Source organism: Pan troglodytes, chromosome 6 (genome assembly GCF_028858775.2).
Source record: "Pan troglodytes isolate AG18354 chromosome 6, NHGRI_mPanTro3-v2.0_pri, whole genome shotgun sequence".
NCBI classification, from domain to species: domain Eukaryota; kingdom Metazoa; phylum Chordata; class Mammalia; order Primates; family Hominidae; genus Pan; species Pan troglodytes.
In genome coordinates, this window is record NC_072404.2 from 50,245,427 (window position 1) to 50,362,267 (window position 116,841).

The 116,841-nt window shown below is 44.2% G+C and overlaps 2 protein-coding genes across 2 annotated transcripts; one reads left to right on the forward strand and one right to left on the reverse strand.

Annotated features, from left to right (window-relative positions):
- Positions 1-4,602: 4,602 nt before the first annotated feature.
- Positions 4,603-111,270, reverse strand: NUDCD3 (NudC domain containing 3). The gene is made up of 6 exons (XM_003318392.5): positions 110,762-111,270; positions 105,334-105,650; positions 48,101-48,233; positions 25,300-25,443; positions 13,165-13,353; positions 4,603-7,132 (listed from the first exon to the last, which is right to left on the reverse strand). Exons 1-6 carry the CDS (start codon positions 110,951-110,953, stop codon positions 7,022-7,024), a joined length of 1,086 nt encoding a protein of 361 aa, XP_003318440.2. The 5' UTR covers positions 110,954-111,270; the 3' UTR covers positions 4,603-7,021.
- On the forward strand, positions 85,727-91,505 carry LOC129135479 (large ribosomal subunit protein eL32-like). Its single transcript, XM_054655580.2, has one exon. It carries the CDS (start codon positions 88,130-88,132, stop codon positions 88,535-88,537), a length of 408 nt encoding a protein of 135 aa, XP_054511555.1. The 5' UTR covers positions 85,727-88,129; the 3' UTR covers positions 88,538-91,505.
- Positions 111,271-116,841: the final 5,571 nt, after the last annotated feature.

Consider the following 116,841-nt stretch of genomic DNA (forward strand, 5'->3'; position numbering starts at 1 on the left):
ATCTACTCAATGGAATATCACACCCCACCTAGGGTAGCAGAGGAGACTGTGTATGGACACAGACAGCTCATGAAGGTAAGGGAGAAAGAAAAGCAACTGACAAAGATACTGATTTATACAGTTTACAAATACACGTACAGTGAAAAATGACATCATCAAGCCAGGCACAGTGGTGCACACTTACAGTCCCAGCTACTTGGGAGGCTGAAGCAGGAGGATCACTTGAGCCCAGAGGTTTGAGTCCAGTCTGGGCAACACAGGAAAAACTCTGTCTCAAAAAAAAAATTTTTTTTTAAATGACCATATCATGGAAAATTCTGGAGAGCAGTTATCTTGGGACAGAGATGAGGCAGTTGGTGGGGCGGGGCGGGGTGGGGGGGAACGGGGGACAGGGGTGGTCACAGGAGTCCTAGCTGCTCTGAAGTTGTGAGTGGGGACAGCAGAGCCTGTTCAGGAGGCTGCTGACTGTCCAGGGCTTTGCAGAGTGCCTGGCTCTGCCAATGGGAGGTTACCAGCAGGAGAGCCTGGGGTGTCGAGGAGTCACCACTGCCCTGCGCTCAGTTAATGCTCTACTGTTGCTGTCTGGATATCACTTGACTTTTGGGTGTGGTTGGTGTTGCTTTAAGTTTCTGGGGATAGCAAAAGCTTCAGAAGTGACTCTTGCCATCACATGGCTGACCACCTCTGGTGAGAACACTGGAGAATAGTTTAGGGGTGCCCGAGTTTCCCCCACTGCATAGAGAGAGCCTGGTGCCAGGGAAGACCGGCTGGACCTGGCTGTGGCCCCTTGAATGGTGGCAGGGAGACCACAGCACATCGCAGGGCCCTGAGGATGACGTGTATTTGAGGGGGCAGGGTTCTCCAGTAGCAGGTGTTGCACAGTGGGGAATGGTGGGTGCAGAGCTGGGTTAGTTTTAGCAGAGGTGTGAAGGTGATTCCTCTCTGAGCTGGAGGTGGAAGCAAATGGGAAAACGGTCTGGCATAAACAGACAAGCCCCGGGGAGGCAGACAGCGTCCACCACTACCAGGTCCACCTGCTTTAGGTATACCTTCCTACCAGGACATGAGAGCCCACAGTGGCTGGGGTCTTGTCATCAGGCACCCTGAATGCTTTCAGGTGGATGGTTTGGATCTCTCCTCACCTGGCTGGTCAGGCCAGGGAGGACAAGCTGTGGACCTAACAGGTGACCACTGTCCAGACAAGGCCTATTCTACCTCCTTGCCTGGCTGTCCCCTCCTCAGGCCTGTTGCCCCTTCCTCTCTAGACCCTCTGCCTGCCAGGTGTGTAAGCCTTTCTGCCTGGACAGCCTCATTGAGACAGCCCTAGACTAACAGTCACCCATATTGAGCCCAAGCCCACCCTGCATGATGCCAAGCTTAGAAATGTCACCCTGGAGTCACAAAATCCCTTCTTTGCATTACCAAAAGAGGTGGTCACTCAGGGGTGCTGGAATCTTCCCCACCTTAAGGCTTAGCTCCAGTCTGTAGCCCATTCCCTGACAGGTACCTGGGTTTCCCAGCCTTTGATGACCCCAAACCCTGTCTCTTCCCTAAGGGTCACTGCCTTGGGATTTGCCTGCAGGCTAGGCACACCTGGTAAATGAGGTCTCCACACACTGGGTCATTAGTGCCCACAAGCAATCACTGTTGAGTTCCTGAACTCTCAGGCTGGAGCTCAGCAGTCCCACTAGGGACCACCACTGGGGTCACAAGATGGCCTTGATCCCCAGTTATCTGGATCCCCAGTTCCCTGGACCAGAGCAGCTTCCTAAACTGCCTAGTCCAGCAGAGGTGAGGGCTCGCTTTCCCTGCCAGAGGGGCCTCCTCCAAACCCCACAGTGCCCCAACAACACTTCCTGTCCTCTGGTAGACCCTCACCTGCCTGTGTCTTGCACAAAGTGCACACTGGGAGGCAAGAGCCTGTCTCTGCAGTAAGAAGGGCTTGGGGCAGTGCTCCGCTGGCAGGCAGACAAGGCAGGCAGGCCCCAGCCCAATGCCTGAGTCAGCAGGCTCCTAACAGCCTGAGTGACCTCCTCATAGCATGGGGTCAGTGCAGCAGCAATGTCTGGGTTGTTGAGGGTTTTGATGGGTGATCAATGCTGGAGGATCCTCCCTCTGCCTTCCCCATCCAACACAGATCATCTTCAATGTGCCAGACCTGTGCTGGGCAACAAGGTTGGCTGAGATGGCCTGAGACAGGGTCCCTTGATGAACGGTCCACTGGGAATGGGGTCTGCAGTGGTCCTGGATGATTTCAGTATCTGCCACTCACCTTGGTCATGATGCCACACAGAGTGTGGCATGGCCAGGACTGTACCTGGGGCAGATGGTCTTGCTCTTTGGTTCTGGGGAGGAGCGCAAAGTGACTGGGCTCAGGTGAAGGAGCTGTTGGCTTATGAGGAGGCTGCTCCAAGAAGCAAGTAGGAGACAAGGAACCACTGGCCTGCAGATGGGGCAGGATCCTGGACCTGGGCCCCCCGAGTCACCAGCCACATGGCCTTGGGAGTGTTACTTACTCCTGTGATCGTAGCACAATGAGGGGTTAGACTACAAAGTCCCTCAGGCCCTGACCAGCTCTGGGGAAGAAGGCCTAGGACTGAGAGAGGCAGCAGGGAGGCTGGCCAGGGTCACCTCCCAGGTCCAGGCAGCTTTCCTGCAAGTGTTTCCTAAGCTGTCCTTCTCCAGGGAGAATAGCCTCAGCCCTGCCTGGCAGGAGGTGGCATACACCTGAGTGCCTGACAGTACCCTCGTGAACCTGCCTGAGGGTGGCCACATTCCCACACCCCATGTGTGCCTATCTCCATCAGCACTGAGAAGACAGCAAACGCCAGCTTGCCAGGGGTTTACCCAGAAAGCCCAGCACATACCCCAGAGTGTTCTGGCAGACCTGTGCCAGCTGGGTTCAGTGACAGTTCATCCTGCCATGGGCTCTGGTCTCCCCAACACCCTCTGAGGGGGAAGCAGGAAGTTGTGAGGGGTAGCCGGGCCTGACCTCTCTTCCCTGGCACGATGCTGTCTCCCTGTGCAAAGTGGGGACTTCAGGCATTTGGTGTGGAGGAATGGGTGGTGGGATTGAAAACCCCTACCAGACCCCTGTCACACCAAGGAGCCCAGTGATGGGGGGGGGGTTTCTTCCCTCCCTCTGAGGTAAGACCAATCTGTTAAACTTTCAGTACTAAAAAATAAAACCGAGTGGGAGGAAGGTGAGGACTGAAAAACTACATATCAGGTATCATGCTGATTACCTGGGTGACAAAATTATCTGTACACCAAACTCCTATGATCCAATTTACCCATGTAACAACCCTTGAACCTAAAAGTTGGAAAGAAAAAAAAAAAAGAAAAGGTAAAATTAACAAATCCATATTAGTGTGAGCTGGGTGAGTAGTTTAGTCTGAAATGACAGAATATTCATTTTTCGTCTCTCTGAGATAGTGACCACACTGTCCTCACCAGGACTGGCAGGGGAAGCCCCAGGGCTTTGTGACCCTGTCCCTATGGGGCACCCTGGCGTCCAGTGGGCACTCCCCAGGGCAGCAGCCTGGTTTAAATGCCTGTTCCCCAGACCCCACAGTCAGACGTTAAGAGAGGAGCCTCAGGGACATAGCCCAGTTCTTCAGGACCGTGGGCCACATGGGCTGCTTGACCTCTGACCACCAAGGAGGGAGTTTCTCAAGGACTGGCCAGGTTCTGTGCTGACAACTTCGTGCTTTTCATCGACAAAGTGAGTCATGCTGTCCCTTCCCCAGCTGAGCTGGCTGCCAACAGGCCCAGTGGGGAGCAGATTTGAGGTGGGGGTGAGGTCTGTTCCCCAAGCGCAGTGTTCTGGGCAGTGAGTTCTCTGTGCAGCAGCTGACGCCTCTTGGACACATTTCCACACAAAACACTTCTCAACTGTTCTCCCTCCTGCACTCTTCAGGGGCAAATACGCCTCTCCTTTCTGGTGGGTTATTTCTGGCCCTGGGAGTATGCTAGGCAATTCTAAGGATTGCCTTTGCAACAGTCTTTATTCAGCCAAGTACTTCTCACACCCCTAGGTCCTGTCCCCAGGGGTGAGCAGGGTCAGAGGAGGCTGGAGATGGGATGGGCACAGAGAAGGAGAGTCAAAGATCTGACTGAGGAAGAAGCAGGTGGCCAGCCACCTGGGAGACTTCTATGTCAACACGGCGTTATGTCCTGGAGGAAGCCCATTGCGAGGGCTCAGCAAAGTTAACAGCAGGTATGCACCTGGAGACCAAGGAGGGCCTTGGAGCCTGGTGGGCAAAGGTGGCCCTTCAGTGGAATCATTCCCAACTCTGCACTCACCCTAAGCTTTCCAGTAACTACAGAATTCCAGAACCTGTTTGAAAGGATGTAAGATCTATAGCTACATTCTTTTTCTCCCCACTGGTCAAAATCTTACAGGATTTCTAAAGCTGTATTGAGATCTTGCCCAGTGCATTCAAACACTGGGCAACAACAGTGGGAAACAACCCCTAAGAATTCCCCATGCTGGTGTTTGCTGTGTACGTTGGCCTGGGACCTCAAGGCTAGAATGCAACAATAATGACCATGCACAGACAGAACTGTCTCAGCAGCAAATGTCACACGCAGACCCAGAACTGCTTAAATACCAATTTATTGCAAACCAACACCAAGGAGCTGGAATAGCTTTGCAGGCTGGACACCTCACTCTCCTCGGGCCCTGGACAAGGGAAATGAGTCACCCTGCTTTCCTCGGACCTCAGCTGGTGGGACTTAGTGGCTGGCCAAACTGCGGCTGTTGTGTCTAAAAAGAGAAAACAGGCAGGGTGTGCCAGCTCTGGAGACTGGGCCAGTCCAGGATGGTGGCTCAGGGCAGAGAATCACCCAACAGACAGCGTGGCTCAACGGGAGCAAGGCACGCAGGGACAGGCTCCACAACCACACCAAGCACCGCAGTGTGGCACCGGGACCAGATGCAAGTGGCTGTTCCTGCCATGGGGCCAATACCCAATACTATCCCTCAGTCATTCTTCCTAGATATTGGTTTGCCGTTTATTAAAGCAGGGCAGGGAGTGGGGAGAAATGCAACACAGAATATAAAATCAGGCAAAACAAACACTAGTCACCATGGAAGTGAATGACTCTCAAAGTCTCCCAAATAACAAGGTGTAGGGCATCTCACACCACTGCATCACTTCTGGAAGACTACCCACAGGGTGGGGGCTGCAATGGGGGCCAACTCGGGAACTATAGAGAAGAGAGGAGACACACACCACAAGACCTCCTTTCATTAGGCAGGAAAGCTCTTGTGGGACAGTGGTGTGCAAATCCTAGGACCTCAATGGGAAGAACTCCAGGAAAAAAAATGACAAAGTCTTTCTCAGGACCCCTCATAGATGACAAGAATTCTGCTCCCCAGGGTCGAGATCTCTTTAGAGGGGCTTCACCAGCTCAGTGGCAAATATCAGACAACAAGACTCTCACATTCCAAAGGGGGTATCTAGGGCCTTTTGCTCTCCTGTGATGATCGGAGCAACATGTTTGGACCCACAGAAGACTTCCCAGGAATGCTTTCTTACAAGGGGTGTCAGCCACCACTGTAAACCAGAAACAAACCACAAACTTACTCTCCAAGAGAGCCCCCACAACCCAAGTATCCACAGAGAGTGTGCAGGAGCGGGGACCTTCCCCTGACAATAGGCTCTCTTAGCATCTGCGGGCCTTGATTCTTGCTGGCCGTGCATGGTGCCAGGGTGCACTGCCCTGCTGTGTGGCTTATCCATGCTCTGAGCTTGACAGACAGGCAAATGGACAGTGCCGGTGGCAGCTGAACCATACTCCCGGCGATGGGCACCCAGAGCCTCTGTGAGTACTTGGAACACAGGCCTGAGGACCTGTCTCATAATCTCGTCTTTGCACCTTGGCTGGAGTCAGTCAGCAGCCATGGCTCAGGGCATAGGCTTGGGGGTCCTGAGGCAGTGACCAGTCCCTGGAGAACAGGTAAGATTGGGCCATAAGTTCCAAGGAGCAGTCTGGCACCTGGCACAGAGGATGGGAAGAGGGGAGTCTTCACTCTCTTCTGGTTCAGTTGTGGTGGGACAGTGTGCCTTCACGCCCCATGCAGAAATTCCTCCTCTCCCAGAAGCCCTTCAAGGTCAAAGCTTCTCAGGACTTGTGGCTGTCGAGCTCTGCTGAGCTGATGGACATGCTGTGGTCTCCTCCTGAGGGCACCAGCTCTCCACTCCTGCCCACACTTTGACATCGTGCACCCAAAGAGGACGTCTTATGGGGAGCCAAGCACAGCATGCCATGCGTGGTGGCCGGGCTTGGTTCACTTCAACAAGAACCAAAGCAAGGTCGCCACAGTCAGAGAACAGAATCCCCGCTGCATCTGGACCTGAGCCCAGAACCTAGGCTTTCTCTGAACAACTAGAACGTGCAAACAGGGCTCCAGTCTCCACTGCTCTGACCATGAGGCTGAGGCAGGCAAAGCACATTTATAAGGGGATGAGCAAGAAGACCACATGAATGCTCTCAAAAGAGGTCAAGGGGCAAGGAGTTTCCCAGAGCAGCCCCAGGCACAGCCATTCCTTGCCCGCCCTCATGCAAGCACAGAGCTTCACACACTTCAATGACTTCAGCTTCGCCTGAGAGTCCAGCAACAACTCCACATCCCAACCAGAAGACATGCAAGCAGAATAGCGTCAAAACAACAGCAAGCAGAGAGCAGGGGAGGAAAGACATGCTGCCTGCAGTGGCTGGTTGCTGTGGAGACAAAAGCATGTGATCCCAATTTGCTGGGATATCCTCTCCTGCATTTCAAACACCTTCACTCAGTGTCAGCCACAGCGGCCACCACATAGCAGCTGGCCCCGCACCTTCTCTGGAACAGTCTGGAGATGCAAGGTCAAGGTGGAAGGCCTGGTTCACCCTTGAAAGAAAGGATGGCTAGGGGTAAACAAGACGAGCAAGTCCCTGGAATGCAGGGAGCCAAGAAGGGCAGCCGAGGATAAGGCTCTGCCTCCCCACCGGCGAGGGTTTCCTTTCCTTCTGGTCATTAAAACTGCACAGCCCCCGGGGAGATGTTGAACATGGCAGGGTCGAATCGCTGGCCTCGGAAGGGAGAACCTTCAGCATCCCACCCCTTCTTCAGCATCTCATGGACTTTCTACAAACAGAAAATAGAGAGATTAAAGGGGATCACAACGCACTGTGTACTTTCTCCCAGAGCAGACTCTGACTGCAGGTAGAGAGCCTTCTTGCTTCCTCAGGGCTCAGGCACTTGCCTGGCAAGACCGGCTGGCCAGAGAACCGTACTACCCTGGAGCAGCCTTCGACCAAGGGAGGTACTGGGTGCCTGCCAATTTCTCTCCAAGACTGTGCTCCACAGACTGAATTTCTAACCCTCCATCTTCTGTCCCCAGCAAGCACTGGCTCCTCTTTATGGTTCATCTTGTCCCTTTTCCACCAGGATCTCTGTCCAAATTCCAAATACCCTGCAACATCTATGGTCCCACCAGGCACTGACTAAGGCATTAAGAGGGAGTGTCCCAGCCCACCAGGGTTGTAGAGAAGGTGCGTAGAGAAAGTGCTCAAGCCCCACCTGAGTCATGACTAAGGTGTGCAGAGGAGATACCCTAGCACCCCAGTTATCAGCATCAAGAACTATATCATCAGACAATCCAGGGTTGACCCAGGATGTGGCACGGAGGAAGAAACCTCAGAATGTCCAGTGGTAGACCCGTCAGTTAAGAATTCCCCACTGCATCCTTGCAGATGCAGTCAGAGCTGGTTGACTAAGCCCTCGCCAACGTGTGGCCATTCTGGAACTATCTAGCCTCCAAGGATCAGAAGCAAGGCTCAGTGTGTGGCCATGGCAGGGGACATCAGGAAGATTGGACCCTGAGGGAAGCATCTGTACCTGGGCTGGCAGGCCCTCTTCTCCTCAAAGGGACTCTATATCTGCCCTCCTCACCTGGCCACCATGAGTACACTGAGGGCTAGGGATGATCTCTCCTTCCTTCTAACCTTCTGACCACAAGAGACAAAAGAGACTATGTAGGGCCAGTAGTTATTCTACCAATATGATCCACAGTCCCTGTTGCACAAAACCCTGTAGCATAGGCCCAGAAAACGAGGCTGTGGGATTCTCAGCACCAGAGCTTCTCCTTAAATAAAACATAATCTTCCTAACAAGAGGGTTTTCTTTTTCCTGTTTTTATTTTTTACAGATAGGGTCTCACTCTGTTTCCAAGGCTACAGTGCAGTGTGTGGTCATAGCTCAGTGCAGCTTCAAACTCCTGGGCTCAAGCGATCCTCCCACCTCAGCCTCCTGAGTACTTAAAACTATGGGTGCAGTCCACCATACCCAGCTTCATTTTCTTTTTTTAAGACCTAAGTGATGCAACAACAAGCATATCAAAGACAGATACTATATACTAGGGATTAATTGACATTACTATCAATTTCTTACAGGCAACTCACATCAGAGACTTTGGAAAGACCATTTTGAGAACAAGTGCTGCAGCTCACATGGAGTGGCTGTGGGTGCAGAGAAGACTACATGAAGCCCCCTCTGCACAGCCTCAACAAAACACAAGAATGGATGACTTCAGCAGGCAGCTGCATGAAGCCTCTGAACCTTTCAACAGAACCCCAGCCAGCTGTAGGGCAAATGACACCTGTGGAGCCCTGCAGCCACCACAGTCTTACCCTGGGAACCCGGGTTGCTGCATGGGGGCCCGATGTAGGATGCCCAGAGTGCAAAGGGCAGATTAGTAGACTTGATCTTACAACAGAGGGATCCTAGGGTGCCAAGATCAGCACTCAGACCTTTCCTGAGGCAAAAGTGGAGAGCAGGCATTCCCGTGTGTCACCAAATTCACTCTTATGACCAGAGACCATGCTAATGCTATCTGCCTATGAGATGTCACAATTACTGTTAGGGTGAATCCTACCAGGCTGAAGAGATCCTAGACACAGACACATCTGAGCGCAGACAGAGCAATGGCACCTGTACATTCCACATTCTCTTTCTAGATGGGGGAATCCTGCTCATAAAAAATTAAATTAGGGAAAAGATGAAGGGTTTTAAATTTGTTGACTTTGGAAAAAGGTTAGTGACACCAAAGAATTTAAAACAATAAAAGTATTGTCATTTCAAAATAAAATTGCTTCAAAATACACAGCATCTGTGGCATTAGAAGCACAATTTGAAATCTTGGCAAATTTAGAAAACTCTGAGTTCACACCATAAATGGGCATCAATGCCAGAGCACGCTGGTAACTGTGACTATGCCGACGTGAACGGCAGATGGAGGCTGACAGGAGAACCTGGCCCGTTTTCCACTCTCTCTCCTTAGCGAAGCCTGGTGATCCCAGTGAAGCAACTCCGGCCCCCTAACTCTCATGATAGTCTCTCTGCCTGTGAGGTATCCCTCAGGACGCCTGAATAAAATGTGGCTAACCTGCTACATGAGGCCACATGAGGGCACGCACCTACCTTCTAGGTCTGTTTCCTCGTTTGATTTTCTAAAAAAAGGCTACAGTCACTAAGGACATTTTACATGAAACCTCTGTGTGTTGCAAGCCTCCATATGCTGCAGACCCTGCCCCAGACACTGTCATGCCCAGGAAGGAGTTGAGACTTTAGCATCAGCACCAGGCAGGTGCCTGGACACACACAATGAACGACCATAGCCCTGAGAGGTCAGTTCATTACGGTCTATAGCTGTCACCTGAGAGCTGGAGGCTCCCTGGCTGTTGAGGAGCAGGTCAATCTCAGGGAGAGGGTCACTCTGGGACCTACCCCCGCGCCACCAGCCCTGGGCTCCTGCATGTCGCTGAAGATCTCCCAGGGCACTTTACTCTGGGGAGGGACACACATCCTCTCAAAGGTCAGGATGCTGCCCCATGGCAAGTCTACAGCAGAATAGATTTAGATTCAACACACAGAGCTCTTTCCACTGGACCACAGCATCTTCAAGGTTCTTTGAATCCTTCCTAACTGGGTCGCTGCCCAGTCTACGGGCTCCCCCATGCTAGGTCACAAGAAGCTGTTTGCAGGCACGGGGACTTTCTGTTCCACGCCTGGGCTATGCAGTGCCCTAGGGGCCAAAAAAACAGCTTGCCAAGAGGACACCAACAGGATGACCCCACTGAATTGCCCTCAGAGCAGGGCAGCAGGGCATGAAGGGGGATGTCAGTTGCACCCTGTGATGCTGCATGTGTGCAAGCATGTATGTGCATGGTGCATACATACAATGTGTAGTGCTGCCATCTTTCACCCCTTGAGGTTGGCCTGTCCCGAACTGACAGTGAGGATCCAGGTAGGGGTTTGAGGTCCAGAACTGCCTGGAAGTTGCCTCGGCTTACCTGGAATGAACAGACCTCCCCACTCCTGGTCCTGGGCAGTGGGCTTGGCAACAAGCCATCAAAATAAGGAGGCCTTAGGCCTCCAGAAATGGAGAGACAAGAGCAGCTGCTTCCTGGGGAGGATTATCAATGAAACTGCAAAGCAGGACTGAAATACTCTTTGGAGAAGGTAAGATTAAAATGGCTGGAATCCTAGCACCACAAAGGCAGATCTGTGTCTGTCTTCCTCACCGACGTGCCCCAATAGAGGGGTGAGACTATGCAATGTTACAAGGTGTTGGCACAGAACACAAAGGATGGGGGAAAGAGACTGAGAGGAAGGTCAAGGAGAGGGGAGGATGTAAGGGAAAGAAAAGGGAAACAGAAAGCAAGGAGGGAAGGGGAGGGGCAAGGATGTAGAGAAGAAAAGGCTGGTGGAGCCCCTGACACCTCCATGCGTGTCTTTGGCACTACTGGCAACTCCAATGATGAGCAGGTATTCCTGCTATTTTGTTTTTGAATATAAGGTTCTGTAAGAGATACAATCACAGGAAACATGAGGGCTCACAGATAAAAACAGCCACAGCATCCTAGCTTCTCTCATGCCTCAACAGCTAAAGTCTACAGAAAACTGGCCAGGCGTGGTGGCTCATGTCTGTAATACCAGCACTTTGGGAGGCTAAAGCAGGTGGATCATCTGAGGTCAGGAGTTCAAGACCAGCCTGGCCAACATGGTGAAATCCCGTCTCTACTAAAAATACAAAATCAGCTGGGCGTGGTGGTGTGCGCCTGTAGTCCCAGCTACTCAGGAGGCTGAGGCAGGAGAACCGCTTGAACCTGGGAGGCAGAGGTTTCAGTGAGCTGAGATCACACCACTGCATTCCAGCCTGGGTGACAGAGCGAGGCTCTGTCTCAAAAAATTAAAAAAATAAAATAAAATAAAGTCTACAAAAACTTCATCAAGGCTTTGACAAACGCACAAATACCATTCAAACTACAATAATTTTTATCATCTCTCTGTAACAAAGACTCAGTGTCAGTGTCTGGGGAAGATGTGAGAAACCACCTGACCTTAGTCCCTCCATCCTGTGGCACAAAAAGACACTTCTAAGGGGTACATGGTAAGACTGCCTTCTTATCTGCCTGGAACAAAAGGCATCTGGGTTCATGTTCTCCAGTCAAAACAGACTCTTTCTCCCGAAGGTCAACTCATGAATACATCTCAGCCCTTTTGTGGACCCAATGCTGAATATGGGCACAGAGTGGGCAGACCCTCACATACACCATCCGCAAACACTACCATGAGAAGCCCTACCCACAGGGCAAAGGTTCAAAGGCTGGCCTTTCATCTAGTGGCCACAGGCAAATGCAGCATAACTGGAATGAGCCATAACCAGGCAGGTCTGGCTGTCTAAGCACCTGAGCTGAGCTCAGCTGAGCACGTGCTGCAATACTACCTGAGGCTTCAAACTCTGCATGGACGTAGGCCAAGCAAAGATGTCCTTTAAGCTTGCCATGCCCCGGGTGGAAAAGGGGGCCAAACCTAGAGGAACATTCTCTTCCATAGAGACAAGGGCCAGGGTGGACAGGGCTGCGAGGACAGACAGGTGTGAAATCAAATCAGAGGTCAAACCCCATCCCTGCTGCTTAAGCTACTGAGTCACAACCTCAGAAATTCAATCTCTCTATTGTGGGGGGAAAAAAACAAAAACAAAAACAAAAAACAAACAAACTGTATTTTCAGGGGTACTGTGCAGCCAGTCAACCCCACCTTAACTGTGTGTACTAAGTGCTCAGGACATGCCCCTGGTGTGGCAGGGCCAGGTGAGGAGAACATGTTGACACTCCTCTCCGCAGGCTCCTTCACCTCTTAAGAGCAGGATGCACTTGTCTGTGAAAATAGGCAAGAACGGACGAGACACAGCAACAGGGCTTGCAGAACCACCTACGATGTATTAATATGTGCTGTACCGGAAGGTAAGACTAAGACAATCCAGATACACCACAAGGTAAGGTTCCTCCAAGAGACAAAATGAGAAGAAAATACCGATCAGCAATCTTCAGGGGGAGGAGGCGGTCCGTGTTTACAGAACAAAAATAAGGAGACTGTGCCCAGCAGATGACCCCTCCCCACTGACTCAAGGCTGCACTGGGTCCGCGTGCCCTGCTGTACTGCGGCCCAAACCCACGTGCTGAGTATATGGGACACGGGAAGTTAAAAATAATCTGAGGAAAGCAACCCTTTTTTCCCTAAATAGCTACTCTTGGAGTTATTAAAATAGGAAGAAAGAGTGTATACATCTAATTAATCATTCTCTTTGGCCATGAGCAAACTCTACACTGGGCACTACGCTGGTCAGACAGGAACCTTTCTCTTCCTCCTCCCTAACCCACTGCTGACATCACAGAGTCTTCACATGCTGGCCTCCAACATCCAGAAACTGGCTCTGCAATCTGGCTCCCTCCCCTCCTCTACCAAAGGTCCCACCAAGCGACTCTTCATGGGAAGATATGTGCAGATGAGGCACAAACAAAAGCCATCAACACACTTGATGTTACTAGGCTCTGGTGCAGGAAGGGCACATCTCATGACACCCTTCGAGGTCCTGTTAACTGGGCTCTCAGCCCAGGTATGAGAACATAGCTGAAAGACCAGAGTGCACCTGTGAGGCAGTGATTGGAGACAAGAGCAGGTAAGACAGGTTCCTTGCTAGGCTAGGACATGGCAGGAAGCTGGTCCACACAACCTTCTTCCCCACCGTCATCACCAACCCCTCTGCCACTATCGGCCTTGTCACCAGCACAAGGGCCTAAAGGGTGGACTCTCCAGGACTGCCATGCTCGTACCAGCTCATGGCTCTGTGGCTTGCCCTGCAGCTTCTGGTGGTAGTCAAAGGTAAGCCTGTCCAACACCGCCTGTTCCTCCTCATCCACGGTGGCCATGGAGCGCTCCTTGTTGATCTTGTCAATGTCGATGGGCTCTTCTCCCTCCAGGATGGCGTTCCACCAATACTCGCCCACCTTGCTCAGGTTCACCTGGGGACAAGCAGGACAGAGACCTGAGTCAGAGACCTGAGACAGGTGTCCAGGGCTGGGGACAGAGCACAGCCCACTGAGGGATGGGTGTCCAGGATAAGCTCAGGACCAACTACACAAAGGGAGGTGACAGACAAGAGGGGGTGCCAGAACCCAAGGCAGGACCCTCTGTGCCTGGGAATGCATTTGCTGCCTGTGCTAACATATCCCAGGGAAGAGCTAGGAGGCACATACCTGAAGGGACTGACATTCTGGAAGATGCCTTTATCCTTCTTCAGCAGGTCCTGGATACTCAGGACAGTGCCTGTTCCATGTGCACACCTTGCCCACTCTCATGAAGAAAGGCTGTTTTCCAAGACCCATGACACCCCCCACACCAGGACCTGTCCTGGGCCAGCCCAGCCTGCCCCCATGCTTGCCACGGAAGGCTCTGCTTAGCTCTTACCAACCAACTACCTCTCCAGTGATCTCTCTTGCTTCCAAGAGCAACACCCAACATTCTGCTGTCTTAGGGGTAAGCTGGAACCTATGAGACTTAGGGCTCAGCCTAATGCATGACAGAATCTCCTGGGGAGTCCTCACCCCATGACAGGGCACCATGCCCTGTCCCCACTTCTTCCTCACTGGGGCCAAGCTTGCTGCATGAGGGGGTCCTCCAGCCCCATTCCCTAAAGTTCTCTGATGGCTTGGGAAGGAGAAACGACCATCAAGAAACAACCCCAAAAGAGGCCTCCTTGGGCACCTCTGTGGGGATGGCACAGACATCCCTTGGTCAAAGGAAGCAGCACCCAGCATTTAAGATCCAGCCCTCAGTGTTGGGGTCTGTGAGACTCATGTCATTACCATAAAAACTTAAAAGACAACTGGAACTGCAGTATGAGAGCAAACGTGAGGGGTGCTGTATGTACCTAGGTGACCCTGGCTGCTTGGCCTGTCCCAGGGACACAGAGGAGGGCCCTGGCCACACCATGCCCTGTTATCAGTGGTCATGGGGACACAGAAAACAAGAAAACTGGCTGCATCTGCTGTGGTCAGTGACTGGGCTCAAAATTCTTACCAGAGTGGCCAAGAAGCAACAGAGTGGGTTTGTCTACTTTGCCCTAGATGAGCACTGCACTTTTTCAACAGAAATACTTGATCTGTGTTTAGATTTCATAATATTTACAATTGAAAGAGGTACATTCACATGCCCAAGTGTGATGGGACTCTCTGATGGGATTAAACCACTAGGTGCTCACAGAAAGGGAGAAAAGGTAGCAAAGGGCCCGCAAGTGAGAGCAGCTCTCATCCATGGAGGTGCAGCCACCAGGACACTTACTGACCAGGTGGGCAAAACCTACCAAGCCACACTCAGGGTAACTGTGACACTCAAGAGGTCACAGTGAGTCCACAGGACACCACGTCCCCCCAAGAGGGAGCACTGGAGACTCACCAGTATACACGGGCTTGAGAGAGCAGTGTCCTAACACTGCACCTTCCACCTTCCCACCTCCAAGCCCCTGCTGCCAAAACCTACCCACACCAAAGAAGGTACTCAGCACCAGACTCTGCAGAGCCCAGGGATCAAGTCCGAGAATGTGCTCTACTAATGAAGAGGGTGGGCACCGATGTGGTGCGGGAGAGCACACAGTGGAGATTTTCCAGAACTGGGAAGAGCAAGACAAAAACCTGCAATCATGATCTGAAGCCAGCATCCCAGAAATCTTGTCTGACATTCCCAATGCAGATAGGGGGAGTGGTGAACAGGGGGAGTGGGTGGCTCCCCTACACGCCAGCTCTACCCAGTAAATGACGCTGCTCTGCCAGTGTGCAATTTAAATTTGGGATGAATCTTCCATTTCCAGATACTCTGCTAAGCTGGTTTGTCGTTGACTTTACAGTTTGTGTGACGGGGACCTGACTCACCCTCAGAGACCCCAACACTACGAACTCTACCTCGTCTTTACCAAGCTGATGCAATGAAAACCTTCCAAGAGGGAAATGCATTGTTTTCTCTATTCCAGGGAAGACTTCAGAGGAACTCACAGAACTGTAAATCTCTGGAAAGAAGAGATCCTTTACGAATTTTTTATCTTCACCAGTAGTTATTACTGTGATCTATGTAACTTATTTTATTAGCGTTCACAAGTCCTGTAAAACACATACCATTACCATTTACCATACATACCATTTTTTGTATTTAAAAATGAGGACAAACCCTTGGAAGTAAGGGCCTTTTCCAGATTGCCCAGCATGAAGACGCAAAGCAGAGCTACACTGGGGCTGACAGCCCACCGTCAGCACCATGTGGGCAGGGGGTCGGCCTACACACCATCCAGGGGACGGTGCTGGTGCTCTCAGGCCTTTTGGCACTCCACAGACCCCAACACAGGGTTTCACTGGCCAGGTCCAAACACACACCCAGAGTGGAGGGCTCCTGGGCACAGTGGGAGATGGACCTGAAGACAATGAGCCACCTGCCCAACAGGAAGGAGGGGAACATCCCCAAATCTTCTGTGTCCACAAGTGTACTTTGGACACAGAAGTACACTTGAACCCAACAAAAATTAAGATGAGCACTGCACTTTTCATCAGAAATACTTGATCTGTGTTCAGATTTCATAATATTTACAATTGAAAGGGTATATTCACATGCCCAAGTTGTTTCAAAAATATTCAAGGTTTTCCAGTAACAAAATCAAGTAGGTTTTAAATTTAAGTTAATTAAAATAAAATAATTCAGTTCTCCAGCCACGTGAGCCACCTGTCAAGTGTTTACTCAGCTGCCACATGTGGCTAGCAGCTACTGTGCTGGGCAGTGCAGCTCTCCAAGGGGGCCATCCTCACTCACAGACGTCACGCATGTGCATCAGTGAGGTATTTTATGAGGAGATGTGAGCCGACTTTATATTGAACAATTTCTAATGGAGGCAAAATCCACTTAACACAAAACTTACCATTCAAAAGTGAACCAATGGCATGTAGTATATCCACAATGGTGCACAACCATCACCTTTATCTAGTTTCAAAACACTTTTATTACCTCACAAAGAAGCCCTGTGCCAATTATCAGTCACTCCCCATTTGCTCTAACCCTTCCTCTAAATTGTTCCCTCAACCCCACCAAGCCACTGGCAACTACTAATGATTCTGCCTCTACAGATTTGCCGGTTCTGGACATTTCACACAAATGGAATAATACAGTTATCTGTTTGTTTTTGTCTGGCTTATTTCATTTGGCATAATGTCCTCCTCAATGTTCATCTATGTTGTAGCATGAATCAGAACTCCATTCCTTTTTAAGGTTGAATAATATTCCACTGTATGGATAAACCACATTTTGTTTATCTATTCATCAACTGATGGACATTTCAGGTGCCCCCACTTTTTGGCTGTTGTGAATAATGCTGCTATGAACACTGATGTACATACATCTGTTTGAGTCCCTGTTTTCAATTCTTCTGTATATTTACCCAGAAGTGCTGGGTCATATGGTAATTCTACAGTTAACTTTTTGAGGAACTACCATACTATTTTCGAAAGCAGCTGCACCACTTTACATTCCCACCAGCGGCATACAATGGCTCCAGTTTCTCCATACCCTCACCAACACTTGTTATCTTCTGTTTTGTGTGTGTGTTTGTGTGTGTTTTTAATTACAGCCACCCCACAGGTGTGGCTAGCACCACTGGTCCTTTGTCCTGACCATATACACACAGGCCTGCCTCCTCTGCCTTCCAGACCTGCTCCAGTCAAGTTTCCATCTGTCATCACTGTAACCAAGTGGGCTGCCCTCCATGCTGGGGCAGCAAACAGGACCTGAGGTGTTGTCTTATAAAGGTTCTTGTAAAGGCTCTGGAAGACGAAGGTCTCAGTTGCAAAATTTTAATTATTTATTTATTTAGTACCCTTAGAATATCTTCTATTTTCTAAGGATGAGCATATTAGTAAAAACAATATGAACAATATTATTAGCATGATAATTATTCTAAACAAGGGCATTCTAACATCGTTATTGACTTGCCTGGAGTCCCTCTCCACACTGTTCCTTTACAGAATTCCATCTCTCACTCTGAGCTGCAGATCCCCATTCCTTTCTCCTTCCCAAACTCCAGACCTTTTTTTTTAATGGCCCACGCCTCGTAAGTCATTGAGCTGACAAGCTTCTTTATGCTCTGAACATTCTCATGTTCTATAAACTGGTTTAATGTGTAAATGTTTCTGCTGTCACTGTCCACATTTAACTACTTTCCTTAGAGTAATGCTTCTGGGAGGCCTCAGATATGACTTCTGGTAGCTAACCTTAAAAACCACTGAATGGTACAGAGCATACAGGTCTTGCAGGGCTGTCTTCCGACACCCAGTGCAAGATGCAGTTCTAGGAGGACATGGGTACAATGTTCCTAGGATGGAGTTCAAAGACCTCTATCTAAAAATAACACCTCTGATAAAGTAGTCTGATGGTTTTACATTTGTTTTTGTTTTTTTCTGTGAATATTTTATTTTTTTAAAGTCAAGTTTGTAGAGGTATAGTATGCACATAGTAAAAATCACTCTTTTGAGGTCACATCTCCATGAGCTACTGCTACAATCAACCCACATCCCAGCAGCCCCGTTCCCCTTCTCAGCAGTCCTCTCAGCCCGATGCTCGTTTTGCCATCCAGCATGTCCGTGTCCAGAATGTCACATGTGTGGAATCACACAGTGTGCAGCCCTGTATCTGCTGCCTCCTTTGAGTGTGGGGACTCTTGACGTTCAGCCACAATGTGCTTCATGGCACAGGCAGACCACACACTTGTTTGTGGACATGTGGGCATTTCCATTGTTTTTGCAATCAGGTAGAGAGCTGCTGTAGAGATCTGCCTGCTTTCTATTCTCCTTGGTAAGTAGCCAGGAATGCGTGTGTTGGGTCACGTGATGTCAGCTACTGTCCAGACTGACCACTCCGCTGCACCCCTACCAGTAGCACAGAAGAGCACCAGGTGCCCCATCTCATTTAGCGCTTGGTGCTGTCTCCCTTCTTAGCAGCTCTTCTAAGAGGTGTCTAGGGGCATCTCATCATGGTTTTGCCTTGCATTCCCCTAATGACTCATGACGTTGAGCTTCTCATGTGCTTATTAGACTTCTCATTTTTTTTTAACATTTTATTTGTAAAGAATTTTAAGCTTAAAGTTACTAGAATAAGTACAAAGACACTCATACAAGTGTTTAGCAGCTGTGTGTCTGTACACAGCTCTCTCACTCTATATGTATGCTGTATGTATAATACATAATAACATAATATTTTCTCTGAATCATTTAAGAATAGGTTGCATTCATCTTGGCCCTTTGTCCTGAGTTATTTCCTAAGGACAAGGAAATAACTTATGATGATTTACGGAACAGGGTCCAGTCCAGAGTCCCCCCTGCATCTTGGGGGTCCTGTCCTCTTTAATCTGGGACATTTCCACAGCCTTTTTCCTCCCCTGACATCTCCTGATTAACTCATGTGTGCACACCCAGCTGGACACATATGTGTTCCACCTGCAGGCACACAACATCCACAGCCCTCAGTGGGTGGGGTGTTCACTCAGGTTACCTGGCCAAAGGGAGGTCTGACTTCTCCACTGTAGTTATTGACTTGCAAACTCTCCTCTCCAGAACCCCTGCATCCCTGCTCCACCCTGCCCCGCGTAGCATCTGCCAGTCCCATCTGTCCCACGAAGGCTGGGAAATGCTGACTTTCTTGCCCTAGTCCCTCCACACTGACTGGTGGCTTATGCATCTTATTGAAGCAAGCACCTTCTCTTCTGCAATGAAATTATCTATCTATTGCTGTCAGTACTGACCCCTGGATTCCTGGCCTCTCTGGTCTCTCAATGGCTTATAACTCATTACCATGCTTAATTATGTTGGTGTGAAACGATCCCAGACAAGGTTGGTGGAGGTTGCTTGACTTTGATGGTGCTCAATCATTTCCCTGGCACATTCTCATTTTCCAGCATAACAAAATGCTCCAGGTTCCTCTTTTATCTACCCAGTCCCAGACCTCTTATCAGTCCATTTCTGAGGGACCCCAGACTGCAGGCTGAACAGTGTTCCCAAAATGTCCTCACAGAAACTTCCACCTCAACATGAATAAACTTACCTCAGCATCCCCCAATCTGTGCTGATGACTCACCAGCATTTATATCCCTTTCCTTCCTTAGTAACGGAACCTCATTTCTATTCAGGGAAGCAATGTGCCCAGCGAGGATGACTTTACTCCTCACAGCTGCCCGCGTGATCGAGACTGGGCCAATGAGACTTATGGGAATGTTGTGGGACGTTCCTTCCGGGAAGGCACCTCAGAGCGAGGGCAGATAACGGGGTGAGACGACAGCGTGGCAGAGGTCCAGGGCACCTGCTCAGCACCTGCTGCTGGGGGAATGTGGGCCACAATGGAGCAGATCCGGCTTCTCAGGACACACCACAAGTCAGCACTGTTATGAGCAATCTCCTGATTTTCAATGCTGTCAAATATTTTTTTAAGCTTGAAAATTAGAAACAAAATTAAGACACTGTATAGGCCAGATAGGACCCAGCTGTGGTCTGAGTGTGGCTGGAAGGCCCATGTATTCCAGGGATGGGGCCGACAAAGCAATGCCGAGCTGCGTTCCCTTCCTCTCCTCCAACCCCATGAAACGAGGGTGCCCAGCACCCTGTCCATGGTGCCACCAAGAGGCACCATTAGCCGGCTCTGCTCAGCACATTCCTTCCACTCACACTGGAACAGGTTTCCTTGGGCTACCGCCTTCTGTTAAATCTGTAAGCTTCAGCTCTTCCCTACTGGAACTGATGAAGGATTCTGATTTCCCCTGAAAAACGCTGAGGGCTCTCCCTAGAGACATCACTTGCACTGAAGGCTTAAGGGCTCACATTACATTCACATACTAATTTCCAGGCTCTGGGCTCTTGCCAAAATGCTAAGGTAATTTAATCTGTAGTTCCCACTCTGAGTTTATGAAGAAGTATGTTAAGTAATCCATGGGACGGCCTCAATGAGCCAGGAAAGTTGTGGGGACTCAGGAAAGTGGCTCGCCAATGAGGACAAGTAGACAATAAACCACCCATCTTCGTTTTATCCTCACAATTGTTCTAAGAAGTGACACTGGAAGTATCTGGGTAAATTAGCAAAGATAAGCGAAGATGAAAAGCCCACTGTTGGTGGGGATGTGGGGATATAGGGCTAATGTCATCGGCGACACTCCAGAAACAACTCATCCACCAGGGAGAACCACAGCAACAGCTCAGAGGCTGCAGTTACACTAGAATTCCACTTTTGAGAAATAATCTAAATTGGGGGGAGGAGGTGGATACAGCTTGCACAAAAACACTCACAGGGTTCAAAAATAATAAACAAATATATTACGATGAGTTTTAAAGCCTGAGCTTCAAGGTCTAACTCCTCAAAGAATACTCCAGAGCAATTTCACTGATTTTAAATGACTTGTGTGTGCACCACGTCAATACATGAAGAAGTGTATATGGAACGGCATTCACCTCACATACAGCTACAAGGACCATCTCAAGCATAGCCATGTCCAAGAGCCCCCGCAGCAGAGCAGCCACCCACGGCAGCATGGAGGACAGCCTGTCAGCTCCCCCGACTGCAGGAAGAAAGGAGGACGGTGCGCATGCCAACTGCCTAGCTTTGGGGACTGAACGAGCTATCGGAAAAAAGAGCTGGTGCCGTTGCCACGGCTGATTTTACATCTTCGTAACCAAGAAAGGAGCTTGCCTGAGTCAAGAAGTCTCATTTAACATTCTGAAGTGTGGGAGGGAGGGAGGGAGGCAAGAACTGTCATACGGTTTTAGCAGCCACCCCTGCCTGCCCTGGCTGGCTGATGTGGGATCCACGGCACAGGGAGGAGCAGGTTATGTGGAAGGCAGCTGGGAAGCGAAGGCCATGTCTGCACTGGGCTGCCGGGAGGTCAGAAGGTCAGAATATCTAACCAAGGAGCTGAGGGTGATGGCAGCAGCGCAGCTCTGGACGCCATCCCTTTGTATCCTTCTCATCTCATGCAGCCTCACAGCAGTGCTGTGATGGGAGACCTGCACTGGTGTCTGGGGCTGCCCTAACAGGGAACAACAGACCAGGCGATACAAGGCAATACAAATTTATTATCTCCCAGCCCCACGGGCCAGAACTCTGAAATCAAGGTGTCAGTAGGGCCATGCTCCTGCAGAGACTCTAGGGGAGGATCCTTCCTGCCATTTCCAGCTTCTGGTGGCTCCAGGTGTTCCTGGGCTTGGTGGTTATATCATTCATCTCTGCCCTATCTTCTCATGGCCTTCTCTGTGTCTATCTCTGTCTTCTCCTGTTTCTTATAAAGACAGGTGTCACTGGATAATCCAGGGTGATTCCATCTTGAGAGATCCTTAACTTAATCATATCTACAAAGACCCTTTTCCCAAATAAGGCCACATTCACAGGATATCTCCAACCCTTTACAGCAAAGCCCTCAACTCACTTTCTTTAGCCATTCCCAGTGCCTGCACAGGGTTGGGTACTTAATGATAAGAAACCAACAAACACTGGAGATCAACGAGACTACAGTGCTCAACTTTGTTTGAAGGGTGAGAAATGGAAGTACAGCAAGGCTAAAGAGATGACCCAAAACCTGGCAGCTGCTTGACAGGGAGCTGCAACCCAAAGCCAGCCCCTCTGATTCACTTGCAGTCCCTCTCTGCATCCACACGCTCAAAGCAGTGTGCCAAGCTCCACACAGCAGACGTGATGCAGCAAGCGGGAGGCAAACAGGATCTTCGTGAATCAAAGCAATCGGCTCATTAATTCACAATATTATCTCAGATATGTAATCAGAGGAAACAATGTGGGCTTAAAACGTCACACATAAATAAATAATTATATCAAGAAGACAACAAACGCCTTAGCTCCTGTAAACAGCAAAGTTTCTGTGATATACTCTGTGTTTACTGCAGTAGAGGCTACGTGGTCCAGAAAGAGGTGGAGGCAGGCAGAGCCCTGCACGGGAGCACTATGGGAAGAGTTTAAATGCTCTCCATAACTCCTCTTTATTCAGGTGCTTGATTTCTCACAGGTGAAGGTGCATTAGGAACGCAATGCCATCTATCGATAATAAAGGCACTTTAAGGAACCATGGGAAAGAACTCATGCAGTGTTTCAATTGTAGAGGAATTTTTAGCAGAGAATATTTAGGAGCCGTGTTCACGGGCAGTGACAGGTGCCCCTCAGTCTGCAATGGTTCTGCTGAATTTCTACAAGCTCTTTGAGTAGCAGGTGTTTCATGAAAGCTAACTAAAAAAACTAAAGGCAGCCAGGGCACAAATGAAGCCTGGACTCAAGCAGAACACACAGGTGGAGACAGGCCTGCCGGGATTGTGCTATGGCCCCGGGGGCCCTGGCATGAAAGTTGAACATCCAGCTATCCTCTTAAGGCACAGCTCCCCCAACCTCCTGCCTGGTGGCTGCATCTCACACATTTACCTAACACAGGGAAGACTCTGAAACCCACAATGGGGACCCACACTCCTCCCTCATGTTCTGCTCCACAGAGCCTTTCAGCTGAAACGGAGCAATGCTTCCCAGCCCCGACAGGTCTGAGCCTTCTCCAGAGACTCCCGTTTCTCACAGCACTGGAAAAAGCCTTCTGGGACAAGGCAGGCATGGGTTTGAGGTCTAGCTCTACCCGCTTCGCAAGCTACTTACCTTCTCATAGCCTCAATGTCCCAATACGTAAAATAAGTTTGCAGAGAATTAAACAGATTGTAAGGCACCTCACAAAGAGCCTGGCCCAAAGACTGTGTTCATTGAATGGCGGCCATTATTAAAAGAAGTTAATGTTTTGGCCACTAGTCACAACCCTATTCCACTTGTATTATACACACAAGTGTACAAAACGCACACAAAAAAGAAACATGGCTTTGAAATATCCACGAAGAAGTTAGAGTTACTTCTGTCAACAAAACCCTTAAGAGTTGAGCTATGTATTAATAATCACATATTTATGCAAATAGTGTAAAGTAAAAGGAATCATTGGTACCCTGATTGTAATCCCAAAAGATTCCAAATACGGTGGCTATGGGCTCAGAGACCAGTGACTAAGGCTTTGGGCTTCTGCATGAAGTATCTAAAAAGTGCAACCGGACCACACGGGGAAGGCTCACCAAGAGCTCCTCGCTCAGAGGGAACCAACTTGAGAGCATCGTGACCTGCTCCATGCTCTGCACTGAGTTCACCCAACGGAAGGCAGGAGAGTCAAGGCCAGTGTTTTAAGGCAGGGCTATCACGACCTCTCAGTCCATGGAGATGGCAACCCCAGGATCACGGGCTCACTAGTGCAATACAGGCGGCCAGGGCTGCACCTTCAGAGGGCAAGCTAGCCGCCCCAGTACTACTAGTGCATCACTCATGCTCTCATACCTCCACAACCACGTGAAGCTCAAGTGATGGAGAGGCCGTAATGGCATCTGCAAAGTCAAGTATGACATAAAGGAAAGGAACTGGTAGTAGTCACAGGAGCCCATAGCTTGGGAAAAGGCTCCAGGCTGTGTAATAATGCACAGGCTTTATATGTCTGGGGTCAGAGGATGAGGAACTGAACTGCTGGGTGATGGGGTGATCTTCACAGTATTTGCAGGCAGGAGAAGAGCACTTCTCTGGTCTTTGGCTGCTGAATGCCATGGGCAGGGGAGCACACAGGGTGAGATTTAGAAAAAGAACCACTGCCATCTACCACTGGCCATCAGCAGAGGTAGGCCCTGGGTGGCCAGGAGAGTCAGAACTGGGATGGGCCAGTCCAAGCCCCATTGCTGGAAACTCTACACATCACACATAGGGCCTCATGTAGGGCCTAAATAGGAGGCCCTGCTTAGGATGAAACACTCACTAGGAGAGTGAGCAGTTGAGGCCACGGCAGCACCAAGGAGCATGTTGTCTGTGCCCAGGTTGGCCCCACCTCTGTGTAGCCAGAGTGAGCTCCATTGTCCAGGTTTGATATCAAGACCAGAGTCAAGGTTGGTCCAGGTTTCTGCAGCACTGACAGAATACACTCCTTTCAGTACCTGGCCCCCATGTCCCTCCGAGCATGAGGACAGCCAGGACAGAGTCACTGTGAGCCTGAGAGATAGTTTGTCCCTGCCAGTCAGCACTGGCCAGGGAAGCCCAGGCAGAAGCCTGCCAAGCATGTCTTATAGAAACCAAAACAGATACCTTTATTGCATACTTTGCACATATGAAGAATATATCTGTATAAAATTCTAAAGACTTTTGTCCAGACATTATATTTTTCTTTTCACCTTTATTCCTTTTACCATGCCCTGTAAACACCCCAGTAGGAGAAAAAAAGGAAACAAGTTAGTTCAGAACATGTTGTGCCTCAATTTATCTGTAGGTGACCTCCACTTGGGCACCAGCACAGAGCCATCACTGACAAAGTTCAAAGCTTTCACAGGGGAGAAGGAGCTGAGCCGCCAACAGATCTGGCCCAGGCGTGCAGCCCAATTTGTGAGCGAATCTGCTAACTGGTAACATGTGAGCTGTTCATTTGGATTCACACCTTAATCTCACTGTCCTGAACTCTTAGCTATGCCTAACCAGCAGCTGGGTAAGGACAGCCAGTTGGTCAATGAGCCTGATTCTCTGAATTTATTAACTCTGTACCCTCCAGAGTAGCATCTGTAAAAATTCAACCTACCTTTTCATTTTCAATGTACTTGTTTTTGCCTTAGATGTAAGAACAGTGGAGCTCTTGGGAATGACCAAGACCTCAAAGCGCCAAAGCTCAAGTGCCCACAGAGACGATCTCTGAGCAGTATGGAAAATGCTCAGGAAAACCCATCTGCCCCAGCAGCTGAAATTAACAACCTCGCTGCTTAAGTGTAAATAGGCTTGTTGGTCAAAAGGGGCATCACTGCAGGTTTGAAGTCCACCTGGGAGCCCTACACACAGGTGCCCAAACTTACCAAAACGCACTTCCCGGGCTCGAGACTCCAGAGAGAACTCTCGGTGTTGATCTTGTGGGTGAGCTTCCCTTCCATGAGGACGCGCTCCCCATTTTCCTCCAGCATGGCCACACGAATGGAGCTGCTGCTAAGGGCCACTGAGACCTGGGGACACAGCAGAAGAAAATCATCTCTCCTATCAGGGTGACCACTGGTGTGCTGTACAGTGGGAGTGGTGATGGTTTCCAAGGTACCTGACTGCACACTACAGCGCTGTCATCAGGCTCACCAGGCATCTCAGTGAAGAAAACCATACCAGCCTAATTTATACCTAGAGCAACCTGAAGATGTCAGCTCATTTAGGTAAATCCACCAGAAAATCTTTCTCAGCATAACTGGTAACGTAAAATGCTGTGGTGGAAGCTGCTGTGACCCAATCTTCTTCTCCCTTCTCCAGTTAACGGAGACCAATTGTCACAGCAAAAAGTGAGCAGAGGAGACAAGTGGTATTTCTTCCTTGCCTCCCCTTGTGGCTACCTGGGAGACGCAGGAGCCCAGCCCTGGACCACAGCAACCAAGAAAGCTGAGGGGGCTGCACACCCTGAATTGCTCACCCCAGGACTGCTGTACAAGAGACAAGCACCACCTCTTCCTTCCATGAGCCACTGCACTGCCTGGTTGACTATAGCCTGGTCTTCATCCAAGAGTATGAGACCAACTCCTTTGGTTTTGGAAGGCAGCTATGCTCACCAATATACCACCAACACTCGCACATGGTTTTGCATTTTGTCTTGGTTCTTTACAAAACCAAGCCTCTAAAAGCCTCAGCTCACCCTCCTCCCTCTGAGCCTGTCCTAGGCAGAGACTGGCCCCATGGCCTTCCCCACCGCCCTAGGAACACCTATCCCTGCCCCACCACTTGTCCGTCTCCAGAACTGGACGGGCAGCTGCTGGGAGTAGGGTTCCTTTTACTTCATATCATGTATTCCAGCCAGCAGTCTCCAAAGCAGGGTATGCATACCCCAGGAGGTTCACAGGTCAGTAATTAGAAGAGGAAATAAAACAGAACTTCCATTTACATTTTGTATCTGTATAATGTATGCATTAAGAAGACACTGGGATCAAGTACTTAAAACTTTTTTCTAATAGGTATGTGGAATAAAAATAATTTGGAAGCTACTCTCCATGTCATTTGGTAGATGGCTCATTAAACGCTTATAAAATGATTGGAAAAAAAGACAACCCAAACTGATAGATTTTCCAAACTGGAGTTTAGTATTTCCAATGAAATACAATACCATAACCTAACTGTAGTTTAAATATTCATAAATAAAAAATGGAAATGGGAGAAATGATGTGCAGGAGTCACCGCTGTCAGTTTTTCTTCTTTTTCTTTAAGAGACACGGCCTCACTGCATTGCCCAGGCTGGAGTGCAGTGGCGTGATCCCAGCTCACTGCTGCATCGAACTCCTGGGCTGAAGCAATCCCTCCATCTCAGCCTCCCGAGTAACTGGGACTACAGGCATGTGCCACCATGCCTGGCTAATTTTATTTTTATTTTTTGTAGAGACAGGGGTCTTGCTGTTGCCCAGGCTGGTCTCGAACTCCTGGCCCCAAGTGATCCTACTGCCTCAGCCTCCCAAAGTGCTGGGATGACACATGTGAGCCACCACATCCAGCCCATCAGATAGTTACTAAATGAAAGATAGTTCCTGAGCCATGCAGTGAGGGGAGAAGGTGGCAGAAGGCTGCCCACTGGGGGACACAGCAAAGATATTCTGCTAACCACAGGCGGCTCTGCCAGGTTCACATGCAGACTCCAAGGAAGCCTCCTCTCATGAGATCGCAGTTCCACTTGCATGACCTTTCATAGGGGAATTTACCATGGAAAAGGGTATTTACTTGGCTAGTCCTATTGAACAATAGGCAACTGAGCTTCACTCCCTACCTTCTAACACCATGAAGAACGTGAGCAAATGGAACAACAGATCCACTCACTCCTGAAATGATCCAGACACATGTTGGGCAAATCATGTCTAACCATGAACTTGTGTGCAATGGAAACACGACACAGAGGGCCCAAGGCTCCTCACTCCTGCCTTCACAAGAACAAGCTCACTTAACAAATATAATTCTCCCACCCAGCTCTATATAACATAATAATTTCCAAATTTGGGGAAGCTTCTCACACTGCCTACCCAGGGGAATGAACCAAATCATCAAGGGAGAAAACCAGACAAGAAATGCTTCCAGAGGTCCCAGGTGAAGATGTCACACTGGGAACAGACAGCCATCTCTCTGACCTCTTGTGAACTGCAGGCATAATAGGCATGAAGAGAAAAACCCCAGACAGTGAAAATGGGGGAAGAGGGAGGCCAGGAACAGATGAGATGTCAACAAATCTGCAGAAGACAAAAGGAGGAGGGGCACAGGAGACAAATCCTATAGGGTAGGAGACATCCAGAAGCCACAGCTACATAGGCTCCAGTTGGGAGTCGGCAGGTATGCAGAGCAGGAGCAAGGCCAGGGGCACATGTGGGAACTGCTGTGGCCCTGGACGCCCCACTGAAAGGGACAGGAATCCCTCTGTTTGCCACAGAAGAATGGAGGACCTTGCTCCAAAGACACTGACCAGCAGTCTGAGGACCCAGTGTGGATGCCTGTGTGTCAAGTGAAGTCCTACTCACTCAAGCATTAGGATGGCCAAGACCCTATGTCCTATAAAGCAAAGCTGACTGGTCAATCCACTCAGCTGTCGGTGGTGGTGGGACGAGCAGGTTTCAGACACACAGTAGACAAACCCATCAATACGGTCCCACACTCAAGAGAACGGGAGAAAAATATTTTTGTATTAAAAAAAAAAAAAAAAAAGACCGGGCATGGTGGCTCACACCTGTAATCCCAGCACTTTAGGAGGCCGAGGCAGGCAGATCACCTAAGGTTGGGAGTTCGAGACCAGCCTGACCAACATGGAGAAACCCCGTCTCTACCAAAAATACAAAATTAGCCAGGCATGGTGTTGTATGCCTGTAACCCCAGCTACTCCGGAGGCTGAGGCAGGAGAATCGCTTGAACCTGGGAGGCAGAGGTTGCGGTGAGCCGAGACTGCACCATTGCACTACAGCCTGAGCAACAGGAGTGAAATTCTGTCTCAAAAAAAAAAAAAAAAAAAAACCTAGAGAACTGAAGACTGCATCTTGTGAGAAAAAACAGGCAGATGAAAACAAGTTAAAAAAAAAAAACAGAGCTAATTTGGAAAAAAGATATCCAAAAATATTTCTATTTTATGTCTTCACAGAGATCTGAGAAGACACTATATCCATATAACCAGAATAAAATATGAAAATAGAACAATTAGGCCAAAAAGAAAGAACACAAGAATTTAAAATACAGTAGCTAAAATTAAACTTCAATAAAGAGGCTGGAAGATAAAGTCAAAGAAATCAAGGTAGAAACACAGATCAATTCAGGCAATCAATTTGGCATTCCAGAAATTATAACAGTAATAAGATAATTTTCCAGAGCCAAAGGAAAATATGCCTCCAGATTGAAAAGTCCCACCAAGAGCTAAGCAGAATGAATGAAAGACTCATGAAATTTTATGACACTGGGTGTTTTTAAAAAGGTCCTGAAAGTTCCAAGGAGGAGAAAAAGCTTACTCACAAAGAGATGGAATAGACTTCCAGAATCAATTACACAGAGTGTAAGAAGATATCCCTTTCAATCCTAACAAGGGAAAATTATTTTTAAGCTAGAATTCTACATACACCCAAACTGAGAAATAAGTGAAAAGTTAAAATAAATGCATTTTAAGATATACAACAATTCTACATTATATATCACTTTGAGAAAAACAAAATGAGGATGAAAACTGAAAAAGAGGAATATCCAACTCAAGTCCAAAAACAGTGCATTTAATCTATAAACGCAGGAAGAAAATACCAGGAGTGTAGCTATACAGCAGAACAGGAAATAACCAGTCTAGAGTGGAGTTCAGGCAGAAAGAGATTTCTAGACAATACTCAGTATTAATGAATCTGGGTAATTCTGAGGTTATGATGAAGTATACTATTTTTGATAATAAGATAAAAAAGAAGGGCAGCAAGAACCCTCAGGAAAACAAAAAAGATTTAAGAGATTCCTGATCCAAAGGATGTCAGTGAAAATGGTGGTTACTACAGGCCTCCAAAAAGCTCTCCTCCATAAAAGCAACCAAAAAGTTGGCAAAAATTGTCAGTATCAACTTCTTATGGATTTTGGAAACTAACCAAAGGTTTGCAGGAACCCAGGGAGCATTAATTCAAGGAAAACAACCACATCTCAGTAAGAACAGTGAGCTCTGTGATATTTTAATTTGGCCTAGACCCATCCCCACTCTCCAGGCTCTCAGCAGGCCGCATTCCTGGTACAGCGTAGCAGCCATCGCTGGAGAAAACAGTGCTCTTAGAGCTCTTTCAAAGCTTCATTCTCAAAGAACTGTCATCATTTGACCTGTCTGATGGTTCCCTGTAAGACCTCATTTGCAAGACTGACTGACTGTTTCTGGCTAAACTCAGAAAAGCCTTCCTCCCAACCCAGGAGTGTCTGTTGAAAATACGGCAAGTGTTTTAACTTTGCAGCCTCCTGAGGTGGCAGATAACAACTGAGGCAAACCAAAGGTAAAGGTGGGAAATAAAATGTCCGTGGGGGCTTTGAAAAGCTTTGACATTTTCCCAGGAATCTAGAAGGACACATGAATGTACAGAGCTTCAGTGCACACTCAGGAAAAACCTAAGAAGGCCTTAAGCTCTCACCTCTGGCTGACTTTGACTCAACATCAGCAGGAAATAAAGGCTAAGGCAGTTTTTAACTGTTAGGCCAAGCAATGAAGGTATGCTCCAACAGGTAGATGAAGCCCCTCGACAAAAACAGGTGTTTACTGATCCCAGGAGTTCAAGGAAATCGCCATCCAATAATTACTTGGCCACTAAGTTCACCAAGTAGAGATTTCACTGGTCAGACACAATAAAGAATACAAACTTTACAGAATTAGTTCAGAAAAGTCATTAAACAAGAACAACTATATCACGTACCAATAGCAACCATGGGAAGAAAGGAGCATCTGATTTCCTGAGTCACCCCGTTGTGTTATTTAAAAATCCATTTCTCAATAACAGCAAAAAAAAAAAAAAAAAAATTAGACAAAGAAACAACAAAGTATGGCCCATACATAGGAAAAAGAAAGCAATCAATAAAATCTGTCCCTGAGGAAGCCCACATATGAAGAACTTAGCAGAAAACAGTCTCTAAATCACCTATTTTAAATATACTCAAAGAGCTAAGAAAACTATGCAAAAATTACTAAAGGAAAGTATGGGAATAAAGTCTTTTAAGTAGAGAATATCAGTAAATATCAGTATCACTATTGATACTGATAACGAGATAGAAATTATTATTACCATTTTTTAAAGAATCAAATACAAATTCTGGAGTTCAAAAGTAAAAGGGGGAAAAGATAAGAGTTCATGAAAGGGGCTCAAAACCACTTTTTAGCATTTAGAAGAAAGAACAAGCAAACTTGAAGACAGGTCAATTGAGATTACCCAAACTGAGAAACAGGAGGAAAAAAACAGTGAAGAAAAATAAACAGAGTCACAGAACCTGAGGGACACTATCAAGCATACCAACATACAGAAGAGAAAAGAAAGAATATTTGAAAGAATAATGGCTAAAAACTTTCCAAATTTGACATGAAAAAAATTACACCCAAGAAGCTCAATGAATTCCAAGTAAAATAAACTAAAAGGGAGCCAGCCTCACCTAGATGTCATAATCAAACTGTCAAAAAAGCCAAGTCAATAATGAAGGAACAGAACAAAAGGAATAAAATCTTCAGAACTTACTATAAAGCTACAGTAATCAAAACAGTGTGGTACTGGCATAAGGACAGGCATCTATACAGATCAATGGAACAGAATTAAAAGTCTAAAAACAGCCAGGCACAGTGGCTCACGCCTGTAATCCCAGCACTTTGGGAGGCCGAGGTGGGTGGATCACGAGGTCAGAAGATCAAGACCATCCTGGCTAACATGGTGAAACCCCGTCTCTACTAAAAATACAAAAAAAATTATCCGGGTGTGGTGGCGGGTGCCTGTAGTCCCAGCTACTTGGGAGGCTGAGGCAGGAGAATGGTGTGAACCCAGGAGGTGGAGCTTGCAGTGAGTGGAGATCCTGCCACTGCACTCCAGCCTGGGGGACAGAGCAAGACTCTGTCTCAAAAAAAAAAAGTCTAGTAACAGGCCAGGCGTGGTGGCTCACACCTGTAATCCCAGCACTCTGGGAGGCCAAGGCAGGCAGATCATGAGGTCAAGAGATTGATATTATCCTGGCCAACAGGGGGTAACCATATTTCTACTAAAAATACAGAAGTTAGCTAGGTATGGTGGTGCATGCCTGTAGTTCCAGCTACTCGGGAGGCTGAGGCAGGAAATCGCTTGAACCCAGGAGGCAGAAGCTGCAGTGAGCCAAGATCGCGTCACTGCACTCCAGCCTGGCAACAGAGCGAGACTCTATCTCAAAATAAAGTCTAGTAACAAACTCATATATTTATGATCAATTGATTTTAGACAAGAGTACCAAGACAATTCAATGGGAAAAGAATAGTATTTTCAAGTAATTGTACCATGAGAACTGAGTATTCACATGCAAAAGAATGAAACTGATCTAATAATTCAAAATGAAGTTGGACAACTATTTCATAGCATATAATAATTTTTTTAAACTCAAAATGGATCAAAAACCTAAATGCAAGAGTTAAAATCTGTGATCTTGGGTTAGGCAATGGGTTTTAGATATAACACCACAAGCAGCCAAAGCAAAAAAAAAATATTGACTTCATCAAAATTTAAAACTTTTATGCTTCAAAGAGTAGTATCAAGAAAGTGAAGACAACCCATAAAATGGGAGAAAATATCTGCAAATAATGTATCTGACAAGGGTGTAGTATCCAGAATACGTAAAGAAGTCTTACTACTCCACAATAAAAAGGCAAACAACCCAATTAAAACATGCATATGGACTTGAATAGGCATTTCGCCAAAGAAGATACACAAGTGGAAAATAAGGACATAAAAAGATGCTCAATGTTATTAGTCATGAGGGAAATGCAAATCAAAACAATGAAATCCTACTTCATACCCAGTAGGATAGCTACAATTAAAAAACAAAACCAAAACAGACAATAACAAGGGTTGATGAGGATACGGAGAAATAAGCACCCTCATACATTTCTGGTGGATATGTAAAATATAAAATGGTACAACCACTTTGGAAAACTGTTTGACAGTTCCTCAAAAAGTTAATTATAGAGGTACCACATGACCCAGCAATTCCACCCATAGGTATATACCCTAGTGGTGAAGACAGAAAACATATGTCCAGAGAACTGGAAGCATATGTCCATGTATGGGTGGTAAAGGGAAAGACTGGAGGTACAAGTAGATGCACAGTGGGGAAATACAGAGACGCCTCTTTCTAGCCTCATTCCACAGGACAAGTCCTCAGATGCCAGCAAAGGACAAGCAAGGCAGTCTGAAGGAAGAAAAGAGATTGAGACCACCTTAGATACAATCTTGTGGCACACTCATGTTCAGGCAGATGCCATGTCACAGGCCAGAGGTCATCACCCTTAGGTTCTGATGAGAACTCTACCACTGAGGCCCCTCTAAGACTAGGAAGATATCCAGGAAGCTGAGCAATGTGTCCCTTACCAAACAATAAATAAGATGAAGATACGCATGCAAGTGCACTGTGTGTGGATATATCCAAAAAACACATCCACGTGTACTGAGCATAATTAAAGTTATATTCGATGCAAAAACTGGTTTAAAACCCAGAGTACTCACAACCAACATGGCACAAAATCCTTATTCACGTACAACTTGTAACAGATGGTGTATACAATCTAGATCATTTTATTACAATTTTTAAAAATCAAGTGTCCATTTTCAGCTTCAGTTGTATCTAATTTTGTTCAATTTCAAGTTCTATCTGTATTTTTTAAACATTTGCATTTTAGAACGCCTGTATCTAATCAAATACAATGGGAAGATCAACTGTAAGTGATACAATTCATACTATGTTAGGCTGTTGGTTATGAACAAATGAGATGGGGCCCAAATTGCCACTTAGAAGTCTTCTATGAAGAAAACAAATCATTTCATTTCTGCAACAATTAAATTAGAAACCATTGGCAGGGCCGGGCGCGGTGGCTCACGCCTATAATCCCAGCACTTTGGGAGGCCGAGGCAGGTGGATCATGAGGTCAGGAGATCGAGGCCATCCTGGCTAACACGGTGTAGCCCCGTCTCTACTAAATATACAAAAAATTAGCTGGGCGTAGTGGCAGGCGCCTGTATTCCCAGCTACTCAGGAGGCTGAGGCAGGAGAATGGCGTGAACCCAGGGGGCGGAGCTTGCAGTGAGCTGAGATCACGCCACTGCACTCCAGCCTGGGCGACAGAGCGAGACTCCGTCTCAAAAAAAAAAAAAAGAAACCATTGGCAGAATTCAGACAAAACTATTCTAATGGGGTAAAAAGATCAAAGTGGATTATAAGGCAGCAAGAGTTCAAATAACTGACCAAAGAAACTCTACCAAACGCAATCTGCTCCTATCTAATCTGATTCAAATTTCAGAAGCCATGAAAAAACAAAGAACCAATTAACTTGAATACATAAAAATTAGTAAGGTGAGGCTGGGCATGGCAGCTCATACCTGTAATTCCAGCACTTTGGGAGTCTGAGGCAGGGGGATTACTTGAGCCTAGGAGTTTAAGACTAGCCTGAACAACATAGGGAGACTCCATTTCTACAAAAAAAAAATTTTTAATTGGGCATGGCAGTTCGTGCCTGTGGTCTCAGCTACCTGGGAGGCTGAGACGGGAGAATCAATATAAATCAACTCAAAAGGTTAATAACAAAATGGGACAACAGATCTGCAATACATATCACCTACAAAGGACTGATCTCTCTAATATATACAGAACTCCTAGAAATCAATAAGAAAAAGTACAGCAACCTAATAGAAAATGGGCAAAAGATATAACTAGTTCAAAGGATAGGCACATGTAGAAAGATGCTCCATCTCACTCTAAGAGAAATACAAATTCATACTACACATAGATACTATTTTTCATCTATTCAACTTACGAAACCCCAAAATTTGATAACATACTATTGTCAGCAAATTTGTGAAAAACCAAGGGCTCTTGTACATTGTTGATGGATATGTAAGTTAGTATAACCCCATATGGAAGATAGTTTAGCAACACTTACAGAAATTAGAAATACAGGCCGGGTGTGGTGGCTCACGCCTGTAATCCCAGCACTTTGGGAGACCAAGGTAAATGGACTGCTTGTGCCCAGGAGTACAAGACCAGCTTCTTGAGCAACAAAGGAAAACCCCATCTCTACAAAATACAAAAAATCAGCTGGGCATGGTGGTGCACGCTTGTAGTCCCAGCTGCTCAGGAGACTGAGTTGGGAAGATTGCTTAAGCCTAGGGAGGACAAGGCTGCAGCGGGCCATGATGGGTAACAGAACAAAACCCTGTCTCAAAAAAAAAAAAAGAAAGAAAGAAATTAGAAATACATATACCTTTCAATATAGCAACTACACTTCATGGAATTTTTTCTATATGAAAATGCATATACACAAAATGAAGTTTATTAAAGGGCATTGTTTTATTGTTTACAACAGGAAAGATTGGAAACAACCTAAATGTCCATTAACAAGAGGGTGGTTTAATAATCAGCCTATAGTTTGAAGGGGGCAAAAGCAAAGAACAGGAGTCCCAGGTGTGAGGGATGGTGGGTTTGGGGCACTTGAGCCAGATGACCAGGGAAAGCAAAGTCTACCTAGAATTTACTGGGCACCCCTCAGGCACTTGGGGACATGGAGGTAAAAAGAGATGGGAGTCACTTTGGTGCGGCCAAAATGACACTGGGCAGGGGCAGTAAGATCATCTTAAAAAGTGGAATGCACCATCTGTGCTAAAGGTGGGGACAGAGCAATACATGTTCATACTTGATTATACATGCATAAAAATAGCTGTTGAAATATCCCCAAAACCAGTTATGTGATGACTTAGGTTAGGGCTGGCTGGGGAGGGGTCAGGACAAGACAGAAAAGACACAGAGGCAGGACAGGGATTTTTGTGTTGTTATACAAGTTTTTGCTTTTGAACATATAAATGTGTTATGCACTCAAAAATTATGTAAATACAAAAATAATGCAGTCTATTAGTCTTTTCTGTTATGGAAGTTTCCTATAATAAAACATTTTCCTGCATTTTTTCCTAAGCAACTTCTAAGAACACGTTATGGAGCTTTTAACACAAATTCCGGCACTTACATCAAGCTCACAGGCAAGGCCTCACTACGAATCTAAGCCTGGGGATCAGTTAGAGCCATAAATGACACACCTAGTGGCTAAGGTGGTGTTCCAAAAGGTACCCAAGGTGAGGACAAAGATGGCAGGTCACAACAGTGACTGCACCAGCCTGCAGGACCACTCACAATCTATGAGAGGAAGAAGACTCAAGGGAAACAGATTCACTTGTCACTCAATAACATCCAATCATGACTTCATTTGCAATAAGGCCATAAAACAGGGTGGAGGTGACGGGACCTTGGTTCTGGTCTATGATCTACCATCAACCCACCATGAGAGTTTTCTCATCTGCAAAATGAGAGGTTAAACTAAAAATCTCTGGAGTTTAATTTTCAAAAGCATTCCAATTCTGTGATTCAATGAAATGCCAGGTTTATAATCACCCAGGTCTGACATGAGCAATCACAAAAACATCTGTCATTAACTCAAAGTTCCTTGTCTCTATTCTGTGGGTACACTGAAGAGAGAGAGAGAGGGAGTCAGCTGCTTTTCCTAAACAGAGCAGAGTAGATTGAGCAAAGAACATGTGATGGAAAAGACCTAACCACATTTTACTAATGTATGAAATTAAAAGCTTCATTTTGAGAAGTTTTCTTTCAGATTCACTAGCAAGATGATTTTTTTTTAAATGTTACGACGTAAAATAGGAACACTTTCTATTTTTCTTCTAAAGAACATAAAGCATTATGCATACACTCTTATTTGTCTCCTACTACCCTTGAGAGGCAAGTGTGAACTCATCATACCCATTCTACAGAAAAGGGATCAATGAGAAACTCCAGGAGAGGCAAAGCTCTGATAATGCCTGCATCAAGCTACAGCTGGAGAGTAGAGGATCTGGCTCTCCTGTGAAGCTCTATCCACAGCCCCAACACAAACACTGGGCTGCCTGAGCAAAGCCCCTGAATCACCAACCCAGAACAGATTCTGATTTTATCAGTTGAGTTGTTGCAGCCGGGGTTACCATCGTGACAATGTCCCATAGGTGCCACAGACAAAAAACAAAAATAAACACTGCTGACAGGCAACCGTGACAGGTACACTTAGGGAATAACTGGCCAGGCCAGAAAGAAAGTACAGCTCTGAAGAAAAACACTTAGACAAGCAAAATCCAAGAGATACAAAATAAACTTTTTCCAAAGTTTTAAGTGAGGTACGACTAAAAAAAAAATCATTCAGCAATTAAGAGACCAAGAATTTTTATTTTTACTTTATTTTATTTATTTTTTGAGATAGGGTCTTACTCTGTTGCCCAAGGTGGAGTGCAGTGGCACAATCACAGTTCGCAGAAGCCTTGACCTCCTGGGCTCAGGTAATCCTCCCACCTCTACCTCCCAAGTAGCTAGGACTACAGCAGCGTGCCACCATCCCCAGCTAGATTTTTTTTGTGTTGTTTTGTAGAGATGGGCTTTCACCATGATGCCCAGGCTGGTCTCAAATTCCTGGGCTCAAGCGATCTGCCCACCTCAGCCTCCCAAAGTGCTGGGATTACAGGCTTGAGCCACCATGCCAAGCCAAGAATTTTTAAAAGAGGTCTGCAGTTAGGAAGTCGGAGGTTGCAGTGAGCCAAGATGGCGCCACCGCACTCTAGCCTGGGCGACACAGCGAGACTCCAAATAAAAAAAAAATAAAAAATAAAAAATAAAAAAAACAAGAGGTCTGCAGTGTTGTAAGAATGACATGGGAAAAAAAAATACTATTGAAGGAGAAAAAAGTTTTTCCAACCCCATAGGAGATGAAGCATGCCACCAAGGCAGGTCACCAGTACAAATTAGGTCAGCGGGCATCACAAAAGGCCTATTGTCACATAGATATACCGTGTTAATAAATAAATAAGGCAAGCCACTACTAAATAAGCTGCTGAAAAAAGAAGTCCCTTCCTTCCATCCTTCTATCCTGATACTTATAACCAAACTTCACCTTCGACCCTTCTCTGAGGTGAGAGAGAGCACTAGCTCCAGAGCAAGCCTTGATTGTGACCTGGCTCTTATTGGCTGAGACCATGCACACACAGCTCTCAGTAGCCCTCATGGGTGCACAGCGACTGCCTGCATGATAGGAGGACTGGGGGGGACAACTCACTATTTCAAGACACAGAGAGGGCACCACACGAGTGCTGGTTAAATACACAAACCACCCACTTTTAGGTTCTATACGGCACCTGCCTCCATCTTGCTCATTTATTTACTGACTTTTACTGCTGTACCCCACTGGGATATAAGCTCCAAACCAGCAATCTTGTCTGTCTTGGTGACTCCCACATGCCCAGCTCCTGGGACAAAGCACAGCCCACACGTTTAGAAAACGTCTAATGTAGAATGAGCCAAATCCAGGGTTATCCTTGGTGATAGTAGAGCCACATCATCTTAGAGGTCATGACAAGTGCATTTGAGAGAGGTGTAAATCTGAATTCAGACAAGACATAGGGCAGGACCCTCATAACACGGTGCCGACCATAGGGAAGAATCATGGCATCAACATCCCAGATAGTCAGCAAGCATATCTGAGACACCATTTCCAGTGGGGAGTTGTCCCAGGTAGCTGTGCAAAGTATGGTGAAAGCTGTTAGCTAACCTGGGTCTCTTGAGTCAAAAAAAGAGAAAATAACCAGTTTTAGCTTGGGCCTAATACAAACCCTTTCAGAGAAAGCCCCAGGGGTTCATAGAGCAGTTCAGAAGACAGATAAAGGACCAGGAAACTAATTTTTTTTTTAGCCAAGTGAATGAAGCATGGCAATCGATGCTTTTCCTAATTTATTCAACTACATACACGGCAATACTAACAAAAAATGAAATGGAAATCAACACCTAACCCACTAAAACCCCAAAATTCTGGATAAACTACTTGGGAAGAGCTGTTAGCTCCTGCTCCTGGCCTATTAAAAACAGACAGGAAGTAGTCATTTGAAGCTAGAATTCCGTGTGAATGATCCCTAGTGATCTGGTCTGACTTTGATCTTAAAATTATACTGAAGTCTATGATTCTAGAGGTCACCAGTTGCTGGTAAGAGATATACTGGGGATGTGGGGTGGGAAGAAGGGAAAATTGAGCACACAGCTACTTGCTGCCGAAGCCAGGCCACCAGCAACTCACTGATCTGTGCCTGTGGCACCTTAAAGGCACAGGGCACTTGCAAAAGTCTCAGTCTTCTTAGGGATGCCATGGACCCCACCCAAACTCCTACACACAGGGCAGGTTTAGGACATGTCTACCTATTTCAAGTGGCCCCTGGAGAATGAAGGAGAGACTGCAGAGGGAGTGGTCATGGAGTCAGAAGGCACAGGACAGGAGGGCCAGAGGGACTCAGCTCCAGGCCAGCCTGGACTTCACACCTACCCAGCCCAGGCAGGAATGGGACTAAGCCTAGTCACCTTACTGTCACCATGTGGGATGCAAGGTGCAAGCCAAGTTGCCCCCACCATACAGAGAGGTTCATTTCCTATAAATGCACATGAGACGTGTTCCAGGACAGTCTCTCCTTCTAAGAAGCCAGCACCACTTGTATGTATAGAGTAAGGAGGGTGGCACAGAGGGAAAAGCATAAGGTTTAGAAGCAGACACACCTGACTCAAACCACAGCTTTGCTACTTCATTCATGCAGCTATTCATTCATTCAAAAACTTATCCAGAGTGCTCACTGTTCCAGGCATAACAACAAGGGAGATGACACTGTGGATTTTCCAAGTTAACTTGGATGATTCAGTAACTTCTCTCAGCCTCAATTTCTCATCTATGAAATAGAATGAATGATATGGGGGGATCTGGCAAGACAGCTGAATAGGAATAGCTCTGGTCTGCAGCTCCCAGTGAGACCAACGCAGAAGGTGGGTGATTTCTGCATTTCCAACTGAGGTACCCTGTTCATCTCATTGGGACTAGTTAGGCAGCGGGTGCAGCCCACAGAGGGTGAGCAGAAGCAGGGTGGGACGTCACCTCACCTGGGAAGTGCAAGGAGCAGGGGGCCTCCCTTTCCCAGCCAAGGGAAGCTGTGAAGAACTGTGTTATCCGGCCCAGATACTAAGCTTTTCCCAAGGTTCTTGCAATCTGCAGATCAGGAGATTCCCTCGTGTGCCTACACCACCAGGGCCCTGGGTTTCAAGCACAAAACTGGGAGGCTGTTTGGGCAGACACTGAGCTGGCTGCAGGAGTTTTTTTTTTGTTTGGTTTTTGTTTTTGTTTTCATACCCCAGTGGCACCTGGAACCCCAGCAAGACAGAACCGTTCACTCCCCTGGAAAGGAGGCTGAAGCCAGGGAGCCAAGGGACAATCGAGCTTGGTGGGGGGAAGGGCGCCTGCCATTACTGAGGCTTGAGTAGGTGGTTTTCCCCTAACAGTGCTAAAGAGGCCTGGAAGCTCGGACTGGGTGGAACTCAACATAGCGTGGCAAAGTGGCTGTGGCCAGACTGCCTCTACAGATTCCTTCTCACTGGGCAGGGCATCTCTGAAAGAAAGGCAGCAGCCCCAGTCAGGGGCTTATAGATAAAACTCCCATCTCCCTGGGACAGAGCACCTGGGAGAAGGGACGGCTGTGGACGCAGCTTCAGCAGACTTAAACATTCTTGCCTGCCAGCTTTGAAGAGAGCAACGGATCCTGACAAGGAGGATTCTCCCAGCACAGTGCTCGAGCTCTGCTAAGGGACAGACTGCCTCCTCAAGTGGGCCCCTGACCCCCACACCTCCTGAGTGGGAAAGATCTCCCAACAGGGGTTGACAGACACCTCATACAAAAGAGCTCCAGCTGGCATTAGCCCAGTGCCCCTCTGGGACGAAGCTTCCAGAGGAAGGAGGAGGCGGCAATCTTTGCTGTTCTGCAGCCTCCACTGGTGATACCCAGGCAAATAGGGTCTGGAGTGGACCTCAGCCAACTGCAGCAAACCTGCAGAAGAGGGGCCTGTTAGAAGAAAAACTAACAAACAGAAAGCAACAACATCAACATCAAAAAAAAAAGGACCCCCACACAAAAACCCTATACAAAGGTCATCAGCCTCAAAGATCAAAGGTAAATAAATCCACGAAGATGAGGAAAAAACCAGCACAAAAATGCTGAAAATTCCAAAAACCAGAATGCCTCTTCTCCTCCAAATGATCGCAACTCCTCTCCAGCAAGGGCACAAAACTGGACGGAGAATGAGTTTGACAAATTGGCAGAAATAGGCTTCAGAAGGTGGATAATAACAAATTCCTCTGAGCTAAAGGAGTATGTTCTAACCCAATGCAAAAAAGCTAAGAACCTTGACAAAAGGTTACAGGAACTGCTAACTAGAATAACCAGTTTAGAGAAGAACACAAATGACCTGATGGAGCTGAAAAATACAGGATGAGAACTTCGTGAAGCATACACAAGTATCAATAGCCAAATCAATCAAGCAGAAGAAAGAATATCTGAGATTGAAGATCAACTTACTGAAATAAGGTGTGAAGACAAGATTAGAGAAAAAAGAATGAAAAGGAACGAACAAAGCCTCTAAGAAATATGGGACTCTGTGAAAAGACCAAACCTACGATTGACTGAGTGTCCCTGAAAGTGACAGGAGAATGGAACCAAGTTGGAAAACACACTTCATGATATTATCCAGGAGAACTTCCCCAACCTAGCAAGACAGGCCAACATGCAAATTCAGGAAATATAGAGAACACCACTAAGATACTCCTTGAGAAGAGCAACCCCAAGACACATAATCGTCAGATTCTCCAAGGTTGAAACGAGGGAAAAAATGTTAAGGGCAGCCAGAGAGAAAGGTCAGGTTATCTACAAAGGGAAGCCCACAGACTAACAGCAGATCTCTCTGCAGAAACTCTACAAGCCAGAAGACAGTGAAGGCCAATATTCAATATTCTTAAAGAAAAGAATTTTAAACACAGAATTTCATATCCAGCCAAACTAAGCTTCGTAAGTGAAGGTGAAATAAAATCCTTTACAGACAAGCAAATGCTAAGAGATTCTGTCACCACCAGGCCTGCCTTACAAGAGCTCCTGAAGGAGGCACTAAATATGGAAAGGAAAAACCGGTACCAGCCACTGCAAAAACATACCAAAATATAAAGACCAACAACACTATGAAGAAACTGCATCAACTAATGTGCAAAATAACCAGCTAGCATCATGATGACAGAATCAAATTCGCACATAACAATATTAACCTTAAATATAAATGGGCTAAATGCCCCAATTAAAAGACACAGATGGGCCAGGAGTGGTGGCTCACACCTGTAATCCCAGAGCTTTGGGAGGCCAAGGTGGGTGGATCACGAGGTCAGGAGTTCGAGACCAGTCTGGCCAATATGGTGAAGACAGGGGTCTCTACTAAAAATACAAAAATTAGCTGGGCATGGTGGCGTGCACCTGTAGTCCCAGCTACATGGGAGGCTGAGGCAGGAGAATCACTTGAACCTGGGAGGCGGAGGTTGCAGTGAGCCAAGATCGCGCCACTGACTCCAGCATGGGCAACAGAGCAAGACTCCGTCTAAAAAAAAAAAAAAAAAAACCACACACAGACTGGCAAATTGCATAAAGAGTCAAAATCCATCAGTGTGCTGTATTCAGGAGACCCATCTCATGTGCAAAGACACACATAGGCTCAAAATAAAGGGATAGAGGAATATTTACCAAGCAAATGGAAAGCAAAAAAAAAAAAAAGCAGGGGTTGCAATTCTAATCTCTGATAAAACAGACTTTAAACCAACAAAGATCAAAAAAGACAAAGAAGGGCATTACATAATGGTAAAGGGATCAATGAAACTAGAAGAGCTAACTATCCTAAATATATATGCACCCAATACGGGAGCACCCAGATTCATAAAACAAGTTCTTAGAGACCTACAAAGAGACTTAAGACTCCCAAACAATAATAGTGGGAGACTTTAACACCCCACTGTCAATATTAGATCAACGAGACAGAAAATTAACAAGGATATCCAGGACTTGAACTCAGCTCTGGACCAAGCTGACCTAATCCACAAAATATACATTCTTCTCAGCACCACATAGCACTTATTCTAAAATCGACCACACAATTGGAAGTAAAACACTCCTCAGCAAATGCAAAAGAACGGAAATCATAACAAACAGTCTCTCAGACCACAGGGCAATCAAATTAGAACTCAGGATTAAGAAACTCACTCAAAACCACACAACTACATGAAAACTGAACAACTTGCTCCTGAATGACTACTGAGTAAATAATGAAATTAAGGCAGAAATAACGAAGTTCTCTGAAACCAATGAGAACAAAGAGACAACATACCAGAATCTCTGGGACACAGCTAAAACGGTGTTAACAGGGAAATTTATAGCACTAAATGCCCACATCAGAAAGTGGGAAAGATCTAAAATTGACACCCTAACATCGCAATTAAAAGAACTAGACAAGCAAGAGCAAACAAATTCAAAAGCTAGCAGAAGATAAGAAACAACTAAGATCAGAGCAGAACTGAAGGAGATAGAGACATGAAAAACTCTTAGAAAAAAATCAATGAATCCAGGAGCTGGTTTTTTAAAAAGATTAACAAAATAGACCACTAACCAGAATAATAAAGAAGAAAGAAGATAAGAATCAAATATACACAATAAAAAATGATAAAGGAGAGATCACCACTGATCCCACAGAAATAAAAGCTACCATCAGAGAATACTATAAACACCTCTATGCAAATAAACTAGAAAATCTAGAAGAAATGGATAAATTCCCAGACATACACATCCTCCCAAGACTAAACCAGGAAGAAGTCAAATCCCTGAAAAGACCAATAACAAGTTCTGAAATTGAGGCAATAATTAACAGCCTACCAACCAAAAAAGCTCAGGGCCAGACGGATTCACAGCTGAATTCTACCAGAGGTACAAAGAGGAGCTGGTACCATTCCTTCTGAAACTATTCCAAACAATAGAAAAAGACAGACTCCTCCCTACCTCCCTAACTCATTTTATGAGGCCAGCATCATCCTGATTCCAAAACCTGGCAGAGACACAACAAAAAAAGAAAATTTCAGGCCAATATCCCTGATGAACGTCCATGTGAAAATCCTCAAAATACTGGCAAACTGAATCCAGAAGCACATCAAAAAGCTTATCTACTACGATCAAGTCGGCTTCATCCCTGGGATGTAAGGCTGGTTCAACATATGAAAATCAATAAATGTAATCCATCACATAAACAGGACCAGTGACAAAAACCACATGATCATCTCAAAAGATGCAGAAAAGGCCTTCAATAAAATTCAACACCCCTTCATGCTAAAAACTCTCAATAAACTAGGTACTAATGGAACATATCTCAAAATAATAAGAGCTATTTATGACAAACCCATAGCCAATATCATACTGAATGGGCAAAAGCTGGAAGCATTGCCTTTGAAAAGCGGCACAAGACAAGGATGCCCTCTCTCACCACTCCTATTCAACACAGTATTGGAAGTTCTGGCCAGGGCAATCAGGCAAGAGAAAGAAATAAAGCGTATTCAAATAGGAAGGGAGGAAGTCAAATTGTCTCTGTTTGCAGATGACATGATCGTACATTTAGAAAACCCCATTGTTTCAGCCCCAAAACTCCTTAAGCTGATAAGCAACTTCGGCAAAGTCTCAGGATACAAAATCAATGTGCAAAAATCACAAGCAATCCTATATACCAATAATAGACAAGCAGAGAGCCAAGTCATGAGTGAACTCCCATTCGCAATTGCTACAAAGAAAATAAAATACCTAGAAATACAACTTACAAGGGACATGAAGGACCTCTTCAAGGAGAACTACAAACCACTGCTCAAGGAAATAAGAGAGGACACAAACAAATGGAAAAAAAATCCATGCTCATGGATAGGAAGAATCAATATTGTGAAAATGGCCATACTGCCCAAAGTAATTTATAGACGCAATGCTATTCCCACCAACCTACCATTGACTTTCTTCACAGAACTAGAAAAAAACTACTTTAAATTTCATGTGGAACCAAAGAACAGCCCACATAGCCAAGACAATCCTAAGCAAAAAGAACAAGGCTGAAGGCATCGTGCTACCTGACTTCAAACTATACTACAAGGCTACAATAACCAAAACGGCACAGTACTGGTACCAAAACAGATATATAAACCAATGGAACAGAACAGAGGCCTCAGAAATACCACCACACATCTACAACCATCTGATCTTCGACAAACCTAACAAAAACAAGCGATGGGGAAAGGACTCCCTATTTAATAAACAGTGCTGGGAAAACTGGCTAGCCATGTGCAGAAAACAGAAACTAGGCCCCTTCCTTACACCTGATACAAAAATTAACTCAAGATGGATTAAAGACTTAAACATAAAACATAAAACCATAAAAACCCTAGAAGAAAACCTAGGCAATAGCATTCAGGAACAGGCATGGGCAAAGACTTCATGACTAAAACACCAAAAGCAACTGCAACAAAAGCCATAATTGACAAATGGGATCTAATTAAACTAAAGAGCTTCTGCTCAGCAAAAGAAACTATCGTCAGAGTGAACAGGCAACCCACAGAATGGGAGAAAATTTTTGCAATCTATCCATCTGACAAAGGTCTAATATCCAGAATCTACAAGAAACTTAAACAAATTTACAAGAAAAAAAACAATCCCATCAAAAGGTGGGCAAAGGATATGAAGAGACACTTCTCAAAAGAAGACATTTATGTGGCCAACAAACATGAAAAAAAGCTCATCATCACTGGTCATTAGAGAAATGCAAATAAAAACCACAACGAGATACCATCTCATGCCAGTTAGAATGGCGATCATTAAAAAGTCAGGAAACAACAGATGCTGGCGAGAATGTGGAGAAATAGGAACACTTTTACACTGTTGGTGGGAGTGTAAATTAGTTCAACCATTGTGGAAGACAGTGTGGTGATTCCTCAAGGATCTAGAGCCAGAAATACCATTTGACCCAACAATCCCATTACTGGGTATATATATACCCAAAGGATTATAAATCATTCTACTATAAAGATACATGCACATGTATGTTTACTGCAGCACTATTTACAATAGCAAAGACTTGGAACCAACCCAAATGCCCATCAATGACAGACTGGATAAAGAAAATGTAGCATATATACACCATGGAATACTATGCAGCCATAAAAAAGAATGAGTTCATGTCCTTTGCAGGTACATGGATGAAGCTGGAAACCATCATCCTGAGCAAATTAACACAGGAACAGAAAACCAAACACCGTATGTTCTCACTCATAAGTGGGAGTTGAACAATGAAAACACATGGACACAGGGAGGGGAACATCATACACCAGGGCCTGCCAAGGGGTCGGGGGAAAGGGGAGGGAGAGCATTAGGACAAATACCTAATGCATGCGGGGCTTAAAACCTAGATGACGGGTTGATAGGCACAGCAAACCACCATGGCACATGTATACCTATGTAACAAACCTGCATGTTCAGCACATGTATCCCAGAACTTAAAGTAAAATAAAAATTTTAAAAAAGAAATTTACAACAAAATAGAATGAAATTACTTACTTCACAGGTTGCAGGTTCTCATGAAGAAGGAAACATGGATACAGTTTCTGGCATATATCAAATTTTTTTATATTATGGATTTAAATTATGTAATGTCCCATTTTGCATTGTTACTTGAGATTTTTTAAAGTGGAAATTATCTATTTACAACAACCTATGATAATGTTATTCTTATCACAATTCCTTGAGTAGACATCTCTCTCCCACTAAAAGATTAAACTTCCACTGGGAACAATGGCTCACACCTGCAATCCCAGCTACTCAGAAGGCTGAAGTGGGAAGATCACTTGAGGCCAGGAGTTCAAGACCAGCCTGGGAAACAGCAGGACCCTATCTCTACAAAAATTTTTTTTTAAACTTAACCAGGCATGATAGCAAGCACCTGAAGTCCCAGTTACTCAGGAGGCTAAGGTGGGAGAATAGCTTGAACCCAGGAGTTCAAGGCTACAGTGAGCTGCAATCATGCCATTGCACTCCAGCCTGAGTGACAGAATGAGGTCATCTCTATCAAAAAATTAAAAAAGATTAAACGTCTACTCACTTAAACTCGTTAGATGGAGGTTTCAGAAACTTTAGTGTTTGAAACTCAAGTTGCAAATGTTACAGGTACATCATGACATGGTGTGGCTCCAGTGGCGCAATCGGTTAGCATGCGGTACTTATAGGACATGGCTCCCTGCTCCATGGAAGAGCCCCACAGCACACAGGCCTGGCCGTCCACTTCATCGCTGTGACCTGGGTTCTTTGCTTTGCCTCTCAGGACTCGATGGGGCTTCAATGGGTCTCACCTATGACCTGATGTAGTTTAAAGGGGGGTGACCGGGTGTTTGTAGCTGAAGAAAAATAAATTTTGTGTTTGTTGCTGAGGGGAGCAAAGGCCCACAGCCTGACACCTGTTCCCTGAGGAGGCATAAAAGAAACCTGGGGAAAGGAGAATGGTTGGTATCAGTGCACAAACTACAGACCTACCCATCACACCGCTAAGCAGTAACAGAGGCACAGGGAGTGACACCAGGTGGCTGGCCCCGGCAGGGATGGGATGCCCTTAGAGGACTCCAAGTCAACCTTAGAAAAGAGGGTGTGGGGATCAGGAGGCTTATCCTCGGCACATGCATGCCACCTATGTGAATGGAGGAAATAAAAAAATAGCAAGGGAAGCAAGTGGGGACGCTGGGATGAGGTGGGCCTGTCCCTCCCTCCGTCCCTCCTGTGCAGCCATGTTGTTGCCCTGAGAGAACTGCAGAGTCTTAGAGCTCTCTCCTGTGATTAAAGGTTGTGGAGAATTAAATCATAAACCTTTCATCTCTGTGATGCATGGCTCATCACCATACACGGGGAGGTGCTACCCACTGTGTCACTTTGTCTAATTTGAGTTTATTAGACCCTGGGCTGGCAAAGCCCAGGAAACTCACATGACAGATGCTATGTGAATGTATGTTAGCTATCACTGTGCGTTTAGTAGACTGGACTTTTCTTAGGGAAACTGAAGGCAGATTTAATCTTTAGGAAAAAAGAGAATTCACCAAGGTAATAATGTTTGAGTATTCCCTTGAAAACTGAGAAGCTGGCCATCTACAATAGGAACCCCAGGAGAGTCTATGGCTGTGTTTATAAAAGAGGTGAAGACATCAGATGTGTGGGCTTCTCTCTCAGGAAGCAGTGTGAACAGGGTTCACCATCCCCAAAGGGAGGTTTCTGCAGAAGAGCTGGGAGAACCTCACAAACAGAATAAGGGGAGCAAGGATGGTGTGCTCAGCTCATTCCGAGGGCAGGAGAAGGAACACACCTCACATCCTAAAGCCGATCTCAACACTCCCTCAAGGATGCTGGTGGGTCTTCCCTGCAACAGCTTTGACTGGCTTGGGTGAAGCCACCCACCCCTACCCGCCAAGGCCATTACCTGCTTTCCCTTCACCACGTGCTTGGGTACTGGCACCCTGACCTCCAGGTCAGTATAGTCCTGTGACCAGGTGTAGTTCTCTCGGACAGCACCATTGTAACTGTCGGGATTTTTCTGGAACTGCTCCTGAATCCTGAGAAAGAATAAAAAATGTGATCCCAGTCAGCCATGCCTGAGCAGAGGACCCCATGGGCAGCCTAGCCCATGCCACTCCTACATCCTGGAGACGTGACCAACTCAAGTTTCATCTCAAGTTCACTTGCTCTGGCATCTGCAAACTCCTCTTCTTTTCAGGTGATTTCCTTTCTGACCCTCCTACATGGTACCCATGGAAATCACAGGACAAGGGCAAAGCTACAGAAAAGAAACCCCAGTGCAGCATCCTACAGTTTAGGAAAAGTGTCTGTGACCACAGTCAAACCATAGCTGGTGCTGCCAGCCTTCACAGTACTGAGATCCAGGCCTGTTAATTCACCAGAGGGCTCTTATTAATAAAATCCTTAGGCTCATGAGTCCTTGGTTTCTTATAAACTGCTTGGCAGGGTCAATCTTTAAAAAAAAAAAAAAAAAAAAAAGAGGCCAGGCGTGGTGACTCACACCTGTAATCCCAGCACTTTGGGAGGCCAAGGGTGGGTGAATCACCTGAGGTATGGAGTTCGAAACCAACCTGGCTAACATGGTGAAACCCTGTCTCTACTAAAAATACAAAAATTAGCTGAGCATGGGAGCACATGCCTGTAATCCCAGCTACTTGGGAGGCTTGGGCAGGAGAATCGCTTGAACCTGGGAGGCGGAGGTTGCAGGTTGCAGTGAGCCAAGATCACACCATTGCACTCCAGCCTGGGCAACAAGAGCAAAACTCTGTCTCAAAAAAAAAAAAGGCAAAACCACTTCATCCTGCAGCTGCTAAACTTCAATCCTAATCCAACCCCTAGCCTCTATTTTTTCATAGTAAATAAATAACAGCTAAAAGGACTGCATTAAAATTGTATGCATCATTGTTAAGACATAAGCAGTATGTTTAATGAGACAGCCTAAAAAACTCAATCAAGCAAATCTTATTGTATAGGCCTGTTATAAACACAGCACTAAATACAGATAGGCCTACCAAGAAGAAGCTGGTGTTAAAAATAAAATATAATATTTTCCATAAAATGTAACAATGCTAATAATATAAACACTATGTAAGTTTAGACTCACAAGTCCATTATAGTGAACTGAAGATCTAAATTACAGACAAAAGCCTAGTCATGGAGAAGGCAGCAGCTATGAACACAGAACATTCCAACAGTAGGTGCATCTCAGTCAACTTCTCCAGGGCCTGCTCAGAGATTAGCAGACAAAACCTGGCAGGGAGACGGCCCCATGGGCTTGTAAACAATGTGTGCACTATGATCTGGTTCACACAGGAAAACACAAAACTACATGTATCTACATCTATATAGATGCACATACAAGACAAGGGTTGGGAAGGGGTGGTTCAAGAGGGCAGGCTTTCTCTGGCCAGAGTTCTAAGACAAGAACATATTTACCTACTGTGGGTATGCCCTGCACACTGTCTATGCATGAAGCTGGGCCTCCACCACGGCCTGAGTCCTCTGGGCTGGGCAATAGTGGCTGTTAAGAACTGAATTGGGTCCCCTAAAATGCTATGTTGGAATCTTAATCCCCAGGACCTCAGAATGTGACCTTAATAAAAACAGGGTCTTTACACAGGTGATGCAGTTACAACAAGGTCATTAGGGTGGGCCCTAATCCACTATGACTGATGTCCTTAAAAGGGGGACTTTGGAGAGATGACGTGAAGGCCATGTGGAGACAATGGGGTGATGTGCCTATAGGCCAAAAAACGTCAAGGACCGCAGGCCACCACCTAAAGCTGGAAGAGGAGAGGGAAGATCTTCCCCTAAGACCTTCAGAGGGAACATGGCCCTGCTGACACCTTGATCTCAGACTTCCCCTCTAGGAACTGTGAAAGAATCAACATTTTTCGTTTAAGCCGGCCATTTTGTGGTACGTTATTGTGGTAGCCTGAGCAAACACAGTGGCTAAGGAAACTAATTTCAATCAGAGGTGATATTCAAAATTCAGCACTGAATATTGGCAGGACTAGGCACTAACCAATCAGAAGAGATGTCAGCCTTAAACTACTCACACAGGCGGGCCACTGTGGGACAGAGAGATGACATACAGAAACCAGGAGTTACATAGGATTCCTGACTGAATGACATGAGAAAACAGGGAGGGGGGAAGGAAACTAAACAATGCTCAATAGGTTGAAAATGGACAGCAAAAGAAAGATTTAGATGCAACCAATAAACATATTTTCAAAGACTATTTAGTAATATGAAGAAAGCTTTCAATATACCATAAAACTGAAAAGGGGGTATTATTACTTTTAAGTATGGTATGACTTTAATTTTTAAGAAGAAATATATAATATACACACAAGTGTGCACATATATATGAAAAAGACTGAAAGGAAGCACATTAAATCTTTGTGGTTATCTCTGATAGTAGAGTAACAGGAATCTTTCTTCTTTGTACCTAGGTATTATCCAAACTCCCTAGAATATGTAGACATTTTTATAGCCAAGAGAAAAAATGGTTCTCTTTAAAAAATGCTAACAGGAGACAGTGATGCACCCTGCAGCCCCTGTACCCAGTTGCGGTCCCACGGCCACGGCAGCAGCACTAGCCTGACCCTTGGAGCAGGGTACGAAGGAGTCAGACACAGAAAGGGGGACTCACTCAGACCCCAAGTTTCCACAGGATCCTTCTAGGTGAGCACTGACAGCAGCTTTAAGACTCATATCTGACATAAATATGCTTAAACATGCAGAGAATATCTCCAAAAGAACAATAGGGTAGCAGCAGCTACCTTTATGGCTGGAAACTGGAGACTTCTTTTCATTGACACTTTTGTACATACATTACCATTTGAAAAAAGTCAAAATTGTGAAAATATATAAATAAAATACACACATACACACACACACACACACACACACACACACACAAGACCAACATGGCCCCAGCACTTGGCAGAGATCAGGGAGTAAACATGAAGACTCCTCAAAAGTTGGGAAAAAGAAACGGCTCTCTCAAGAAAGGAGAATGAGTATAATGCCGGGGGATATCCTTGGGGACGCTGCCGCCAGCAACAGTGCAGTCACTCGGCCTATACCACCAGTGATGCCCACATGGGTTCTGCCTCCTCCAGGGCAAAAGGCTGTCAGTCTCTGCCTTCGAGTGAGGGGGGACATCTGACACCCTTGCCACTACACGCTGCAGCAAAGCTGTATGCTTTTGGAAAGGGCTCTGATCACACAGAACCTGCCTAACCCCATCCTCCTGCCGTGTCCTCAGTAGCCCTGGCCTGGCTCCTCTTGCACGGAACCTGCAGATTCCCTCCAAAGGAAGCAGGAGAATCACTCCTAAAACAGCCCTTGCAAGTTGTTGGGTGCTTTTTATAGTGCTCTGAATGCACATTCTATTTAAATAAGGTTGATTATTTCCAGCCAACAGTATGTAAAAATAAGCATCCTGTCAAGTGCAGGTGTCTCTGGCCCCCACTGTGCCACTGTTGGTCACCCCTGCAGCTGCAGGCCTGGGCACATGGTAGGAGGCAGGGGAGGGAGCATCCATGCTTCAGCACCAAGGGTGGGAGTAGGAAAGTGAGTCAGCAGTCAGGTTGAAGATTATGGAGTAGGTCTCCCTGCAGCTCCCACTCCTGATGAGCTGGGATAACAAGGTTCTAAATGTGTTAAAGGAAAAACACAGAACAGGCTCTGTTGGGTGCTGTGGGTAGCAGGGCCCTCTGTCTCCTTGGGGATAGGCCAGACCCTTCCTGGCAGACTGCAGGCCTAGGCGCTCCTGAGTGTGGCAAGCCAGGCACCAGGGTCACCTGCACAGGGAGAGCTAGCAGCACTGCCACCAGGAGTCACTGTCATGCAGACAAGCAGTTCCTGAGTAGGTGAGGTTTCTGACCGGGTTCCTGAGACTCATGGTCAGGAACCTGACCTACCCAATCTGCCTGTTTGAGTGCTGCCACTAGAAACAAAAAGGTCCTCTCTCCTTCCTTTTTTTTTTTTTTTTTTGAGATGGAGTCTCACTCTGTCACCCAGGCTGGAGTGCAGTGCCACGATCTCGGCTCACTGCAACCTTCGCCTCCCAAGTTCACATGATTCTCCTGCCTCAATCTCCAGAGTAGCTGGGATTACAGGTGCGCACCACCACTCCCAGCTAATTTTCATATTTTAGTAGAGATGGGGTTTCACCATGTTGGCCGGGCTGGTCTCGAAATCCTGACCTGAAGTGATCCGCCTGCCTCAGCCTCCCATAGTGCTGGGATTACGTGCGTGGGCCACCGTGCCCAGCCTCCTTCCATTTGTTTTTAAAAACCACAGGATTAGGCTAGGCTCACACTTGCAATCAATCTCAGCGATTTGGGAGGCCAAAACAGGAGGATTACTTGAGGCCAGGAGTTTGAGACCAGTCTGGGCAACGTAGGAAGACCCATCTCTACAAAAAATTTTAAAATTAGCCACACATAGTGGCACACACCTGTAGTGCTGGCTACTCGGAGGGTTGAGGTGGGAGAATAGCTTGAGCCCAGGAGTTCAAGGTTATAATGAACTATGATTGTACCACTGCACTCCAGCCTAGATGACAGAATGAGACCCTGTCTCTAAAACAAAACAGGATCAGACAATTCTGATTTTCAAAAAGCTAGTGGCAAGTATGTAAAATGAAGAGTAAAAGGAGGTCAAAGACCTAACCTGAAGAGTTTTGTCTAGGAAGCTAGAGCCCCAAACCTATAATAGATTTATAATTCAACGAGACAAGGGCTGACCTCAAGCTCTTCTCCGGAGAGAGAATGCCTATGATAGGCACTGACTGCCTGACTAAAGGCAAGGTTTGGCTCCCCAAGTCACAGCCAGTGATTCCAAAGCGGAGGTGTTTGCACAGAAATGTCAAGCTTGCTGCTCCCCACTTCCCGCCCCCTGGGGCTCAGTGATTGAGGCCCGGTTTGTCAACCCCCTCTCCACCACCCCAAATACAGCTGTTCTTTCATGTCTCTTGCAATCAATCCTGTCTACCCTTTAAATGTTCACACTCTTAACTACATTGCCCTTAACTACATTGCGCAAAAGCCACTACTCTGTGCAAAGATGACAACATCCCTGTCACCCTCATCTCCTTCCATTATCCCAGGTGTAAGAGCTGTCACACCTCACCACCTGTTGACCTCACTGTCCCCTCAGGAGAGGTCCCACAACATCTGGGTGCAATGTATATATATGTGCTAGGGTCTGAAATGTTTGTGTTCCCCTAAAACGTGTATCTTGAAATCCTAACCCCGAAGGTGATGGCAGTAGGAGGTAAGGCCTTTAGAAGGTGATTAGGTCATGAGGGTGGAGGCTCTGAGTGGGATTAGTGCCCTTACATGGAGGCCTCAAAGAGCTTCCTCATCCCTTCCACTATGGGAGGACACCACAAGAAAACAGAGATCCATGAATCAGGAAGCAGGGCCTCCCCAGACACTGAATCTTCTGGTGCCTTCATCTTGGACTTCCAACATCCAGAACTGTGAGAAGTAAATTTCTGTGGTCTACAAGCTACCCAGGCTATGCTATTTTGTTATAGTAGCCCAAATGGACTAGGCCAACATGTGTGTGTGTGTGTGTGTATAGTACATGTGTGTGGCATGTGTGCAGTGCACTGTGTGATAAAAGTATGTGTGCACTATATGTGTGTGTGGGGTACGTGTGTGCATACAATGTGTGTGTGCCACATGCATGTGGCTGGTGCATGTGTACCTGCATGTGCATGTGGGCACATGTACTGTGTGTGCAGTTTGTGTGTGGTGCATGTGTGTGGTGCACATGTGCATGCAATGTGTGTGTGGCGTGTGTGGTGCATGTGGGCATGCAGTGTGTGTGTGCTATGTGCATGTGTGTGGTATGCATGTATGCACACAGTGTGCATATGCGTGCATAAGGTATAGTACGGGCACGCAGTATATATGTGTGTGATGTACGTGCCATGGGTATGAGGCAACCAGCAGACATGGCTCACTCCCTCCCTTGAAATTCTCACCTGTCTCTTATCAATTTTCTTCTCATCTCACTGACCTGGCACATCCCAGACCTGGATGGCAGCCATGGCTGCGTCTCTTCTCAGTTTCTTCACATGCCACTGTGATTACATTATTCTCAACAACCTCATATGGCTCCCCACGGCCCAGGAGACAAGGCCAGGGCCTCAGCAAGGCACTCGAGGTAGCCCATGATTGAGTCGTCATGACTCCTTCCTCCCTTTTTCCTCCTGCTCCCACAAATGAATCCTCCTCCTCATCTGTCAACTCTTCTCTGCCTATGCTCAATCTCAACTCAAGATTTCTTCCACCTGATGGAAATACGGTGAATTTTCTTCTGGGTTTCTTCATTTTCAAAGCTTTACAAAATAAGCATTATTATAAAAATGACCCATCCTTGAGGCCCACTGCCCTGCTTCTGAAGCCTAAAACTCATGGTCTGCCAGGCCCACTTCCTACTTCTCGGTTTTATCTTCCTAGGAGTGTTCACTCCTGAGAGCTCGTCCACTCATGCTGATTTCAGTGCTCAAAAATGACTCGATGCCTGGACCCCAGCCCTGGGCCCCCAGCTGCCAGGTCTGCCCCAACTCCAGCAACCCAGACGTAGCCTGGGCCTTGGTCTTGGCCTCTGCAGCCTTCAACCTTCTCACTTACAAAGGGACAGGCTGGAGCCAGTCACTACTCCCAGGCTTCCACACAGACAAGCACCTCACACTAACCAGCCTTCCTGCAACTCTTGCCAGATTCGTCTGTCTAGAGGGTGGTGCCTCCCTGCCTGCTGCCCAGCTCTCACTGAGGTTCCCCTACCCGCCAGGCTCCTTTCATTGTTGTGCATGCATTATTTCTAAGTTCATGCTTCTTTACTAGCAGGGATGTGACACCCCCCCCCCCCCCCCCCGCAATATCAGGCCAACTGTGGACACCCTGCCACCTCAGCCAGCCACACAAAAGGTTCGATGCCAATGCAGCAAGCAGCCACCCCAGGCCACGGGCTCTGGTCTCAAGTATGTCCTACAAATCAATGTCTCCAAGCCAGTCCCCTAGCAGTCAAGCAGTTTCCCTGAATGCTCTGTGTGTCCGTGGTGTCCAACCTGAGGTCAAGCCCAGCTTCCCTGCACAGCAACCAGGTAATGGTGACTAGGTCACTCAGCCTCTCTGTGCCTTGGTCTCCTGACCTATAAAATGGGAACACTAATAGCATCTCTCCCAAAAGGTAGCTGTGAGGAACAAACCATTTAAAATGACTAAAACAAGGTCTCGTGACACTCAGTATTGCTTTCTCACTCACTGCTTTCCCTTTAGAAAGTCTTTGGCTATGGAAAGAACTCACTGAGCAGCTTTTATGACTATGGGATGATTCTTGAACCCTCTGAGACATTTGGAGAGAGAAGTTATATCTTTTGCCTAGTAATTTTACACTTCTTTATTGCCTAATAATTCTACACTTTTTTTAGATTTTTCTAAAAATCTAGTATCAATAATTTTATCAATACCTGATTGTTATCTGTTTAGCATCTACCACACTTTGGTCTTGCAATGACAGTAGCCTGCCTACTTTAAAGACAATGCTAACTCACCAAGAGGAGAGCCAGAGTTCCTGGAGATGTAGCTAGTCCCCAACCTGGGACCAGAACACACACGGTAAGCCTAGCCATCTTCCTTACAAGTGGGGAACTGTCAAAGACCAGGAGGGTCATGCTGAAAGGACACATGAGCCAATTTCAGAAGGCTCCCTGCTGGCCAAAGACGGGACAATCAGAAATAAATAAATAAAGTCCACAATGGACTGAAGCACGTAGCATATTAAAAATCCATGAGTTCATAAAACGAAATCTCCAGGGGTCACTTTGGTGATCAGAGAACAGCTCAACTTGAAAAGTCATCAATAAAATGGTTCCATAGGAACTGTAATTTCAGAAAGGCCATTCCCCTAAATAAGAATTCCAGATAATAAGCAAAGAATGTAAAACACAATGAGAACATCACTATCTTGCACCATCTTCTGTAATGAAGGCAATGAGTCTGGCAACTTTCATTCATTCCTGGTGGGCACCAGGTGAAAAGCTGAGGAGTAATCTGTGACAGAAGGATCCAGAACACCCCAAATATCTGTGACACACATGCCATGTACCTCCTGAGAGGGCCTGCCTATCGGGTACCCCTGCCCCCAACACAGGACCTCGAATCCATTCCAACCTACAGGTCTGAATACCACTTTACAGTAAAGACGAGGGGCAGAGAAGCATGGCCATCAAAACCAGGAGCACACAGTCAGCCAGATCTAGAATCAGGGAAATTATAACAGGCTAAGTTCTAAGTTTTTTGGACAAATAAGTGGCATGGGACAAAAAATGAGAAGGGGAACTACCCTAAATTAAGAATCATAAGATCTATCAAACAAATTCAATGTTTAGACCTTTGCTGGGATGCTAATTTGAAGAAAAAAAAATTTTTGGAGACAATCAGGAAAATGTGAATATAGATTGGGTATTAGATGATTTTAAGGAATTACAAATTTGTAAGATAAGATAATTATATTAAATTTAAGTCCTTATTTCTTATTGAAGTATTTACGGGTGAAATTCCATGATGTCTGGGATTTGTTCTATCAAAAACAAAACCAAAAGTCTGAGAGTAGGGAGAAAGATGAAACAACAACCATGTCGTGTTGCTAAGTGATGAAGCAGGGTGAAAGTTTCGTGGGCGTTCATTATGCTATTCCCTCCTTTTTGTGTACTTCTGAAAATCTAAAGAGTTTGTCTTGGCTATACAACTAGGAGCAGAACTTCTAGGTCAAAGGATATATACATATTCAACTTTAAGAGAGAATGCCAAACTGTTTTCCAGAGGGATTGCCCCAATTTACTCTCACCAGCAAAGTGGGTCATGCTACAGAACTACAGGATCCATGCTTTGTACTGTCAGACTTTATACAATCTTGCCAATTACATATATATAAAAATAGTTCTCAATATAGCTTTAACTCACATTTCTCTGCTTATTAATGGGGCTGAACAGCTCTTCATACACTTATTGGTCATATATGTCTCATCACCTGTGAAATTCCAGTTCATGTCTTTCACTATTTTTGTCTGTAATTTCTTTGATGTGTAGAAGTTCTTTATATATGTGGATAAGAATTATTTGTTGGTTTACAGTTTACAAATTCTTTCTAGTTATAAGTTGTTTTCATACTTTAAGGACGTCTATCTGGTCAACACAAATTCTTCATTTTAATATAGTCAAACGCACCAATCTTTTTTCACATTAACATTTTTATATACTCAGAACTCCTTCCTTCCTTAAAGTCTAAAAGAGAGTTACGTCATTTTTCTACCAATATGCTCTCATAATTTTTTTTTATTCTCTACTTGTTATTACCCCTTTTTCTTTTCTTTTTTTTTTTTTTTTGAGACGGAGACTTGCTCTGTCATCCAGGCTGGAGTGCAATGGTGCGATCTCGGCTCACTGCAACCTCTGACTCCTGGGTTCAAGCAATTCTCCTGCCTCAGCCTCCCAAGTAGCTGGGATTACAGGTGTGTGCCACCACACCTGGCTAATTTTTGTATTTTTAGTAGAGATGGGGTTTTACCATGTTGGTCAGGCTGGTCTCAAACTTCTGACCTCATGATCTGCCCACCTTGGCCTCCCAAAGTGCTGGGATTACAGGCGTGAGCCACCACACCTGGCCATTACCATTCGACCTTTGTTTCTTTGTAAATTCTCTTTTCTTCTCTCAATAAGTTGTACCAGAAGTTCGTCTACGTTGATGTTTTTTTTTCCTTCAAAGAACCAATTTTTGCCTTTTGCTGATCTTCTGTATTTGCCATTTAAAGTCCAGCTGAGGAACACAGAGGAGAGAGACCCCAGGGACTACCCTGTCACTGACCTGACTCTGGCCTGTGTGGGGGCCACAGGGGTTGGGGCAGCCCCACTGATACTGTTTGATTAGTCAGGAAGGCTCCCTTTAATAAAAAATTCTTTTAAGAAGTATATTTGAAAATGTGTTTCACATTTTAAAATTAACTTTGTAGCTACAGTTAAAAAGAACTAGATGATTCTATATTTACTGAAAATAAATAAGGCAAGATACTTGGAGTCACTGATAATATGCCCACTAATACTCTGATAGATTTAAATGCAAATTTAGGGAATACTTTTGACAATCTGTGACAGATGGTCAGCCAACATCAACAAAAATCAGTATATTTACTATAAAACTACTTTAACTTAGTAAAAATGGAAGTTTGTACAGTGAGTTTTTTCTTAAATTGTGTTATTTTAATGAGGGAAAGAGGCTTCCTAATTTTTTAGCAGTATTTAAGTGTGAAATATATATTTTAAAACAAAATTAGATAATCTACGCCATAAATATGTCAATATAAGAATTCTGAACTAAGCTGGGTGTAGTGACTTACGCCTGCAATCCCAGCTACTCAGGAGGCTGAGGCAGGAGGACTGCTTGAGGGCAGGAGTTCGAGATCAGCCTAAGCAACATAGTGAGAGACCCCCCCATCTCTTAAAAAAAAATTCAGAATTATGTAAGTATCTTACCTTAGTCTTTACCCAATTTTATTTTCCTGTTCATTCAAAATCAGAAAAATTAAGACCAGCTTTACTATTTAAATTCTCAAAAGACTTCCCATGTGAGAAAAAATTAGGCCAAAGAAAACTCCTAACACTCAAACCTATAGTACCTATAGTATCAAAAAAGATGCATACCAATGACACAATTATTTCTCAGAAATGTCCTTTTCAGAAGTAGAGAAAACTTGGAAGCTTTCTAATTCATCCACAGCTTACACCCTAGATTCTGAATCCCTTTCCTCAAAATCATAGCCTTGTAGACGTTGCACCAATCCTAGACTGTCCTCAACCAGCCCTAATCAAGACCCCCCCCACCCCACCCCACACCCAGTGCTAATTCTGACCCCACCCTATACCCAGTGCTAATCCACACCCCACCCTCATATCAAGAGAGTGCTAAGAGAAGGGGACTGTAGACTTGTATACACAGCTGGAGGATTTAGTCCCCAGAACAGTATTTTTCAAAGGGGAGGTATAAAATCTCCTTAGCAGAGCAGAACAGAATAAAATGGAATGAAATACGCAAGATACACTGCCAGAAAAAGAGCAAGCTCTGTTTTGTGAAACTGCCACTATGCAGGTACGTGCATACCTGGAAGCCTTGTTAACATGTATTTCTCACTATAACTACAGGTTGCAGCCAAAGTTTAAAAGCCACTGGCCATAAAAACCTATCACATTCATAGAAAAGGAGGTAAGAACAGAAGTTGTTGCTACACCTCGGTGAAGAGGAGGCCAGTGAGGCAATGAACTAACAGAGGGGCCCACAACAGCAATTACAAGCAGTGCATTAGGATGACTAACTCAAAAACATACAGCAGGAGGAGGAGTAGCGAGTGAGCACTGAGCAGTGAGAGCGGGTGGCCTGGGGGAAAGAAGGACATACCAATCATCATTGGAAGAAGGTGAAAAACTGGGGGCTCATAACCACAGCAACAACAGAAGTGAGGACACAGGATTCTGTTGGCCAACAATTTGTCAGGGACACATCTACTCCATGACAAAGAACTCACCTATTAAAAGAGATTGTTAAATGCAGGTGACAGCTCATGTTTAGTTCCTATACATCCAGGTAGAGAGGTAAAAAAGAGGCATGTGTCACAGTGGGGTAGTAAACACACATCCATGTCCTGGCTTGGTCTGCTGACAGGGCCTAGAAGCAGGAGCCACGTGCCCTCTGAGTGCCCAGATCTTGGTTTCTAAATACCATTCAATAAAGGGAATTGGGCTCCCTGGACAATTCCTTTGGACAATGGCTGATTCTAGGACTGGAACAGAGAAAATACAAGATAAACCCAGAGAATCCTGTAGTGCCAGAAAGTAAGGAAGTGCTTAAAAAAAAAAAAAAAACAGTTGGGGAGGGGGTAGGGGGATGCAAAGATGTCAAAGAACTCAGAAGCCACAATGGCCAGAGCTGGAACAGTGTGGGGGGCAAAATAAATAATACAGTAGCAAAGAATAAAAGAACCACCCATGAGTCCATACTGATATAAGTAACTGAATAAATTATAATGAACAAATGAGGGAAGGGGACAAATCTTCCTAATGGAAGTCCAATTAAAAATGTAGAAGGAATGAGGGAAATAGGAAATTGCCATTAAAACATAATTGCCAAGAGCCACTGATGATGCTAACATCAGTAGGACCTTAAGGAAACAGGATATTTGCATAATCTCTAAGTCAGTATCTTCCCCCAAAATATTTATCAATTCCTTGTAGTGGTTTTAACATATGCTAAGAATTTAACAAATAATTTGAAACTCCTCCATCCTCCTAGGAAGCAGGATTAATGCCCCGCCCTTCAGTGGGGCTGGACTTAGTGGCTCTCATGAACAGGGTACAGAGAGGGGACAACGGGCACATGACATTGGAGGAACCTGGCCAACCAGCCTCAGCCACATGATCCAAGCAAACGTCACAGTAATAACTCATGTTAACATCATGTACCTCCAATGTGACATGATGAGAAAGACACCTCTGTGGTATTCCTCTCCAAATCCATAGCCCTGAGTCTAATCATAAGAAAACACTACATAGACCCAAATTGGGAACATTCTACAACATACCTGGCCTCTTCAAAAGTGTGAACGTCCATGAAAATCAAAAGAAGATGGAAATTGCCACAGACTGAAGGTGACAAGAACATAATGCCTAAATGCAAGGTGACTCCTGGATCTAATTCTGGAATAGAAAAGGGACACTAACTAGTGAGAAAACCAGAAAAATTGAAAAAAAAAAAAAAAAAAAAAAAAAGCCTGTGATCATTATTACTAACTTGACACAGGATTTTTTTTTTTTTCGATTTTTCTGGTTTTAGTTAGTTTTCACAAATATATCATGCCAACTAACATTCAAAGAGAGGGAAAGGGGAGGAGGTTTAAGTCTGCAGCTGTGACAATTCAGACCATGGGGTTCAAGCCAGCCCATAGTTTGAATCCTGGGCTTCAGCTCATACTAGGTGTGTTATCTGAGCAAATTCCTCAATCTCATTAAAGCCTCAATTTCCTCATCTATAAAATGGGAACAATAATGATCCCAATTCTTAGCCTGTTGTGAGACTTATAAGCTCTTACCTAGTCTTCTTGCATGTGAGCTCTCTCTCTCACCAACATGAGGCTATTAGTAATACCTGAGTTAACAGTTTCCTTCCCTTGATACTGAATCACAGTCCTAAGCAAAAAGGTTTAGCACCCATTTTCAACTCAAGATGACAGTATTTTTCTCTTTTTCCTCCTTTTCTTCCCATCTCCCATATTCCCACAGTCCCACCGACTTTGAAAAGCAAATAAAAGCACTTTTCTCTGCATAATTTCCCTGCTGGGTGCCACTGTTCACAGCACTTGATATAGCAAATTCTGGCAATGCTTTCCCATTTGATTTATCTAGAAGGTTGTTATTTACTGCTCCTGCTGTTTTGGGGGCGAAAATGTTAGTGGTCTACCAAGAGGACTTTCCAAAAATAACAAGACGTGTTTTCACAACAGTCAGTATGTGGAGGGCACTGTCATGTTGGTTTCTTAGCTTTACTCATAGCATGACAACACTGGATTTTTAGGGATTCTTAGACTAAACTACTTTGATATGACTAGTGAGGTTATCTTTTGTTTTCTTGAAGATATTATATCCTGGGAGGACTTTCAGTACCAAGAACCACCCAGTCTTCCAGGGAGAAATGAATTCCACATTGTCCAATTTTGCTCCCGCCAACAATAGCACCAATTTATTCTGCCTGGATTATGGAAGCATCAGAAACCCTACATACAGCCCAGTCAAAGACTCGCCATGTCTACCTGCCCTGCCCAGCCTCTGTTCAGTCTCTGGACTCTCTGTGCCACCCTCGCAGCTAGGACTACCCACACTTGGATCCCAGGCTTCAGGTCAGGGCTCCATAACTAACCCACACATCAGAGCCGGCCCCACCTGCCACTCAAAGAGTACTGGCCCAGGTACCCTTACTGTTGTAGGTCCCAGGACACAGATGGGAACAACGTGGGACTTACAAACTTGGAGTTAATCAAAAGTGATTAAGTGGCTCTCAGAGCCTCTGGTCAACAGAGAAGGCCCCTGGGAGGAGCTGGACATTCACACAGAACTCTGATAAATGGCAAGACAGGGCCAGCTATGAAGACCACAGAGATGAGCAGCCTAGACAGTGTCCCACACAAACTCCTTGATCCACAGCCACAGCACTGGCTCAGGGCTCATCTTTGCCTCCAACTCACTGTGCCCTTGGGTTCATATCTCCATTTTCACATTTATAAAATTTACAAAATGGGGGCACATGAGTACCTTCCTCAAAGATGTTCCTGGGGTTAATGAGTGAATAGATACAATGCTCAGAACAGTGTACGACTCAGAGTAAGTGTTAGCTGCAGTCATCACTGTCACCATCATTAATATTTTTACTGATGTAGATTATTAATACAAATAATATTGTTATCATCAAAGAGGAGAAGCTATCTTACTAGCCAAGATCAGCATAGGGCTTTTTAAAACAGAGTTCAGAATTTAATTAAAAAGTGATTGCAAATCACTGCAAGGTTGGGACAGGGAACAATGTTATTTGGTTGTTTTAAAAGGTCAATGCACAGCTGCCACATGGAGAGTAGACTGCAGAATGCCAAAAGAAGTAGTTCCAGGGGCTGTCTGGGGGCACCAGCATGGAGACTGCAGGCAAGCCTGAGGGTGTAAGCACATGCAGGAGAGTATGCACCTGGGGGACCCAGGGCAGTGCCAAGGACACTCGGGCTGAATCACTTCAGCCCCAGGAGGGCTGAAGATGGGAGGGGACAAGTGACAAGATGGAGGCTCACCTCGCCTCATTCATCTTCTGTCTCAGCTCACTCATTCAATTACTTTCCTCTTACCCTCAAGTCTCTTTAACAAAATTGAACTTCCTCCCTAACTACAAGAGGGGCGGACTGTCCCCTTTTCTTTCTTTTTTTTTTTTTGAGACAGAGTCTCACTCTTTGGCCCAGGCCGGACTGCAGTGGCGCTATCGCGGCTCACTGCAAGCTCCGCCTCCCGGGTTCACGCCATTCTCCTGCCTCAGCCTCCCGAGTAGCTGGGACTACAGGCGCCCACCACCGCGCCTAGCTAAATTTTTTTTCTTTCTATTTTTAGTAGAGAAGGGGTTTCACCGATCGAGCCAGGATGGTCTCGATCTCCTGACCTCGTGATCCACCCACCTTGGCCTCCCAAAGTGCTGGGATTACAGGGGTGAGCCACCGCACCTGGCCTCCCCTTTTCTTTATAGCACCTTCATACTTAACACCATGACATCAAATGACAACGTATTCACACAGAAAGCAGGCATTTTGTTTACTGGTTTATTTATGTTTACTTATGCAACCAAGAGAACCTATATGGCTGTCATGGGAGCCCTACCTTCTAGAAAGAGAACAACCACATCCAGCACAGTTTCTAACACACTCTGCATACAGGTGGGATGAGCTTTGAACACATTCAATATTAAAAAAAAACAGAACAGGTAACAGGTACAATGAGACTGCATGCTAATCTTAAAGAAGACATTCCACAACTTGTTACCTTTAAATTATCAGCTTTCCTATTACATTAAACGAGATTCAAGGAGCCAAAGTCTGAATTTTGTTTTCAATTTTACAAGAAATCTTTTTTTTTCTTTTCTTTTTTCTTTTTTTGAGATGGGGTCTCGCTCTGTCGCCCAGGCTGGAGTGCAGTGGCGCCATCTTGGCTCACTGCTACCTCCACCTCCCGGGTTCAAGCAATTCTCCTGCCTCAGTCTCCTCAATAGCTGGGATTACGGGCATGCACCATCACACCCAGCTAATTTTTGTATTTTTAGTAGAGACGGGGTTTCGCCATGTTGGCCAGGCTGGTCTCGAACTCCTGGCCTCAAGTGATCCACCTGCCGCAGCCTCCTTCTAAATGCTGGGATTATAGGCGTGACCCACCATGCCCGGCCCAATTTCACAAGACTTCTAAGAGCTGGATGCTGTTTAGGCTGAGGTCCTTGACTGTCTAGGTGAAGACCTGGGGCCCAGGTGCTGCTCGGGATAGTGGAGAAGAGACCCCACCTCAGCTCAAGCCCCATCTTCAGTTCTCCTGGGAGGTGGTTTACTGTAAAGTCAGTCTTCTTTATGAGCACCAGCCTCCTCTCATTATACTCTGAAATGCCTGTGTTTGCAAGCAAAAATGTACAACTGGAATTCAAGAGTATAGTCTATGAAATTCTCATAAAAGTGAGATTCCAGGTGTGTTCATCTAAGACTAATGCATTTGGATACCTCTCAGCTTCAAAAGACGCTATCATGTGAAAAGGCTAGAGCTTTTTCTATGAGCAAAACCGAAGGTTTGCTGTATTAAGAACAGAATTTCTGGAATGAGAAGGCTCAGGCCAGTGCAAGGAGGGCTACACACTCAGGGTCCCTGCCCGTCACTTTAACCTTCTCATCTCATAGGTTATCAACAGATGATAGGATAGGAGGCATCCTATCACCTGTTCCTTGGCCTGTAAATCTAAAAAGAGAAAGCCAGAAAAAGTAAAGCAGCCCCTCTGCCCCTCTTCTTTCTGAGAAAGCATCCAGATAATCACAAAGGTTTGCTCCCTCCAAGACTTGTCCGAGGTGTCCCAGGCCTGGGGACAGGGGAAGGTGGATGTAAAGAACAGAAAGCTTTTCTGGCTGGGAGACAGGGCCCAATCCCTGAGGAGCCTCACACAAGTGCAGCATTTATATACATTCACAAAGAGAAAACCTCAACAAACTCGAGTTTGCTATTTAATAGAATCTTACAGTAAGTCCTTTTGGTAAAGCAAAGAATTACTTTGACAGAGCAAAACTCCTCTACAAATTGAATACTTACATAACACCCCAACTTTAACATTAATTAGCACGCACCCACTATCAGTAATGCTGAGTCCTGTAGGCCTGGGAAAAGCTCCCACTCCCCTCTGTGAGACCCTGTGCCATAAGTATCACTTGGTCTCTTGGATCCCCAAGCCCTTCTTACCCACTGATACCTTGCCTCATGCCTCACTCTTCCTTAAAATCAGTCAAACACAAGGACTCACAACTCTTCTTTCAACCAGACTTCTGTTCAGGCTGCTGCCTTCTTCCTTTTATTCCCAGCGAAACATCTTGAGTCAGTTTCTTCCCACCTTACCTTCCAATATGCCCCACTGTGAAATCTCTGCCAATCACAAGTGACTTCCAAGTATCATAACCAAACTTGCCTTTCTGAATTTCTGTCCATCTGATACCTCCACAACATCTGACATGAATGTCCCACCCTTGGACTACCCAGGCTCTCCCTCTGCTCCACCTCCACCTGTTCTCCCTCTCCTCCAACTCACTGGTTTCCTTTGGCTGACCCTTCCTGCTGCCTGCCCCTTACACTCCAAAGAACACAGCGCTATCTCTATATCTTCCGCACATGCACCCCTGAACTGCAACAGCTGCCTGGTATGTATCCTTTCTACATCCCCTACCTTGTCCACCCTGACTGCTGCCTGTTAACTTTCTGACAAATCTGAGCAAACACTCTTGAGTTAGATAAGTTGCCCCAGTTTCTAAAGATAAGCCCCAATTCTTTAGCATGAATCAGGGTCTTGGCAGGGCAGAGACATGCACAGTGTGGTCCCTGCCAGCCCCATCCCTGTTCACTCCCTTCCCCTAGGAACACAGGAATATCAGCATCCCTTTAATGGTATCATTTCTTTGCACAGGTTACTCCCTCTGACCAGGTGCTTGCCCCTTCTCAACTGCTGACCTCCAATGTCATCTGCTTCACAAGGTCTCTGCAGGTTGCTCCACATCCGCAATGACTGTTTTTGGTCTTTTTCCTGTTTGTTTTGTTTTTGGAGGGGAGGAGGGGTGGGTTGTGTGTGTGCACACAGGTGTGCACAGTGGAAGGTGTATCTAGACAGAAATGAACACAGCACAAACAGTCACACACACTGCATGGAAATCCGTTACGACAACTTTCAGCTGATGTAAAGCTCTATGAAGCAATGAGTTCTCTAATGAGAAAGTGAAAAACCAAGGCAAAGAGGTTTTACGTGTCTGATTTGATTAATGCAAGGTACATCTTTCAAGAATTCCAGATAAAGGAGAACCGAAACCAGTACTTAAGGACACAGACTCTGGAGTCAAAAATCCCTGCCCAGCCACTAGTTGGTGATACAACCTTGTGTCTCTAAGCCTCCGCTTTGCTCATCAGTAAAGTCAGGGAAACAACACTTCCATTGCAGAAGTAGTGCAGAGCTCGGGTGAGACAACCTATTAGCTGTAGCTGACATTACTGCACACTTACCTATGGGTCTATGCCAGTCCAAACATTATCCCCAATTGACACATGAGGCTGGACTATTCAAGTCCTATAGACATCCTTAGCCAAGCCTGTGACCTCTGGGTGTCACAGCTCTCAGCCAGAGAGCCTGTGTGTAGTCATACTCTCATGAGGACAAAATGAGCTTTCCTTGTGACCATCTTAGGGTCTTGGTCAAAGCGTTGCTGTTTTCATTACCTGAGACCCAGCTCAACTTGGAAGGGAATGGCCACCCCACAGAGCAGTAAGTACAACAATCAGTGACAAAGCATCATGGGAGCATTCAAGTCAGCTAGCTGAAATCTCTGCAAACAGTACTTTTCCGTTCTCATTAGTTACAAGCTGCCAGGAAATTTTAGCTGTGAACAGAATGAAGACAGGCTGGAGAAACAGTCCTACTATTTATAAAGCCTTGGTGTTAGCCAATTTGATCCTCTTCTGCATATAAATGGGCCAAGATCCTCCAGGCACGCCTGCTCTGAGGGTGGCTGTATGGCTGGCAGGGATGCCCCAAAACCTAGGCCCCAGGCTGGCCAACCAGGTCCTTCCAATGCCCAGGGTGTGACCATGCTTTGTTAGTTTACATCTGACATTTGGGTAGGGGGCTGTCTGCGTATCTCACTTCAAGCCATAATAGTCACTTCTTATTGCCTCCCTTAAAAAGTGTTTCAAAGGAGTATTTTTGACTAATGTGTAAATTAGCAATCCCCATACTATTACCCTTTTAACTGGCAGAACTAGATACTCCATCAAACATGATTATATGATTTGACTGAAAATCCAAAAAATAAGTAAGTAAAACAATGCCTCAGAAATCCAGCCCAGTTTCTGGCAATGTTCATTACATTCATTTGAGAATTCTCTGTAGTGAATTATATAAAAGTTTTTTGGTAAGTACAGCCACAATGAAACAAATGTCAGAAAGTCATTTCTCACAGAGAACATTTACTTGGGCTGCCAAGGAAAAGCAATTAGTTCTTGCCTTAGAAGAGCCTTAACCAAGAGATGCTTCGCCATGAGGCCATTTCATTCCCTAGGGGCAGGCCTGGTAGGAGAAGAAGACCTGATACCTATCTGTTAACGCACTTATTGAAGTCCCACCTCAGCATGGGATGGTCCGTGCAAGTTTGACAGCCACAATGTTCACCTGACAAAACCAAAAGTCTCCAGAGGAAGACAATAAAAATAATTCTTTAAGTGATGAGCCTGAGTAGCCTGCCCCAGGCCAACAAACACTGTAACGAAGGTCTTCTGTAGAAAGTTTCTGTATGTTTCCCATCTACTATGGTTTGAATGTGTCTCCTCCAAAATTCAGGTGTGGAAACTTAATGGCCAATGTGATGGTATTAAGAAGTGATTAGGTTATGAGGGCTCCTCCCCTATGACTAGATTAAGGCATTTATTTAAAAGGCTTCATGCAGCATCCAGCTCTCTTCCCCTTCTGTCCCTGTCACCACGTGAGGACACAGCATTCCACCCCTCCAAAGGACACAGCATCCCACCCCTCCAAAGGACACAGCATCAGGCCCATCTTAGAAGCAGAGAGCAGCCCTCACTTGACAACTGAACCTGCCAGAGCCTTGATCTTGGATTTTCCAGCCTCCAGAACTGTAGGAAAATAAAATTTTGTATAAACACCTGCTCTCAGGTATTCTGTTACAGCAGCCCAAATGAACTGAAACACCATCCTTGCATTAGCCTTCCTCAAAGCCATGGATCTTAGGTGATATCAAGTTCACATGGAAGACAAGAGACATATGACATCAATTAGAAGGGAATAAGAAAAAGGGACAGGCCATCAGCAAGGGGCACCTCTGTCTGGCCACACAGGATTGCACACAGAATTGACCACACCCTTGGAAATTGTCATCTCTGGGAAATGGAGGCTCCCAGAGGCTAAAGGAATGGTCGATAGTCACATACCCTAAGTGGCTGAGCCAAATTCTGGCCTCACCCCAGTTCTTCAGGCTGTAATGCACCTGTCAGGCCGCTGCCTGCACCCACCACACTTGGTAGCTGAACATAGGCTTCCCCACAGAGTACTCAGCTTCCTGATACTCACTGGCATGACTGTAGTCTACTCCCATGTGCCTTCAGCCTCCACTCTCCTTGGCCTTAATAGGCTTCTCTCATTTCCTTTGCTGCACGGCTGCCTGCCTGTCCCAATTTCAACAGTCTAGGAGGCAGAAGGTGAAATTAATTCCTGGTCTGTGCAGCACACAGTGAACACGAACAGCAGCAAGTCCTCTAACAGCCAGGGCAGCCTTTTCATCAGTCTGTCTGTGGTCACTCCTGAGGACCACAGAGGAGATGTGGAGAGTGACTACTGACCCAACTAGAGGCTTTCCACAGAGCCCCCAGAACACCTGCCCGAGGCGCTGGAGAGATAGTAACTGTGATGTAATTCTGTCTTACACTTAATTCACAAATGATGATGGTATACTTCTCAAGTTGCTGGCACTGAGAGAAGCTTCTTCAGCTTTCCTGATCATCACCCAGAGCCACAGTTAATGTTAACATCAGGGTGAAATAAAACTCCACTTAGATGTGGGAACTGTCTCCAAAGAATGATTTAGTCTAGGCTGAGTGACACCTTCCTGAGTCACTGTTCTGCATCAGTAGCCACAAGAACCTACCTCCAGACCCCTGCTCCAGCTCAGGCAGGAAGTTGGACATGGACCACCTGCCGCCTCCACTCTCCCACTCCCACTCCAAAAGAATACAGAAAGAGAGAGAGAGAGAGAGAGAAAAAAACTACTTCATAGGTCTTGCTTCCTAAGGATGTGCTCATTTTGTTCAGAATATCAAGGGAAATCACAGTGATAGCATGATTTAGAGCATGTTGGACAAGCAAGAAGGGAAGAAGGTGCCCTGAGCTTGGGCAATGAGGAGAATGGTAGAACTCTTCCTAGAGAAAGGAGGTCAGGAAGCTGGTAGATCTACAGAACATTAGGACAACTAAACTCCAAATTAAACTAGGACCAAACACAGGGAGTGGTAGAGAGCATGGAACAGAGGTCAGAGTGAATCACAGATGTATGGCTTCAGGCTCTGGGAATGGATGAGCTCTCCAAGGGAGAAAACTGCAGAAAGAAGAAAGGGCTGATTATAGATATAATCTTGAGAACACCCACGTTTAAGGGGTGGAAACAAGACGAGTCTAAGAAAGAGGCTGAAAGACTAATCGTTGGGGAGGAAGAGAATCAGGAAAGTACAGAAGCCAAACACATGTGTTTCAACGAAAAGGGACAGTTGATGGCATCAAATATCAGAGGAGATCAATAAAGGGAAACCTAAAGACAAACCACTCACTCTAACCCCAAGGAAGTTGTCCATAGCTTGTGAGAAAGCCACTGTATTCATAAAGGCAGAAATCAAACTGCTGATGTCAGCTCAAGAGTAGAAGACAAGGACTGGGTGGAACTGAAGACAAAGAAGGAAGGCACAGGGCAAAATGAAAGGGAATAATGTGCTTGACAGGTAACAAAGCAGGAGAAGATTATTGGATACAGGAGGCTTACTATGCAAAGAAGCAGAAGGAAAGGGGCAGAAACATATAAAAGTTTAGTGAAGAAAGTATAGTACTTTCAACAAATGATGCTGGTGTAACCAGACATCCATACACACACAAAAAAGGAACTTCAAGCCGTATCTTGCATCATATACTAAAAATAACTTAAAATGAATCACAGACCTAAATATAAAACCTAAAACTATAAAACTTTTAATAGAAAACATATGAGAAAATCTTTGTGACTTTGAGTTAGGCCAAGATTTCCTAGATATGACACCAAAAACATGATCCATAAAAAAAAAAAACTGATACACTGCACTTCATCAAAATAAAGAACTTCTGCTACTCAAAATGCAATGTGAAGAAAATGAAAAGACAATCCAAAGACTGGGAGAAAATATTTGCAAATTATATATCTGATAAAGTACTCAGATCCAGAATATGCAGAAAGCTCTCAAAATTCAATAATAAGAAAACAACCCAATTTTTTTAAATGGACAAAATATTTCCACTGACACTTCATCAAAGAAAATATAAAGGGCAACATTATTGCTTATTAGGGAACTGCAAATTCAAACCACAGTGAAATACCACACTGAACCTATAAGAATGTCTAATTTTTTTTTTTTTTTTGACACAGAGTCTCGCTTTATCGCCCAGGCTGGAGTGCAGTGATGCGATCTCAGCTCACTGCAACCTCTACCTCCTGGGGTCAAGAGATTCTCGTGCCTCAGCCTCCCCAGTAGCAGGCTCATAGGCAATGTGCTACCACACCCAGCTAATTTTTGTATGTTTAGTAGAGGTGGGGTTTCACCATGTTGGCAAGACTGGTCTCAAACTCCTGACCTCACATGATCCACCTAACTCGGCCTCCCAAAGTGCTGGGATGACAGGTGTGAGCCACCGCGCCCGGCCAAGAAATGTCTAAATTTAAAACACCAAATGCTGGCCATGCATACTGGCTCACACCTGTAATCCTAGCACTCTGGGAGGCTGAGGCAGGAGGATCACTTGAGCCCAGGAGTTTGAGACCAGCCTGGGCAAAATAGCAAGACCCCATCTTAAAACAAAAATGTTAATTAAAAAAATAATAAAACACTAAATGTTAGGATGAAGAGCAACTGGAACTGACACATGCTAGTGGGGATGTAAAGCATACAGTACTCTGGAAAACAATCTGGCACCTGACATATGGAATAGCTATTCTACTCCTAGGTTATTCACCCAGAGAAATGAAGTGTCCATCCACACAAAGACTTGTACACAAATGGTCATAGCACAAATGGTCATATTTGTTGACCATTTGTGTTCTGCCAAAAGGCAGACACAACCCAATATTAATCAATAGATGAATAGACAAAAAATAAAAAAGAAATTGATTATTCATATACATAACACGGTTGAACCTAAAAATAATTATCCTGAAAGAAATCAGACTAAAAAGAGTATATACTCTGAATATTTGTACATTCATGTTCACAGCAGCACTGTTTACAATAGCTGAAAGGTGGAAGGAACTCAAATGTCCATCAATGGATGAATGGATAAACAAAATGTAGTATATCCATACGATGGATTATTCAAACTTAAAAAGGAAGGACATTCTACACATGCTACAACATGGATGAACCTTGAAGGCATTATGCTAAGTGAAATAAGCCAGGCACACAAGCAAAAATTACTATATGATTCCATTTACATGAGGTACCCAGAGAGTCAGATTCATAGAGACAGAAAGTAGAATGGTGGTTTCCAAAGACTGGGAGCACGGGGAAGGGGAGTCACTGTTTCATGGGTACAGAGTTTCAGTTTGAGAACAGACTTTTAAAAGTCCTGGATCTCAATGGCGATGATGGTTGCATGACAATGTGAACGTACTTAATGTCACATAGCTGCACGCTTGAAAATGGTTACGATGGTAAATTTTATATGTATTGTACTGCAATTTTCAGAAACTAAATAAATTTTTAATGTACATACTATATGATTCCATTTATACAATTCTAGGAAATATAATCTATCGTGACAGAAAACAGAGCCATGGTTGCCTAAGGATGGGAATGGAGGTGGAAGGATGGGCAGCAGGAGGGGGTCCGAAGAAACTTCTGGGGGTGATGACTGTTCATTAGCTTGATTGTGGTGATGGTTTCATAGGGGTGTACATACATCAAAACTTATTAAACTGTGTACTTTAAATACATGCAGTTTAGTACACAAGAAAACAAAATGGACTAAGTTGAAAAGAAGGTGGGCAAAGAGGAAGGATAAAAAGAGGAAAGGAAGCCAGAGTTAGTATTTGGTGGCTGACAGAGTCACCTGAGAGAAAAAACAAAACAAAGTATTCACTATGTTTGGAATGATCTCATGAATAAAATCAAAGGCCATTTGTGGAGAAAAGTCATCTATAGAGAAGGAAAAAAAAGCACAGTCAAGAGAAAGTACCACTGATGAGGGCAAAAATGTCCTCCCTGTGCTACAAGGATGGTGGCTGCCTTGATTCAAAACTAAATACAAACCAGAGTCAAGGGCAGCCCAGGAGGGAGACAGCCCATCCCAAGTCCCAGGGACAAGCCAACAGGAGTTAGAGTCCCAGGGATGGCCAGACACAGTGGCTCACACCTGTAATCCCAGCACTTTGGGAGGCCAAGGCAGGATGATCGCTTGAGCTCAGAAGTTCAAAACCAGTCTAGCCAACATGGCGAAAACCCACCTCTACAAAAATATAAAAGTTAGCTGGGGATGGGGGCGCACATCCCCAGCTACTTGGGAGGCTGAGGTAAGAGGACTGCTTGAGGCCAGCAGGCTTCAGTGAGCTGAGATCGTGCCATTGCACTCCAGCCTGGCAACAGAGCCCAAGAGTCTCAGAGACAAAAGAGAAGGGACTCCTTTACTCATTTAAGCAGGCAAGGCCAGGGTGTGGACACGCTGAAGACACAGGCCCTCCACCAGGACTATCTCACAGGAGCTTCTTCCTGGGATGGGCATGAATCCCAGGAAGCCGACAAAGCACAGGAGCTGGCTGCAGGCAAACAGAAGCTCAGGATTCTGACTCCGTACCTCCTTCTAAATGTTTTTGGGAGAGGAAAAAATGGTCATAAGATCACTCATTTGTGATGAGTGGTTTGATTTAAAATATAATCAAGTCAGAAGCCAGGAAAGGCCATCGGAGTGAGGGACTGGCCTCGCCAGGTGACAAGAACCAGCCATGTGGCTGCTCTGTGACTCAATTAAGACAGAACTCACACACACAAAAGGTTGATATCACTTGGGCCATAAATGTAAATTCACTAAACTGTAGCTCCTTTGCTATTATGCTTTAAAAGTCCTTTGCACATTGACTTCCTCCATCTTTGCTGTTCTGGGCAATTCTGAGGAAAAGTCAGCATTGGATTTCAGGGACATTCTGTTCCCAGCCCAAAAACCCAATTACTGTTATGGAGGCACAGGACAGTTCCACATAACAGTTCAGACGGCTGGGAAGAAGTGACTTTAAAAATAAACAATGTTGGCCGGGTGCGGTGGCTCACGCCTGTAATCCCAGCACTTTGGGAAGCTGAGGGGGGTGGATCACCTGAGGTCAGGAGTTTGAGACGAGCCTGGCCAACATGGTGAAACCCCATCTCTACTAAAAATACAAAAATTAGCGGGGCATGGTGGCGTGCGCCTGTAATCCCGGCTACTCAGGAGGCTGAGGCAGGAGAATCACTTGAACTCGGGAAGCAGAGGTTGCAGTGAGCCAAGATTGCGCCACTGCACTCCAGCCTAGGCGACAGAGTGAGACTTCATCTCAAAAAAAAAATAAATAAATAAATAATAATAATAATAATAAATAAACAATGTCCATAGAATCCCATAGTGGTTTCTTTGGAAGATAAGCTCACTATTGCTAGAAACAGGATTCCAACCCAAAGGAGAAAGCACTAAATCATTTTTAAGAATTTTTTTCTGGACTTTAATTTCCTGCTCCTATAACTCTGTACATCTAACCCCAAGATGAAGGTTAAAACGGTGTTAAGACTTGGCAGGACCTCCATGGCTTTGAATAGCAGCACTTCTACTCAGCAATCACAGATCCAGGTAATATCTGACACAAACAACACAGTAAGCTGCAGGAAAGGTAGGCACACAGGAAAGGTGAACGTCACAAGCCAACATGCTGGGATTTTAAAACATCTTTAAATGTAAATAATAAAAGCTTGGCCAGGCGTGGTGGCTCACACCTGTAATCCCAGTACTTTGGGAGGCCAAGGGAGTAGGATTGCTTGAGCCCAGGAGTTCAAGACCAGCCTGAGCAACATAGGGAGGCCCCATCTCGACAAAAATAAAAACATTAGCTGGGGGTGGTGGTGCATGTCTGTGCTTCCAGCTACTTGGGAGGCTAAGATGGGAGGACGGCTTGAGCCTGGGAAGTCAAGGCTGCAGTGAGCTGTGGTTGTGCCATTGCGCTCCAACCTGGGCGACAGAGCAAGGCCTTGTTTCAAAAAAAAAAAAAAAAAAAGGCCGGGCATGGTGGCTCACGCCTGTAATCCCAGAACTTTGGGAGGCCGAGGCAGGCAGATCACGAGGTCAGGAGATCAAGACCATCCTGGCTAACACGGTGAAACACTGTCTCTACTAAAAATACAAAAAATTAGCTGGGCATGGTGGCGGGCGCCTGTAGTCCCAGCTACTGGGGAGGCTGAGGCAGGAGAATGGCATGAACCCATGAGGCGGAGCTTGCAGTGAGCTGAGATCGAGCCACTGCACTCCAGCCTGGGCGACGGAGTGAGACTCTGTCTCAAAAATAAAAATAAAAAAATAAAAACTCCCATGTCAAAATAGTTGGCAAAGAGCACAAGAATAGAATGATCTCCTGGTCTACCTTCCTACCAATATCAAGTTTGGTCAAATTATTGTTAAATGACTGAATTAAAATCCTTTCATCTGCTCTTCATTCATAGCATATAACCACTGAGGCTAACCTCAACCACCTCCGTGAGCTATGCCAGCTGCCTCTGTGACCTGGCAACTGTGAACTGGCAAACTGATCCTTTCAGCTGTTTTTCAGCTCAGGTTAGACTGAGTCCTTCTCAAAACTTTCTTTTAGGCTGGGCACAGTGGCTCATGCCTATAATCCCAGCACTTTGGGAGGCCAAGGCGGGAGGATCACTTGAGCCCAGGAGTTCAAAACCAGCCTGGGCAACATAATGAGACCCTATCTCTACCAAAAAAAATTTTTTTTTTAATTAGCCAGGCACACTGGCATGCACCTGTGATCCCAACTACTCCAGAGGCTGAGGGTAGGAGGATTGCTTAAGCCCAGGAGGTCGAGGCTGCAGTGAGCCAAGATCATGCCATTGCACTCTAGCCTGGGTGACAGAACAGGACCCTGTCTCAAAACACACACACACACACACACACACACACACACACACCCTTTCTTTTAAATCTTTGATTTGGAATACTCAGACTTGCTTTCTTCTTTATCTTGTCCTTCTTTACAAGCTCCTCTTCTTAATTGCCCCATAATTATGGACCTCTCCCATCTGAGCATTGACTTCTATCCTTCTCCCTTCAGAGACAGTAACTACCACTTGTAAGATGCTGACTCCCAAATCAAGTTCCAACTTCTGCTTCTCTTCCCCAAATTTCAGACTACATTTCCAACTGTCTGCTGGTCACTTGCACTTACATCTCAGTTATCTCGTAGCTGAAGTCAATCGCATGCTTCTTATGTGCATAAAGAGCAACAATACTTGGCGTGTGTATGGCACTGCACGGGGTCCTTTCTCATCCACAGTTCACACGCTCATCTGTCACCATGTCTTATTGGGGATCAGGCTTGTTTTCCTGCAAGGCCTGTAGTCCTCACTTCTTCCCATCACTGCACATCTCCCAGCTCACTGCATCCTCCCAGCCAGTCTGGCCCAGGACTGCTACCTCTTCCACAAGCTCCTCACACAAAACCTTTCCCTCTTTCCCTCCAAGCCCAATCCTTCAGGCATGTGTGTGAGAAATTGTGTGTGTACATATGTGTGACAGCTCATGTGAGTATGCATTGGGAGTGTGCATGACAGCGCAAGTGTGTGTGTGAGTGCATGTGAGTGTGCATTAGTGCAGGTAAATGTGAGTGTAAGAACACATGTGTAAGAGCACATGAGAGCATGTGTCTACCTGCTCAGAACAATGACACAACTTTGCAGCCTTGAAACAAGTAAAGAATATTGCTTAAAAAACAACAATAACAATCACTTCCAGAAAACAAGAAAAGAGCTTTTAGAAACTAATAATGATAGCAAAGAAAAAAAACCTCAACACTAGGATTAGAGAACGTAGCCGAGGAAGTCATGTGTGGGTTTTCCCCACAAAAAGAATAAAAAGTCAGAGACACAGGATATAGGAAAAAAAAAATTAGAAAAATGAAACTAGTGATCAAATATCTGAATAACTGAAGAACTAGAGAACAAAGAAAATAAAGGAAAGCAGATAACCAGAAAGAATTTAAGGAAATTTCTTAAATTCTGATATGAAAGACATGAATCTTCAGCTTTAAAGGCCGAGCAAGTACCAGCACAAGGTTAAACTCGAGCAAACTCCTTGTTCTACTCTTTCCCCACTTCTCACTATTGCACTCGACTTGTCATATCAAAAGCACAATCAGGGTCAGGCATGGTGCCCACATCTATAATCTGAACACTTTAAGAGGCCAAGATGGGAGGACGGCTTGAACCCAGGAGTTCAAGACCAGCCTAGGCAACATATCAAGGCCTCATCTCTACTTTAGCTAGGCATGGTGGCACATGCCTATGGTCCCAGCTCCTCAGGGGACTGAGGTGAGAGGATTGCTTGAGCCCAGGAGGTCGAGGCTACAGTGAGCCATGATTGCACCACTGCAATACAGCCTGCGTGATAGAGCAAGACCAGTCTTAAAAAAAAAAAAAAAAATTTACATCAACTTCCTAAGGGTCAAACTGTAAGCTAGAAGAAAATGGAGGAATGCAGGGAATATTTCCAACCTTAAGTTCTACAGATTCAAACTATCGATCAAACATAAAGATAGAAAAAAAGCATTTTCAGGCATGTGGCAGGGTAACAAGCTCATCCTGGTTTGTCCAGGATTTTCCTGGCTTCAGCAGCATTAGTCCCACATCCTGGGAATTCCCTCAGTCCTAGGTAAACTATTTACCCAGATATAACCTGGTTAAAAAAAAACAAACCTAAAATTCACATGTCTCAATAATCTCTCAATCCCAGGCAAATCAAGGAAGTTGGTGACCCTTGATGAGGTCTCAAAAACTTTCTGTGTCATGGTCACTTTCTAGCGAGGTTACTAGAGGATTCTGTCAACTGAATCATGAGATTTAACAAAAAGTAAGGACTGCAGCTCACATCATCCTCAATGGTGAAACACTAGACATTTTCCCTGATGAATGGAATAAGACAAGGGTGCCTACTCTCACTATTTCTATTCAACATTGTACTAGAAGTTCTAGCCAGGGGAGTTAAGCAAGAAAATAAATAGTATCCAGATGAGAAGAAAAAAGTAAAATTATCTGTTTGCAAATGAAAAGATCTTGTATATAGAAAATCCTAAGGAATCCACTAAAAATTATGCATTAATAAACAAATTTAGCAAAGCTGCAGGTTACAAGATCACTATACAAAAATCTATTGTATTCCTATAAACTAGCAATGAACAATCTGAAAATGAAATTAAGAAATATTCCATCTACAATAGACTCAAAAAAGAATAAAATACTTAGGAATACATGTTTTAAACTACGAAACTAATGGGAAAACATATTTGTAAATTATATATGTAATATAGGACTTGTATCTAGACTATATAAAGATGGTTAAAGAGTTTGAATAGTTATTTCTCCAAAGATATACAAATAGCCAATAACGCACATGAAAAAATACACATTTTTAGTTACTAGAAAATGCAAATGGAAACTACAATGAGATCCCACTTCATGCCCACTAGAATAGCCACAATCAAAAAAAATAGATAAGTTTTGGCAAGGATGTGAAGGAATTGGAATCCCCATAGATTGCTGGTGTACAATGGTGGAACTGCTTTGGAAAACAGCCTGGCACTTCCTCAAAAGGTTAAACATACAGTTTAACAGGACCCAGCATTTATACTCCTAGGTATATACCTAAGACAAATGAACATATATGTCTACACAAAAGCTTGTATACAAATGTTCATAGCACTATTCCTCATAATAGCAATCCAACTGTCCACCAACCGATGAATAAACAAAATGAAGTATGTCCATACAATACAATATTATTCTGTCAGTAAAAGGAATGAAGTACTGATACATGCTACAACATGGATGAATCCTGAAAACACTCCATTAAGTGAGAAAAGCCAGACACAAGGGCCACATAATGTATCATTCCATTTATATGAAATGTCAGAATTGGCAAATCTACAAAGGCAAAGTAGACTGGTAATTGCCTAGGGCTGGGAGGTTTGAGAGAAAATGAGGAGTGAATGCTAATGCATACAAAGTTCTTTTTCAGGTAATAAAAATGTTCTGGGGCCAGACATGGTGGCTAACACCTGTAAACTCGGCACTTTGGGAGGCTGAGGCAGGTGGATCACCTGAGGTCAGAAGTTTGTGACTAGCCTGACCAACATGGTGAAACCCCGTCTCTACTAAACACAAAAAATTAGCCAGGCATGGTGAGCATGCCTGTAATTCCAGCTACTTGGGAGGCTGAGGCAGGAGAATCACTTGAACCTGGGAGGCGGAGGTTGCAGTGAGCTGAGATTGTGAAATTGCACTCCAGCCTGCGCAACAAGAGCAAAACTCTGTCTCGGGGGAAAAAAAAAAAAGTTCTGGAATTAGATAGCGGTAGTTATACAACCTTGTAAATATGTGAAAAACACTGAATTGTACATGTTAAAGTATAAATTTTAAGATACGTGAACTATATCTCAAGTTTTTAAAACCGTACATGTGTCTGGTATGGTGTGCCATGTGCACTTGGTGTGATGTGTGTGCACGCATACAAGCATGTGTATGAGCCTGGAGAAAGGTGTGCAAGGACACATCTCAGTATACTGACACTGGCTGCAGGATTAGACGGGGAGTGCTGTGTGTGTGTGTGTGTGTGTGTGTGTGTGTGTGGTGATGTGTATGCATACATACAAGCATGTGTATGAGCCTGGAGAAAGGTGTGCAAGGACATCTCACAGTATATTGACAATGGCTGCAGGATTATAAAGAAGAAATTCCTTTCAACAATGTTGTGTTGTTTTGGGAGTATTACTAGTTTTGGAGTTTTAAAAATTTATTCCTAAGTATTTTTTTATATATATTCTATTGTAGATGGATTTTTCTTAATTTTTTCTTTTTTTTTTTTTTTGAGACAGGGCCTCACTTGGTTGCCCAGGCTGAGTGCAGTGGCACGATCATGGCCCACTGTAGCCTTGACCTACAGGGCTCAAGCAATTCTCCCACCTCGGCCCCCTATATAGCTGGGACTATAGGCACGCACCACCATGCCTGGCTAATTTTTCAAGACGGGATCTCACTATGTTGCCCAGGCTGGTCTGGAACTCCTGGGCTCATGCAATCCTTTTGCCTCGGCCTCTTGAAGTGTTGGGATTACAGGAATAAGCCACCACGCCTAGCCCTGTGGTCATGTATTTTCTAATATTATAATTGTCTAATAAAGAACTAGCAAATATAATTGTTTTAATCAGAAGAAAACTGAACAAGGTAATAATAGTGATAGAACTGGACAATTCTATTTTCCAAATTTTCCAAATTACTTTTGTAATTAATTAAACAACTGCTTTCCTAACTGTCACACATCTATAACATATGGTGGAGAAGAAGATACCATTGCTAAAAGCAACACAAACATTAACTGTATGGCTACTAATGGATCTGAGGACACATGAGATTTGTATATAATTCTTGAGGGCAACTTTCTGTAACTGAATTTAATGAGAGAAAAAAGGAAGCCACCAACAATAGAATGATATGCTTCCTTTTAACAGGAAAATTTAACGAGAACAAAACTGATCATACTCTTCAAGTTAATATGGAGTTTTAACATAATATCAATTAAAGTCCCCAAGTGGTATAATACAAAACTTGATCAAGTCACAGTGGAATTCATTTTAAAGAAATCAAACAATATTAAAGAACAGTCTTGAGCCCTTTAGTAGACAATGGAATGGTATATTTAGCCTACAACATTAAAGCAGAGAGAAATTTCTAAAATCTAACATAAAGAAAATCACTGAAGGCAGTATCGATGTGGTAAAATCCCCACACTAAATTCAGTGAATCAACTGATAGAAGAAAAGCAGTGAATAAGAAAATGTGAGGATTTGTAAAACTACAGAAGGATAACATCCAGACTCCCATCAATGAGTAAGTGGAGTTAATGAGTTAACAAAGTAGGAAATAACAACAGTAAATCACTGTGTAGAAAATGTAATTCTTTCTATAAATAAAGAAATGCAAAGTAAACTATAAGCTATCATCATTAACTGTTTAACTAAAATTTTAAAACATATTTCTTACCTGGTATGACTAAGTACGGCCTGCCCTAGGAAGGAAAGCATATAAGGCCATTATGAACATGCTCTACTGCATTAGCAGGAAGTGGGCAGCTACCACAAGACTCCAAATAGTATGCCAGACTCTACCACGTGCCCTTTTTAAAAACCCACCAGCATATATAATACTTACCAACACCAAAACTAGACTAACCAAGAAAAAAAAAATTTACCACTGACTACATCTGGGGTTTTAAGCCACCTGAGGTTCTAAACCTATTTATGTCACTATTTCCCCCTCAAAAAAATAAACAGCTATCTCAAAAACGTAATATGAAGATATGAATGAAATTAAGATGAAAAGGATAGGATGCTTTAATTTGGGGGGAAAGAAAGAGAAAACAAAAGTTTAAACCCTGGATCCAGCACTAACTCTAACCTATACTAAATTTCACAAATACTATAAAACATTACTCCAAATGAATTAACTCTACACTAGTCAACACTTGGCAAAAACACTTTTTTGCAAAATCTGCATTAAAGGATTTTAGTTTTCCTCCATTGGAAAATCTTTCATTATTTTTAAAAATGTATTTGAACGGTGTGATAATTCTTTTCTCCTACCACATATCCTAGGTGGTCCTAGACAACAGGCCTAAAAACCCGACGGGTTCAACTCTGCTTATCTCAAAACGCTCCTTCAAGACTATACCCCTCCCAAGGGGATTCTCTGGACACAACTCAAATGCTTTCTTCTATCTCCTTGCCTTCCAGGAATCCCTTCCTCCCTTCTCCTGGCTTCTTCGGCCCTGCACCCATGAAGGCCAGCACAGGCATCACCTTCTCCAGGAAGTATTTCTGACATTCCAGAAAATGGGTCTGGACCCTTACTCTGCATTCATCACATGGGATTGCAACAGTTTGTCCAAGCTCCCCCTAAACTGTGAGCCCCTTGAGCATCTCCCTCCCACTCTATATGTCTGACTGCTAGAACAGAGCCTGAAACATCATAGAAGGTATGCCACATATACATGGGATGGGAGGATAGAAGGGCAAGCTGCATATGAAGAGAAGTCTTCTCTTAAAATCAGTGTGATCTGCAACAGGAAAAGGCTGTCTCCCTGTGGGGGGAGGCACACTCATAAAGACTAAATCATTTCCTGCCTGTTAGGGATGCTATGGGAAGGACAGAAAAGCTACCATGATTGAGTCAGCCGCAGACACATGGTACAATCTGACCTATACCATTGAAAGTGAAGGAGCCTTTGAAGAAGCACCAAAGAGAGAGAGAAAGGAGTCTTTCACCAGCCATGTGACATGCAGAACGGCCACACCTCAGCCATAATGGTTGAAAGGGGGAGGAAACAAAGAAACAGAAAGTTTGGGATCCGGGCCCTAACCCAGACTGTGTGAAAGCTCATTTTCTCGAATGCCAGAAATGCTTCCTAGAGAAGGTGGTGCCTGTGCTGGCCTTCATGGGTGCAGGGCCACAGAAGCCAAGGAGAAGGGAGGAAGGGGTCCTGGAAGGCAAGGAGGTGGATCATGTAAAAGCTGTCCACAGTTGGGATGGACACAGTTGGGATGGGACAGTGTTCAAGTGCCTGGCTCCGTGGTAAACAAAATCAGGGCTCACATGATTCAGGTGCATAGGCAGGTGGTCCCTGAACCCAGGTAGTCTCCCCAAGAGATGTTCTGAGGCAGTCCACAAATATAGCACATGCAAAGCATATTATCAAACTCAGAGGACTTCCACTGCTCTGAGATAGGAATTATCAGGGACATGTGCACACACACACTCTCTCTCTCATATATACACACATACAGAAAGAGAAAAAGAAATGTGTATTACCTCTCTATCTTTAAGAATATTTAAGGTAACTTTAGTCAAGGAGCTAGGTACATTTTGCTTACAAACAACATTTCATGAATTGCTATGAAATTTTATAGAAGCCTAATTTCCAGGGCTCGAGTTACAGTTACTGAACAAATGTAACCATAATGTGTGCCACTAGCATCTCAACCACATAATTACCCAGAAAAAATTAACAGATACATAACTTATACTCTAAAATCCCCTAATAACCACATGTTCAGAAAATGTTCCTAAATAGGAAAACACTGACCAATATTATTAGCTTAACTTTTCAGGGAATAAAGACATCATAAAGCAGATTATTCCAACTTTTCAAATATGAATGAAAACAGAAAACTCCTACTTGATCAGTAGCTCTCAAAGGGAGGGTAGGCCCTGCCTCCTGGGAGTTTGGGAGTGTGTGGGCAGCGTTAGGTGTCCTTGGGGCAGTCAATGGGCACTGTCCCCTGCCCTGCACTACCTTCACACATCCCATTAGACATGCAGGTAGACAGAAGCTGTTTAACATTCTTCTGAGCCTGTAACCTAACTCGATTTTAGATAGGAACCCAAATAATTTTTTGCATGCTTTTATTATATCGTGAATTTTCCAGGAATACAACATGTCTGATTCTGGCCTTTACTAAAATGTAATTGCCTTTTTGAAAATACTCATCACCAAAGCAACACTGCCTGTGTATTCTGGGTTACCAATCAAGACACACCCAGGCTGTGTGTGTGTGTGTGTGTATACACAAAGATACAAAAGATTTATAGTATCTTTTGCATTGTATGAGTGTCCATGGCCCTCATGAGATAGCTGCTGGCACTGAATATATGACACTAAGCGAAGGCTACACGTGCAGCCTGGGTGTGTCTTGACCCCGATAGGGTCAGGAGGCAGAGATGCCCAGAAACCCTAGCCTGCTCTAGTTTGTCTTTGTGAGTATCAAGGGACAATGTGGTTAGGGTATAACAATGGAATGACCTCCTGCCCCTCCCCAAAAACACATATGTAACTCCACTCACTTGAACCTAAGTGGCATTGAACCCGGAGAGAAGGAGAGTTGGATACTTGGTTTGGGAGGACAAGCTGGTGACACCCACAGAGGGCACGGAGCCTGCCATCCCTGAGAACTAGCAGCTGACATAGTCCATGCCCAGCCAAGCCACCAACAATGTCTAGAGACCAACTTTGGAAAACTGATGCAGCATCCAGACAGGCTAACAGGAACCTCAAATTTAAAAGTTAATACACAGCTGAGTATCCCCAAACCCTGAGAAAAGGGCAACAAATTCTACACCTAAAGAAGTGATGCTGCAGAACACAGAGTTAGTAAAGACACAAGACTTAAAAACAGGCACAATCAACAGCCTCCAAGTGGTGTGAGAGGATATTACACTAATAAGAATCAACCAGCAATCTTAAACATTAAAAACTGGAATCACTAAATTAAAATAAATAAATAAAAGGTGAGCCCAAGAACAATTGTTATCTCTGGGAGAATACTGGGCTTGAGGGATGATCAAAGGGGTCTTGAGTTTTATCTATTTACAAAAGGAATGTATTTTTACTAAATACAAAAAAAATCAACAGACATTTTCAAAGAAATATATTTTCTGGATGAAATGGGAATTTAGTACTTCTACAACTTCACAAGCAGTATGAGGGACCAAAAGAATCATTTCCTGGCCGGCACAGTGGCTCACGCCTGTGATCCCAGCACTTTGGGAGGCTGCAGCAGGTGGATCATTTGAGGTTAGGAGTTCGAGACCAGCCTGACCAATATGGTGAAACCCCGTCTCTATTAAAAATACAAAAATTAGCCAGGCGTGGTGGTGCACGCCTGTAGTCCCAGCTACTTGGGAGGCTGAGACAGGAGAATTGCTTGAACCCGAGAGGAAGAGGTTGCAGTGAGCCAAGATCATGCCACTGCACTCCAGCCTGGGTTAAAGAGCAAGACCCCATCTCAAAAAAAAAAAAAAAGAAAAAAAAAAGAAAACAAAGCAAGAATCGTTTCCCAAATTAACTTCCTCCAAATAACAGTCCCTCAAAGTGACAGCAGGCCAACTAGAAAGAAAAAGAGCGCCACAGTCCCATTAATTTGAGTTAAATTACGTTTTTTTCATTTCACGGCCTCTGGGTTAGAACACAATATAGCACAGACAAATCATACACCCATGTCTCAGAAAACATCAGGCAGAGAAATGTACCTTGACTAGATCAACAATTTTTTTTTTTTGGTGGAGTCTTGCTGTGTCACCCAGTGCAATGGCACAATCTCGGCTCATTGCAACCTCCACCTCTCAGACTCAAGCAATCCTCCCACCTCAGCCTCCCGAGTAACTGGGATTACAGGCATGTACCACCAAACCCAGCTAATTTTTGTATTTTTAGTAGAGACAGCGTTTCACCACATTGGCCAGGCTGGTCTCGAGCTCTTGGCCTCAAGTAATCTGCCCGCCTTGGCCTCCCAAAGGGCTAGGATTACAGGTGTGAGCCACCATGCCCGGCCCACCAAATCTTTACATAAGCTTCAATTTTTTCTTATTCTATGGACCAATACCCTTTTAGAAGGAGCGTTATCCCCATTCCGGCTTTTAGATTAAGACACCCAACAACACTGGCATTTAGTACAGAATCTCAACCCTCTTTTCCTTATTCTAAATTCCCTCCTCTTACAGTGCCAAAAACAATAACCCACATCCATCCCAGGGGCCGAGCCAAGGGCAGGGCTCAGGAAGTGGCAGGGGAGCAGAAGGGCCCAAACGAAGGTGGAAACAGAAGCTGACACATGTGCTCTGCTCCACCTCAGCAGCACCAGTTCAAACACATATGCTTTGCTCTCCGCCCTATGCCCTAGACCCCACACGAGCATGGGACATCCCCAGGACATTTCCAGAGAGCATTTTAAATTTCCTTAATCTTAATGTTTTTTAGATGTATTTTCTAATTTTCCTCTATATTACTATAAAGAAACTTTTAGTGATTTTAAAAATCTCACAGTCATCTCACATCATTCTCCCGTAATTCCACCAGAAATGAGGCTGAGAGAATACACAGACAGCCACAGCACAGTTCACACAGTAAAACATCAACACCTTAAGGCCTGTCCACATGAAGTGGGAAACTTCTGAACAGCCGTTAGAGAACACAGCAGACACCCACTGAGACTGATGTGGATGAGCAGTGTATACAGCCACTATCATCTGTGGAAAGGTTAAAACTGAAAAAGTAGAGAATGTGGGACATTAATCGTGGAGGCCATGGGCACAGGGAGAACTCTCTGCACTTCCTGCTCAATTTTGCTGTGAACCTAAAGTCAGTCTAAAAATAAACTGTATTAACCAAAAAAGAAAAAAGTAAGAAGACAGGCATAGATAAGTATGCTTGTATTTTCATAGACTATCTCCTGACCCGTACACCAGACACTGGTAACAGCAGCCACTTAGGGTAGAGTGGATAAACACAGTCACCTCACTGTGTAGAGCAGAACAGAGCCACAGACAGGGCCGTGAGTGAGAAGACCACCAAAGTTCTACTATACACCCCCCCGTACTTCTCAAATTGTTTTTGATATATGCATACAGCATTTTTCAAAACACCAGTTAAAAAAAATAAAGAAAAACTTTTACGGAAAAATAGGAAGTTCCAGGGTAAAAGGGGTGCAAGAGAGTCAAATCTAAATAAAAGCTAGAGCAGCAAAATCACAGATGCTTGGCCCCAAAGATACAAAGCTGACCTCGTGAATGCATACTTTTGGGAAAGAAATGACCAGTGAACCCAGGACCATGGAAGCCTGGGTGGCACAGCCACCCAACATGAGACATCTCAGTGGTATAAGCCAGATGCTTGCTGCCAGGAGCCAGCACTGCACCAATGTAAAGCTCACAATGCCCCCTAGAAGCAGGGACAGCCACCCAGGGCCAACTTGAGAAGGAAAAAAGCTAAAAAACAAGGAAAAAGTTGAAGAATCCTCATCCCATCCCCTGAGCCACCCTAAATTGGAAAATACTCAGCAGACACAAAAAGCCTCTCAAGAGGACACTGCCAACCCACTCGGGCAAGGGATCATACCCATATGCCCTGAACACTTCTGGGGCCACCATGCCTGGTTTCCTTTCTTATTCAGAACTCAGGGAGGTATGTACATGGGGTTTATTGCTTGTTTTCCTTGGAGAGAGAAACAGTTTTCTGTTTTTCTTACTTAAGACCCAGTACAGTCAGCAGGGCCCCAAAGGCCTCAGGAAGGAGGCTGCTAGTCACCACACCAATCTGTGAAGTGCTCATCCTGCCAGCCACTCTGGTACCAGGCTCAGCCATGTGGTTCTGGGCTCAGCCATGCTGCCTTCAAAAATTAGGGGAAACAAAAGGTCTGGAAGTTTGTTCTCCTAGGAGAACTTGAGCATCCAAAGTGACATTTCTCCTGCTTTATTCAGCTTTTCACTAGGGACACTTGGATAATGCTAAGTGTTTTCTAGGTCACAGCTAGTCCTACCTACCCACTTATTGGGAAGCTCTAGCAGCAGCAGAATAGAAAGCTCTGGGTGAGCCTGCAAAGCAGGAGGCATGCTAGTGGGCAGGAGGGAGAAAGTGTGCAAACACCCCTGCTTCCCATGAATCGCTAGGTCACAAAGCCCCACCGGGTGAGGGAAGGTGTGACCCACTCAGACTGCTGTTTCAGACTCTGCTATGAGGGTCATGGGAAGAGAGCACTGGCCCTCCTTGGGAGAAGATTCTGGTCCAAATCTATGGTGTGGCTCAGCTATCAGCAGTGAAGATTGAGAGGCACTGACTGGTTTCTTTCCCCACATTCACCCTCACCAGCCCCCCGTGGTGAAGAAGGTTGGGTGTCACTTCCTCCAACCTCTGCAGGGCAGAGTGTGCTGCTATTACAGGGCCTGCTGAACCAGCATCTCACCCCTACTGAAGAATGGGTCAATAAAGATAGAAAAGTTATGACAGAAAAGGAGGGAAGGAAGGAGAGTCCCTTCCAATGGTCCTCACAATAATACCACCCACAGAGATCGGTGTGAAATTTTGCTTTCAGAAGTAGAATGTGCCCAGACAGAATCAGAACTGCTCATTTAACATGGGAACGGCGAAGCGCCCACTCCAAGACTTCTGCTAGTGGGTGGCCACAAAGAAGCCATCCTCTCTCCCTTCCTGACTCAAATTGTACAACTGCTCAAAGGAAGAAAGAGAAGCCAGAGGTTCCTCTGCATCAGCCAGAGGCCGATCACCCTGATCCAGGCTGCCAAGTTAGAACCCAAGCTCCCAGATCAAGGGACAAGTCAGAGGTGGAGCTCTTTGATCAAGGGGCAGGTCAGAGATCAAGGTCCCCATTGAGGCCCGGCAGGGACGAGGCAAAAGACTGGGGCAGGCTGGCAATCTAAAACCCCATTTGCCCCAAGCCCCTAAAAAAAAAAAGTATTCCATAAATACTTGCTGAATCCAAGAACCAAACCTAGTACTTAGCTTATACTGAAAGCTTTAATTATACTATCTCATTTAATCCTTACAACAGCCCTTTAGTTGTTATCACCCTATTGTATATAAGAAAAAAACTAAGACCTCAGTAAAAAAAAAAAAAAAAGAAAAGGCTCTCTTCCTCGGCGCTGCCTACGGAGGTGGCAGCCATCTCCTCCTCGGCATCATGGCCGCCCTCAGACCCCTTGTGAAGCCCAAGATCGTCAAAAAGAGAACCAAGAAGTTCATCTGGCACCAGTCAGACCAATATGTCAAAATTAAGCGTAACTGCCGGAAACCCAGAGGCATTGACAACAGGGTTCGTAGAAGATTCAAGGGCCAGATCTTGATGCCCAACATTGGTTATGGGAGCAACAAAAAAACAAAGCACATGCTGCCCAGTGGCTGCCGGAAGTTCCTGGTCCACAACATCAAGGAGCTGGAAGTGCTGCTGATGTGCAACAAATCTTACTGTGCCGAGATCGCTCACAATGTTTCCTCCAAGAACCGCAAAGCCATCGTGGAAACAGCTGCCCAACTGGCCATCAGAGTCACCAACCCCAATGCCAGGCTGTGCAGTGAAGAAAATGAGTAGACAGCTTGTGTGCACGTTTTCTGTTTAAATAAATGTAAAAACTGCAAAAAAAAAAAAAAAAAAGAAAAGAAAACTAAGGCCCAGGGAGACGAAAGAATTTGTTCAATGCCAGACAACTTATCAGTGTCAGAGCTAGCAACTGAATGCACGGTCTCTAGACTCCAAGATTCATACTCTTATTCCATAACATAATTTTTTTAAAAGGGGGAAAAAGACTAGAGTCAGGAAGTAAAAAGATAAATGTAACAGTTTCAGAGATTAAAGGAGCAAACCACAAGGCAAGAGACAGGTATCCTCCTTGCTCATCCACTGGGAGAGTCTAGAAGCCTGACACCACAGCACCAACTAACACAGCAGGCCCAGCTCTTGGCTTGTAATCTCAATCTCTTATCAAAACCCAAGGACTTCTTGGAGAAAGGGTCCATTCCACAGCCAGGGCAGGAAAAGAACTCAAACCTGGAACTTCCTGTAGTGTACAAGAAAATAAAGAAGTGCTCGAAAAATGATGCAAACATGTTAACAGGAAAAGTCAACTGCAAGAGGCCACTTGAGCAATTAAACAATAGTAATGGACCATAACCTATGGAATAACTATCCATGAATACACACTGACATACACCAAGAACTAATAAATAAGTAGAGGAGAAAGAAAAGCTCTTCCTTACAGCATGTGAAACTTACAGTCCTTACAGTCCATTTGTTTTGGACTGAGCTCCTGCATAAGGCCCCAGCACACCAGACCAAACCAGAATAGAGACAATCAAAATGAACTTTAAAAAGGGCCAGTTTTCAAACAAACAAACCAAAAAAAAAAAAAAAAAAACCAGGAGATTTCAGTCAACTTGAGTCAGCAGGTAAGGAAGACCCCTTACCTGTTTCAACCCTATGAGGAAGTGACTTTGAAACGACCCATCTGCTTTTTGTTCTCTGTGTCTGCTTTTCTCAGCCCTTTTCTGCCTATAAAACCTACCTCCTTTGGTCAGCTCATGGGAATACTCATTCTATTTTACAGAATGAGATGTTGCCCAATTCTAGAAACACAAAAGCCAACTAGATCTTTAAACTAAATTTGTTATAATTTTGTCTTTTGACAAGTATAATTCTAAATAATAAATGGAGAAAGAATGATAAAAATAGAAAATCATTTAGCAAACAGTACAGTAATAATTGTTTCAGGCAAGAATAATCAGTGGTTGCTAAGATTAATGGTAAAAGTATGCTGAGAAACAAGATATTTATCTAGTCTCAAAGTTATCTCCCCACAAGATACTTACTAATTACAAAAAGGAACACAGTAACTCCACAGTGGAAGAAATGTGCAGCCATCCATTCAGCCAAATGATCACAGTTATGATCACAATTAACATCAGAAGGAATGGGACAAATCCTGGCATGACACACTAAGGGCCCACCATGGTATTCTTCTGTGGCATTCTTGCCAAAAACATATAACACGAATACAGTCATAAGGAAGCATCAGACAAAACTATAATGAGGGACATTCCACGAAAAAAAAATGGCAATGAAGGAAAAAAAAAAGGACCAGTTCTCTTTAACTGTCAAGGTCGTGAAAAGACTAAGAAACTGTCACTGTCCCAGATAAAGGAGACTGAAGAGAGACACAACCACGAATACAATGACAATAACAAATTGAACCCTGAGCCAAGGATAAAGGACATGATTCAACAGGCAGAATTTAAACAAGGTCTACAGATGAGCTAATGGTAATCCCTCATTATAAAAGACTCTAACATTTGGTGAAGCTGGGTGAAGAGCATATTTGAGAATTCTTTGCATGACTTCTGCAATTTTTTTTGGTAGATATGAATTATCTAAAATTCAAAGATTTTTTTAAAAGACCAAAAAATAAACAGACATTAACAGTTATATGAGAGAGAGAATATGCTAGTCTTTGGTTAGCTAAGAACACTGACTCCATACCACAGCAGCCAGCAGCCAGACCACAGATCTGACCCTCACTCTTCAGAATCCCACAGCTGCTATTTTAAAGACCAGATAACAGGCTCCAAATCTGATTTCTCAGCTCACAGAACTCACAGCCAAGTCATTTGAGATGACTTATTCCAGAGGGTCTCAAAGCAAATTCTATAGGACAGAGCTGCCTACACGCCCAGGCTCGGCTTAAGGTCCCCCCAATGTTAGCCTCTCACTCAGATGCTGCTTCCACAGCAAATTCCTTGGCTTAATTAAAGGAGATACAAAAACTCAGGTCACTCCAACTCCCTCACAGCGTGGCTCAGAGAGCACAAGGCCTGCGTGGACCGGGCTCTGCATAGTCCTGGGCATCTGTAACTCAGGGGCTGCAAGGGAAGCAACCCATGAAGGAAGGGAAAGAAGGGCAAGAGCACAAACAACAAAACCAGAAGGGGCAGCTGACAGCCTGACGGCTCAGCACAATGGCTGGAAGACAGAGAAGTGGCCTCAGGACTCTACTAGCAAGTTTAACTATTTTTATTTATCTTTACTTTGACCAAACCAAAACAAGAGTTCAAACTACTACCAAGTTCAAAGTACAACTCTGAGTTGCCCTAAGAAGACAGAGAACATACACAAATGTGAAAATATGAGAAAAACTAAATGTTACTGAAGAGTGGCATTCATGAGATATGTTAAAATTCAAAGGTTGATCATCTTCAATGTGACTTTTAACTTCAATCATTATTTGTTCAGCTGTTTACTGAGTACCAACTACGTGCCAGGCAGTAGAATCCACAATGAACAAAGTTCCTGCCTTGCATGGTGACAACAAATAATACCCAACAAGTAGATATGCAGTTGTCCCTTGGTATTCACAGAGCGCTGGTTCCAAGAACCCTAAGGATACCAAAATCCAACGATGCTCAAGTCCCTGATATCCTGATATCAAATGGTATAGTATTTGCATATGCACGTCCTCATGTATACTTTAAATCATCTTTAGCTTTATAATAGTTAATACAATGAAAATGCTATGTAAATAGTTGTTAAATATTTTTTATTTGTATTATCTTTATTGTTGTATTGTTATTTTTTATGGTTTTGGCTTTTTTAGTATTTTCAATCCAAGGTTGGTTGGATCTGCAGATGTGGAACCGAAGGATACAGAGGGCCAACTGTACATGGTAACAACCAGCTCAGGGCTAGGTGATCTAGGTCAGTCCCACTCCCCTCCTCCTGACTTCTCTGCTGACAGAATGAGCAGGGCAAGCATGAGTGGCCACAAGAAAAGACACACAAAGGACAGTTTGCACAGGAAAGGCACATAGAGGTTTTTTGTAAACACATAGGACTGTGTAAACACATAGAAGTGTTTACAGCCACCACTCATAGGATAGAGAACACAGAATCACCTACTCAGGGACACACTGAGGCCACTACAGAGTAGAAGTGACACACAGACCTTAGATATACCTCTTAGAAGCAAGGGGTGACAAAGACTCACAAAATGACACAGGATTTTAGGTGCTCATCCGGACTCCATGAACAAACCAGAGATGAAGCAACAGGTCTAACTGAGGGGTTACTGCACCGGTCACAAGGGCTCCTGGAATGCTCTCAGGTTTGTCTCCTCCATCCACCCTCACTGCCTTGGTGATCTTACCCAGTCTATGGTTAAATGCATCTAAATGCTAATGTTTTCCAAATGCCCATCCCAGTCCCTACTCTTCTCAGAACTCCAGACTCATGTGTCTATTGCCTAATTAGCAATGCCACCTCAACCACTGGTCAGCTTCTCAGATTGATGGAAGCCGTGACCAACCCCAATCAACCCTGAGAAACTTCCCCTCCAGTGCTTTAGTGGCTGCCAGTTCCATCCTTCCAGTTGCTCAGCAACAAATTTTGAGGAGGAGGAAAAAAATACAATTACATTTAGAATTCTAAATGTGACAAATACATATATGACGTATTACTAAATATAGTTGTTACTAAAATACTACTATAAATAAGAAATAGTCTGCACTCCTAGAAAATCCAAGAAAATCAACTGAGAAACTATTAGAAACCAGTAAGAGAATTCGATATTGGTGTATAGGACTTACTGAATAAAAAGATTAAAATTCTACAAAAGAACATAAAGCAAGACTTGAGTAAATAAGACATAACCTTTTCTTAGACCAAAAGACTCAATAATGTAAAGATGTCAATTCTCCCTAATCTAAAACATAAATTTAATGTATTCTCAATGAATATTTCAACAGAATTTTCATACACAAAAATTAATTTACGGGAATATTTGAGAAAAGTCTGGGGGTAAAAAGATTAAACACTAGTTCTACCAAGTGCTAAAATGTATTATAAAGCTATGAAACAAAATAGCGTGGTGCTAACAAACAAAATGAACAAATGGTTTAGTATTTGTAAATACACAGAATGGAAAAAAATACAGAAACATATACAAAGTTAAATCCAAGATATTTCAAAAGTGAACGACATTTCAAAGAAAACCAAAGAAGAAAAGGTAACAGTAGCCCAGAAAGGAGTTAGGGACTCTGGCTAACACCTAGGATGGGGTCGGGTACTCTGAGACAACCTAGCAACCTAGCAGTGAGAGAATAGACACAAACTCCCTGAGGCCAATTTAGCAACATCCATCAAAATTACAAACGCCATACCCTTTGACCCAGTAACTCCTGTTCTGGGAATTCATTTAGCTGATATTCATACACATGTTCCAAGAGACACTTAAACGCATATTCACTGCAACATCATTTGTGATGCTGGCACACGGGAAACAACTTAAGTACACACTCCTTGGGGACTCATTAAATAATAAGATCTACACAGCAGAATACTACACGGCAGTTAGTAAACATCTTGGCCACACATCAGAGTCACCTGGAAAGTTTCTGAAAATCCAGACATGACACAGAAGAGGCCACACTCAGACCAATTAAATCAGATCTCTAGAGCAAGGACCCAAGCATTTTATTTTATTTTATGTTTTATGGACCAAACAATATGAACATCAGCATTTTAACGTAGCGGAGAATCTCAGGGCAAACCACCCAAAGGCAAACTAGGTTCCACTGCTCAACAACATGAGCCTGGGTCAGTTTCCTAAACTACAAAATGGGAAGGCAACAGAACGGCCTCAAAGAGTTGTGAGGACAGTGAAAAACCTATGCGTACACTAAGGAGAAGCTACCTGGCAACAGGAAGTATTCAGTCAGTGTCAGCTGCTTATCTAGTGCAAGGGTTCACAGCACATTCCAGGGATATGACAAACGCAACACTCACTGATGTGCTTTTGTCTGTGCATGTGTACTATATATAGTAGGGAAAATATATACATACATATAAAATATTAAAATTTTGCAAAAGATGATATTGAACAACAGTCATCTTTAGGAAGAACCTGCTTCTATTACATACTCTCCTAACTTTCAAAAATGTTACCCTAAATCCAACTCCAACTTATAGGAAATAGGACAAAGGACATGCTAAACCACATGTGGGTAATAATCAGCAAAATCCAGCTAGTGGGAAATACAAACAAACAACTTGATTTACTTTACCAAATAAATTTTGAGGGAAAAAAAAAAGAGAGAAAAATGGAGGGTTGACTATGAGGCATTGGTGTTTGGAGCCTTATTAGTAGCCTGATTCAAACAAAACTTTAATTAGGACAGTATAAGAAAACTGGAAGTTTAAACAGTGGCTGAAAATATTTACAGATGAAATGATACAAGGCAGAATTTGTTTCAAAATAAACCAGGAGGGAGAAAAGCAGGCTGCTGTTGGAACTGGGCAATGAGCACATGAGGAGTCATGTTCTTCTGTCTACTGTCTTTTGTATTTCAAATTCTACCTAATAAACATTTTGTTAAGTACATATATTACCTTTCCAACATCAAAAAAAAAAAAAAACCAAGCTAGCATAAAAAGAAGAACTATTATTATAGAAAAATATTCAAATAGAAGTTGGTTATTTTAAAAGAAATTGGCTAGTTTTTAAAAAGTATCTCTCAGATAGTAGGGTAATTAGTTGCTTTTTTCTAACACATCAATGCAAATAAATCCTCAGTTAGTCCATGAGGTAGTTCTGCTTCAATTCCCAATAACTCTCTGGCCCTACCTTCTAAATGTATGATTTTAAGCAAAGCACTTGACCATTGTACATCTCAATTTCTTCACCTGTAAAAAGGAAGCAGATCATTGGTTCTCAATTTTTGGAAATACACATTTTTCCAGGGGAAAAACTCCACAGATGATTCTAACACTCCTCTTCCTCCTCCCTGACCACATGCTCCCCGAACCCATCCAACTCTGAAAACGTTAAGATACCAGGTTATTTTCTGATATAACTTCAATATCCAGCAAACTCAACACTGCTTTCTAAAAATGAAGCATATAACCTTCACTGCAAAATAAAAATAAACTGCAAAATAAAAAATAAAAATGCAATGTTTCTTGTGAGAATTTTTTAAAAGTCCTCCTAACAACTTAAATCAGGTTTTCCTGACTTGTGATTTAAGTCAAATCGCTTGGAGGCTTCTTATGCCTGAGCTTTCTTAAAGAAGGTGCAGTTTCAGGGTGAATCACTGGAAAGGTGAAATAGCAGCTATGACACAAGATGACACTGAGCCAGGTGGCCTAAGGCTCAATCCCCAGGTGGGGTCCACAGATAGCTGAATCTGAGGGGAAACAGACAGACATCCCTCAACCCCTGGCTTTCTATTCATTATTCTCTCTCAGCGCATACTATGCAGCATATGCCCTCATCCAAGGACAAGAGCCACTTCAGGTAGACAACACTCAACAGTGTACATCACGAATTCATTTCTTTTTTTTTTTTTTTGAGACGAAGTCTCGCTCTGTCACTCCAGCTGGAGTGCAGTGGCATGATCTCAGCTCACTGCAACCCCCGCCTCCTGGGTTCAAGCAATTCTTCTGCCTCAGCTTCCCGAGTAGCTGGGACTACAGGCATGCACCACCACACTCAGCTAATTTTTGTATTTTTAGTAGAGACAGGCTGTCACCATACTGGCCAGGCTGGTCTACATCACAAATTCAAAATCAGCAAAAGGAATGCAGGAAATGCTAAGGATACTCTGTTCAGCATAAAAGAAGATAAAGTGTAATAAAATTTTATAAATATACATACATGTATTTATGTATATGTTTACATGCATAAGAAAAAAACAGGCTGGACACAGACACTCATGCCTGTAATTCCAGCACTTTGGGAGGCTGAGGCAGGAGGATCTCTTAAGCCCAGGAGTTTGAGACCAGCCTGGGCAACACAGGGAGTCTCGTCTCAACAAAAAATTTTTTAAAAATTAGCCAGGCGTGGTGGTACACATCCGTGATCTCAGCTACTCAGAAGGCTGAGGTAGGAAGACAGCTTGAGCCCAGGAAGTCGAGGTTGCACTGAGCTACAATTGCGCCGTGCTCCACTATATTCCAGCCTGGGCAACAGAGTAAGACTATGTCTCAAAAAAGAAAAGGGAAGAGGAAAAGAAAGAAGGAAAGAAAAGAAAAGCCATAGAAAATATCCCAAAAAGTTAATAGGAAGTGAAGGGATTTTCTTTATATACTCATCTGTATTTTCCAAATATTGTACATTGAGTATAATCAGAAAGAAAAATGAAAAGCTTTTTCTTTTTTAAGAGAAATAATAGTAACGATAATAGCTAGTATCTACTTGAGTGCACACTCTGTCAGGAATCATGCTAAGCAGGTCTCATTCAATCCTCACCACAGTCTACGGGGTTGGGTATATGGAGAGAAGGGGATTCTGATTAAGCCCCCGTGACTCTACAAAGGGGTCTCCTGCAATGGGCACCTGAAAAAGCCTCGACTAGTAAAGGAAGAAGCTGTTTAAAGACGAAACAAGGAACCCAAATTTCTCAGGCAGTGTGAGCCTACACACGGAAAGAAGTCTCAGGCCTGGAGCACAGGCACCTTTCTATTCTCCTGACAGCCCACCCGAGGGACATCAAGAGCCACAGATGTCATGATAGGTGTGTGAGTGCTATAGAAGGAATGTTTGTGTCCCTCCAAAATTCATGTTAAAGACCTAACCTCCAAAGTAATGTTATTTGGAGGTGGGGCCTTTGGGAGACGATTAGGTCATAAGGGCAGAGCCCTCGTGAATATGAGTAGTGGCCTTATAAAACAGGCCTAAGGGAGTTCATTTGCCCCTTTCACCATGTGACAGCTCGATGAGAAGACAGAGGTCTATAAACCAGGAAGTGGGCCCTCACCACTGAACCTGCTGGCACCTTGATCTTGGACTTCCAGCCTCCTTTAGAGGCTGTTAGCAATAAATGTCTGTTGTTTATAAGCCACCCAGGCTACAGTATTTTTGTTATAACAGACTGAGCGAAAACAGTAAGCAAAACCAAAGAAGAGGTACTAAGAAATGGAATTCGGCATGCACTGGGGGGGTCATCTCACACAGCACCAGGAAGTGAGAAAGGCTGAGTAAGTCTCTGCCCCTAATCACTGAAAATGTGGGCACAGCCAGCCATAAAGGAATAACGTAAAATGAAGTGCAAACTCCAAGGAGGCACGGTTACCTGCTGGGGAAAGCGGAGGGATGAACTACTGGAAAAGACTTTGCTGATGAGAAGAGTGAAGACTACCCATACCTACGGAGACCAAGTCAGGAGGGAGCAGCCTGATGATGATGATGAAGTATCTGCCAAGGACACTATTAGGAAACCTGAAATTTATCTTCCAAATGATGCCATTCCCTTCCCAAGAAGCACCGAGGTCCCTGTAACTGCGCACAAAGGCCACACTACCCAAAGCAAGAGAAAGTACTGAACAGTTTTCTCAGGTATTATGTTCTAACGGGCTTGTCCTAGAAGGGGTTAATATGTCAGATTGTTCCATGACACCCTCTTTGTACACTGTCACTACTCTGCTTCCCTGCCCAGGGCAGGAGGAATGGCCTAGTTGGACCCAGGGCCCTGTCACTGCCCAATGCACACCAACAGTGTTGGAGCACTCTGTTCCTCATCCAAAGGACAAAAAGATACCCAGTCCAAGCACACAGGACAAAGACAACAGTTTCTAGGCAGTAACTGACATTCTTAGTGCTACCATATTTTCCTTCTTCTCTGTTAAAGAATTCTGCTCGTGATTTTTAAAAGGAAAAGCCCAGGACTGACACAGCCTTTCAGAGATTTTTGTCAGCATCCCAGCACAAGCAAAGGCAAAGTCACCATCCCACTGTCTACAGCAACACCTGCAGGTCAAGAGCCTGAACTGCAGGTGCTATGAAAGTTGACACTGACGGCCCATGCCCAGGAAACCAACACCAAACCCTACCGTGAGGTCTTCCAAGAGGCAAACCCTAACAGGCAGCTCTTGAGAAATGCCTGATTAGTGACTACGTCATAAGATGCTGCAGACTTTGCGCCCCTCTCTTCCACAGTGCTAATCATGTCTGCAGGCACTGGTCACCCAGTTTAGTATTACATAAACACTGAGGCTCAAATGGCACTTTTTCACTTTTTACAAAGTCTTTACTATGAACAATTCTTTTTTTTTTTTTTTTTTTTTTAGATGGAGCCTCGCTCTGCTCTGTCGCCCAGGCTGGAGCGCAGTGGCACAATCTCAACTCACTGCAACCTCCACCTCCCGGGTTCATGCAATTCTGCTGCCTCAGCCTCCTGTGTAGCTGAGATTACAGACACGCACCACCACACCTGGTTAATTTTTTGTATTTTTATAGAGACAGAGTTTCACCATGTTGGTGAGGCTTTGTCTCAAACTCCTGACTTCAAATGATCAGCCGGCCTCGGCCTCTAACAGTGCTGAGATTACAGGCATGAGCCACCACACCCAGCCTGAACAACTATTAAAATTGTAAAGTATCCTTACAGAATATAAGCACATTCTCTGATGCTATCTTGTGCAAATAGGGAAATATCTGTGTGCAAATTCTCTCTCTTCTCTGAGGAATAAGATGGGTTATTTACTTTGGGCCGGGCGCGGTGGCTCACGCCTGTAATTCCAGCATTTTGGGAGACCGAGATGGGTGGATCACCCAAGGTCAGGAGTTTCGGACCAGTATGGCCAACATGGTGAAACCCTGTCTCTACTAAAAAAATACAAAAATTAGCCAGGCATGGTGGCAGGCACCTGCACTCCCAGCTACTTGCAAGGCTGAGGCAGGAGAATTGCTTGAACCTGGGAGGTGGAAGTTGCAGTAAGCCGAGATCATGCCATTGCACTCCAGCCTGGGCAACAAGAGCAAAACTCCGTCTAAAACAAGAAAAAGATAGGTTCCTTTAAGCCCTGGGGTGGGGGCATTTCTGATCTTCATTTGACATGCCCTGGAAGCAACAGTAGGGCAGAAACAAGAATGAAATTCAGACCAATTGCAGGTTATTAGTCAGGGAGATGCTAAAATCAGAGTGATGGTAAAATTAGGTCAAAATAAAATTTCCCCCAAATCACCCCAAAAATACTATAAATGAAACCTGTACATTATTATGTATAAATAACAATGTATGCTGCAACAGCTTTAGGGCAGAACACGGGCACAAGGTTGCCAGGATCTGGGAGTCTGGCACCAATGGAAATGTCATTGTATTAGTCCATTCTCATGCTGCTATAAGGACATACCCAAGATGGGGTAATTTATAATGAAAAGAGGTTTAATTGACTCACAGTTCAGCACGGCTGGGGAGGCCTCAGAAAACTTACAATCATGACAGAAGGGGAAGTAAACACATCCTTCTTCACATACTAGCAGGAAGAAGTGCCAAGCAAAGGGGGAAAAGTCCCTTATAAAACCGTCTCATGAGAACTCACTATCACGAGAACCACATGGATATAACTGCCCCCATGATTCACTGCCTCCCACCGGGTCCCTCCCATGACATGTGGGGATTATGGGAACTGCAATTCAAGATGAGATTTGGGTGGGGACACAGCCAAACCATACTGGTCATCTATCTTGACTATGGTGGTTACAAGACTACATTTGTCCAAAGTCATAAACTGTATTCTAAAAGGAATGAATTGTATTGTTACATAAATTATACTTTACTAAAACACAAAACAATTGTCTGTATACAGTAATGAACACCTTACAATAAAAATGCATATATAGAGGCAGGAGGAGTACTTGAGCCCAGAAGTTCGAGTTCAGCCTGAAAAATACAGCAAGATTCTGTCTCTAAAAAAATAAAATTCAAAATACATATATACAAAATATAAATACATTATTTTTAATCTTGTTCCTTTCTTTCCCAGCACTTACACTGAATTTATTTAAATTAAATAAGCATGTGATGTGACTTTACTGTAGTATACAAAAAGGGAGTTTTTGCCTAATACTGGTTAGAACCGAAAAACATGTCAAGTAAGAGTCATCAGATATCAGCAATCTAAGACTTAGATTCTCAGATTTTAGACAGAGTGCTCACAAAAGATGGTGCTTCTGTGTGGTCTTCTACAGAATAACTACCTTAAATTACTCAATTAAAAGAACTGCAGATCTATAGTTTATAGGATAAACCATCCTGAACACTGGTGGGAGGACTTGGGGTGCAGCTAAAGGTAGAACAAGGAAAAGGATGGTCTTTCACATTCTATTTTCAAACCTGCTAAAACACTACATTTCAGGTATAACTAGAGATCGGTGCCACAACTTCCTGTTTTGTTCAAGGAAAACAAGTAACTGAAGCTGAGAATGTTCCAGTCCTTGGAAAGGTTTGATTAGGATTCTTGCGGTACCAGTCTATTCTGAACAAAGAGCTACCAAGTAGAAAAGTTAGCTTTCCTGAAACATATCCAAGTCTTCACTCTATACTTATCTTTAAGGTAGAACTCACAAAACTCACTCTAATTCTAACCCAGAACAAAATTCATTGGTTCAAGAATTTTAAAATAGGGTCTCTACAAAACAACAAAGTAGCTATTCTAGTCTATTACTCAGAAATCAAAACCAATACCCTCCTTTCATTTTTTAGAGATCATAAAAGGAATACAAAAAAATTAATAAAACAAAATAAATGCTCATTACAGAAAAATTAGAAAATATAGTAAGAGACAAAGATAAAAATGAAGAACACTCACAATTCCACCACTCTGTGATTACTACTCCTATTTTCTTCCAGCTTTTTTCTACATACATAATTTTTAAAGTTTTCAAATTTGATATTAGACTATATAGTTTGAATTCTCCCCTTCTCACTTAACATTATATCATGAAAATATCTGTATAAGTCAAGGTTCCACCAAAGAAACAGAAGCAGCAGATATAGTCAGCCCTCGCTATCCATGGGTTCCATAGCCCAAATCAAAATATTCCCAAAAAATATTTACCAAAATATTTGCTGCGGATCAAAAATATTCCCAAAAAAGGCCAGGCATGGTGCCTCACACCTATAATCCCAGCACTTTACGAGGCTGAGGCGAGTGGATCACTTGAGCTCACCAGTTCGACACCAGCCTGGGCAACATGGTAAGACCCTATCTCTACAAAAAATACAAAAATCAGCTGGGCAAGGTGGTGCACGCCTGTAGTCCCAGCTACTTGGGAGGCTGAGGTGGGAGGAATGCTTGAGCTCAGAAGGCAGAGGCTGCAGTGAGCCAAGATCATGTCACTGCATTCCAGTATGGGCAACAGAGCAAGACCCAGTATCAAAAAAAAAAAAAAAAAAAATCCAAAAATTTGAAAAAAAAAAATGGATTGTTTTGTCTGTGCTGAACATGTACAAACTTCTTGTCATTATTCCCCAAATAATACAGTGTAACAACTATTTACATAGCATTTACATTGTATTAGGGATTGTAAGTAATCTAGACATAATTTAAAGTATATGGGAGAATGTGCATAGGTTATACACAAATATTATACTGTTTTATATAAGAGACCTAGACATCCATGAATTTTGGTATCCACGAGGGACCAGGAACCAATCCCCTGCAGATACCAAGGGATAAGTGTATTTATGAAGAGAGTTACTGCAAGAAATTGGCTTACATGATTGTGGGGGCTGGCTAGGCCAGTCTGAAATCCACATAGCAGGCCAATGTGGAACTCTCCAGAAACTGAGTGCAGCTGCTGTCCATCGGAGAAATTTCTTCTACTTCAGGGGAGCTCTGCTGCGCTCTTCAGGCTTTCAGCTGATAGATCAGGCCCGCTCAGATCACCTAGGACAATCACCCTTACTTAAAGTCAACCAATTACTAACTTGCATCACATCCACAAAATACCTTGACAGCCATGCCAAGATGAGTGTTTGACTGAATAACCAGGACTGTAACTTAGCCAAACTGACAAATGAAACTGACCATCACAATAACCATGTCAGTAGTCTTTAAAAGCATTTTATAAATGTATTTATCCATTCCCTTACTATAGAAATTCAGCATTCTTCCAAAATTTTGCTAATATAAGTAATGTTGGAATAAATAGAACTGAAGTGAACAATGCTATAGACTGAATGTTTGTGTCCCAAAATTCCTACGGTAAATCTTAATCCCAAGATATTGGGATGAGTACTTTGGGAGGTGATTAGGGCTCTGCCTTCATGACTGGAATTAGTGCCCTCATAAAAGACTTGAGAGAGTTCTCTCACCTCTTCCACCATTTGAGGACACAGCAAGGTAACTACGAATCAGAATGTGGGCCCTCACCAGACACTGAATCTGCCAGTACCTTGACCTTAGACTTCCAGTATCCAGAACTGTGAGCAATAAATTTATGTAGTCTATAAGCCACCCAGGCTATATTATTTTGTTATAGCAGCCTAAGTGGACTATGACAAACAACTTTGTATATTAAATCTTCATTCTTACATCTGATTATTTTACAGAAAGACTACTAGTAAGGAGGCTGCGCATAGAAAGAACTCCAAAAAACCTCATAGGATCCCCTTGAGTCTTTGGCTGAATACAAAACTGCACATGTGTAAAGTGCAACTCCATGAGACAAGTAGGAAACCTGGGTAACTGACATGGACAATCCCTAGAGCTGGGAGACGCTCAAGCCTCAACCAGTCAGAATGGAAAGACCTCACTAACAGCTGGAGCACTCAGAAGCCCCAAAAAGGCATGTCTTAGAAGACTAAGCTAGCTTTAAAATAAAAGTACCCTAGATACAGCTTAACAAAGCTGAAAAACAAGGCCAGACACATTGGTGCACACCTATAATCCCAGCACTTTGGTAAGCAAAGGTGGGAAGATCATTTGGGACCAGGAGTTCGAGATTAGCCTGGGTAACATATTAAGACTCCATCTCTACAATCAATTGATCAATCAATACAAATAAAAAACAAGCTTCAAAAAGATCATTCTGATCAGCAAATAAATTAATTGCCTGCAAGAACAAAACTCAACACTCAACAGAAGAAATCAAAACCCAGAGACTCGACAGCATAACATTCATTAATGTCTAGCATCCAATAAAAAATTATCAGACATTTGAAAGAAAAAGAAAATGTAACCCAAAATCAGGAGAAAACTCAATCCATAGAAATAAACCAAGAAATCACAGAGATAATGGAATTAGCAGATAAAGACTTTAAACTATTGTAAGTATATTGAAGGATTTAAAGGAAAACCAAGGTAGAAATTGAAGCCATAAAAAACAATCAAAGGGGCCGGGCGCGGTGGCTCACGCCTGTAATCCCAGCTCTCAGGGAGGCTAAGAGGCGGGAGGATAGCTTGAGCCCAGGAGTTCGAGACCTGCCTGGGCAATATAGCGAGACCCCGTTCTCCAGAAAAAGGAAAAAACAAAAAAAAAAAACAAACAAAAAAACAATCAAAGGGAACCTGCAGGGCTAAAAAATAAACTATCTGAAATTAAGAAGTTACTAGATGAGTTTAACTACAGATTAGACACCAAAGGAGAAAAGACAGTAAAGTTGAAGACAGGTCAACAGAAAATATTCCAAAGGAAGGACAAAGAGAAAACAGACCTCCTAAGTGTGTGTGTGTGTGTGTATGTGTGTGTGTGTGCTCAAAAGTCTCTCAATAGTATAAACACAAGGACTATCATGCATGAGTAAATCTTAATCAAATTGCTCAAACTAATGATAATAACTTCAAGGAACTGATATAACAAGAGAATGGGGATATTTCACACACAGGGGAACAAAGAATGTCTACTCACTTCTCATCAGAGACAGTGCAAGCTAGAAGACAATGGAATGATAGTCTTTAAAATGTTTGAAGAAAAACAAAAACAAAAAAAAAGTGTCAACCTGCAGTTCTATATCCAGCAAAAATATCCTCAGAAATGGAAGATGAAATAAAGGCATTTTCAGACAAAAAATCTGAAAGAATTCACTATCAGCAGATCTGCACTATAAAAAATATTTTAAAAAGATCTGCAAGGAAATATCAGATGTCTGCCTTCCACCCTATACTCCCCACTTCCAATCTCTAAATCCTTATTTCACCCCTTCTCATCCAGAGCTCCATATTCAAGAGCTGCTCCCCTTCTCCATCAGCTTGGTTCTGCCATCAAACAATTGTTTTCTTCGAACTCCATTAGTTAGCCTGGACTTTAAGACTCTGCAATCTTGCCCCTCCTGTCTTTACAAAACTTATTTTCTCTTACTCCATATTTTATAAGCCATTCCAAGTTGTTCACTTTGCTTCATTAACTGGAAAAAAAAATCAAAAACTCCCCCACAGCCTAGGCAATACAGCAAGAAAATATTTTTAAAATTTAGCCAGGTATAGTGGCAGACATCTCTACAAAAAATTACAAAATTAACCAGATGTGGTGGTGCATGCCTATGGTCCCAGCTACTCAGGAGGCTGAGGCGAGAGGATTGCTGGAGCCCAAGAGTTCAATTCATATATTGCGCTATGATCACACCACTGCACTCCAGCCTGGCCAACAGAGTAAGATCCGGTCTCTATTAAAAAGTGTGCACGCACACACACAATCTCCCCCAAAACAGGTCAGAAAGAGAGTAAAGGAGTGAGAAAAACAGAAGAGAACTCAAGGTGGCAGGGATTTGGGGGCACACAGGTGACCCATCCTATCAAGGAGGGAAGAGAGTGAATTTTCCAAAAAAACAAAGCAGGCCAGGAGGCTCGTGGCTGTCTTGCAGACACTAATACAACTCCCACACAAGAAGGGATCAGCTCATCTCACTCAGACTGTAAGGAAGGACTGTATAACTAAGTTTAGAGCACCCACGAAACATAACTCCTAAAAAGTGAGTACAAGTACATACAGCAAGAGGCTTGATTCAGGGAAACCTCATGTCATATTCAAGCTCTACTGCTCATTAGCTGCTTGACTATCGGCTCATTTAAAATTCACAACAGCTCTATGAGACAAGTACTATTATTATCACCTACATTTTATAGAGAAGAAAACTGAGACACAGAAAGGTTATACTGCTTGTTCAAGGTAATACATTCAGGAAGCGGCATAGCGAGGATGTGAATCCAGTCACCTAAAACAGACTGTCATTTCAGGTGTCCATTATACCTCAGGCATGATGAGCAAATCCTAGCAGTGCTCCTGCAGAGAGAAAAACACAAACAATCGAGCTGCTGAGGCTAAGCCTCTAACCACAGATAAAGTTAGGTCTTTGTGAGAGGAGTCAAGTGCTCTAATTTTGGCTCTGGATCTCAAATGGTTGTATGACTACTGACCTTACCAAATGAGGGAACTGACCTTAAGCCAACTGACCTCCCATCCTACATAACTGAAAGACTGTAATGCAGCAGTTTACAAACATGAAGAGCTAAATAAATACTGAGATCAAGAATTAATGTGTTACAAAGTAAGAATAAATTATGGACAAACCCAAACACCAGATGTTACGCAAGAAAGAAGGAAGCTGCAAAGTAGAAATTCCCACCTGGGAAGAACTGGTGGTTCCCTAGGGACTTCAGCAGCACCAGCAACTGCTCCTGGAGCTTCTGCCTCCTGTGAGCCATGGGCCATTTCCTTCACAGGGCCTGGAGGCTGCACTTTCTCTGCTTCCTGATGCCCATCCAATTCTGTGGTGGAGTCAATCTCTATTTCCTGGACTGGAACTGGGACTGGCTCCTTCTCAGCTGCAGCAGCTGACACAGTCTTGGCCTCTTCCTCTTCCTTTCTTCTGATTTTCTCTTCAAGTTCCTGCCTTCTCTTCTCATCATCCTGACGGGCCATGTGGTCAAAGGTTTTGAATACCTAAAATCAAACACCAATCCAGCAATCAGTTCATCTGCCCAATACTGTACCACATATCTTGTAGAAATGTGGTAAAATCTGTGAAGGAGAGAACTAAAAGTCAGAAACTGACAAGTTTTCCCACTGGCAAAATGGAAATGCACTGCCACTTCACCAAAAGCTGACAGGTAAACAGTGTTTAACAGGAGGATTCCAAAATCAACAAAATCAGAAACTTACAAGCCAAGGCTAACAATATTTACATACCTAAAAGATGTACAGTTAGATGGTCTTTGTTGTCATTATTTTACAGACCCCAGTCTTGTTCACAATGCAAAGAATACACGGTCCTGGTACAACTGTGGGTTATAAAGGCACCAAAATTCAGACTCACAAATGAAACATGAAAATATGGCTGAACTTCAATTCCCAAAATGGAACCAGGTTTACAGGACTGCTGCTGTTTTTCACCACACTGCATGGACATTCAATTCAACAAACATCTACTATGTGCCTACAGTATGCAAGAAACACACACGCACAAAAAACATCAAAATGATTTCTGCTGCCTCCTAAGAACTCAAAATTCTGGTGTGTAAACAAGTTCTTAACATTTTCTGGGAAACAGTCACACCCATGAAGGTGCTGGGACCTCTCTACCAAAAAAGTACAGTCAAGACATAGCCACACATGAAAACTCTGATACAAGAGGGGGCATGACAAGGCCCTCAATTCCCTGTCAGAGTATGGGTGGGAATGAGCATGTCTGGCGAAAGAAATCTAGGGAGACTTCTTGGAACAAGGAGGATCCCAGTTAGACCCTGAATGAGAGGCACATCTTCCACAGGGAACCACTGGAGGAAATGCCATAGCTCCAAGAATAGGCTTGTCAAGGAAGGGCAAAAGCTCTTGCAATAACTGGAGGGAGGAAAGGCTGAGAGAGCAACCTGGGACATGGGTGGGAGTCAGATTCCAAAGGGCTAGAATGCGGACAGGTATTAAATAACAATGTTCTGTGCACTGCGCGGGCAGTCAAAAGGGTGCTAACAGACTAACTGTGTCAAATTATTTTACAAACATTCTCTCAAAACCCTCACAAAAATACTGTGAAGAAGACAGCATCAACATTTCAAAAATGAGAAAAAAATAAGGCTTGGAAAGGTTACGTAACTTGCCCCAGCTCCTGCTGGCAAAAGAAGTAAAAAATTACGCAGCACACACCAAACAGTGCGGGGAGATGATGATGTAGGCAGAGGGGAAAAAAAAATCAATAAAATCCTAAAAGGTTAAAAACTGGAAACAACACCAGAACCATTTTTACTTCTGCAGATAACCTGAAGCCCTGACTTCATTCTAACATTAGGGTCTCTACCGCTTTGAGTCCATGCTTTCAGAGTTGCTCATCCTGCTGATACTCCAGATCTTCATCTTAACTCCACAAAAGCAAAGCAACAAGATCTCTCTCTCCTAACACCTGAGACTTCTAACACAGAACCCCCAGACTTGATAGTCCTCACCATGCAGCTGCCTCTGCTCACTCAGTACATCCAGCCTTCTCTGACCTACCCATTCACACCACCAGGAAGTGCTACCACTGCCAACCTCCCAACCATCACATGTTCTCAGTACTCATTCTAGAGTCACAGAACATAGGGCTGGAAGAGAACTCTAATCTGTAACCTCCAATCAATCTTCTCAGCTGACAAGAGGTGAAGTGACTCTCCCAAGATTTCTCAACAATTTATGTAAGGAACAGGATGTAGCTAGCTTTCCTGATTCTAGTTTCGAGGACTTCTACAAAGGAGCACTTCTCAAAGTGGACTCCAAAAAAAACAGCATTATCGATTATAATGAATGGCTTGTCAGTCTAAACGATTTTTGTCTTAAAACATACTAATGTATTATAAAATGGAATGCAATTTTCACATACATCATTCCTGCTGAGGTTCTTCAAGCTGTGTATCCAGGCTATGCAAACTTTCAGAAGGAAACGTATGAGCTGCCTAACTCTACACCAACACTGTACTCCCCAAAATATTAAGGGAACGCTTTGAAGTTCCACAATGATGCAGCCCAGCACTCCCATCCAAATTCTTCTCTGCCTATATTCAGCAGAGACACCAAGCATCCCACATCTGGTGGGGGTGGAGAGGCAGACCCCAGGAAGGAGTCTTATGCCATCAAGTTAGGGACAGAAAAAAAAAAAACCCTAAGAGGCAGATGAGTAGGAGTGGGGAGGTCAGGAGATCACCTACTACCACGAAGAAATAATGTTATGCTGGTACCAAGTCACTCAGTCTCATTCAGTGTTGTCCCACCCCACAATAAAACCCTTGTCAATACTGAAATCACCTTTACAAACCTCCTGTCAAATGAGCTTTTGTGGATAAAAGAACAGGTTCCAGCCAGGCGCAGTAGCTCATGTCTGTAATCCCAGCACTTTGGGAGGCTGAGGTGGGTGATCACCTGAGGTCAGGAGTTCAAGACCAGCCTGGCCAACACGGTGAAACCCCATCTCTACTACTAAAAATACAAAAATTCTCCAGGCATGGTGGTACATGCCTGTAAACCCAGCTACTCGGGAGGCTGAGGCAGGAGAATCACTTGAACCTGGGAGGAGGAGGTGCAGTGAGCCAAGATTGCGCCACTGCACTCCAGCCTGGGCAACAGAATGAGACTCCATCTCAAAAATAAAAAATAAAAAAATAAAAAAAAGAACAGGTTCCCAGGATTCACCCTGATCTACCCAACCAAAATATGCAGGAATATGTGCTTTTAAAAGTTCCTTGGCCAGGCGCAGTGGCTCACACCTGTAATCCCAGCACTTTAGGAGGCCGAGGCAGGCAGAACACAAGGTCAGGAGTTTGAGACCAGTCTCACCAACATGATGAAACCCCATCTCTACTAAAAATACAAAAATCAGCCGGGCGTGGTGGCGCACACCTGCAATCCCAGCTACTCGAGAGGCTGAGGCAGGAGAATTGCTTGAACCCAGGAGGCAGAGGTTGCAGTGAGCTGAGATCATGCCACTGCACTCCAGCCTGGGCGACAGAGTGAGACTCCATCTCCAGGAAAAAAAAAAAAAAAAAGAAAGAAAAAAGTTCCTTAAGCGATGCTGATGGTTGAGAACCACTTCCAGAAAACATGACACCTCTCTTAAGCATCTGCTGGAGACTGTTGTCCCCTTGGTTTCTGTGAAACTTATTGCTCTCCACCAAGATTATTCCCCAAGGCCTGTTCTTCACCTTTGGCTCTTCTCTCTCCCTCGGACCACTCCAGTTGCTCTAGCTCCCAAAAGATCTAGTCCAGTAATTCCAATAGCCTATGGGCAGGGACTCCTACCTGCAACTTCAAGTTCAACCTGTCTAAAACTGAACTTTTTCCCCTAAACCCAGGTGACAGTTCAGTTAATGCATTATCACTATTCCAGTCACCCAATTTGAAACCTTGGATCATCTTTGACCCATCCCTCCCCTTCCTCCATCCCTGCTCCCCATCTCCACTACTTCATTAGACTGGTCACCAAATCCTAACCTATGGAAGTGTCTTGTAAGAGGTGTTACCAGGTAAATGAGTTACCAGGTAAATGAGTGCTCTGTCAGTTCATCTGTGAAACAAAGACCAACCTCTCAGGTTATGTTATAAGATAACGACCCCAGAATATAAAACATCTGATACTATACATATTACTCAGTATATACTCCTTTCTCCACATCTTTCTGCAAACTACAATCAATCTAGACAAAAGTGTTCTCATCCTACTATGGAATGGTTAAACAACAGAACAGAAAGATTTGGAATCCACAAAAAGAAATTTTTAGTTTCAGCTCTACGGTGAACTGGCTGTGTGTTCTTGGTCAAATCACTTAACCTTGCTGAATTGGTACGTAAACTTGAAACTTATCTGTTTCACAGAGACACTGAAGATCAAATGGCAAGACTTCATTAACCTGCCATAAGATCCTGCTAAAGGCCACCTCCAACAGCTCTCTCATCACTAAGATGGCACTTATGCCACTGACAAGGACGAGGAATAGCCTTAAGTTCTGAAATTGAATCCTAATGGAACCCCATTCCTCGTTTGGCCCTATTACCCTGGTAGCTACCAAGACATTCAAAGCTTTGGCTTCTGCTGAGCAAAGTAACATCTTACCAACCTGCAGCATGCATTAAGACTTCAGGAGGAAACATCTGAAGCATTTTATAAACTGTAACATCTAGAGAACTGAGGGAGGTATCATCAGCATTTCTATCTTCTTGGGTTTCTACAAATAGGCTTAATGCTTGGCTGAATAGTTTCTTTTAATCTCATCAGAAGTCCCACCTCTCTTATAAAACCTTCACTTCTCAACCATCATTTCTATTTCCTTTCTTTACAATGGGCTCCATCAAATAATTGCCCTTAAAAAGTTTTCTATTACTTTCTGGGTTTTCTCTCTTTAACTGTAAGTGTCACAAGGAGAGAGAAACCATTACTTAAACACCCGTATCACCCTCACCTGCAGCAACTAAGAGTGTAAACTACATTCAGCAAAAGGTTGCTTACCACTACATTCAAAAGTGCCCAGTCAACTTCACTGAATGAGTATTGACAGCGTTTCCAACATACAATAAACTTAACCTGGAGGGTACGGAATTAAGCTCAAATAGAAATTTTAATAAGCACTACATTGGCAGTCTTTGACCTGGGAAGTCACATTTCAAACAAGCGACCACACCCATTGATCAACACAATGCCTCCGTCATCCCCGCCAGATCAAGTCTTCGGTAGTTCTGGGGCATGCACGTTTCTGTTGCTGTAAATGTCCTTCCTTCTGTCTGGCCTGCATGGATTTCGCTCCCTGACTAGCAGCCCCCAGCACCGTGAGGGGTACGCGCTGGCGGGTGCTGAGTAGGGCTCTTAACAGTCGGCTTACTACTTCTGAAACCTCAGGACGTCCGGAGCGAACACCTCAGCGGAATAAGCTGACATCCAATCCGCGCTTCAAATTATTGAAGCCATTCTCACAAGCTCAACCCCAGGACACCAGGAAAGGGAGGAAACAGGCTGGGAGAGCTTGGAGGAGCGGGCGCCAGGAGTCAGGGCAGGCCGGGGGCGGCGGCTCCCCAGACCGCAGGCCCGCCCGCCTCACCTGCAGCACCAGGGCCTGCGCGGCCCCGGGCGGGAAGCCCATGCGGTCCGATGGGTGGCGCAGCAAGCGATAGAAGTCTGTCTTGCGGTAGAGGAAGCCAAAGAGAACGCGCAGGAAATCCTGGACGTTGCCCACGTGCTGCAGGATGCCCAGAAGGGCCTGGTCATACAGCTCGGCCGCCCCTGGCTCCATGTCGCCTCCCGCCCTTCGTACGCTTCACACACACAGCGCCGCCTCAGACCTGCCGACTGGCCACTTCCGGCGTCCGCAGCCAACGGCTCCGCCGGACGGCGCGGCTGCGGAACTTCCGGTCCGTGCTCGTTCGGCCCCCGCGGCCCCGGGCTGTTTTCCCCAGACCCAGCTGCCCCACGGGCTTTGCCTTGAGGTGGTCTTAGACAAAAGAGCCCGACAAGGGCAGCAAGGAGGTTCCTACGCGGAAGGAGGCCCGTGGCTTCTGCTGCGGTGCGGGGGCTTGACCGCCATGTTTGAAGCGGGCGGAAAAAAATTATGGGGCGTGCAGTGTCACGTGACTGCTCGGATTTTTGTCACGTTGTCTGTGGATCCTTTCTTATTTCTGTGTTGAATTCCAGCCTGGGTATTCGGAACCTATGGTTAAAGATGGGGCTAGGGTAAGCTTTTTGTTAGTGAGCCAGATACGGGAAAATGCGTATATGTGGGATGTATGGGTTTCTTATTAACAGATCTGTGAGTTAAACTCAGGGCGTTGCATCAGAAGAAAGTCAAGATGACGAAGAAAATAAAGAGTGCATTCAACGTAGATTAAGTGGAAAGAGCTAGATTCAGAATAGAGAATCCGTATGCCATCGTTGTGAAATATGTACGTGTATGTGTGTGTATAGTATGTATATACATATATACGTCATATATACATATGTTGTTAGTGTCTGTCAAAGTATAATCTTAAAAAAGTAAAAAGCATGACACTCATACAAATATATCATGAACGCATATCCAAGATTTCAGCAAATTAACAATGATATGGTAAAGCCGGTTCAAAAGCATTTTGAGGAAGTGGAGATTAAACATTTTGACAAAGCATTAGAGTAAGATTAGGTTGGATACAAAGCTGGCTGGTGTTCTACAAGATGATAAAAACCATAGGTTATCATTTCTAGTGGATAGAAATGATTTGCACCTCTTCTAGATTAAAACATGCAAGTTAACATGTCTTCATAGTGTATAAGCTTTAATGAATTGTAAATAAAATCCAACTCAGGTAAATTGCCCTAGAACAGTGGTTCTGAAACTCTTGATTTAGGGACCATTAATCCTCTTAAAATTTGTTGAACATTCCAAAGAACATTTGTTGATATGGGTTATGCTTATCAATATTTACCACATTAGAAATTAAAACATAAAATGTTTAAATATTTATTTAATCATTTTTAAATGACCATAAAACACATTACATGTTAACATACTTTTATGCAAAAAATAATGTTCTTCAAAGCAATAAAAGTTCAGTGAGAGGAGTAACATAGTTTTACATTTTTGCAAATCTCTTTAATGAGCTTACTAGAAGACAGCAAGATTTGGCCGGCACGGTAGCTCATGCTTGTAATCCCAGCACTTTGGGAGGCGGGAGGATCAGGAGTTCGAGACCAGCCTGGCCAACACAGTGAAACCCTGTCTCTACTAAAAATACGAAAATTAGCTAGGCGTGATGGCGGGTGCCTGTAATCCCAGCTCCTCGGGAGGCTGAGGCAGGAGAATCGCTTGAACCCGGGAGGCAGAGGTTGCGGTGAGCCGAGATCACACCACTGCATTCCAGCCTGGGCGACAGAGCTAGACTCCGTCTCCACAAAAAAAAAGAAGACCGCAAGATTCTCACATCTGCATTCACTGCAACATAATTTGCATTATGTTGTTTTCATTGAAGTATATGAAAACATGCAACCTCACACAGACAGTTGCAAATGAGAGGAATATTTTGTCTTTTCAAATAAATGTGGCTATTTGTCTTTAAAATGACATCAAAATTCTTCTACAAGCGATAGTTTCTATTTTTTTTATTTTTAAGAGGCAGGGTCTCCCTCTGTCACCCAGGCTGGAATGTAACGATGTGATCATAACTAACTGTAGCCTTGAACTCTTGAACTCAAGCAATCCTCCTGCCTCAGCCTTCTGAGTAGCTGGAACTACAAGCACATGCCACTGTGCCTGGCTAATTTTTAAATTATTTTTATAGAGACGAGGTTGGGCCTACATTGTTCAGGCTGGTCTGAAACTCATGGGCTCAAGCGATCCTCCCCTCTCAGCCTCCCAAAGTGCTGGAATTATAGGTGTGAGCCACTGCACCCAGCCCTGTAACTGGTAGTTTCTTAAAGGTTACTTGCCATATGGAATCTAAAACTGTATCTATAGACTTTTCATACTCTGTTACATTAATATCGATTGGTCTTTCACTTTGAATGGATCGTTAATAAATGCATGATTTTATACCATCATGTATTAATTAGTCATTTGAAAATGTTGGTCCACTGTGTTATGCAGCTCTTCCAAATGTTCACTCGTTTTATGCAACGAGCATATCTTGCCCCCAGATCTCGGTTTCTAATATCATTTCATTATATAATATCAAAAAATAACATTTGTTAGAATTACCACTAAACTCATCAGAGAAGTCTGTCTTTATTGACAAGCACTCAAGCTCATGGAAGCAGGATATGGGTTTTTTGAATTCTAATTTTAGCTTAAAAACTTGAACTTTATTATTGGAAGTAGATACAATCAATTATTTTCCTTGAAGAGACAGGCTCACTTCATTCTGTCATTCAAGTAAAAATGATGCTCTGTGACTTGTTCAATTGGCAACTCAATCACACAAGTGCTTTGCATCAGTGCAACCATTTTGCTTCAGTATGAGGCAGACATGTCTTATGTGTACTTCTCTTTTAATCATGCACTATTAAAAAGACTTGTTCTCAAGTGGAGAACTTTTAATAAAACAACTTTTAATAAAATTAATAATTAAATGCTATCAGGAGCATTCTTAAGTGAAACTGAACATTTTTAACCTGTAAGTGTAAGGCAGTGCATACTAGTCGAGTTTGGTGCCGTTATGGACTGAATGTGCCTGCCCCCCACCAGATTCATATGTTGAAGCCCCAGTCCTCAATGGGACTATATTTGGAGTCACATTGGTGATTAGAAGGGCCTTTAAAAGATACTTAAAGGTTAAATGAGGTTATAAGGGTGGGACCTTAACCCAATGGAACTGGTATCCTCATAAGAGGAGAAGGAGACACTAGAGATCTCACTCTGCAGACATGCAGAAGAAAGGCCATGTGAGGACACAGTGAGATTGCTTCAAGCTAGGAAGAGAACTCTCACCAGATACCAACACCTTGGTCTTGGATTTCTGGCCTCCAAGACTGTGAGAGAATAAACATGTGTTGTTTAAGCCACCCAGTCTATGATACTTTGTGACAGCAGCAAGCTAGGACAGTGGCCTGCCTTGATTCCTGCTGAGACACTTGCAGTTTTACCTGCCATTGCTTTTGCCCCATCATTGCAAATGTCAACATAGTAAAAAAGCAAATAACATCATAGTATTGTTATTTTTACCTTGGAGGCCCCCCAGGGCCACATACTACACTCTGAGAATCACTGCCCTAGAGAATTAATGAATCTCTGGTAAGCCTGTTATATAATTCCTCAGTATAACTGGAAGCACATGCAGTCATCTTCTTGCTATATTCAAAGTTTTGAATAATTTTCTTTAGCACCTAAAGGAAGAAATGGAACAGACGCTGCATCTGGAGAAGGGAAATTGAGGGAAACACTATAAAATAGGAGAAAAACTTACTTTTGTATTTGATACCATATACATGCATTACCTATTCAAAAAGTAAATAAAATATCTTTTTTTTTTGAAACAGAGTCTCGCTCTGTCGCCCAGGCTGGGGTGTAGTGGCACAGTCTCGGCTCGGCTCACTGCAAGCTCCGCCTCCTGGGTTCACGCCATTCTCCCGCCTCAGCCTCCTGAGTAGCTGGGACTACAGGTGCCCGCCACCACGCCCGGCTAATTTTTTGAATTTTTAGTAGAGACGGGGTTTCACCATTCACAGGATGGTCTCGATCTCCTGACCTTGTGATCCACCCGCCTCAGCCTCCCAAAGTGCTGGGATTACAGGCATGAGCCACCGTGCCCGGCCAAAATATCTTTTAAATTGAATGCAAAGCTAAACATAATGTCATAACACAGTCCAGCAATCATGCTCTTATGTATTTACCCAGCTTATTTGAAAACTATGTCCATACAGAAATCTACATGCAAATGTTTATTGCAGCTTTACTCAAAATTGCCAAAAATGGGAAGCAACCAGGTGCCGTCAACAGGTACTGGATAAACGAATGGTAGTACATTCATAGAATGAAGTACTGTTTTCAGCAGTAAGAAGGAATAAGCTGTCAATCAATAAAAATATATGGCTTAATCTTAAATGCATATTGCTAAGAGATAGAAACCACTCAAAAAATGCTACCACCCAATTATATGACATTCTGAAAAATGCAAAATGTAGAAACAGTAAAAGATCAGTGGTTGTCAGGGTCTGGGTGTGAAAAAAAGGTTGATGCACAGGGAATTTTTTAGGATGTAAAATTATTCTATATGATAGTAATTACTATCATAGAATAACGATAGTAATAATTATTAATAATTATTAATAGTAATACTTATTAATAATTATTAATAATTATTAATAGTAATAATTATTAATAGTAATTATTAGTAATAATAGTAATAATTAGTAATTAGTAATTAATAGTAATAATTAGTAATTAATAGTAACAATTATTAATAGTAATAATTATTATTAATAATAATTAATAGTAATAATGATAGATACGTGACACTACACATTTGTCAAAACCCATAGAAATTTATAGCACCAAGAGTAAATCTTAATATAGGCAGTCTTTTAAAAAATCACTTAGGAGATTGGGGGATCCCAGAATGGGTTGCAGAATGTGACAAAACAATCTAACTGTGTCACAGATGTATGAAACAACCTCACTGAAGGGATGATAGAAAGAGATGCTGTCCTAAGTAACTTTGGAAATGAGCAGAGTCTGTAAGACTAAAGACAAAAGGAACTGTATATAAACACTGAAATCTAGTTGATACAATTATTCCTAACAGGGGTATGGGTTATCAATTCTGAAACCGCTAGATATGTATAGTGGAAATGAGCAATTAAGTAAATGGTTGAGGGTGGTGGGATCCAGGTTTCTCACTGGTGGAGTGAGAGGGTTATAAATAAGCGGGGAAGGAGGCTAGAATGATCCATGTGGTAATAGATCAGAGTTAGAAATTCATCCTTATAGATACAGATGGCTATGTGTAGAACTGTTTACAGAAATGTGTATATATGCAGGTGAGTGTACATACATGTATTTACTTGCTCTCAGCTGAGAAGGTCTAGAAGCAACAATGCTTCAGTAGCAACGAGCATACCTTCCACCCAGATCTTGGTTTCTGATATTCTCCAATAGAAGGAACCAGGGCTTCTTGGAGAAATGGCTGATTCTAGGACTGGCACAGAAAATATACAAGATGCGCCTGGAGCATCTTGTGGGTGGTGTCTCAAAGTAAAGGAAGTGCAAAGAAAAAAAAAAAACCACACAATGATGGGGGTATGACAAAGGAAAGTGCTTCCAATGGCCAAAGCTGGAACAATTTGAGCAGCAAAATAAGGTATTATTATATTAGAACCCAAAATATAAAACAAATACCTGTGAGTCCATACCGATATACATATAAATATATTGATATATACATACCTATATGATATATAGAGATATTTCTCATACTGAATAAAGAAATGGAAGAAAATAGACACATTTTCTGTTCAGAAGAATTCCCAGTTATTTATGTAGCTAGTCTGCCCTCAAGGAGGTGGAGCATGACTCCCTACTTCTTGTGTCTAGGATACGTGTAGTGACTCTTCCTAATGGTAGAGCGTGGAAAGGGGAGAAACCTGACGAGGATGACCTCAGCCAGGTGATCGAGGTCAACATCAACAATGATAAGTCATGTTGATAGTATACACCTT

Coding starts and splice junctions, on each gene's coding strand:
- NUDCD3 (XM_003318392.5), bottom strand. CDS start 110,953: ATGGAGCCAGGGGCGGCCGAGCTGTATGACCAGGCCCTTCTGGGCATC. Junction 25,444..48,100: donor ACGTGGTGAAGGGAAAGCAG/GTAATGGCCTTG, acceptor CTGTGTCCCCAG/GTCTCAGTGGCCCTTAGCAG. Junction 13,354..25,299: donor AGCCCGGGAAGTGCGTTTTG/GTAAGTTTGGGC, acceptor GCTTGTCCCCAG/GTGAACCTGAGCAAGGTGGG.
- LOC129135479 (XM_054655580.2), top strand. CDS start 88,130: ATGGCCGCCCTCAGACCCCTTGTGAAGCCCAAGATCGTCAAAAAGAGA.